This window comes from Dermacentor variabilis, chromosome 11 (genome assembly GCF_050947875.1).
Source record: "Dermacentor variabilis isolate Ectoservices chromosome 11, ASM5094787v1, whole genome shotgun sequence".
Classification (NCBI taxonomy): Eukaryota; Metazoa; Arthropoda; class Arachnida; order Ixodida; family Ixodidae; genus Dermacentor; species Dermacentor variabilis.
In genome coordinates this window covers 20,850,842-20,995,020 of record NC_134578.1, presented here as the reverse complement: position 1 = coordinate 20,995,020, position 144,179 = coordinate 20,850,842, and the positions used below count along the sequence as shown (strand labels likewise).

The window sequence follows — 144,179 nt, the reverse complement described above, 5'->3', positions numbered from 1 at the left end:
GTACTCGGCATACATCAGTATTCGGGAATGCGTAGAAGCCGTTTAGGCAATAAGTAAACGATCAGGGAAAGAATGATTTCGCCCCAAAAATAGAAAAAACAGTAAGCCTATAGCCCATGAAAATATCATTTTTGCGAAGAAAAATAAAGCGCCTCGAAAGCCCCGGTACTCGGCATATATCAGTCCCCGGGAATTCGTAGAAGCCGTTTGAGGCGATATGTAAACGATCAGGCAAAGAATAATTTTGCCCCAAAAGTGCAAAAAACAGTAAGCCTATAGCCCATGAAACTATCATTTTTGCGAGGAAAAATAAAGTGCCTCGAAAGCCCCGGTACTCGGCATATATCCGTCCTTGGGCATGCGTAGAAGCCGTTTAAGGCGATATGTAAACGATCAGGCAAAGAATAATTTTGCCCCCAAAATGGAAAAAAACGGTAAGCCTATAGCCTATGAAATTATCAATTTCGCTAGGAAAAATAAAGTGCCTAGAAAGCCCTGGTACTCGGCGTATATCCGTCCTTGGGCATGCGTAGAAGCCGTTTAAGGCGATATGTAAACGATCAGGGAAATAATAATTTTGCCCCAAAAATGGAAAAAACAGTAAGCCTATAGCCCATGAAAATATCATTTTTGCGAAGAAAAATTAAGCGCCTCGAAAGCCCCGGTACTCGGCATATATCAGTCCCCGGGAATGCGCAGAAGCCGTTTAAGGCGATATGTAAACGATCAGGCAAAGAATAATTTTGCCCCAAAAATGGAAAAAACCGTAAGCCCATAGCCCATGACAATATCAATTTTGCTAGGAAAAATAAAGTGCCTCGAAAGCCCCGGTACTCGGCATATATCAGTCCCCGGGAATGCGTAGAAGCCGTTTAAGGCGATATGTAAACGATCAGGCAAAGAATAATTTTGCCCCAAAAATGGAAAAAACAGTAAGCCTATAGCCCATGAAAATATCATTTTTGCGAAGAAAAATAAAGCGCCTCGAAAGCCCCGGTACTCGGCATATATCAGCCCCCGGGAATGCGTAGAAGCCGTTTAAGGCGATATGTAAACGATAAGGCAAAGAATGATTTTGTCCCTAAAATGGAAAAAACAGTAAGCATATAGCCCATGAAAATATCATTTTTGCGAAGAAAAATAAAGCGCCTCGAAAGCCCCGGTACTCGGCATACATCAGTATTCGGGAATGCGTAGAAGCCGTTTAGGCAATAAGTAAACGATCAGGGAAAGAATGATTTCGCCCCAAAAATTGAAAAAACAGTAAGCCTATAGCCCATGAAAATATCATTTTTGCGAAGAAAAATAAAGCGCCTCGAAAGCCCCGGTACTCGGCATATATCAGTCCCCGGGAATGCGTAGAAGCCGTTTAAGGCGATATGTAAACGATAAGGCAAAGAATGATTTTGTCCCTAAAATGGAAAAAACAGTAAGCATATAGCCCATGAAAATATCATTTTTGCGAAGAAAAATAAAGCGCCTCGAAAGCCCCGGTACTCGGCATATATCAGTCCCCGGGAATGCGCAGAAGCCGTTTAAGGCGATATGTAAACGATCAGGGAAAGAATAATTTCGCCCCAAAAATGGATAAAACAGTAAGCCTATAGCCCATGAAAATATTATTTTTGCGAAGAAAAATAAAGTGCCTCGAAAGCGCCGCTACTCGGCATACATCAGTACCCGGGAATGCGTAGAAGCCATTTAAGGCGATATGTAAACGATCAGGCAAAGAATAATTTTGCCTGAAAAATTGAAAAAACAGTAAGCCTATAGCCCATGAAAATATCAATTTTGCTAGGAAAAATAAAGTGCCTCGAAAGCCCTGGTACTCGGCATATATCAGTCCCCGGGAATGCGTAGAAGCCGTTTAAGGCGATAAGTAAACGATTAAGCAAAAAATAATTTTGCCCCAAAAATGCAAAAAACCGTAAGCCTATAGCCCATGAAAATATCATTTTTGCGAAGAAAAATAAAGCGCCTCGAAAGCCCCGGTACTCGGCATATATGAGTCCCCGGGAATGCGTAGAAGCCTTTTAAGGCGATATGTAAACGATCAGGCAAAGAATAATGTTGCCCCAAAAATGCAAGAAACAGTAAGCCTATAGCCCATGAAAATATCATTTTTGCGAGGAAAAATAAAGAGCCTCGAAAGCCCCGGTACTCGGCATACATCAGTATTCGGGAATGCGTAGAAGCCGTTTAGGCAATAAGTAAACGATCAGGGAAAGAATGATTTCGCCCCAAAAATTGAAGAAACAGTAAGCCTATAGCCCATGAAAATATCATTTTTGCGAAGAAAAATAAAGCGCCTCGAAAGCCCCGGTACTCGGCATATATCAGTCCCCGGGAATTCGTAGAAGCCGTTTGAGGCGATATGTAAACGATCAGGCAAAGAATAATTTTGCCCCAAGAATGCAAAAAACAGTAAGCCTATAGCCCATGAAAATATCATTTTTGCGAGGAAAAATAAAGTGCCTCGAAAGCCCCGGTACTCGGCATATATCCATCCTTGGGCATGCGTAGAAGCCGTTTAAGGCGATATGTAAACGAGCAGGCAAAGAATAATTTTGACCCAAAAATGGAAAAAACAGTAAGCCTATAGCCCATGAAAATATCATTTTTGCGAGGAAAAATAAAGTGCCTCGAAAGCGCCGCTACTCGGCATACATCAGTACCCGGGAATGCGTAGAAGCCGTTTAAGGCGATAAGTAAACGATTAAGCAAACGATAATTTTGCCCCAAAAATGCTAAAAACAGTAAGCCTATAGGCTATGAAAATATCATTTTTGCGAGCAAAAATAAAGTGCCTCGAAAGCCCCGGTACTCGGCATACATCAGTACCAGGGAATGCGTAGAAGCCGTTTAAGGCGATATGTAAACGATCAGGCAAAGAATAATTTTGTCCCAAAAATGGAAAAAACAGTAAGCCTATAGCCCATGAAAATATCATTTTTGCGAGGAAAAATAAAGTGCCTCGAAAGCGCCGCTACTCGGCATACATCAGTACCCGGGAATGCGTAGAAGCCGTTTAACGCGATAAGTAAACAATCAGGCAAAGAATAATTTTGCCCAGAAAATAGAAGAAAACAGTAAGCTTATAGCCCATGAAAATATCATTTTTTCGAAGAAAATAAAGTGCCTCGATAGCCCCGGTACTCGGCATACATCAGTACCCGGGAATGCGTAGAAGCCGTTTAAGGCGATTAGTAAACGATCAGGCAAAGAATAATTTTGCCCCAAAAATGCAAAAAACAGTAAGCCTATAGCCCATGAAAATATCATTTTTGCTAGGAAAAATAAAGTGCCTCGAAAGCCCAGGTACTCGGCATATATCAATCCCCGGGAATGCGTAGAAGCCGCTTAAGGCGATATGTAAACGATCAGGCAAAGAATAATTTTGGCCCAAAAATGGAAAAAACCGTAAGCCTTTTTTGCCCATGAAAATATCAATTTTGCTACGAAAAATAAAGTGCCTCGAAAGCCCTGGTACTCGGCACATATCAGTCCCCGGGAATGCGTAGAAGCCGTTTAAGGCGATATGCAAACGATCAGGCAAAGAATAATTTTGCCCCAAAAATGGAAGAAAACAGTAAGCCTATGCCCATGAAAATAACATTTTTGCGAGGAAAAATAAAGTGCCTCGAAAGCCCTGGTACTCGGCATATATCCGTCCTTGTGCATGCGCAGAAGCCGTTTAAGGCGATATGTAAACGATCAGGCAAACCATAATTTTGCCCAAAAATGGAAAAAAACAGTAAGCCTATAGCCCATGAAAATATAATTTTTGCGAAGAAAAATAAAGCGCCTCGAAAGCGCCGCTACTCGGCATACATCAGTCCCCGGGAATGCGTAGAAGCCGTTTAAGGCGATATGTAAACGATCAGGCAAAGAATAATTATGCCCCAAAAATGCAAAAAAAAAGTAAGACTATGCCCATGAAAATAACATTTTTGCGAGGAAAAATAAAGTGCCTCAAAAGCCCTGGTACTCGGCATACATCCGTCCTTGGGCATGCGTAGAAGCCGTTTAAGGCGATATGTAAACGATCAGGCAAAGAATAATTTTGCCCCAAAAATGGAAGAAAACAGTAAGCCTATGCCCATGAAAATAACATTTTTGCGAGGAAAAATAAAGTGCCTCGAAAGCCCTGGTATTCGGCATATATCCGTCCTTGTGCATGCGCAGAAGCCGTTTAAGGCGATATGTAAACGAGCAGGCAAAGAATAATTTTGCCCCAAGAATGGAAAAAACCGTAAGCCTATAGCCCATGAAAATATCATTTTTGCGAAGAAAAATAAAGTGCCTCGAAAGCGCCGCTACTCGGCATACATCAGTACTCGGGAATGCGTAGAAGCCGTTTAAGGCGATAAGTAAACGATTAAGCAAAGAATAATTTTGCCCCAAAAATGCTAAAAACAGTAAGCCTATAGGCTATGAAGATATCATTTTTGCGAGCAAAAATAAAGTGCCTCGAAAGCCCCGGTACTCGGCATACATCAGTACCAGGGAATGCGTAGAAGCCGTTTAAGGCGATATGTAAACGATCAGGCAAAGAATAATTTTGCTCCAAAAAAGCAAAAAACAGTAAGCCTATAGCCCATGAAAATATCATTTTTGCGAGGAAAAATAAAGTGCCTCGAAAGCCCCGGTACTCGGCATATATCCGTCCTTGGGCATGCGTAGAAGCCGTTTAAGGCGATATGTAAACGAGCAGGCAAAGAATAATTTTGCCCCAAGAATGGAAAAAACCGTAAGCCTATAGCCCATGAAAATATCATTTTTGCGTAGAAAAATAAAGCGCCTCGAAAGCCCCGGTACTCGGCATACATCCATCCTTGGGCATGCGTAGAAGCCGTTTAAGGCGATATGTAAACGAGCAGGCAAAGAATCATTTTGCCCCAAAAATGGAAAAAACAGTAAGCCTATAGCCCATGAAAATATCATTTTTGCGAGGAAAAATAAAGTGCCTCGAAAGCGCCGCTACTCGGCATACATCAGTACTCGGGAATGCGTAGAAGCCGTTTAAGGCGATAAGTAAACGATTAAGCAAAGAATAATTTTGCCCCAAGAATGGAAAAAACCGTAAGCCTATAGCCCATGAAAATATCATTTTTGCGAAGAAAAATAAAGTGCCTCGAAAGCGCCGCTACTCGGCACATATCAGTCCCCGGGAATTCGTAGAAGCCGTTTAAGGCGATATGTAAACGATCAGGCAAAGAATAATTTTGCCCCAAAAATGGAAAAAACAGTAAGCCTATAGCCCATGAAAATATCATTTTTGCGTAGAAAAATAAAGCGCCTCGAAAGCCCCGGTACTCGGCATACATCCATCCTTGGGCATGCGTAGAAGCCGTTTAAGGCGATATGTAAACGATCAGGCAAAGAATAATTTTGCCCCAAAAATGGAAGAAAACAGTAAGCCTATAGTCCATGAAAATATCATTTTTGCGAAGAAAAATAAAGCGCCTCGAAAGCCCCGGTACTCGGCATACATCAGTACCCGGGAATGCGTAGAAGTCGTTTAACGCGATATGTAAACGATCAGGCAAAGAATAATTTTGCCCCAAAAATGGAAGAAAACAGTAAGCCTATAGTCCATGAAAATATCATTTTTGCGAAGAAAAATAAAGCGCCTCGAAAGCCCCGGTACTCGGCACATATCAGTCCCCGGGAATTCGTAGAAGCCGTTTAAGGCGATATGTAAACGATCAGGCAAAGAATAATTTTGCCCCAAAAATGGGAGAAAACAGTAAGCCTATAGTCCATGAAAATATCATTTTTGCGAAGAAAAATAAAGCGCCTCGAAAGCCCCGGTACTCGGCACATATCAGTCCCCGGGAATTCGTAGAAGCCGTTTAAGGCGATATGTAAACGAGCAGGCAAAGAATAATTTTGCCCCAAAAATGGAAAAAACAGTAAGCCTATAGCCCATGAAAATATCATTTTTGCGAAGAAAAATAAAGCGCCGCGAAAGCCCCGGTACTCGGCATATATCAGTCCCCGGGAATTCGTAGAAGCCGTTTAAGGCGATATGTAAACGATCAGGCAAAGAATAATTATGCCCCAAAAATGCAAAAAAAAGTAAGCCTATGCCCATGAAAATAACATTTTTGCGAGGAAAAATAAAGTGCCTCGAAAGCCCTGGTACTCGGCATACATCCGTCCTTGGGCATGCGTAGAAGCCGTTTAAGGCGATATGTAAACGATCAGGCAAAGAATAATTTTGCCCCAAAAATGCAAAAAACAGTAAGCCTATAGCCCATGAAAATATCATTTTTGCGAAGAAAAATAAAGCGCCGCGAAAGCCCCGGTACTCGGCATATATCAGTCCCCGGGAATTCGTAGAAGCCGTTTAAGGCGATATGTAAACGATCAGGCAAAGAATAATTTTGCCCCAAAAATGGAAAAAACAGTAAGCCTATAGCCCATGAAAATATCATTTTTGCGAAGAAAAATAAAGCGCCTCGAAAGCCCCGGTACTCGGCATTCATCAGTACCCGGGAATGCGTAGAAGCCGTTTAACGCGATAAGTAAACAATCAGGCAAAGAATAATTTTGCCCCAAAAATAGAAGAAAACAGTAAGCTTATAGCCCATGAAAATATCATTTTTTCGAAGAAAATAAAGTGCCTCGATAGCCCCGGTACTCGGCATACATCAGTACCCGGGAATGCGTAGAAGCCGTTTAAGGCGATTAGTAAACGATCAGGCAAAGAATAATTTTGCCCCAAAAATGGAAAAAACAGTAAGCCTATAGCCCATGAAAATATCATTTTTGCGAGGAAAAATAAAGTGCCTCGAAAGCGCCGCTACTCGGCATTCATCAGTACCCGGGAATGCGTAGAAGCCGTTTAACGCGATAAGTAAACAATCAGGCAAAGAATAATTTTGCCCCAAAAATAGAAGAAAACAGTAAGCTTATAGCCCATGAAAATATCATTTTTGCCAAGAAAAATAAAGCGCCTCGAAAGCCCCGGTACTCGGCATATATCAGTCCCCGGGAATGCGTAGAAGCCGTTTAAGGCGATATGTAAACGAGCAGGCAAAGAATAATTTTGCCCCAAAAATAGAAGAAAACAGTAAGCTTATAGCCCATGAAAATATCATTTTTTCGAAGAAAATAAAGTGCCTCGATAGCCCCGGTACTCGGCATACATCAGTACCCGGGAATGCGTAGAAGCCGTTAAAGGCGATTAGTAAACGATCAAGCAAAGAATAATTTTGCCCCAAAAATGCAAAAAACAGTAAGCCTATAGCCCATGAAAATATCATTTTTGCGAGGAAAAATAAAGTTCCTCGAAAGCCCCGGTACTCGGCATACATCAGTACCCGGGAATGCGTAGAAGCCGTTTAAGGCGATAAGTAAACGATCAGGCAATGAATAATTTTGCCCCAAAAATGGAAAAAAACCGTCAGCCTATAGCACATGAAAATATCATTTTTGCGAGGAAAAATAAAGTGCCTCGCAAGCCCCGGTACTCGGCACACATCAGTACTCGGGAATGCGTAGAAGCCGTTTAAGGTGATAAGTAAACGATTAAGCAAAGAATAATTTTGCCACAAAAATGGAAAAAACCGTAAGCCTATAGCCCATGAAAATATCATTTTTGCTAGGAAAAATAAAGTGCCTCGAAAGCCCAGGTACTCGGCATATATCAATCCCCGGGAATGCGTAGAAGCCGCTTAAGGCGATATGTAAACGATCAGGCAAAGAATAATTTTGCCCCAAAAATGGAAAAAACCGTAAGCCTTTTTTGCCCATGAAAATATCATTTTTGCTAGGAAAAATAAAGTGCCTCGAAAGCCCCGGTACTCGGCATATATCAGTCCCCGGGAATTCGTAGAAGCCGTTTAAGGCGATATGTAAACGATCAGGCAAAGAATAATTATGCCCCAAAAATGCAAAAAAAAGTAAGCCTATGCCCATGAAAATAACATTTTTGCGAGGAAAAATAAAGTGCCTCGAAAGCCCTGGTACTCGGCATACATCCGTCCTTGGGCATGCGTAGAAGCCGTTTAAGGCGATATGTAAACGATCAGGCAAAGAATAATTTTGCCCCAAAAATGCAAAAAACAGTAAGCCTATAGCCCATGAAAATATCATTTTTGCGAAGAAAAATAAAGCGCCGCGAAAGCCCCGGTACTCGGCATATATCAGTCCCCGGGAATTCGTAGAAGCCGTTTAAGGCGATATGTAAACGATCAGGCAAAGAATAATTTTGCCCCAAAAATGGAAAAAACAGTAAGCCTATAGCCCATGAAAATATCATTTTTGCGAAGAAAAATAAAGCGCCTCGAAAGCCCCGGTACTCGGCATTCATCAGTACCCGGGAATGCGTAGAAGCCGTTTAACGCGATAAGTAAACAATCAGGCAAAGAATAATTTTGCCCCAAAAATAGAAGAAAACAGTAAGCTTATAGCCCATGAAAATATCATTTTTTCGAAGAAAATAAAGTGCCTCGATAGCCCCGGTACTCGGCATACATCAGTACCCGGGAATGCGTAGAAGCCGTTTAAGGCGATTAGTAAACGATCAGGCAAAGAATAATTTTGCCCCAAAAATGGAAAAAACAGTAAGCCTATAGCCCATGAAAATATCATTTTTGCGAGGAAAAATAAAGTGCCTCGAAAGCGCCGCTACTCGGCATTCATCAGTACCCGGGAATGCGTAGAAGCCGTTTAACGCGATAAGTAAACAATCAGGCAAAGAATAATTTTGCCCCAAAAATAGAAGAAAACAGTAAGCTTATAGCCCATGAAAATATCATTTTTGCGAAGAAAAATAAAGCGCCTCGAAAGCCCCGGTACTCGGCATATATCAGTCCCCGGGAATGCGTAGAAGCCGTTTAAGGCGATATGTAAACGAGCAGGCAAAGAATAATTTTGCCCCAAAAATGGAAAAAACAGTAAGCCTATAGCCCATGAAAATATCATTTTTGCGAGGAAAAATAAAGTGCCTCGAAAGCGCCGCTCCTCGGCATTCATCAGTACCCGGGAATGCGTAGAAGCCGTTTAACGCGATAAGTAAACAATCAGGCAAAGAATAATTTTGCCCCAAAAATAGAAGAAAACAGTAAGCTTATAGCCCATGAAAATATCATTTTTTCGAAGAAAATAAAGTGCCTCGATAGCCCAGGTACTCGGCATACATCAGTACCCGGGAATGCGTAGAAGCCGTTAAAGGCGATTAGTAAACGATCAGGCAAAGAATAATTTTGCCCCAAAAATGCAAAAAACAGTAAGCCTATAGCCCATGAAAATATCATTTTTGCGAGGAAAAATAAAGTTCCTCGAAAGCCCCGGTACTCGGCATACATCAGTACCCGGGAATGCGTAGAAGCCGTTTAAGGCGATAAGTAAACGATCAGGCAATGAATAATTTTGCCCCAAAAATGGAAAAAAACCGTCAGCCTATAGCACATGAAAATATCATTTTTGCGAGGAAAAATAAAGTGCCTCGCAAGCCCCGGTACTCGGCACACATCAGTACTCGGGAATGCGTAGAAGCCGTTTAAGGTGATAAGTAAACGATTAAGCAAAGAATAATTTTGCCACAAAAATGGAAAAAACCGTAAGCCTATAGCCCATGAAAATATCATTTTTGCTAGGAAAAATAAAGTGCCTCGAAAGCCCAGGTACTCGGCATATATCAATCCCCGGGAATGCGTAGAAGCCGCTTAAGGCGATATGTAAACGATCAGGCAAAGAATAATTTTGCCCCAAAAATGGAAAAAACCGTAAGCCTTTTTTGCCCATGAAAATATCATTTTTGCTAGGAAAAATAAAGTGCCTCGAAAGCCCCGGTACTCGGCATATATCCGTCCTTGTGCATGCGCAGAAGCCGTTTAACGCGATAAGTAAACGATCAGGCAAAGAATAATTTTGCCCCAAAAATGGGAGAAAACAGTAAGCCTATAGTCCATGAAAATATCATTTTTGCGAAGAAAAATAAAGCGCCTCGAAAGCCCCGGTACTCGGCATACATCAGTACCCGGGAATGCGTAGAAGCCGTTTAAGGCGATATGTAAACGATCAGGCAAAGAATAATTTTGCCCCAAAAATGGAAGAAAACAGTAAGCCTATAGTCCATGAAAATATCATTTTTGCGAAGAAAAATAAAGCGCCTCGAAAGCCCCGGTACTCGGCATACATCAGTACCCGGGAATGCGTAGAAGCCGTTTAAGGCGATATGTAAACGATCAGGCAAAGAATAATTTTGTCCCAAAAAATGGAAAAAACAGTAAGCCTATAGCCCATGAAAATATCATTTTTGCGAGGAAAAATAAAGTGCCTCGAAAGCGCCGCTACTCGGCATACATCAGTACCCGGGAATGCGTAGAAGCCGTTTAACGCGATAAGTAAACAATCAGGCAAAGAATAATTTTGCCCAGAAAATAGAAGAAAACAGTAAGCTTATAGCCCATGAAAATATCATTTTTTCGAAGAAAATAAAGTGCCTCGATAGCCCCGGTACTCGGCATACATCAGTACCCGGGAATGCGTAGAAGCCGTTTAAGGCGATTAGTAAACGATCAGGCAAAGAATAATTTTGCCCCAAAAATGCAAAAAACAGTAAGCCTATAGCCCATGAAAATATCATTTTTGCGAGGAAAAATAAAGTTCCTCGAAAGCCCCGGTACTCGGCATACATCAGTACCCGGGAATGCGTAGAAGCCGTTTAAGGCGATAAGTAAACGATCAGGTAATGAATAATTTTGCCCCAGAAATGGAAAAAAACCGTCAGCGTATAGCACATGAAAATATCATTTTTGCGAGGAAAAATAAAGTGCCTCGCAAGCCCCGGTACTCGGCATACATCAGTACTCGGGAATGCGTAGAAGCCGTTTAAGGTGATAAGTAAACGATTAAGCAAAGAATAATTTTGCCCCAAAAATGGAAAAAACCGTAAGCCTATAGCCCATGAAAATATCATTTTTGCTAGGAAAAATAAAGTGCCTCGAAAGCCCAGGTACTCGGCATATATCAATCCCCGGGAATGCGTAGAAGCCGCTTAAGGCGATATGTAAACGATCAGGCAAAGAATAATTTTGGCCCAAAAATGGAAAAAACCGTAAGCCTTTTTTGCCCATGAAAATATCAATTTTGCTAGGAAAAATAAAGTGCCTCGAAAGCCCTGGTACTCGGCATACATCCGTCCTTGGGCATGCGTAGAAGCCGTTTAAGGCGATATGTAAACGATCAGGCAAAGAATAATTTTGCCCCAAAAATGCAAAAAACAGTAAGCCTATAGCCCATGAAAATATCATTTTTGCGAAGAAAAATAAAGCGCCGCGAAAGCCCCGGTACTCGGCATATATCAGTCCCCGGGAATTCGTAGAAGCCGTTTAAGGCGATATGTAAACGATCAGGCAAAGAATAATTTTGCCCCAAAAATGGAAAAAACAGTAAGCCTATAGCCCATGAAAATATCATTTTTGCGAAGAAAAATAAAGCGCCTCGAAAGCCCCGGTACTCGGCATTCATCAGTACCCGGGAATGCGTAGAAGCCGTTTAACGCGATAAGTAAACAATCAGGCAAAGAATAATTTTGCCCCAAAAATAGAAGAAAACAGTAAGCTTATAGCCCATGAAAATATCATTTTTTCGAAGAAAATAAAGTGCCTCGATAGCCCCGGTACTCGGCATACATCAGTACCCGGGAATGCGTAGAAGCCGTTTAAGGCGATTAGTAAACGATCAGGCAAAGAATAATTTTGCCCCAAAAATGGAAAAAACAGTAAGCCTATAGCCCATGAAAATATCATTTTTGCGAGGAAAAATAAAGCGCCTCGATAGCCCCGGTACTCGGCATACATCAGTACCCGGGAATGCGTAGAAGCCGTTTAACGCGATAAGTAAACAATCAGGCAAAGAATAATTTTGCCCCAAAAATAGAAGAAAACAGTAAGCTTATAGCCCATGAAAATATCATTTTTGCGAAGAAAAATAAAGCGCCTCGAAAGCCCCGGTACTCGGCATATATCAGTCCCCGGGAATGCGTAGAAGCCGTTTAAGGCGATATGTAAACGAGCAGGCAAAGAATAATTTTGCCCCAAAAATGGAAAAAACAGTAAGCCTATAGCCCATGAAAATATCATTTTTGCGAGGAAAAATAAAGTGCCTCGAAAGCGCCGCTACTCGGCATTCATCAGTACCCGGGAATGCGTAGAAGCCGTTTAACGCGATAAGTAAACAATCAGGCAAAGAATAATTTTGCCCCAAAAATAGAAGAAAACAGTAAGCTTATAGCCCATGAAAATATCATTTTTTCGAAGAAAATAAAGTGCCTCGATAGCCCCGGTACTCGGCATACATCAGTACCCGGGAATGCGTAGAAGCCGTTAAAGGCGATTAGTAAACGATCAGGCAAAGAATAATTTTGCCCCAAAAATGCAAAAAACAGTAAGCCTATAGCCCATGAAAATATCATTTTTGCGAGGAAAAATAAAGTTCCTCGAAAGCCCCGGTACTCGGCATACATCAGTACCCGGGAATGCGTAGAAGCCGTTTAAGGCGATAAGTAAACGATCAGGCAATGAATAATTTTGCCCCAAAAATGGAAAAAAACCGTCAGCCTATAGCACATGAAAATATCATTTTTGCGAGGAAAAATAAAGTGCCTCGCAAGCCCCGGTACTCGGCACACATCAGTACTCGGGAATGCGTAGAAGCCGTTTAAGGTGATAAATAAACGATTAAGCAAAGAATAATTTTGCCACAAAAATGGAAAAAACCGTAAGCCTATAGCCCATGAAAATATCATTTTTGCTAGGAAAAATAAAGTGCCTCGAAAGCCCAGGTACTCGGCATATATCAATCCCCGGGAATGCGTAGAAGCCGCTTAAGGCGATATGTAAACGATCAGGCAAAGAATAATTTTGCCCCAAAAATGGAAAAAACCGTAAGCCTTTTTTGCCCATGAAAATATCATTTTTGCTAGGAAAAATAAAGTGCCTCGAAAGCCCCGGTACTCGGCATATATCCGTCCTTGTGCATGCGCAGAAGCCGTTTAACGCGATAAGTAAACGATCAGGCAAAGAATAATTTTGCCCCAAAAATGGGAGAAAACAGTAAGCCTATAGTCCATGAAAATATCATTTTTGCGAAGAAAAATAAAGCGCCTCGAAAGCCCCGGTACTCGGCATACATCAGTACCCGGGAATGCGTAGAAGCCGTTTAAGGCGATATGTAAACGATCAGGCAAAGAATAATTTTGCCCCAAAAATGGAAGAAAACAGTAAGCCTATAGTCCATGAAAATATCATTTTTGCGAAGAAAAATAAAGCGCCTCGAAAGCCCCGGTACTCGGCATACATCAGTACCCGGGAATGCGTAGAAGCCGTTTAAGGCGATATGTAAACGATCAGGCAAAGAATAATTTTGTCCCAAAAAATGGAAAAAACAGTAAGCCTATAGCCCATGAAAATATCATTTTTGCGAGGAAAAATAAAGTGCCTCGAAAGCGCCGCTACTCGGCATACATCAGTACCCGGGAATGCGTAGAAGCCGTTTAACGCGATAAGTAAACAATCAGGCAAAGAATAATTTTGCCCAGAAAATAGAAGAAAACAGTAAGCTTATAGCCCATGAAAATATCATTTTTTCGAAGAAAATAAAGTGCCTCGATAGCCCCGGTACTCGGCATACATCAGTACCCGGGAATGCGTAGAAGCCGTTTAAGGCGATTAGTAAACGATCAGGCAAAGAATAATTTTGCCCCAAAAATGCAAAAAACAGTAAGCCTATAGCCCATGAAAATATCATTTTTGCGAGGAAAAATAAAGTTCCTCGAAAGCCCCGGTACTCGGCATACATCAGTACCCGGGAATGCGTAGAAGCCGTTTAAGGCGATAAGTAAACGATCAGGTAATGAATAATTTTGCCCCAAAAATGGAAAAAAACCGTCAGCGTATAGCACATGAAAATATCATTTTTGCGAGGAAAAATAAAGTGCCTCGCAAGCCCCGGTACTCGGCATACATCAGTACTCGGGAATGCGTAGAAGCCGTTTAAGGTGATAAGTAAACGATTAAGCAAAGAATAATTTTGCCCCAAAAATGGAAAAAACCGTAAGCCTATAGCCCATGAAAATATCATTTTTGCTAGGAAAAATAAAGTGCCTCGAAAGCCCAGGTACTCGGCATATATCAATCCCCGGGAATGCGTAGAAGCCGCTTAAGGCGATATGTAAACGATCAGGCAAAGAATAATTTTGGCCCAAAAATGGAAAAAACCGTAAGCCTTTTTTGCCCATGAAAATATCAATTTTGCTAGGAAAAATAAAGTGCCTCGAAAGCCCTGGTACTCGGCACATATCAGTCCCCGGGAATGCGTAGAAGCCGTTTAAGGCGATATGCAAACGATCAGGCAAAGAATAATTTTGCCCCAAAAATGGAAGAAAACAGTAAGCCTATGCCCATGAAAATAACATTTTTGCGAGGAAAAATAAAGTGCCTCGAAAGCCCTGGTACTCGGCATATATCCGTCCTTGTGCATGCGCAGAAGCCGTTTAAGGCGATATGTAAACGATCAGGCAAACCATAATTTTGCCCAAAAATGGAAAAAAACAGTAAGCCTATAGCCCATGAAAATATCATTTTTGCGAAGAAAAATAAAGCGCCTCGAAAGCGCCGCTACTCGGCATACATCAGTCCCCGGGAATGCGTAGAAGCCGTTTAAGGCGATATGTAAACGATCAGGCAAAGAATAATTATGCCCCAAAAATGCAAAAAAAAGTAAGACTATGCCCATGAAAATAACATTTTTGCGAGGAAAAATAAAGTGCCTCAAAAGCCCTGGTACTCGGCATACATCCGTACTTGGGCATGCGTAGAAGCCGTTTAAGGCGATATGTAAACGATCAGGCAAAGAATAATTTTGCCCCAAAAATGGAAGAAAACAGTAAGCCTATGCCCATGAAAATAACATTTTTGCGAGGAAAAATAAAGTGCCTCGAAAGCCCTGGTATTCGGCATATATCCGTCCTTGTGCATGCGCAGAAGCCGTTTAAGGCGATATGTAAACGAGCAGGCAAAGAATAATTTTGCCCCAAGAATGGAAAAAACCGTAAGCCTATAGCCCATGAAAATATCATTTTTGCGAAGAAAAATAAAGTGCCTCGAAAGCGCCGCTACTCGGCATACATCAGTACTCGGGAACGCGTAGAAGCCGTTTAAGGCGATAAGTAAACGATTAAGCAAAGAATAATTTTCCCCCAAAAATGCTAAAAACAGTAAGCCTATAGGCTATGAAAATATCATTTTTGCGAGCAAAAATAAAGTGCCTCGAAAGCCCCGGTACTCGGCATACATCAGTACCAGGGAATGCGTAGAAGCCGTTTAAGGCGATATGTAAACGATCAGGCAAAGAATAATTTTGCTCCAAAAATGCAAAAAACAGTAAGCCTATAGCCCATGAAAATATCATTTTTGCGAGGAAAAATAAAGTGCCTCGAAAGCCCCGGTACTCGGCATATATCCGTCCTTGGGCATGCGTAGAAGCCGTTTAAGGCGATATGTAAACGAGCAGGCAAAGAATAATTTTGCCCCAAGAATGGAAAAAACCGTAAGCCTATAGCCCATGAAAATATCATTTTTGCGAAGAAAAATAAAGTGCCTCGAAAGCGCCGCTACTCGGCATACATCAGTACTCGGGAATGCGTAGAAGCCGTTTAAGGCGATAAGTAAACGATTAAGCAAAGAATAATTTTGCCCCAAGAATGGAAAAAACCGTAAGCCTATAGCCCATGAAAATATCATTTTTGCGAGGAAAAATAAAGTGCCTCGAAAGCGCCGCTACTCGGCATACATCAGTACTCGGGAATGCGTAGAAGCCGTTTAAGGCGATAAGTAAACGATTAAGCAAAGAATAATTTTGCCCCAAGAATGGAAAAAACCGTAAGCCTATAGCCCATGAAAATATCATTTTTGCGAAGAAAAATAAAGTGCCTCGAAAGCGCCGCTACTCGGCATACATCAGTACTCGGGAATGCGTAGAAGCCGTTTAAGGCGATAAGTAAACGATTAAGCAAAGAATAATTTTGCCCCAAAAATGCTAAAAACAGTAAGCCTATAGGCTATGAAAATATCATTTTTGCGAGCAAAAATAAAGTGCCTCGAAAGCCCCGGTACTCGGCATACATCAGTACCAGGGAATACGTAGAAGCCGTTTAAGGCGATATGTAAACGATCAGGCAAAGAATAATTTTGCTCCAAAAATGCAAAAAACAGTAAGCCTATAGCCCATGAAAATATCATTTTTGCGAGGAAAAATAAAGTGCCTCGAAAGCCCCGGTACTCGGCATATATCCGTCCTTGGGCATGCGTAGAAGCCGTTTAAGGCGATATGTAAACGAGCAGGCAAAGAATAATTTTGCCCCAAGAATGGAAAAAACCGTAAGCCTATAGCCCATGAAAATATCATTTTTGCGAAGAAAAATAAAGCGCCTCGAAAGCCCCGGTACTCGGCATACATCCATCCTTGGGCATGCGTAGAAGCCGTTTAAGGCGATATGTAAACGAGCAGGCAAAGAATAATTTTGCCCCAAAAATGGAAAAAACAGTAAGCCTATAGCCCATGAAAATATCATTTTTGCGAGGAAAAATAAAGTGCCTCGGAAGCGCCGCTACTCGGCATACATCAGTACTCGGGAATGCGTAGAAGCCGTTTAAGGCGATAAGTAAACGATTAAGCAAAGAATAATTTTGCCCCAAAAATGCTAAAAACAGTAAGCCTATAGGCTATGAAAATATCATTTTTGCGAGCAAAAATAAAGTGCCTCGAAAGCCCCGGTACTCGGCATACATCAGTACCAGGGAATGCGTAGAAGCCGTTTAAGGCGATATGTAAACGATCAGGCAAAGAATAATTTTGTCCCAAAAATGGAAAAAACAGTAAGCCTATAGCCATGAAAATATCATTTTTGCGAAGAAAAATAAAGTGCCTCGAAAGCGCCGCTACTCGGCATACATCAGTACCCGGGAATGCGTAGAAGCCGTTTAACGCGATAAGTAAACAATCTGGCAAAGAAAAATTTTGCCCCAAAAATAGAAGAAAGCAGTAAGCTTATAGCCCATGAAAATATCATTTTTTCGAAGAAAATAAAGTGCCTCGATAGCCCCGGTACTCGGCATACATCAGTACCCGGGAATGCGTAGAAGCCGTTTAAGGCGATTAGTAAACGATCAGGCAAAGAATAATTTTGCCCCAAAAATGCAAAAAACAGTAAGCCTATAGCCCATGAAAATATCATTTTTGCGAGGAAAAATAAAGTTCCTCGCAAAGCCCGGTACTCGGCATACATCAGTACTCGGGAATGCGTAGAAGCCGTTTAAGGTGATAAGTAAACGATAAAGCAAAGAATAATTTTGCCCCAAAAATGGAAAAAAATCGTAAGCCTATAGCCCATGAAAATATCATTTTTGCTAGGAAAAATAAAGTGCCTCGAAAGCCCAGGTACTCGGCATATATCAATCCCCGGGAATGCGTAGAAGCCGCTTAAGGCGATATGTAAACGATCAGGCAAAGAATAATTTTGCCCCAAAATTGGAAGAAAACAGTAAGCCTATGCCCATGAAAATAACATTTTTGTGAGGAAAAATAAAGTGCCTCGAAAGCCCTGGTACTCGGCATATATCCGTCCTTGTGCATGCGCAGAAGCCGTTTAAGGCGATATGTAAACGATCAGGCAAACCATAATTTTGCCCAAAAATGGAAAAAAACAGTAAGCCTATAGCCCATGAAAATATCATTTTTGCGAAGAAAAATAAAGCGCCTCGAAAGCCCCGGTACTCGGCACATATCAGTACTCGGGAATGCGTAGAAGCCGTTTAAGGCGATATGTAAACGATCAGGCAAAGAATAATTTTGCCCCAAAAATGGAAAAAAACAGTAAGCCTATAGCCCATGAAAATATCATTTTTGCTAGGAAAAATAAAGTGCCTCGAAAGCCCAGGTACTCGGCAAATATCAGTACTCGGGAATGCGTAGAAGCCGTTTAAGGCGATATGTAAACGATCAGGCAAAGAATAATTTTGCCCCAAAAATGGAAAAAAACAGTAAGCCTATAGCCCATGAAAATATCATTTTTGCTAGGAAAAATAAAGTGCCTCGAAAGCCCAGGTACTCGGCATATATCAATCCCCGGGAATGCGTAGAAGCCGCTTAAGGCGATATGTAAACGATCAGGCAAAGAATAATTTTGCCCCAAAATTGGAAGAAAACAGTAAGCCTATGCCCATGAAAATAACATTTTTGTGAGGAAAAATAAAGTGCCTCGAAAGCCCTGGTACTCGGCATATATCCGTCCTTGTGCATGCGTAGAAGCCGTTTAAGGCGATATGTAAACGATCAGGCAAAGAATAATTTTGCCCCAAAAATGGAAAAAAACAGTAAGCCTATAGCCCATGAAAATATCATTTTTGCTAGGAAAAATAAAGTGCCTCGAAAGCCCAGGTACTCGGCATATATCAATCCCCGGGAATGCGTAGAAGCCGTTTAAGGCGATATGTAAACGATCAGGCAAAGAATAATTTTGCCCCAAAAATGGAAAAAAACAGTAAGCCTATAGCCCATGAAAATATCATTTTTGCTAGGAAAAATAAAGTGCCTCGAAAGCCCAGGTACTCGGCATATATCAATCCCCGGGAATGCGTAGAAGCCGCTTAAGGCGATATGTAAACGATCAGGCAAAGAATAATTTTGCCCCAAAATTGGAAGACAACAGTAAGCCTATGCCCATGAAAATAACATTTTTGTGAGGAAAAATAAAGTGCCTCGAAAGCCCTGGTACTCGGCATATATCCGTCCTTGTGCATGCGCAGAAGCCGTTTAAGGCGATATGTAAACGATCAGGCAAAGAATAATTTTGCCCCAAAAATGGAAAAAAACAGTAAGCCTATAGCCCATGAAAATATCATTTTTGCTAGGAAAAATAAAGCGCCTCGAAAGCCCCGGTACTCGGCATATATCAATCCCCGGGAATGCGTAGAAGCCGCTTAAGGCGATATGTAAACGATCAGGCAAAGAATAATTTTGCCCCAAAATTGGAAGACAACAGTAAGCCTATGCCCATGAAAATAACATTTTTGTGAGGAAAAATAAAGTGCCTCGAAAGCCCTGGTACTCGGCATATATCCGTCCTTGTGCATGCGCAGAAGCCGTTTAAGGCGATATGTAAACGATCAGGCAAAGAATAATTTTGCCCCAAAAATGGAAAAAAACAGTAAGCCTATAGCCCATGAAAATATCATTTTTGCTAGGAAAAATAAAGTGCCTCGAAAGCCCAGGTACTCGGCATATATCAATCCCCGGGAATGCGTAGAAGCCGCTTAAGGCGATATGTAAACGATCAGGCAAAGAATAATTTTGCCCCAAAATTGGAAGACAACAGTAAGCCTATGCCCATGAAAATAACATTTTTGTGAGGAAAAATAAAGTGCCTCGAAAGCCCTGGTACTCGGCATATATCCGTCCTTGTGCATGCGCAGAAGCCGTTTAAGGCGATATGTAAACGATCAGGCAAAGAATAATTTTGCCCCAAAAATGGAAAAAAACAGTAAGCCTATAGCCCATGAAAATATCATTTTTGCTAGGAAAAATAAAGTGCCTCGAAAGCCCAGGTACTCGGCATATATCAATCCCCGGGAATGCGTAGAAGCCGTTTAAGGCGATATGTAAACGATCAGGCAAAGAATAATTATGCCCCAAAAATGCCAAAAAAAGTAAGCCTATGCCCATGAAAATAACATTTTTGCGAGGAAAAATAAAGTGCCTCGAAAGCCCTGGTACTCGGCATACATCCGTCCTTGGGCATGCGTAGAAGCCGTTTAACGCGATAAGTAAACAATCAGGCAAAGATTAATTTTGCCCCAAAAATGGGAGAAAACAGTAAGCCTATAGTCCATGAAAATATCATTTTTGCGAAGAAAAATAAAGTGCCTCGAAAGCCCTGGTACTCGGCATACATCCGTCCTTGGGCATGCGTAGAAGCCGTTTAACGCGATAAGTAAACAATCAGGCAAAGAATAATTTTGCCCCAAAAATGGGAGAAAACAGTAAGCCTATAGTCCATGAAAATATCATTTTTGCGAAGAAAAATAAAGTGCCTCGAAAGCCCTGGTACTCGGCATACATCCGTCCTTGGGCATGCGTAGAAGCCGTTTAACGCGATAAGTAAACAATCAGGCAAAGAATAATTTTGCCCCAAAAATGGGAGAAAACAGTAAGCCTATAGTCCATGAAAATATCATTTTTGCGAAGAAAAATAAAGTGCCTCGAAAGCCCTGGTACTCGGCATACATCCGTCCTTGGGCATGCGTAGAAGCCGTTTAACGCGATAAGTAAACAATCAGGCAAAGAATAATTTTGCCCCAAAAATGGGAGAAAACAGTAAGCCTATAGTCCATGAAAATATCATTTTTGCGAAGAAAAATAAAGCGCCTCGAAAGCCCCGGTACTCGGCACATATCAGTCCCCGGGAATTCGTAGAAGCCGTTTAAGGCGATATGTAAACGATCAGGCAAAGAATAATTTTGCCCCAAAAATGGGAGAAAACAGTAAGCCTATAGTCCATGAAAATATCATTTTTGCGAAGAAAAATAAAGTGCCTCGAAAGCCCTGGTACTCGGCATACATCCGTCCTTGGGCATGCGTAGAAGCCGTTTAACGCGATATGTAAACGATCAGGCAAAGAATAATTTTGCCCCAAAAATGGAAGAAAACAGTAAGCCTATAGTCCATGAAAATATCATTTTTGCGAAGAAAAATAAAGCGCCTCGAAAGCCCCGGTACTCGGCACATATCAGTCCCCGGGAATTCGTAGAAGCCGTTTAAGGCGATATGTAAACGATCAGGCAAAGAATAATTTTGCCCCAAAAATGGGAGAAAACAGTAAGCCTATAGTCCATGAAAATATCATTTTTGCGAAGAAAAATAAAGCGCCTCGAAAGCCCCGGTACTCGGCACATATCAGTCCCCGGGAATTCGTAGAAGCCGTTTAAGGCGATATGTAAACGAGCAGGCAAAGAATAATTTTGCCCCAAAAATGGAAAAAACAGTAAGCCTATAGCCCATGAAAATATCATTTTTGCGAAGAAAAATAAAGCGCCGCGAAAGCCCCGGTACTCGGCATATATCAGTCCCCGGGAATTCGTAGAAGCCGTTTAAGGCGATATGTAAACGATCAGGCAAAGAATAATTATGCCCCAAAAATGCAAAAAAAAGTAAGCCTATGCCCATGAAAATAACATTTTTGCGAGGAAAAATAAAGTGCCTCGAAAGCCCTGGTACTCGGCATACATCCGTCCTTGGGCATGCGTAGAAGCCGTTTAAGGTGATATGTAAACGATCAGGCAAAGAATAATTTTGCCCCAAAAATGCAAAAAACAGTAAGCCTATAGCCCATGAAAATATCATTTTTGCGAAGAAAAATAAAGCGCCGCGAAAGCCCCGGTACTCGGCATATATCAGTCCCCGGGAATTCGTAGAAGCCGTTTAAGGCGATATGTAAACGATCAGGCAAAGAATAATTTTGCCCCAAAAATGGAAAAAACAGTAAGCCTATAGCCCATGAAAATATCATTTTTGCGAAGAAAAATAAAGCGCCTCGAAAGCCCCGGTACTCGGCATTCATCAGTACCCGGGAATGCGTAGAAGCCGTTTAACGCGATAAGTAAACAATCAGGCAAAGAATAATTTTGCCCCAAAAATAGAAGAAAACAGTAAGCTTATAGCCCATGAAAATATCATTTTTTCGAAGAAAATAAAGTGCCTCGATAGCCCCGGTACTCGGCATACATCAGTACCCGGGAATGCGTAGAAGCCGTTTAAGGCGATTAGTAAACGATCAGGCAAAGAATAATTTTGCCCCAAAAATGGAAAAAACAGTAAGCCTATAGCCCATGAAAATATCATTTTTGCGAGGAAAAATAAAGTGCCTCGAAAGCGCCGCTACTCGGCATTCATCAGTACCCGGGAATGCGTAGAAGCCGTTTAACGCGATAAGTAAACAATCAGGCAAAGAATAATTTTGCCCCAAAAATGGGAGAAAACAGTAAGCCTATAGTCCATGAAAATATCATTTTTGCGAAGAAAAATAAAGTGCCTCGAAAGCCCTGGTACTCGGCATACATCCGTCCTTGGGCATGCGTAGAAGCCGTTTAACGCGATAAGTAAACAATCAGGCAAAGAATAATTTTGCCCCAAAAATGGGAGAAAACAGTAAGCCTATAGTCCATGAAAATATCATTTTTGCGAAGAAAAATAAAGCGCCTCGAAAGCCCCGGTACTCGGCACATATCAGTCCCCGGGAATTCGTAGAAGCCGTTTAAGGCGATATGTAAACGATCAGGCAAAGAATAATTTTGCCCCAAAAATGGGAGAAAACAGTAAGCCTATAGTCCATGAAAATATCATTTTTGCGAAGAAAAATAAAGTGCCTCGAAAGCCCTGGTACTCGGCATACATCCGTCCTTGGGCATGCGTAGAAGCCGTTTAACGCGATATGTAAACGATCAGGCAAAGAATAATTTTGCCCCAAAAATGGAAGAAAACAGTAAGCCTATAGTCCATGAAAATATCATTTTTGCGAAGAAAAATAAAGCGCCTCGAAAGCCCCGGTACTCGGCACATATCAGTCCCCGGGAATTCGTAGAAGCCGTTTAAGGCGATATGTAAACGATCAGGCAAAGAATAATTTTGCCCCAAAAATGGGAGAAAACAGTAAGCCTATAGTCCATGAAAATATCATTTTTGCGAAGAAAAATAAAGCGCCTCGAAAGCCCCGGTACTCGGCACATATCAGTCCCCGGGAATTCGTAGAAGCCGTTTAAGGCGATATGTAAACGAGCAGGCAAAGAATAATTTTGCCCCAAAAATGGAAAAAACAGTAAGCCTATAGCCCATGAAAATATCATTTTTGCGAAGAAAAATAAAGCGCCGCGAAAGCCCCGGTACTCGGCATATATCAGTCCCCGGGAATTCGTAGAAGCCGTTTAAGGCGATATGTAAACGATCAGGCAAAGAATAATTATGCCCCAAAAATGCAAAAAAAAGTAAGCCTATGCCCATGAAAATAACATTTTTGCGAGGAAAAATAAAGTGCCTCGAAAGCCCTGGTACTCGGCATACATCCGTCCTTGGGCATGCGTAGAAGCCGTTTAAGGTGATATGTAAACGATCAGGCAAAGAATAATTTTGCCCCAAAAATGCAAAAAACAGTAAGCCTATAGCCCATGAAAATATCATTTTTGCGAAGAAAAATAAAGCGCCGCGAAAGCCCCGGTACTCGGCATATATCAGTCCCCGGGAATTCGTAGAAGCCGTTTAAGGCGATATGTAAACGATCAGGCAAAGAATAATTTTGCCCCAAAAATGGAAAAAACAGTAAGCCTATAGCCCATGAAAATATCATTTTTGCGAAGAAAAATAAAGCGCCTCGAAAGCCCCGGTACTCGGCATTCATCAGTACCCGGGAATGCGTAGAAGCCGTTTAACGCGATAAGTAAACAATCAGGCAAAGAATAATTTTGCCCCAAAAATAGAAGAAAACAGTAAGCTTATAGCCCATGAAAATATCATTTTTTCGAAGAAAATAAAGTGCCTCGATAGCCCCGGTACTCGGCATACATCAGTACCCGGGAATGCGTAGAAGCCGTTTAAGGCGATTAGTAAACGATCAGGCAAAGAATAATTTTGCCCCAAAAATGGAAAAAACAGTAAGCCTATAGCCCATGAAAATATCATTTTTGCGAGGAAAAATAAAGTGCCTCGAAAGCGCCGCTACTCGGCATTCATCAGTACCCGGGAATGCGTAGAAGCCGTTTAACGCGATAAGTAAACAATCAGGCAAAGAATAATTTTGCCCCAAAAATAGAAGAAAACAGTAAGCTTATAGCCCATGAAAATATCATTTTTGCGAAGAAAAATAAAGCGCCTCGAAAGCCCCGGTACTCGGCATATATCAGTCCCCGGGAATGCGTAGAAGCCGTTTAAGGCGATATGTAAACGAGCAGGCAAAGAATAATTTTGCCCCAAAAATGGAAAAAAACAGTAAGCCTATAGCCCATGAAAATATCATTTTTGCGAGGAAAAATAAAGTGCCTCGAAAGCGCCGCTACTCGGCATTCATCAGTACCCGGGAATGCGTAGAAGCCGTTTAACGCGATAAGTAAACAATCAGGCAAAGAATAATTTTGCCCCAAAAATAGAAGAAAACAGTAAGCTTATAGCCCATGAAAATATCATTTTTTCGAAGAAAATAAAGTGCCTCGATAGCCCCGGTACTCGGCATACATCAGTACCCGGGAATGCGTAGAAGCCGTTAAAGGCGATTAGTAAACGATCAGGCAAAGAATAATTTTGCCCCAAAAATGCAAAAAACAGTAAGCCTATAGCCCATGAAAATATCATTTTTGCGAGGAAAAATAAAGTTCCTCGAAAGCCCCGGTACTCGGCATACATCAGTACCCGGGAATGCGTAGAAGCCGTTTAAGGCGATAAGTAAACGATCAGGCAATGAATAATTTTGCCCCAAAAATGGAAAAAAACCGTCAGCCTATAGCACATGAAAATATCATTTTTGCGAGGAAAAATAAAGTGCCTCGCAAGCCCCGGTACTCGGCACACATCAGTACCCGGGAATGCGTAGAAGCCGTTTAAGGTGATAAGTAAACGATTAAGCAAAGAATAATTTTGCCACAAAAATGGAAAAAACCGTAAGCCTATAGCCCATGAAAATATCATTTTTGCTAGGAAAAATAAAGTGCCTCGAAAGCCCAGGTACTCGGCATATATCAATCCCCGGGAATGCGTAGAAGCCGCTTAAGGCGATATGTAAACGATCAGGCAAAGAATAATTTTGCCCCAAAAATGGAAAAACCGTAAGCCTTTTTTGCCCATAAAAATATCATTTTTGCTAGGAAAAATAAAGTGCCTCGAAAGCCCCGGTACTCGGCATATATCCGTCCTTGTGCATGCGCAGAAGCCGTTTAACGCGATAAGTAAACGATCAGGCAAAGAATAATTTTGCCCCAAAAATGGGAGAAAACAGTAAGCCTATAGTCCATGAAAATATCATTTTTGCGAAGAAAAATAAAGCGCCTCGAAAGCCCCGGTACTCGGCACATATCCGTCCTTGTGCATGCGCAGAAGCCGTTTAAGGCGATATGTAAACGATCAGGCAAAGAATAATTTTGCCCCAAAAATGGAAGAAAACAGTAAGCCTATAGTCCATGAAAATATCATTTTTGCGAAGAAAAATAAAGCGCCTCGAAAGCCCCGGTACTCGGCATACATCAGTACCCGGGAATGCGTAGAAGTCGTTTAACGCGATATGTAAACGATCAGGCAAAGAATAATTTTGCCCCAAAAATGGAAGAAAACAGTAAGCCTATAGTCCATGAAAATATCATTTTTGCGAAGAAAAATAAAGCGCCTCGAAAGCCCCGGTACTCGGCACATATCAGTCCCCAGGAATTCGTAGAAGCCGTTTAAGGCGATATGTAAACGATCAGGCAAAGAATAATTTTGCCCCAAAAATGGGAGAAAACAGTAAGCCTATAGTCCATGAAAATATCATTTTTGCGAAGAAAAATAAAGCGCCTCGAAAGCCCCGGTACTCGGCACATATCAGTCCCCGGGAATTCGTAGAAGCCGTTTAAGGCGATATGTAAACGAGCAGGCAAAGAATAATTTTGCCCCAAAAATGGAAAAAACAGTAAGCCTATAGCCCATGAAAATATCATTTTTGCGAAGAAAAATAAAGCGCCGCGAAAGCCCCGGTACTCGGCATATATCAGTCCCCGGGAATTCGTAGAAGCCGTTTAAGGCGATATGTAAACGATCAGGCAAAGAATAATTATGCCCCAAAAATGCAAAAAAAAGTAAGCCTATGCCCATGAAAATAACATTTTTGCGAGGAAAAATAAAGTGCCTCGAAAGCCCTGGTACTCTGCATACATCCGTCCTTGGGCATGCGTAGAAGCCGTTTAAGGCGATATGTAAACGATCAGGCAAAGAATAATTTTGCCCCAAAAATGCAAAAAACAGTAAGCCTATAGCCCATGAAAATATCATTTTTGCGAAGAAAAATAAAGCGCCGCGAAAGCCCCGGTACTCGGCATATATCAGTCCCCGGGAATTCGTAGAAGCCGTTTAAGGCGATATGTAAACGATCAGGCAAAGAATAATTTTGCCCCAAAAATGGAAAAAACAGTAAGCCTATAGCCCATGAAAATATCATTTTTGCGAAGAAAAATAAAGCGCCTCGAAAGCCCCGGTACTCGGCATTCATCAGTACCCGGGAATGCGTAGAAGCCGTTTAACGCGATAAGTAAACAATCAGGCAAAGAATAATTTTGCCCCAAAAATAGAAGAAAACAGTAAGCTTATAGCCCATGAAAATATCATTTTTTCGAAGAAAATAAAGTGCCTCGAAAGCGCCGCTACTCGGCATTCATCAGTACCCGGGAATGCGTAGAAGCCGTTTAACGCGATAAGTAAACAATCAGGCAAAGAATAATTTTGCCCCAAAAATAGAAGAAAACAGTAAGCTTATAGCCCATGAAAATATCATTTTTGCGAAGAAAAATAAAGCGCCTCGAAAGCCCCGGTACTCGGCATATATCAGTCCCCGGGAATGCGTAGAAGCCGTTTAAGGCGATATGTAAACGAGCAGGCAAAGAATAATTTTGCCCCAAAAATGGAAAAAACAGTAAGCCTATAGCCCATGAAAATATCATTTTTGCGAGGAAAAATAAAGTGCCTCGAAAGCGCCGCTACTCGGCATTCATCAGTACCCGGGAATGCGTAGAAGCCGTTTAACGCGATAAGTAAACAATCAGGCAATGAATAATTTTGCCCCAAAAATAGAAGAAAACAGTAAGCTTATAGCCCATGAAAATATCATTTTTTCGAAGAAAATAAAGTGCCTCGATAGCCCCGGTACTCGGCATACATCAGTACCCGGGAATGCGTAGAAGCCGTTAAAGGCGATTAGTAAACGATCAGGCAAAGAATAATTTTGCCCCAAAAATGCAAAAAACAGTAAGCCTATAGCCCATGAAAATATCATTTTTGCGAGGAAAAATAAAGTTCCTCGAAAGCCCCGGTACTCGGCATACATCAGTACCCGGGAATGCGTAGAAGCCGTTTAAGGCGATAAGTAAACGATCAGGCAATGAATAATTTTGCCCCAAAAATGGAAAAAAACCGTCAGCCTATAGCACATGAAAATATCATTTTTGCGAGGAAAAATAAAGTGCCTCGCAAGCCCCGGTACTCGGCACACATCAGTACTCGGGAATGCGTAGAAGCCGTTTAAGGTGATAAGTAAACGATTAAGCAAAGAATAATTTTGCCACAAAAATGGAAAAAACCGTAAGCCTATAGCCCATGAAAATATCATTTTTGCTAGGAAAAATAAAGTGCCTCGAAAGCCCAGGTACTCGGCATATATCAATCCCCGGGAATGCGTAGAAGCCGCTTAAGGCGATATGTAAACGATCAGGCAAAGAATAATTTTGCCCCAAAAATGGAAAAAACCGTAAGCCTTTTTTGCCCATGAAAATATCATTTTTGCTAGGAAAAATAAAGTGCCTCGAAAGCCCCGGTACTCGGCATATATCCGTCCTTGTGCATGCGCAGAAGCCGTTTAACGCGATAAGTAAACGATCAGGCAAAGAATAATTTTGCCCCAAAAATGGGAGAAAACAGTAAGCCTATAGTCCATGAAAATATCATTTTTGCGAAGAAAAATAAAGCGCCTCGAAAGCCCCGGTACTCGGCATACATCAGTACCCGGGAATGCGTAGAAGCCGTTTAAGGCGATATGTAAACGATCAGGCAAAGAATAATTTTGCCCCAAAAATGGAAGAAAACAGTAAGCCTATAGTCCATGAAAATATCATTTTTGCGAAGAAAAATAAAGCGCCTCGAAAGCCCCGGTACTCGGCATACATCAGTACCCGGGAATGCGTAGAAGCCGTTTAACGCGATAAGTAAACAATCAGGCAAAGAATAATTTTGCCCCAAAAATGGAAGAAAACAGTAAGCCTATAGCCCATGAAAATATCATTTTTGCGAAGAAAAATAAAGCGCCGCGAAAGCCCCGGTACTCGGCATATATCAGTCCCCGGGAATTCGTAGAAGCCGTTTAAGGCGATATGTAAACGATCAGGCAAAGAATAATTTTGCCCCAAAAATGGAAGAAAACAGTAAGCCTATAGTCCATGAAAATATCATTTTTGCGAAGAAAAATAAAGCGCCTCGAAAGCCCCGGTACTCGGCATACATCAGTACCCGGGAATGCGTAGAAGCCGTTTAACGCGATAAGTAAACAATCAGGCAAAGAATAATTTTGCCCCAAAAATGGAAGAAAACAGTAAGCCTATAGCCCATGAAAATATCATTTTTGCGAAGAAAAATAAAGCGCCTCGAAAGCCCCGGTACTCGGCACATATCAGTCCCCGGGAATTCGTAGAAGCCGTTTAAGGCGATATGTAAACGATCAGGCAAAGAATAATTTTGCCCCAAAAATGGAAGAAAACAGTAAGCCTATAGTCCATGAAAATATCATTTTTGCGAAGAAAAATAAAGCGCCTCGAAAGCCCCGGTACTCGGCATACATCAGTACCCGGGAATGCGTAGAAGCCGTTTAACGCGATAAGTAAACAATCAGGCAAAGAATAATTTTGCCCCAAAAATAGAAGAAGACAGTAAGCTTATAGCCCATGAAAATATCATTTTTTCGAAGAAAATAAAGTGCCTCGATAGCCCCGGTACTCGGCATACATCAGTACCCGGGAATGCGTAGAAGCCGTTTAAGGCGATTAGTAAACGATCAGGCAAAGAATAATTTTGCCCCAAAAATGCAAAAAACAGTAAGCCTATAGCCCATGAAAATATCATTTTTGCGAGGAAAAATAAAGTTCCTCGAAAGCCCCGGTACTCGGCATACATCAGTACCCGGGAATGCGTAGAAGCCGTTTAAGGCGATAAGTAAACGATCAGGCAATGAATAATTTTGCCCCAAAAATGGAAAAAAACCGTCAGCCTATAGCACATGAAAATATCATTTTTGCGAGGAAAAATAAAGTGCCTCGAAAGCCCAGGTACTCGGCATATATCAATCCCCGGGAATGCGTAGAAGCCGCTTAAGGCGATATGTAAACGATCAGGCAAAGAATAATTTTGCCCCAAAAATGGAAAAAACCGTAAGCCTTTTTTGCCCATGAAAATATCATTTTTGCGAAGAAAAATAAAGCGCCTCGAAAGCCCCGCTACTCGGCACATATCAGTCCCCGGGAATGCGTAGAAGCCGTTTAAGGCGATATGTAAACGATCAGGCAAAGAATAATTTTGCCCCAAAAATGCAAAAAACAGTAAGCCTATAGCCCATGAAAATATCATTTTTGCGAAGAAAAATAAAGCGCCGCGAAAGCCCCGGTACTCGGCATATATCAGTCCCCGGGAATTCGTAGAAGCCGTTTAGGGCGATATGTAAACGAGCAGGCAAAGAATAATTTTGCCCCAAAAATGGAAAAAAACAGAAAGCCTATAGCCCATGAAAATATCATTTTTGCGAGGAAAAATAAAGTGCCTCGAAAGCCCCGGTACTCGGCATATATCCGTCCTTGGGCATGCGTAGAAGTCGTTTAACGCGATAAGTAAACAATCAGGCAAAGAATAATTTTGCCCCAAAAATGGAAAAAAACCGTAAGCCTATAGCCCATGAAAATATCATTTTTGCGAAGAAAAATAATGTGCCTCGAAAGCCCTTGTACTCGGCATATATCAGTCCCCGGGAATGCGTAGAAGTCATGTAACGCGATAAATAAACGATCAGGCAAAGAATAATGTTGCCTCGAAAATGGAAAAAACCCTAAGCCTATAGCCCATGAAAATATCAATTTTGCGAGGAAAAATAAAGTGCCTCGAAAGCGCCGGTACTCGGCATATATCAGTCCCCGCGAATGCCTAGAAGCCGTTTAACGCGATTAGTCAATGATCAGGCATAGAATAACTTTGCCCCAAAAATGAAAAAAAAAACCGTAAGCCTATAGTGCATGAAAATATCATTTTTGCGAAGAAAAATAAAGCGCCTCGAAAGCGCCGCTACTCGGCATACATCAGTACCCGGGAATGCGTAGAAGCCGTTTAAGGCGATAAGTAAACGATTAAGCAAAGAATAATTTTGCCCCAAAAATGCTAAAAACAGTAAGCCTATAGGCTATGAAAATATCATTTTTGCGAGCAAAAATAAAGTGCCTCGAAAGCCCCGGTACTCGGCATACATCAGTACCAGGGAATGCGTAGAAGCCGTTTAAGGCGATATGTAAACGATCAGGCAAAGAATAATTTTGTCCCAAAAATGGAAAAAACAGTAAGCCTATAGCCATGAAAATATCATTTTTGCGAGCAAAAATAAAGTGCCTCGAAAGCGCCGCTACTCGGCATACATCAGTACCCGGGAATGCGTAGAAGCCGTTTAACGCGATAAGTAAACAATCAGGCAAAGAATAATTTTGCCCCAAAAATGGAAGAAAACAGTAAGCTTATAGCCCATGAAAATATCATTTTTTCGAAGAAAATAAAGTGCCTCGATAGCCCCGGTACTCGGCATACATCAGTACCCGGGAATGCGTAGAAGCCGTTTAAGGCGATTAGTAAACGATCAGGCAAAGAATAATTTTGCCTCAGAAATGGAAAAAACCGTAAGCCTATAGCCCATGAAAATATCAATTTTGCGAGGAAAAATAAAGTGCCTCGAAAGCGCCGGTACTCGGCATATATCAGTCCCCGCGAATGCCTAGAAGCCGTTTAACGCGATTAGTCAATGATCAGGCATAGAATAACTTTGCCCCAAAAATGAAAAAAAAAAACCGTAAGCCTATAGCCCATGAAAATGTCCTTTTTGCGAAGAAAAATAAAGCGCCTCGAAAGCCCCGGTGCTCGGCATATTTCAGTCCCCGGGAATGCGTAGAAGCCGTTGAAGGCGATAAGTAAACGATCAGGCAAAGAATAATTTTGCCTCAAAAACGGAAAAAAACCGTAAGCCTATAGCCCATGAAAATATCATTTTTGCGAAGAAAAATAATGTGCCTCGAAAGCCCTTGTACTCGGCATATATCAGTCCCCGGGAATGCGTAGAAGTCATGTAACGCGATAAATAAACGATCAGGCAAAGAATAATGTTGCCTCGAAAATGGAAAAAACCCTAAGCCTATAGCCCATGAAAATATGCATTTTGCGAGGAAGATAAAGCGCCTCGAAAGCCCCGGTACTCGGCATATATCAGTCCCCGGGAATGCGTAGAAGCCGTTTAAGGCGATAAGTAAACGATTAAGCAAAGAATAATTTTGCCCCAAAAATGCAAAAAACCGTAAGCCTATAGCCCATGAAAATATCATTTTTGCGAGGAAAAATAAAGAGCCTCGAAAGCCCCGGTACTCGGCATACATCAGTATTCGGGAATGCGTAGAAGCCGTTTAGGCAATAAGTAAACGATCACGGAAAGAATGATTTCGCCCCAAAAATAGAAAAAACAGTAAGCCTATAGCCCATGAAAATATCATTTTTGCGAAGAAAAATAAAGCGCATCGAAAGCCCCGGTACTCGGCATATATCAGTCCCCGGGAATTCGTAGAAGCCGTTTGAGGCGATATGTAAACGATCAGGCAAAGAATAATTTTGCCCCAAAAGTGCAAAAAACAGTCAGCCTATAGCCCATGAAAATATCATTTTTGCGAGGAAAAATAAAGTGCCTCGAAAGCCCCGGTACTCGGCATATATCCGTCCTTGGGCATGCGTAGAAGCCGTTTAAGGCGATATGTAAACGATCAGGCAAAGAATAATTTTGCCCCCAAAATGGAAAAAAACGGTAAGCCTATAGCCTATGAAATTATCAATTTCGCTAGGAAAAATAAAGTGCCTAGAAAGCCCTGGTACTCGGCGTATATCCGTCCTTGGGCATGCGTAGAAGCCGTTTAAGGCGATATGTAAACGATCAGGGAAATAATAATTTTGCCCCAAAAATGGAAAAAACAGTAAGCCTATAGCCCATGAAAATATCATTTTTGCGAAGAAAAATTAAGCGCCTCGAAAGCCCCGGTACTCGGCATATATCAGTCCCCGGGAATGCGCAGAAGCCGTTTAAGGCGATATGTAAACGATCAGGCAAAGAATAATTTTGCCCCAAAAATGGAAAAAACCGTAAGCCCATAGCCCATGACAATATCAATTTTGCTAGGAAAAATAAAGTGCCTCGAAAGCCCCGGTACTCGGCATATATCAGTCCCCGGGAATGCGTAGAAGCCGTTTAAGGCGATATGTAAACGATCAGGCAAAGAATAATTTTGCCCCAAAAATGGAAAAAACAGTAAGCCTATAGCCCATGAAAATATCATTTTTGCGAAGAAAAATAAAGCGCCTCGAAAGCCCCGGTACTCGGCATATATCAGCCCCCGGGAATGCGTAGAAGCCGTTTAAGGCGATATGTAAACGATAAGGCAAAGAATGATTTTGTCCCTAAAATGGAAAAAACAGTAAGCATATAGCCCATGAAAATATCATTTTTGCGAAGAAAAATAAAGCGCCTCGAAAGCCCCGGTACTCGGCATACATCAGTATTCGGGAATGCGTAGAAGCCGTTTAGGCAATAAGTAAACGATCAGGGAAAGAATGATTTCGCCCCAAAAATTGAAAAAACAGTAAGCCTATAGCCCATGAAAATATCATTTTTGCGAAGAAAAATAAAGCGCCTCGAAAGCCCCGGTACTCGGCATATATCAGTCCCCGGGAATTCGTAGAAGCCGTTTGAGGCGATATGTAAACGATCAGGCAAAGAATAATTTTGCCCCAAAAATGCAAAAAACAGTAAGCCTATAGCCCATGAAAATATCATTTTTGCGAGGAAAAATAAAGTGCCTCGAAAGCCCCGGTACTCGGCATATATCCGTCCTTGGGCATGCGTAGAAGCCGTTTAAGGCGATATGTAAACGAGCAGGCAAAGAATAATTTTGCCCCAAGAATGGAAAAAACTGTAAGCCTATAGCCCATGAAAATATCATTTTTGCGAAGAAAAATAAAGCGCCTCGAAAGCCCCGGTACTCGGCATACATCCATCCTTGGGCATGCGTAGAAGCCGTTTAAGGCGATATGTAAATGATCAGGCAAAGAATAATTTTGCCCCAAAAATGCAAAAAACAGTAAGCCCATAGCCCATGACAATATCAATTTTGCTAGGAAAAATAAAGTGCCTCGAAAGCCCCGGTACTCGGCATATATCAGTCCCCGTGAATGCGTAGAAGCCGTTTAAGGCGATATGTAAACGATCAGGCAAAGAATAATTTTGCCCCAAAAATGGAAAAAACAGTAAGCCTATAGCCCATGAAAATATCATTTTTGCGAAGAAAAATAAAGCGCCTCGAAAGCCCCGGTACTCGGCATATATCAGCCCCCGGGAATGCGTAGAAGCCGTTTAAGGCGATATGTAAACGATAAGGCAAAGAATGATTTTGTCCCTAAAATGGAAAAAACAGTAAGCATATAGCCCATGAAAATATCTTTTTTGCGAAGAAAAATAAAGCGCCTCGAAAGCCCCGGTACTCGGCATATATCAGTCCCCGGGAATGCGCAGAAGCCGTTTAAGGCGATATGTAAACGATAAGGCAAAGAATGATTTTGTCCCTAAAATGGAAAAAACAGTAAGCATATAGCCCATGAAAATATCATTTTTGCGAAGAAAAATAAAGCGCCTCGAAAGCCCCGGTACTCGGCATACATCAGTATTCGGGAATGCGTAGAAGCCGTTTAGGCAATAAGTAAACGATCAGGGAAAGAATGATTTCGCCCCAAAAATTGAAAAAACAGTAAGCCTATAGCCCATGAAAATATCATTTTTGCGAAGAAAAATAAAGCGCCTCGAAAGCCCCGGTACTCGGCATATATCAGTCCCCGGGAATTCGTAGAAGCCGTTTGAGGCGATATGTAAACGATCAGGCAAAGAATAATTTTGCCCCAAAAATGCAAAAAACAGTAAGCCTATAGCCCATGAAAATATCATTTTTGCGAGGAAAAATAAAGTGCCTCGAAAGCCCCGGTACTCGGCATATATCCGTCCTTGGGCATGCGTAGAAGCCGTTTAAGGCGATATGTAAACGAGCAGGCAAAGAATAATTTTGCCCCAAGAATGGAAAAAACTGTAAGCCTATAGCCCATGAAAATATCATTTTTGCGAAGAAAAATAAAGCGCCTCGAAAGCCCCGGTACTCGGCATACATCCATCCTTGGGCATGCGTAGAAGCCGTTTAAGGCGATATGTAAATGATCAGGCAAAGAATAATTTTGCCCCAAAAATGCAAAAAACAGTAAGCCCATAGCCCATGACAATATCAATTTTGCTAGGAAAAATAAAGTGCCTCGAAAGCCCCGGTACTCGGCATATATCAGTCCCCGTGAATGCGTAGAAGCCGTTTAAGGCGATATGTAAACGATCAGGCAAAGAATAATTTTGCCCCAAAAATGGAAAAAACAGTAAGCCTATAGCCCATGAAAATATCATTTTTGCGAAGAAAAATAAAGCGCCTCGAAAGCCCCGGTACTCGGCATATATCAGTCCCCGGGAATTCGTAGAAGCCGTTTGAGGCGATATGTAAACGATCAGGCAAAGAATAATTTTGCCCCAAAAATGGAAAAAACAGTAAGCCTATAGCCCATGAAAATATCATTTTTGCGAAGAAAAATAAAGCGCCTCGAAAGCCCCGGTACTCGGCATATATCAGCCCCCGGGAATGCGTAGAAGCCGTTTAAGGCGATATGTAAACGATAAGGCAAAGAATGATTTTGTCCCTAAAATGGAAAAAACAGTAAGCATATAGCCCATGAAAATATCATTTTTGCGAAGAAAAATAAAGCGCCTCGAAAGCCCCGGTACTCGGCATACATCAGTATTCGGGAATGCGTAGAAGCCGTTTAGGCAATAAGTAAACGATCAGGGAAAGAATGATTTCGCCCCAAAAATTGAAAAAACAGTAAGCCTATAGCCCATGAAAATATCATTTTTGCGAAGAAAAATAAAGCGCCTCGAAAGCCCCGGTACTCGGCATATATCAGTCCCCGGGAATTCGTAGAAGCCGTTTGAGGCGATATGTAAACGATCAGGCAAAGAATAATTTTGCCCCAAAAATGCAAAAAACAGTAAGCCTATAGCCCATGAAAATATCATTTTTGCGAGGAAAAATAAAGTGCCTCGAAAGCCCCGGTACTCGGCATATATCCGTCCTTGGGCATGCGTAGAAGCCGTTTAAGGCGATATGTAAACGAGCAGGCAAAGAATAATTTTGCCCCAAGAATGGAAAAAACTGTAAGCCTATAGCCCATGAAAATATCATTTTTGCGAAGAAAAATAAAGCGCCTCGAAAGCCCCGGTACTCGGCATACATCCATCCTTGGGCATGCGTAGAAGCCGTTTAAGGCGATATGTAAATGATCAGGCAAAGAATAATTTTGCCCCAAAAATGCAAAAAACAGTAAGCCCATAGCCCATGACAATATCAATTTTGCTAGGAAAAATAAAGTGCCTCGAAAGCCCCGGTACTCGGCATATATCAGTCCCCGTGAATGCGTAGAAGCCGTTTAAGGCGATATGTAAACGATCAGGCAAAGAATAATTTTGCCCCAAAAATGGAAAAAACAGTAAGCCTATAGCCCATGAAAATATCATTTTTGCGAAGAAAAATAAAGCGCCTCGAAAGCCCCGGTACTCGGCATATATCAGTCCCCGGGAATTCGTAGAAGCCGTTTGAGGCGATATGTAAACGATCAGGCAAAGAATAATTTTGCCCCAAAAATGCAAAAAACAGTAAGCCTATAGCCCATGAAAATATCATTTTTGCGAGGAAAAATAAAGTGCCTCGAAAGCCCCGGTACTCGGCATATATCCGTCCTTGGGCATGCGTAGAAGCCGTTTAAGGCGATATGTAAACGAGCAGGCAAAGAATAATTTTGCCCCAAGAATGGAAAAAACTGTAAGCCTATAGCCCATGAAAATATCATTTTTGCGAAGAAAAATAAAGCGCCTCGAAAGCCCCGGTACTCGGCATACATCCATCCTTGGGCATGCGTAGAAGCCGTTTAAGGCGATATGTAAATGATCAGGCAAAGAATAATTTTGCCCCAAAAATGCAAAAAACAGTAAGCCCATAGCCCATGACAATATCAATTTTGCTAGGAAAAATAAAGTGCCTCGAAAGCCCCGGTACTCGGCATATATCAGTCCCCGGGAATGCGTAGAAGCCGTTTAAGGCGATATGTAAACGATCAGGCAAAGAATAATTTTGCCTGAAAAATTGAAAAAACAGTAAGCCTATAGCCCATGAAAATATCAATTTTGCTAGGAAAAATAAAGTGCCTCGAAAGCCCTGGTACTCGGCATATATCAGTCCCCGGGAATGCGTAGAAGCCGTTTAAGGCGATAAGTAAACGATTAAGCAAAAAATAATTTTGCCCCAAAAATGCAAAAAACCGTAAGCCTATAGCCCATGAAAATATCATTTTTGCGAAGAAAAATAAAGCGCCTCGAAAGCCCCGGTACTCGGCATATATCAGTCCCCGGGAATGCGTAGAAGCCTTTTAAGGCGATATGTAAACGATCAGGCAAAGAATAATGTTGCCCCAAAAATGCAAGAAACAGTAAGCCTATAGCCCATGAAAATATCATTTTTGCGAGGAAAAATAAAGAGCCTCGAAAGCCCCGGTACTCGGCATACATCAGTATTCGGGAATGCGTAGAAGCCGTTTAGGCAATAAGTAAACGATCAGGGAAAGAATGATTTCGCCCCAAAAATTGAAGAAACAGTTAGCCTATAGCCCATGAAAATATCATTTTTGCGAAGAAAAATAAAGCGCCTCGAAAGCCCCGGTACTCGGCATATATCAGTCCCCGGGAATTCGTAGAAGCCGTTTGAGGCGATATGTAAACGATCAGGCAAAGAATAATTTTGCCCCAAGAATGCAAAAAACAGTAAGCCTATAGCCCATGAAACTATCATTTTTGCGAGGAAAAATAAAGTGCCTCGAAAGCGCCGGTACTCGGCATATATCAGTCCCCGGGAATGCGTAGAAGCCTTTTAAGGTGATATGTAAACGATCAGGCAAAGAATAATGTTGCCCCAAAAATGCAAGAAACAGTAAGCCTATAGCCCATGAAAATATCATTTTTGCGAGGAAAAATAAAGAGCCTCGAAAGCCCCGGTACTCGGCATACATCAGTATTCGGGAATGCGTAGAAGCCGTTTAGGCAATAAGTAAACGATCAGGGAAAGAATGATTTCGCCCCAAAAATTGAAGAAACAGTAAGCCTATAGCCCATGAAAATATCATTTTTGCGAAGAAAAATAAAGCGCCTCGAAAGCCCCGGTACTCGGCATATATCAGTCCCCGGGAATTCGTAGAAGCCGTTTAAGGCGATAAGTAAACGATTAAGCAAAGAATAATTTTGCCCCAAGAATGGAAAAAACCGTAAGCCTATAGCCCATGAAAATGTCATTTTTGCGAAGAAAAATAAAGCGCCTCGAAAGCGCCGCTACTCGGCATATATCAGTCCCCGGGAATGCGTAGAAGCCGTTTAAGGCGATAAGTAAACGATTAAGCAAAGAATAATTTTGCCCCAAAAATGCTAAAAACAGTAAGCCTATAGGCTATGAAAATATCATTTTTGCGAGCAAAAATAAAGTGCCTCGAAAGCCCCGGTACTCGGCATACATCAGTACCAGGGAATACGTAGAAGCCGTTTAAGGCGATATGTAAACGATCAGGCAAAGAATAATTTTGCTCCAAAAATGCAAAAAACAGTAAGCCTATAGCCCATGAAAATATCATTTTTGCGAGGAAAAATAAAGTGCCTCGAAAGCCCCGGTACTCGGCATATATCCGTCCTTGGGCATGCGTAGAAGCCGTTTAAGGCGATATGTAAACGAGCAGGCAAAGAATAATTTTGCCCCAAGAATGGAAAAAACCGTAAGCCTATAGCCCATGAAAATATCATTTTTGCGAAGAAAAATAAAGCGCCTCGAAAGCCCCGGTACTCGGCATACATCCATCCTTGGGCATGCGTAGAAGCCGTTTAAGGCGATATGTAAACGAGCAGGCAAAGAATAATTTTGCCCCAAAAATGGAAAAAACAGTAAGCCTATAGCCCATGAAAATATCATTTTTGCGAGGAAAAATAAAGTGCCTCGGAAGCGCCGCTACTCGGCATACATCAGTACTCGGGAATGCGTAGAAGCCGTTTAAGGCGATAAATAAACGATTAAGCAAAGAATAATTTTGCCCCAAAAATGCTAAAAACAGTAAGCCTATAGGCTATGAAAATATCATTTTTGCGAGCAAAAATAAAGTGCCTCGAAAGCCCCGGTACTCGGCATACATCAGTACCAGGGAATGCGTAGAAGCCGTTTAAGGCGATATGTAAACGATCAGGCAAAGAATAATTTTGTCCCAAAAATGGAAAAAACAGTAAGCCTATAGCCATGAAAATATCATTTTTGCGAAGAAAAATAAAGTGCCTCGAAAGCGCCGCTACTCGGCATACATCAGTACCCGGGAATGCGTAGAAGCCGTTTAACGCGATAAGTAAACAATCAGGCAAAGAAAAATTTTGCCCCAAAAATAGAGGAAAGCAGTAAGCTTATAGCCCATGAAAATATCATTTTTTCGAAGAAAATAAAGTGCCTCGATAGCCCCGGTACTCGGCCTACATCAGTACCCGGGAATGCGTAGAAGCCGTTTAAGGCGATTAGTAAACGATCAGGCAAAGAATAATTTTGCCCCAAAAATGCAAAAAACAGTAAGCCTATAGCCCATGAAAATATCATTTTTGCGAGGAAAAATAAAGTTCCTCGCAAGCCCCGGTACTCGGCATACATCAGTACTCGGGAATGCGTAGAAGCCGTTTAAGGTGATAAGTAAACGATAAAGCAAAGAATAATTTTGCCCCAAAAATGGAAAAAAACCGTAAGCCTATGCCCATGAAAATAACATTTTTGTGAGGAAAAATAAAGTGCCTCGAAAGCCCTGGTACTCGGCATATATCCGTCCTTGTGCATGCGCAGAAGCCGTTTAAGGCGATATGTAAACGATCAGGCAAACCATAATTTTGCCCAAAAATGGAAAAAAACAGTAAGCCTATAGCCCATGAAAATATCATTTTTGCGAAGAAAAATAAAGCGCCTCGAAAGCCCCGGTACTCGGCATACATCCGTCCTTGGGCATGCGTAGAAGCCGTTTAAGGCGATATGTAAACGATCAGGCAAAGAATAATTATGCCCCAAAAATGCAAAAAAAAGTAAGCCTATGCCTATGAAAATAACTTTTTTGCGAGGAAAAATAAAGTGCCTCGAAAGCCCTGGTACTCGGCATACATCCGTCCTTGGGCATGCGTAGAAGCCGTTTAACGCGATAAGTAAACAATCAGGCAAAGAATAATTTTGCCCCAAAAATGGGAGAAAACAGTAAGCCTATAGTCCATCAAAATATCATTTTTGCGAAGAAAAATAAAGTGCCTCGAAAGCCCTGGTACTCGGCATACATCCGTCCTTGGGCATGCGTAGAAGCCGTTTAACGCGATAAGTAAACAATCAGGCAAAGAATAATTTTGCCCCAAAAATGGGAGAAAACAGTAAGCCTATAGTCCATGAAAATATCATTTTTGCGAAGAAAAATAAAGTGCCTCGAAAGCCCTGGTACTCGGCATACATCCGTCCTTGGGCATGCGTAGAAGCCGTTTAACGCGATAAGTAAACAATCAGGCAAAGAATAATTTTGCCCCAAAAATGGGAGAAAACAGTAAGCCTATCGTCCATGAAAATATCATTTTTGCGAAGAAAAATAAAGCGCCTCGAAAGCCCCGGTACTCGGCATACATCCGTCCTTGGGCATGCGTAGAAGCCGTTTAACGCGATATGTAAACGATCAGGCAAAGAATAATTTTGCCCCAAAAATGGGAGAAAACAGTAAGCCTATAGTCCATGAAAATATCATTTTTGCGAAGAAAAATAAAGTGCCTCGAAAGCCCTGGTACTCGGCATACATCCGTCTTTGGGCATGCGTAGAAGCCGTTTAACGCGATATGTAAACGATCAGGCAAAGAATAATTTTGCCCCAAAAATGGGAGAAAACAGTAAGCCTATAGCCCATGAAAATATCATTTTTGCGAAGAAAAATAAAGCGCCGCGAAAGCCCCGGTACTCGGCATATATCAGTCCCCGGGAATTCGTAGAAGCCGTTTAAGGCGATATGTAAACGATCAGGCAAAGAATAATTATGCCCCAAAAATGCAAAAAAAGTAAGCCTATGCCCATGAAAATAACATTTTTGCGAGGAAAAATAAAGTGCCTCGAAAGCCCTGGTACTCGGCATACATCCGTCCTTGGGCATGCGTAGAAGCCGTTTAAGGCGATATGTAAACGATCAGGCAAAGAATAATTTTGCCCCAAAAATGCAAAAAACAGTAAGCCTATAGCCCATGAAAATATCATTTTTGCGAAGAAAAATAAAGCGCCGCGAAAGCCCCGGTACTCGGCATATATCAGTCCCCGGGAATTCGTAGAAGCCGTTTAAGGCGATATGTAAACGATCAGGCAAAGAATAATTTTGCCCCAAAAATGGAAAAAACAGTAAGCCTATAGCCCATGAAAATATCATTTTTGCGAAGAAAAATAAAGCGCCTCGAAAGCCCCGGTACTCGGCATATATCAGTCCCCGGGAATTCGTAGAAGCCGTTTAAGGCGATATGTAAACGAGCAGGCAAAGAATAATTTTGCCCCAAAAATGGAAAAAACAGTAAGCCTATAGCCCATGAAAATATCATTTTTGCGAGGAAAAATAAAGCGCCGCGAAAGCCCCGGTACTCGGCATATATCAGTCCCCGGGAATTCGTAGAAGCCGTTTAGGGCGATATGTAAACGAGCAGGCAAAGAATAATTTTGCCCCAAAAATGGAAAAAACAGTAAGCCTATAGCCCATGAAAATATCATTTTTGCGAAGAAAAATAAAGCGCCGCGAAAGCCCCGGTACTCGGCATATATCAGTCCCCGGGAATTCGTAGAAGCTGTTTAAGGCGATCTGTAAACGAGCAGGCAAAGAATAATTTTGCCCCAAAAATGGAAAAAACAGTAAGCCTATAGCCCATGAAAATATCATTTTTGCGAGGAAAAATAAAGTGCCTCGAAAGCGCCGCTACTCGGCATACATCAGTACCCGGGAATGCGTAGAAGCCGTTTAACGCGATAAGTAAACAATCAGGCAAAGAATAATTTTGCCCCAAAAATGGAAGAAAACAGTAAGCCTATAGCCCATGAAAATATCATTTTTGCGAAGAAAAATAAAGCGCCTCGAAAGCCCCGGTACTCGGCACATATCAGTCCCCGGGAATGCGTAGAAGCCGTTTAAGGCGATATGTAAACGATCAGGCAAAGAATAATTTTGCCCCAAAAATGGAAGAAAACAGTAAGCCTATAGTCCATGAAAATATCATTTTTGCGAAGAAAAATAAAGCGCCTCGAAAGCCCCGGTACTCGGCATACATCAGTACCCGGGAATGCGTAGAAGCCGTTTAACGCGATAAGTAAACAATCAGGCAAAGAATAATTTTGCCCCAAAAATGGAAGAAAACAGTAAGCCTATAGCCCATGAAAATATCATTTTTGCGAAGAAAAATAAAGCGCCGCGAAAGCCCCGGTACTCGGCATATATCAGTCCCCGGGAATTCGTAGAAGCCGTTTAAGGCGATATGTAAACGATCAGGCAAAGAATAATTTTGCCCCAAAAATGGAAGAAAACAGTAAGCCTATAGTCCATGAAAATATCATTTTTGCGAAGAAAAATAAAGCGCCTCGAAAGCCCCGGTACTCGGCATACATCAGTACCCGGGAATGCGTAGAAGCCGTTTAACGCGATAAGTAAACAATCAGGCAAAGAATAATTTTGCCCCAAAAATAGAAGAAGACAGTAAGCTTATAGCCCATGAAAATATCATTTTTTCGAAGAAAATAAAGTGCCTCGATAGCCCCGGTACTCGGCATACATCAGTACCCGGGAATGCGTAGAAGCCGTTTAAGGCGATTAGTAAACGATCAGGCAAAGAATAATTTTGCCCCAAAAATGCAAAAAACAGTAAGCCTATAGCCCATGAAAATATCATTTTTGCGAGGAAAAATAAAGTTCCTCGAAAGCCCCGGTACTCGGCATACATCAGTACCCGGGAATGCGTAGAAGCCGTTTAAGGCGATAAGTAAACGATCAGGCAATGAATAATTTTGCCCCAAAAATGGAAAAAAACCGTCAGCCTATAGCACATGAAAATATCATTTTTGCGAGGAAAAATAAAGTGCCTCGAAAGCCCAGGTACTCGGCATATATCAATCCCCGGGAATGCGTAGAAGCCGCTTAAGGCGATATGTAAACGATCAGGCAAAGAATAATTTTGCCCCAAAAATGGAAAAAACCGTAAGCCTTTTTTGCCCATGAAAATATCATTTTTGCGAAGAAAAATAAAGCGCCTCGAAAGCCCCGCTACTCGGCACATATCAGTCCCCGGGAATGCGTAGAAGCCGTTTAAGGCGATATGTAAACGATCAGGCAAAGAATAATTTTGGCCCAAAAATGCAAAAAACAGTAAGCCTATAGCCCATGAAAATATCATTTTTGCGAAGAAAAATAAAGCGCCGCGAAAGCCCCGGTACTCGGCATATATCAGTCCCCGGGAATTCGTAGAAGCCGTTTAGGGCGATATGTAAACGAGCAGGCAAAGAATAATTTTGCCCCAAAAATGGAAAAAACAGAAAGCCTATAGCCCATGAAAATATCATTTTTGCGAGGAAAAATAAAGTGCCTCGAAAGCCCCGGTACTCGGCATATATCCGTCCTTGGGCATGCGTAGAAGTCGTTTAACGCGATAAGTAAACAATCAGGCAAAGAATAATTTTGCCCCAAAAATGGAAGAAAACAGTAAGCCTATAGGCTATGAAAATATCATTTTTGCGAGCAAAAATAAAGTGCCTCGAAAGCCCCGGTACTCGGCATACATCAGTACCAGGGAATGCGTAGAAGCCGTTTAAGGCGATATGTAAACGATCAGGCAAAGAATAATTTTGTCCCAAAAATGGAAAAAACAGTAAGCCTATAGCCATGAAAATATCATTTTTGCGAGCAAAAATAAAGTGCCTCGAAAGCGCCGCTACTCGGCATACATCAGTACCCGGGAATGCGTAGAAGCCGTTTAAGGCGATTAGTAAACGATCAGGCAAAGAATAATTTTGCCTCAGAAATGGAAAGAACCGTAAGCCTATAGCCCATGAAAATATCAATTTTGCGAGGAAAAATAAAGTGCCTCGAAAGCGCCGGTACTCGGCATATATCAGTCCCCGCGAATGCCTAGAAGCCGTTTAACGCGATTAGTCAATGATCAGGCATAGAATAACTTTGCCCCAAAAATGAAAAAAAAACCGTAAGCCTATAGCCCATTAAAATGTCCTTTTTGCGAAGAAAAATAAAGCGCCTCGAAAGCCCCGGTGCTCGGCATATTTCAGTCCCCGGGAATGCGTAGAAGACGTTGAAGGCGATAAGTAAACGATCAGGCAAAGAATAATTTTGCCTCAAAAATGGAAAAAAACCGTAAGCCTATAGCCCATGAAAATATCATTTTTGCGAAGAAAAATAATGTGCCTCGAAAGCCCTTGTACTCGGCATATATCAGTCCCCGGGAATGCGTAGAAGCCATGTAACGCGATAAGTAAACGATCAGGCAAAGAATAATGTTGCCTCGAAAATGGAAAAAACCCTAAGCCTATAGCCCATGAAAATATGCATTTTGCGAGGAAGATAAAGCGCCTCGAAAGCGCCGGTACTCGACATAGTATATCAGTGCCCGGGAATGCGTAGAAGCCATTTAACGCGATAAGTAAACGATCAGACAAAGAATAATTTTGCCTCGAAAATGGAAAAAACCCTAAGCCTATAAACCCTAAGCCCAAATAAATATCAATTTTGCGAGTAAAAATAAAGTGCCTCGAAAGCGCCGGTACTCGGCATATATCAGTCCCCGGGAATGCGTAGAAGCCATTTAACGCGATTAGTCAACGATCAGGCATAGAATAATTTTGCCCCAAAAATGGAAAAAACCGTAAGCCTATATGCCCATGAAAATGGCCTTTTTGCGTGGAAAAATAAAGTGCCTCGAAAGTGCCTGTACTCGGCATATATCAATCCCTGGGCATGCGCGGAAACCGTTTACCACGATAAGTAAACCATCAGGCAAAGAATAATTTTCCCCCCAAAATGGAAAACAGAAACAGTGAGCCTATAGCCCATGAAAATATCATTTTTGCGAGGAAAAATAAGGTGCCTCGAAAGCGCCGGTACTCGGCATATATGCGTCCTTGGGCATGCGTGGAAGCCGTTTAGCGCGATAAGTAAACGATCAAGCAAAGAATAATTTTCCCCCAGAAATGGAAAAAACAGTAAGCCCATGAAAATATAGCTTTCGAGTGGCAAAATAAATTCACTCGGAAGTGCCAATTATTCGCAGAGCGGCCTCCCCCCGCACGCACTGACTACTATTTAGGTGGTAAATAAGCGAATAGGCAGAGAATAATTTTCTCGAAAAAATTGAAAAAGCAGTAAGCCTATACCCCATGAAAATATCATTACAGAGAGGCAAAATAAATTTACCCGGAAGTGCCAATCATTCGCAGAGAGGACTCCCTTCGCCCGCGCTGACTGCTATTTAGGCGGTAAATAAGCGAAGAGGCACAAAATAAATTTCTCGAAAAAATTGAAATAACAGTAAGCCCATGAAAATATGGTTTCAGAGAGGGGAAATAAATTTCCTCGGAAGTGGCAATTATTCGCAGACTGGACTCCCCCGCACACGCTAACTTCTACTTAGACGGTAAATAAGCGAATAGGCAGAGAATAAATTTCTCGAAAAAAATTGAAAGAACAGTAAATTATGGGGTTTTACGTGCCAAAACCACTTTCTGATTATGAGACACACCGTAGTGGAGGACTCCCGAAATTTCGACCACCTGAGGTTCATTAACGTGCTCCTAAATCTAAGTACATTGGTGCTATCGCATTTTGCCCTCATCCAAATGTGGCCGCGGTGCCCAGGATTCGATCCCGCGACCTCGTGCTCAGTAGCCCAACACCATAGCCACTGAACAACGACGGCGGATTGAAAAAGACAGTAAGCCCCTACAGCCCATGAAAATATCGTTACAGAAAGGCAAAATAAATTTACCCGGATGTGCCAATTATTCGCAGAGCGGCCTGCCCCTGCACCCGCTGACTACTATTTAAGCGGTAAACAAGCGAATAGGCAGAGAATAAATTTCTCGAAAAAAGTGAAAAAACATTAGGCCTATAGCCCATGAAAATATCGTATCAGCGAGGCAAAATAAATTTCCTCGGAAGTGCCAATTATTCCCAGAGAGGACTCCCTTCGCACGTGCTGACTCCTATTTAGGCGATAAATAAGCGAACAGGTAGAGAATAAATTTGTCGAAAAAAAGGAAAAAACAGCAAACTTATAGCTCACGAAAATATTGTTTCAGAGATGCCAAATAAATTTACTCGGAAGTGCCAATTATTCGCAGAAAGGACTCCCTCCGCCCGCGCTGACTACTATTTAGGCGGTAAATAAGCCAATAGGCATGAAATAAATCGCTCGAAAAAATTGAAAAAAGCACTAAGCCTATTGCCCATGAAAATATAGGTTCAGAGAGGCCAAATAAATTTACTCGGAAGTGCCAATTATTCGCAGAGAGGACTCCCCACGCACGCGCATACTATTATTTATTCCGCACGCGCTGACTACTATTTAGGCGGTAAATAAGCCAATAGGCAGGGAATAAATTTCTCGAAAAAATTGAAAAGACAATAAGCCTATAGCCCATGAAAATATTGTCACGTGGTGGGGACGTTGAAGAACACAGTAGCAATACTGTGAAAGACAAAACTTTTATTGGGCGAACCTGTGCCTACAAATACAGGCTAGACTTATAACACAACGATAGCGCCGAACACGGTCGGCGATCGTCGAAAATCTGATCAGCGGGTCAAGCGCGTCGGCTTTTATAGAGAAGTCGTCGAATGTTCCAGAGTAACCGCTGGGACCCGCGTGTCTTCCACAAAGTTCTACACTATACGCGTCGCGCATACATGCAATCAGATTACACAAGTTGCGGGGAAAGACAGAGGATGGAACCATCGATAACATTCCACAAATTTCTTTTACATGCAGCGCGTTCTGCGCTGTGCGATAACATTTGTTAGGTGGTGAGAAGTGGTGGCCCGATAAAGATAATGAAGTACACGTGTCAATATCGTTTCAGAGAGGCAAAATAAATTTACTCGGAAGTGCCAATTATTCGCAGAGAGGACTCCCCCCGCACGCGCTGACTACTATTTAGGTGGTAAATAAGCGAATAGGCAGGGAATAAATTTCTCGAAAAGATTGAAAAAAACATAAGCCTATAGCCTATGAAAATATCTCCCCCCGGACTCCCCCCGCACGCGCTGACTACTATTTAGGGGCTCGAGGGGGCTCTCACGTTACAGTCCGAGGGGGCTCAGTCGTGTCCCAGTCGAGGGGGCTCTCACGTTACGTGTGAGAGCCCCCTCGACTGACTTTAACTTTGGCATGCACTGAAGCGGATAAGAAAACGAACAACCGCTACTTAATCGACCATCGCCACAAGCGTTGTGCGGCACCCTCGACTCCTCGCGTTACTGCGCTATATATACCTGCCCGAAAATCTGTAGAACTTCACAAGAGGCCGGTGACGGCCCTTCGTGTTTTCGAGGCCGTTGTGGCCCGGAAAGGCAGGCTTGTGCAAACAAATTCGCGGGAGACCCAATCTTGCACCCCGTAGTTCCGTACACCACACACCAACGCGACGTGCGCACACACTAGCCAATCTTTCTTTTTTGTTTCTGTTGCTCACGCGAGCGGCGCTCCTCTTGTAGCACTCGTACACTGCCTGACACAGGTATGGGAGCCTATATACTAATAATGTATACGCCTTCTGAGTGCTATATTGGCTCACTTTGCTGTAAGAGAGCCACGAAGGCTAAACTGTTTATTCTATTATTAATTTACTTAATTCATTGCATACACACAATACACAATACTGTTCGGACGCATAGCTTTGGCAGCTAGTTTGACTCCAATAACAAAATAGGCATAAGAACAGTGTACTTATTGTACGAGACAACATAAGTACATGTTATGAAAGCATTTTTTGCATGGAAAAAATTCAATAAACAGAAGACTGTCATGACATCAGGGGATACAAACAAAAAGACCCTGTGAGCATTCAGGAAAGTTATTTAATTATTGCACAAATTTTGGTTGGTCTTTACACTGAGTGGGAGTGCGTTCAATATTAGAACACCGTTGAACTGCAGGAGTCCCTGTCCATGTAAATTGTGACATGGTGAATTAATACAGTTGTTACTAGCTGCCCTCGTGTTTCGTGCAGGAAAATTAAATATCGTGATAAGTAGCGGATTATTATGACGTATTATTGTATTAACTACCTGAGGAACTTTTACTTTAAACGCGTCAAGTGTGGCGTCACGGATTTCAAAGTACTTGCTCGTATTTGGACTGTTGTGGCACCGTATCGGCTCTCAAAAATCTCGAAAATATAGCTAGGCCTGAGGAGACACCATCAAAATCCTCATGGTTTGTTGCTTTTACTTGTATGATAATATGAGGTTTTTGGACCTAGTTAGGAACCCTTCTTTGGCAACTTTATATATATATATATATATATATATATATATATATATATATATATATATATATATATATATATATATATATATATATATATATATATATATATATATATATATATTACTCATACTGTCCTTTAATTGGTCATTGCCTCTCCTCGGACCTCTATAATCTTGTATAATCTGTTACCATGAGTTACAAACTTGCCCACAGCCAACACTTCGCTTATCGAAAACTCGTGTTATGAGCCCAGTTTGGCGCATCCATACTGTTAGCGGACCTACACGTACCACTCATAGACGTACCACGCCCATATACATCATCGCTCTTCTGCTGTAAACGCTACAATTTGTTGGGCTCTCCTTATGCTGTTGTGCTGTTTCGGATTCTTTCCGTAAAGGATGGCCAGTGGCTTGTAGCAGATTTCACGAATCACGCTGTCGCAAGTCGTGGCGAGTTTCGCTTGTTGCAAGGGCTTTGTCCCCTGGAACCCGCCACGCGTGATGAAGTCGTTCACCCCCTTCAGGAACGTAATATCTCGTGAGGAACAGCCGATTCTAATTCCCCTGTGCAAAAATGCATCTCAGCTTGAAGGCCATGCCTGACTTAACCTAAATGATGCCTGGCGGGAAGGTGCCGATCACCTTCATTGCGTTTCCTTCGGAGCCTTCCCGACAGGCGTCACTTAGATCAAGTCGGTGACGGTGACGGCAGAAATGTGCTGGAGTGTCCGTATAATTGCTATCGCAATGAAAAGAGAAACCTCGCCCTATGCGGCCGGCAAACGGCCCTATAAGCCAAATGTTCTTCTCTAGACACGCAGCACTATTTTCTTTTTGTATTATAAATGCGCAAATATTGCAATGGAACCTGAGAGGACTCTTCAAAATCTGCAAGATGTTAAAGAACTTCGTAAATTCTGTCCAAACATGCAGTGTGTTCAGAAAACACATCTATAATGAAGGCATACAAATTCTTAAGTTAAAATGCCACTTTACACATACCCCAACGACGCTCTCGCCTCGTCGGTTGGCGTTGTCGATAGAGGTATTGCCTGTGAGGAATTAGTAAATTACTATGCGGTTTTTATTGGCGCAAGGGCCAGGTATGACCAAAGAGCGCCATGACATGCGGCGGTGGTTTCTCAAATTATGAATTGACTAGACAGTGAGTTGCAAATGGTAGATGTACAGTGCCTGTATAACGGCCTAAAACAATGCGCTGCAATTTGCGTAACATATATGTGTATCAAAATAATGACAATGACTACTAATTTGGATTATGATCTTAAAGGTTCTGTCAAGAAGTGATGGCATAATAAATCATGTGCAGTAGCACTGGTGCCTCAACAGGTCCTTGAAGTCAAGGGCAGAGGGGCACGCGCTGTAAAAACATTTTGCACTGAAGCTGTAGTCTGCAAGGCAAGGCCACACTAAAGACAAGCTGGCCAGAGGACTTGCAAGGTGTTCACATCTGCTGAAAACTTTGTTTTAATATCCAAAAGCGGCTCATGATTCAAAAAGAATGTTGCGCGCAGAGGGATGGTGCTCACGATATGCGCGATAAAAGTACTTTTTATGTTGTGCTTCAATTTCAGGACACTGCAAAAGGAATATGGAGAACTTGGATTGTCGAATATGGATTGTCTCTACATCTATCACATGCCGTGGGATCACTGCCAGTAAGACGGTAAGAGTGTGTTCCATAGGTATGGCCTATCGTTAATCTGGAAACAAGCACTTCTTTATGTCTTGTTGCTTTCTTTGTTATCCATTTTCCTATTAATACCAAATGTACTACCTATGCACTACCTTTTTATGGAAAGGTTCTTCACAGGTTTGATCTGTACGCTCTGTATACCTGTTAATTCTTCAATTTGATTTTACAACTGCTGTTCTTTCAAATCTTTGAAGTATTTTCAATCATGCATACTTAAACTATTTTTCGTACTTGTATATATTTTACGGAAATTGTCTTTCACCATTTTTTACTTATGTGTAAAATATCCATCAAAACGGACGTGCGTGCGTGTGCGTGTGCGTGCATGTGCGTGTGTGTGTGTGTGTGTGTGTGTGTGTGTGTGTGTGTGTGTGTGTGTGTGTGTGTGTGTGTGTGTGTGTGTGTGTGTGTGTGTGTGTGTGTGTGTGTGTGTGTGTGTGTGTGTGTGTTGTGTGTGTGTGTGTGTGTGTGTGTGTGTGTGTGTGTGTGTGTGTGTGTGTGTGCGTGCGTGTGTGTGTGTGTGTGTGTGTGTGTGTGTGTGTGTGTGTGTGTGTGTGTGTGTGTGCGCGCGCGCGCGTGTGTGTGTGTGTGAGCTGCTGTTGTCTATGTAAACAAGGGGGGGTGGGAGCTTGTCAAGCTGCTGTTCAGCAGCTTTTTCTTCCATCTCCCCATGTTTCGAACAAACATGAAATAAATCGTATTCGTATTCGTATTCTTGGTTTCATAATATGTAGTTATTTGACAGTTCATCATTCCACTTCCCTTGCCAATTTTACCGCAACTCATGGCGCGGAAAAGGCTTTACGTCTGTGGGAGAGATAGCTATGTTTGTGTCTGTATATTCAAAAATTACTGACGTGGCACTTTCATCCGCAGCTACGTTGCCTTTCATGCCTTTGCCTGGATACCCAGCATAATATCTTGACTTACTTGCCCATGTAAGCTGAGCATAACAAGCCGCACCGTTCAATAAAAACCGTATTCTTCGTTTTCTTAGATATATTAGAGCGCTAACAACGCTCAATGGGTCTATGAACACAATTGCTTTCGTTAGATTCATTAGCTTTATGTGCTTAACTGCCGAGAGGATTGCGTATGCTTCGTCTGTGAACATACTTGTATGCGGTTTTGGTGCACCGGTCACTGAAAAATACGGTCATTAGGACATTCTCTTGAAGTAGTATGCTTGTTTCTTCAGTCAAAACTTCTAAACGTCAAAGGAGTCCAGACAGACGGAGGGTTCCGATAAAGCCTGGCAGCCGATATGTCGCTAATAGTGGTATGACATGGGCGTTCTATATCGGTCTTTACCTTCAGGGATTAAGACCGACGTAAATACGCTCTTTGAAGATGAGGGGATCATTCCTCCGACTCAAGATACAGGCTTTCTGCAGGGATAGTCCTGAAGGTGTCTGTAGCAAGTTGGGTACCGTGATGGTGAATGGGATCTAACATCTTTCAATCACTAGGTCTTGCAGAGTTACAAACTATGGCTCCGTAGTATAAGGCTTTTGCATAAGCAAAAAGGCATCTCCTGTCGCTTCGTCATGGTGTGCGTGAGCGAAGCTTCAACAAGTTTATTGTCTAGAGGCATTTCGCTTTAACACACTTCGGATGGGAAATAAATGTCAGTTTACTGCCTAAGACACTATCTAAGAATTTAAGTTCGGAGCTCACAGATAGTCGTTCTTCATTGAGCTTTATCGCAGGGTGCGGCAGTACACCTCTTTTGTTTAAGAAGAGCACGCATGTGTGTGTTTTTTTTTGCGAGTTTAGTCTCAACCAATTCTCGTCCGCCCCCTTAAACATTTTCTTGAGGCAAATTTGCACCTGGTCGCTCGCAGATAGCAAGATTACAAGATTTATATCCGATCTACACATCATTCACATACACAGAATACAACATTGTGCGTGGTATAACATTATGGAGGGAGTTCATTTTTACAACAGAGTGCAGCTCAGCACACCTTCTCATAGTACACCAGTCTCTTGGATAAATGAACGAGATAAGGCGTTACCGATACGAACAGGAAATGCGCGGTTTCAGAGGAACTTTGAATCACGTTGAGCAAGTTGCCTCGGACGCCCATTCCAACCAGATAACGAAAGAATTCAAAAGGCCAAGTTGTGTCGTATGCTTTCTCCGTGTCTGAAAACACTGACATGAAAAGCTGTTTATGCACAAAGGCATCACGGATATTTACCTCGATGCGGACAAGGTGGTCTGTGTTGGATCTACGTTCCCTGAAATCGCACTGTAAGGGATCTAGTGATGTGTTACTTTCAAGAAAATGGATCAGGTGTCGGTTAGTCATTTTCTCAAAGAGTATGCGTAGGCAACTTGTTAGGGCTGTAAGCTTATAACTGCCAGCTGAAGACGGGTCCTTGCCTTCTTTGGGAATATAAATTATTATTGCATCCTTACGGGCAGCCGTGACATACCCACCACAATATATGAAGTTAAAAAGTGGCAGACGTATTTTGTGGTTTTCAGCGTGTAAGCGCTTGACCTTGTCGTAAGCTGTTCTATCTCTTCCTGGCGCTGGCTTATTGCAACAACTCAGTGAAGCCTGAAACTCCGCCATGGTTAATTGACTGTTCTATATTTCATTTATTGTTATTTCACTATGCAGTGACAATTGCTCTGCTTAGCGCTGGTACTATACGAATGCATCTGTGTAATTGGCTGAACTGGAAATGTACTCGAAGTGGGCACGCAGAAAATCAGCCTGATATTCAAGAGTGCTTCTCTGAGTGTTTATTAATGGTAGAGGATGGGTTTGCCACCCGTTTATTTCGTTAGCTCGGTCCCAGGCTTTCCTTTCGTCGTTGTAAGAGTTTATGCCTGATGTGTATTTTTACCAGCCTTCCCTTTTGTCACGGTGGTGCGTTATTCTACCCTCACTCTTTCTTTTCTAATAGTTTATGAGATTTACCGCCGTTGAAGAGTCAAGAAGGTGGCCCCAAGCCTTATTTTTCTTTCTTCGTGCATCGCTACAGTCCTCGTTCCAGCAGAGAACAAGTCGCTTTGAATGCTTTCCTTGTATTTCTGGGATGCATATCGACGCTACATTCGCAATAGATGCTGTGAAATATGCCACTGCGTCGTTGATGTTTAGTGTACAGCTGTCATCCCATGAGCTTTCTGTATTGCTTCCAATTGGCAGAGTCAAATTTGCACTGAGGCATATGGGGAGAGTTTTCATAACTTTTGGTTAATGTTGAAGCGATCGGAAAGTGGTCAGTCCCGTAAGTGTTTTTGATGACGTTCCACTCCAAGTATGGCATAAGTGTACTTGATGCAATGCTTAAATTTACAGATGAGTACGTCTTGTGTGCGGTGCTGTAGGGTGCGGGCTCCTTTTTATTTAGCAAGCACGCACCTGTGGCGAAAATAATGTTTTCGATTATTCGCCCTCTAGCGTCACAGCGAGAGTCATCCCACAGGTTGCTTTGGGCATTCAGATATTCAACAACAATATATGATTGGAGAAGTTCAGCAATTACGCTTAGAAAATCTGATCTAGAATGTTGAAAATTCAGAAGGACGTATAGGGAACTTACAGTGACCAAATTCTTACAGAGCACCTCTCGGACTGCGACGGCTAAGCCGCACATGGTTAAACTCGGGAGGGTCCAACCCTCGTGTGCTTCCTGATCGGCCACTACTTCGCTTCCATCTCTACGACCCTCTACCTTTCTCACTTCTACCCTCTCTCTCTTTGAACCCCATCCCCTCCACCCTGCTGACGCTGAGCCGTGCTCCCGCATGGGTTGCGGAAATTAGCGCTAGCCTTTTCTCCTTCTCCACAGAACCACTTCTCTCTCAACACACCAAACGTCTGCCGCACCAGACGCCCCTGCGTTGGCCTGTCAGCAATCACAACTCCGAATATCCCTTGAGGGAGTTGCTGTCGAGCAGGGATGTTTGGCGAGCTAGTTAATCCTATGTACATGCCCCCTTGCTATCAACTTTCCAAAACACTATGTTAGAGCCTAAGCGATGAACTTCCCTAGCCATACAAAACTGTAGTAGATCTAAATGCACATAACATCCTGTGGGGAGACCGTCGATGCGATGCGAGAGGTCGCATAATCGAAAACATTCCCTTTTGCTCAGGTGCATGTATAGTGAATAAGAAAGAGTCAACGCACAAAAGCATTGCGCTTAACACTTACCCTGCATAAACTTAAGCATAATGTCAAGTACATTAATCCCGTACCTGGAGTGGTCCGCTCTCAAGAGCCCCTTACGGAGCGACCACTTCCAAATTATGTTAAACTAAAACAAAACAAGATGGATACACGCCACATTTTCCTTCTTGGTACGTCCAATCCGCCAATTGGGAACTGTTCCGAGAGCTGACACATTTAGGCTGGAATGACATTGCTGCTTTTATATTGAGGACGCTTTGGCAGCTTTAAGATATCTTATTATTAACGCTGCTACAAAATAATTTGAACAAATTAACGGACTGGCTGAGAAGCGCGCATCCCATCGTGGGAAGAAGAAATGCCAGAAGCGCGAAAAAATCAAAACAAAGCTTGGGGACTGCTTCGCGACTCTCCTACCACCCCAAACCTTGTGAATTTCCAACAGGTTAAATCACGAGGATTAACATGTCGGCGCTCAAAGAGAAACAGTTGGGAGCGGTACATTTCTGGTACAAGAGGCTCAAGAATACACGCAAAATGGCCACGCGACTGGCTGCTTGAGGCAGTTTGCGTGTATTCGCGTGCCTCTTTGACGTTCGGAAAAACACTTTTATGGAGCACGTACTGAGCTACAGAAGGCTGTATCGGGGGTTTCTCATGTTGTTCTTCAATTTCCTCTTTCTCAATTTCTATCTTTATATAATATTTGAGAACTTGTTAAAATAATTAAAGCTACGCATATAATTGAGCGGAATGCAAAAAATAATCTGATTATCTCCAAGGGACGGCAAACGCTGCCTTGATAGGTGGGACACACTATATATATATATATATATATATATATATATATATATATATGCACACATGTTCTAAGCTCTCCTATATCTTCTCTACCTTTACCACTTCCCCACTTAACAGACATACATTTTTTCCACTTTGACACTCCTAATAATCAATACGGTTTATTTATGGGAATGATGGCCATAGGAGGTATATATTATTGTTGCACTAACAATATATAGGCACCCTTTTGATGAAAAGCTAAGCATTCCTTGTGGACCCTCTCGAAGATTGCTGACCGTGGCTGCTGCCGAGTACTGCTGCTGTCGCCTTTCAGAGTTGTTCAAATTTGAACTCGTAGCTATTTCACGAATCAGTTTGTATGCTATACGTGCTTTTCCTCTTGCATTTATGTAGGTGACCTGCTCTATTTTCTAGGGAATTGCGCAGTGAAACAAGAAATGATCCATAAGTATCCTCCCTACAACAAACATGCAGGTTATAAGGAATGATTTCTTTTTTAAAACTTAACTTTCCCTGCCTCATTTCTTCGTATTTGACGCGTCTTCACTGTCAGCTACTTCTCCAGTAAGATGTTACGCTCCTGGAGATATTGTAATAGCATGCTAGCTGCATTTATCTGTCAGTTGAAAAGTGGGCCTGTCCCGGAGAGAGAGTGACCCCGTGACCTCCGGTTGGGGACACCTGGGGCTCTTCGTGTCTTGCCGTCGTTCCGGGCAGGCACGTGAACGCCATGGTGAAAAACGCGGTGCAGTTGACGAATAGTTTTAGGCCATTTAGTTAATGATTTCACATTTTCAAATGTGTACATCCCGAGAGCTATACTTGTAAGTTTCATGTTTAAGAGTGACACACTTGGATAAGAGATATTCGAAGTCGACTGAATGCCGCGGTCCTCTTATTGTGCAAATTCTGGCAAAATTGTTAGGCAATATTTTGGTTGCTTCATGTGGAAAGGAATGTATACGTTTGCACATTTGTTCTGTTTTTTTAGCACTGCAACTTCAACGCCTCCTCAGCATTCTTTTCCTTCCTCCCCAGTGAACAAGAGCACAGCACGTGAACATGCTTCTCACACTCAAGCGACAGTTGTGTAGTGGGAGATCAAGTCTATCATGTGACTGTGGAGAATATCCGTTGCGTTAAAGCCCATGAGGAAATCTAAATGGCCAAAGTCTGGGTCCGGAACCATATACTTCAGCACCAGCACATGCTTGAGTCGCTCGCTCAGGTCATCCATGTCCTGGGGAACGGCGAATTTGTCACCCTGTCCCTGGTAGATTGCCACAGGGACTCGGATTTGTTCCACGGGATAAGCTGGCGGCTTCACCTGAAACAGGCATCGAATTTTCAAGTCTTCGTTTTCACATTTGAGCAGCAACAGCTTTCTTGTGCTTTATGAAAAGGGAACTTGATGTAACAGCGCGATTTTTAATTGAAGCGAGAAGATATACTGTAGAAGCAACGTAGTAGCAGACGCTGGGGTATGATTGCTTTAATAGCCCGACGAAGACGACGACAGTAGAGAAGACGTTGACTTCTCGAGCTGTCTTCGCCTTTATTGCGCCTGCGAGGCACTCATGCATGCCTTCATACAAACTCTCCCCACCCTCAGTTCTTCTAGGCAGCGGCAGAAGTAATAGTGCAACGCACCGCGGTGGCTTTGCGGCTATGGCGTTCCGCTGCTCAACGCGAGGTCGTGGGATCGAATCCCAGGCCCGGCGGACGCATTTTGACAGCAGCAAAATGCTCAAACGCCGGCGTCTCGTGCATAATAAGTACGTTTAAGGTATTCAATTTCCGGAGTCCCCCTCAACGGCGTCCCTCATGATCATATCGCGGTTGGGGCACATAAAACCTCATAATTTAATTTTTTAGTAGTAGTGATAGTTGATGGTAGCAGCAGTAGCCGTAGTAGTGGTAATAAGACGAGAAGGGGGAGGATGTTAACTTCAGTGTATACAGTTGGCAGCCGCCACATTCATGTTTATTTGTAAACTTTTTTCCGTAAAGTTTGGAGACCGATTGATTTTCTTCTCTGGTAATAATTCCCCAAAGCAAATGTTGGTGCGTGTGTGTTGCGCCATCTTTTCGGGCTAACCTGTGCTATTTATGTTACTTGCTGTGGCAGCCGCTAGATGGCACTACATGTAGAAAAATACGTTTTCGCTAGTCGTCTGCGCATTTTACTGTGAGTGAATGTGGAGAAATGGGCGTCCACCTCGAATAGCGTGTAAGCATAAAATTCTGCGTAAAGCTCGGCAAGACAGCCGCACAGACGTATGAGCTCCTTCGTGATGCTTACGGCAACGAGACATTGTCGCGTGCGCGAGTTTTCGAGTGGCACAAGAGGTTTTTTCCTGGGAGAACGTCGGTGGAAGACGACACAAGGCAGGGGCGCCCTGCAACCTCACGGAATGAAAACAACGTGGCTCGGATTAGGGAGATCGTACAGCAAGGCCGCTCCATTACAGTCCGCATGCTATCGGGTGCTCTCGACAATAGTAAGACAACATGCTACCAAATTTTGTGTGAGAACTTGGGGAAACTAAAGCTGACTGCTAGACTTGTGCCGCACTCCCTCACACAAGACCAGAAGTGAGCGCTGTTTTGCTCACTTCTGGTGAGCAAAACAGCGCAGTGAGCGCTGTTTTGCTCTCCGAGGCAGAGAAGGATGCTGCATTTGTCGACAGCATCATTGCTGAAGAAGAAACTTGGTGTTTTTAATACGATCCTCAAACAATGAGGCAGAGCGCCAAATGGCGGTCCACAAGCTCTCCAGCGTCGAGAGGTGCGACGACAGAAGACCAAAACAAAGACTATGTTGATAGTTTTTTTTTTCGATGCTAGAGGTGTCACACACCACGATTCGGCGTTATAACGTGGAAAGTCTGGGATCCAGTTAATTATAGTGGCTATTGTTTAGTAGGTTCTTGTTAATATAATGCATAACCAAGAAAATTGCGGTTGCTGAAACTCTATATGGCATCAGTAGAGATCACTGAAGAATTTTCTCATTTGCATTTTAGTCGGTAGAGAGTAAATTAAATAAAACATTCTGACATACTGCACACTATCATTGAGTATACATTTCTTATCCCATACCCCTGTATGCCCTTAGGCAATAACCCTCGCATTAAAAAAGAAGTACGGATGGGCTGGTGTTCAGTCAGTCCTATTTGTCTGTAGCGCAGAATTCTGCAGCAAGAAAGCACCAGCTTTCAGACAGCCTTCCCGTTCCTGAAACTTACGCATTCACTTAAAAATTATAATCGCGTGAAGTATGTTGTACTGCGCAATACAGCTTAAAATAACTTTTTTCTTCTGTATAGCGAGCACATACCTGTCCATACTTGACCAAGTTCTTTAAGATTCCGTAGTCAAACCTGACAAAGTTCTTTGCCCTGTAGACCTAAAAATATCAAAGAAAGAGTGAGAAAATGAGGAGGGTCGTTAAATTGTAAGAGAATAAGATAGCAAAGCAGTCCGCGCAAATATGCCTGCATGACGATTCCAAGCGTCATGGCGACGTCAATGCTTAGACGAGGTCTTGGAAAGACATTTCTTTTCATGCGCAGCAGAAATTCTTAGCGGAGGCGGACATCTGAATACCGTCAGACGCACATGCAAGTGATTTAACGAGCCTTCATACGCATGTCTACGCCGTTTGAGCGTTTGTACAAAGGCTTCATTTACGAGCCACATTGGGAATGAAGCACGGGGGAACGTGGGTGGAAGACGACACAAGGCAGGGGTGCCCTGCAACCTCACGGAATGAAAACAACGTGGCTCGGATTAGGGAGATCGTACAGCAAGACCGCTCCATTACAGTCCGCATGCTATTGGGTGCTCTCGACAATAGTAAGACAACATGCCTAAACATGTAGACAACATGTAGACCTAAAAATATCAAAGAAAGAGTGAGAAAATGAGGAGGGTCGTTAAATTGTAAGAGAATAAGATAGCAAAGCAGTCCGCGCAAATATGCCTGCATGACAATTTCAAGCGTCATGGCGACGTCAATGCTTAGACGAGGTCTTGGAAAGACATTTTTTTTCATGCGCAGCAGAAATCCTTAGCGGAGGCGGACATCTGAATACCGTCAGACGCACATGCAAGTGATTCAGCGAGCCTTCATACGCATGTCTACGCCATTTGAGCGTTTGTGCAAAGGCTTCATTTACGAGCCACATTGGGAATGAAGCACAGGGGAACGTCACTCGTTAAAATTGAAGTCAGAAAATAGACGGCCCAACACGAGATCATGCCGCGGCAAGTTTTATGCTACTTACCTTCGGCTTGTCGTTATTGACCACACTAGAACCCTCTGACACGCAACTCTGTATTCGGCTGGTTCAAACGGAGCACTAGAAACGTGCTCGGCTGGTTCCATCCGTGTAATCAGATCCGATCCGGAACATCCTGAGCCACTCTAATTCGCCCGTCGGAGCAGCTACGAGACCTCGCCGAGCTCCACTCACGCGATGCCCTCTACTTTTGTTTGCAGAGCGGCGATAGCGGATGTCAACATTTTTTCTTTTTTTTTGGCGTCTGTGCCGCGGTTGGGGAAGACTTTCTTTCTCGTACTTGTCCGAGTGTCGTGCGCATGCGTGAGTTGCAAGAGGCGCATCAGAGGACTTTAGCATCTCAGGTTATGCCTTCCTCGAGGTACACGGTACCACGGAGGAAGACACAATATGTCCTGTTTGCCTATGGTGACATAACATGCCTAAATGTGTACTTTTCTTTGTCTTTTCTTCGTAACCACAAATAGGCGTCAGCTCAGAGAGCCTTCACATAGCGGCTTTCTGTTTGATGTCGCCATGGGGACGCCGCTTGCAAGTTTGTCTACTCGAGGATACCTGTAAACGGACCACACATAGACAAGCTAATGCGTCCCTTCTGTGGTCAAGCAATGAAATATCATGATTACTGGTATCTAAGCCAGCCTAAAATCTAAGCTGATAGCCCGTAAACGGATGGCCTCAAGTGGTCGAGAAGCCAGCAGACGTCAGCAATTTCTCCTGCTTCGAAGTTTCTATTGCGGCAAGTTCGAACATGTTTATACAAAGAGGACATGAGCCCACTTTGACGGCACTAGGGAGCATTAGGGCACCCTGAAGGTCTTTCTCAAAGCGGGGGGGTTAAATTTTGGCTGGAAACCACGATTGTATTATAGATGCTCTGCACATAGCAGAATATATATATATATATATATATATATGGACTATCAGGATGCGTTAATGATCCTTGGTGCAGTCAACGAGGACAAATTTTTGAAACACCAGCGCACAGCTTCGTTGTTCACTGTACCTGTACATAGTGCAAAACAGTTTGGGTCGAAATGCCTGCAGGGAAGCTTGCGATGTAGAGAGGCACCCTGGTCTGCGTAGATGAAAGCAATAAGCACTTCATGAGACGTCAAATACATGAGTTGAAACCTGCTGGTTTCAACTTTTTTCCATTCTATTTTAAGCTTTTTACAGTTATAAAAAATGTCGTACTGCGATATCGTTAGAGCACCGTGGAGTAGCGAGAACGTAAATAAATCATACTGGAAATGCTCAGGAATCAGCTCAGTTAGCAGCTGAAAATTGATAAAATTCTAAATTTTACATAAGTAGGATCGCTGTAAACGACATTCAAAAATTAAAAATTCGCAAAGCTACAAAGTGTTTCCCACAACTTTTATCTGCGAGAAACAATAAATCTCGAAGGTCCTTTGTTTTTTTGTTCTTTTTTTTTTGCTTTCATCAATTCTACAGACAAACCTGTATGTTACAAGTCACTGAGAGCAAAAAAAATTCCTGCCAAGCCTGATATGTGATAGCATTACAAACGAAATTCGTTGTCCTTCGTTCGATATTTCGACAGAAAACTGACAGTAGGCCGATTGCGAAGGTAGCGTAATCAAAGCCGCGGATAGGTTGATCCTGATACTGGTGCGAGTCATATGTGCTCGCGACGGTTGAAACCAGAAAGACAAATCAATAATTACAAATGTTGTGTTTGATTCCGCACTTTGCGAGTAGAACTGTAGTGTCGCTGTGTTCGTGTGGTACATGGTGGGCTACCGACCATGGCCAGTTATAAGATTAGCACTGCTTATTGCATAGCACTGCGTATGCATGTGGTAAGCACATGCATACGTGATGTTTCATAAGCACGTATACTGAAGCATTTGATGCAGTCGTGAGGTGTATAGGATGGCGGCATCACTAGGTGAAAAGGTGATATTGGTCAGAGACGACCATGGTAGAGGGTGACATTTCAAATTCCCATCTATATGTGATTATCTAATTAGACGCCATAATGCTATCGTATTAAAATCGCTCAAGTGTAGCATAACTAGTTGCAAGTTTTCTTCGCCCCCACTGTTGGAAGCCTAATATTTCCCCCAAAGAAAATGCGCAGTTAGCAGCTCAAGCAAGTGTTCGCGCTTAAACTATCCGAAGAGACGTTACTTACGCTGTTGTGTTGTTTGGCATTTTTTCCAAAAATGATCGCGTATGGTAGGTAGCAGAGTTCACGCAGTGGACTGTTGCATGTTGTCGCAACTATCTTCTGCTTTAGTGGATTTGAGACGAGGAGTCCGCCGTGGGTGAAGATGTCGTTTATCATCTGTAATAGCAGACAGCGAAGAGGTAATGAAGTGCTTATTCAGAACGACTCTAAGGAAAAAAAGCAATAAATTAGTTAAGACAGATTGAGAAGTATTTTCCATACTTTATTCGCATAGCTCAAGCAAGAAAATTTGGTGGGAAGTGAGGGCGTTTTAAAAAGCGGCCTTTCCCGTGATTTGCTGAGCTGCTGGCTGCTGCTGGGTCGGTCACTATATCGGCAGATGTGCTTATATAATATATATATATATATATTTACATGCAAACATTATACTAATCCACAAAAAAGAAGACGTTAAAGAATTGAAAAATTATAGGCCCATTAGCTTACTTTAAGTATTATATAAAATAATCACCAAAATAATATCTAATAGAATAAGGGCAACACTGGATTTTAGTCAACCAAGGGAACAGGCTGGCTACAGGAAGGGATACCCTACAACGGATTGCATCCATGTCATTGATCATGTAATCGAGAAATCCGCAGAGTACAATTAACCTCTCTATATGGCTTTCATAGATTACGAAAAGATGTTTGATTCAGTAGAGATACCAGCAGTCATAGAGGGATTACGTAATCAAGGAGTACAGACCGCTTGCGCAAACACCTTCGAAAATATATACAGAGACTCCACAGCCACCTTAATTCTACACACGAAAAGCAGGAAGATACGTATAAAGAAAAGGGTTAGACATGGAGACACAATTTCTCCATTGCTATTCACTGCTTGCTTGGAAGAAGTATTCAAACTATTAAACTGGGAAGGCTTAGGAGTAAAGATTGATGGCGAATATCTCAGCAACCTTCGGTTGGCCGATGACATTGTTCTATTCAGCAACAATGCAAACGAGTTACATCAAATGATTGAGGATATTAACAAAGAGAGTGTAAGAGTAGAGTTGAAGATTAATATGCAGAAGACAAAGATAATGATAAATAGCCGGGCAAAGGAACAAGAGTTCAGGATCGCCAGTCGGCCTCTAGAGTCTGTGAAGGAGTACGCTTACCTAGGTCAACTAATCACAGGGAACCCTGATCATGAGAAGGAATTTCACAGAAGAATAAAACTGGGTTAGATCGCATACGGCAGACATTGCCAGCTCCTGACAGGAAGCTTACCATTATCATTCAAAAAGAAGGTGTAGAATCAGTACATTTCACCGGTGCTGACATATGGGGCAGAGACTTGAATTTCGACAAAGAAGCTTGAGACCAAGTTAAGGAACGCTCAAAGAGCGATGGAACGAAGAATCCTAGACATAATCTTAAGGGACATAAAGAAAGCGGTTTGAATCAGAGAGCAAACAGGTATAGCCGATACTCTGATTCACATCAAGAGAAAATATGGAGTGGGGCAGGTTATGCAATGCGCAGGTTAGATAATCGTTGGACCACTAGGGTTACAGAATGGGTACCAAGAGGCCCTAGGGAAACGAAGTAGAGGATGGCAGAAGACTACGTGGCGCGATGAAATTATTAAATTCGCGGGCGCTAGTTGAAATCGGTTGCTGCAAGGCAGGGGTAATTGTAGATTGCAGGGAGAGGCCTTCGTCCTGCAGTTGACATAAAAGATGATGATGATGTGTTGCTCCACGAAATCTGAACGAGTAATCCAATTAAATTCCGGGGTTTTGCGGGCCAAAACCCCGATTTCATTTTGTGGTATGCCGTAGCGGCGGACTCCAGAATAATTTTGACCATCAGAGAATATTTAATGTGCCCCCAATGCACTGGACCTCGGGTGTTTTTGAATTTCGCCCCCTTCGAAATGCGGCCGCTGCGGCCTGGATTTGATCCCGCCCCCTCGTGCTTACTATGGTGCAACGCCATAGACGCTAAGCCACCGTGGCTGGTAACGAATAATGTAGGCTAACAGATATCTCTAAAGCACACCAACCTGTTTTTTTATTGAAATGAACGTGACGGTACTCCGTTTCTCATAGCGGAAACAACAATATAAAAGATATGTAGGAAAATGGAAAGAAATCACTTCATACGGTCAGAAATCCACAGCACAGTCCTATACGCCAATGAACATAATATAAAAGTTAAATGCAAGTTGCACCACAATGAGTTCGTAAAGAAAGTCACAAACACACACAAACGCCCGTGATGTAGACTTCGATGAGCTTATAAACAGATGAAGAATTACACAGTGTTAAAATAATTCACGCATGGAATACAAAAAAGTATAACACGTTACATACAAGCAAGAATAATTACATTATTAGTGCTCCATTAGTACCAACCTGTTAATGGAGCGCCGCGTAAAATTGAGCTGACGCTTTCATTTACATGGTTTCTCCTTGACTTCGGCACTTCGGCTTGTGTCACTAGGACGCAAGCAAAGAATCCTTAACTGTAGTTAGATGTAGGTCATATTTTTTCTGTGCATTCACCCACCTCTCATTACCATTATTCACTCGGCAGACATTGCACATCGCCTCCGTGTTTGGGACATCACTGCATACACATCTCACACTATGCACTAACCTAATTCGCTATTTGCATTTCAACATGGTTTGTGGGCGGTGCAGTACATAACCGTAAAAATGACGTTGGAATAACTGTGTGGCCTTTATGAGGAATAAACATAAACATTGCGCAAGAGTTCAGGTGGCACAGAACGAAAAAAAAAAGCAGTCGTACGCATCGCCGTTAGTTTTGCAGGATTCCATTCATTGCTTGACTGGAGCTTCGCTTGACATAGATGCCAACATGTATGTTGAAACATTTATTGATGTTGTTCTGGAGAACACATGTTATTGCCAGCTTAGGGATAAATTGCTGCACAAACTTAGCTGAGGTCAGACGTTTGTTTCTAGATGTCTAACACGGTTTCACAAGAATGCGCTTCAGGAAAATTTTTTAAAGTCCAACTGCTTGACGTAACTATTGTGCTAAGAGCAAAATAAAAATAATTTGCCTACACCGTCAGAAATGTATAGCATACTTGCCAAGGTGTCAACATTAAAATTCCTAAAACCCTAAACGGCGTGCTGATTGAGAGGGATGAGACGGGTCGGATGAATAAGTACTTCATTTTTTTTTCGTCCTGAATGCACGCCTTTTCTGAGACACGCGCGTACTTTACGAACGAGGATTTTCGCTCAGACGACACATAAACTCTTGGCCCAGCAAATACGCACAAGCGAAACATTGTTGTTAACATCATAGAAACAATAATGTTTCCAATTTCGACCGCTTCGGGAACGTCTCTGTATAGGCTTGCTAAAGGCTGGTACCCCGCTTTTGTCCTTTCACTGCCAGAATGGAAGATTGGGCAACCGGTTAATGGACCTTTCTCTCCTACGGTATTTTTTCGTAAAAACTCGACGCAACATTCGCAAAATCCTAAGTTAAACCCAAATTCACAGAGATTACGAAAAAATCGGGAGAGCTGGAAAGCATACACGTACAGGTGGGCGACATCCGCATTACTAAATGCGACAAAGTGGGAAGTTTGACCCGCTGAGGAACTACTGCAGCAACTGCAAAACTACACAGCAACGGAGCCACCGAAATGGCCCCGCTGCCTTAGCGTTCTGCTTTTCGGCACGGGATCGTGTAATCGACTCCCTGCTACAGCCCCTGCTTGATTTAGCAGGGGCTTTGGGTAAGGGTTTTTCCGTTGACTGCTTGTTTCTAGATTTCAAGAAGGAGTTCGATGTTGTCCCTCCCTCTTTACTTATATGTAAATTTGAAATGGTATAATGTAATCACTACGGTTACTCATTGGATAAAAGAATACCTTGATTAAAGAAAACAGGAGGTTGTGTACTCTGGCGTGCCCCAAGGATCAGTCATAGGACCGCTTTTGTTCCTTATCTATATAAATGATATTTGCCCCGGTATTTCATCGCAAATCAGGCTATTTGCCGATGATTGTGTTTTGTACAGGACTATTCATGCTACCCATGACTGCAATGTTTTGCAAAATGACCTGTACAATGTAAATGAGTGGTGCAACAAGGGGCACATGCTCATTTTTTTTTTATTTACATTACCCCTAAGGGCCCTCACATGAGGGTATTACATAGGGGGGGGTGGCTGGAAACTTGAAAAAAAAAACGTTCATATGCGTTTTTCGAGCAAACGAACAACTCATGGCTTCTGTTACTCTAAGTTCAACCACGATATTATCGGTTGAGGAGCACAAGCATCTCGGCATTTTTTTCACACCTGTTCTTTCTTGGAGCCGTCACATTGATCATAGCACAACTAAAGCATGCCTCGTTCTAGGTTTCCTGCACATAAATGCAAAAAAGTTGCCACTGGAGACAAAGGTGTCATCGTACAAATCAAATGTCCGATCTGTTATAGATTATGCTTGTGCTGTGTGGGATCCGTGGTCGGCACGGGACATGAACAGTTTAGAAAGAATTCAAAGCATAGCCGTTCGTTTTGTTTATTCAAATTACACCAGGAATTACAGTGTTTCAAAAGCAAAAGAAAGCCTCGGTTGGGAACCACTACAGCAACGCAGGAAATATCACAGAATTTAACAACATATTCCACTCTCGAACAGGTATAGATCGCGGTAAATAATTTTCCAAGCCTGATTACGTTTCTCAAGGGCTGGACCATGAAAATAAAATTAAAGATATAGCCTGCTAAACTGAAGCGTTCAAAATGTCATTTTTCCCCAGAACCATAAAGCCAATGAAACAAGCTACCATCGGATGTGGCAACGATTCTCTCAACGATGTATTTTCAAACTCTATGCACCCACTGAAGTAAGATAGTATTTTTGTGTGTATGTGCGAGTATAAAAGCGTTCCGGGCACATGTTTTGTTTTGCCTGCTTTATTTATTGGTTCTTTGTTTCCTTCTCCTTCTTCCCCCCCCCCCCGCTTTAATGGCTATGGGCGCTATGGGTATTGTGATAAATAAATAAATAAATAAATAAATAAACGCAAAGAGCAACACAAGACGCGTATCGTACTCTGGGTGCAATGTAAAGTATCCTGAAGAGGGTCAGAATTAACCAGCGCTATTCTAATACGGAGTCTTTCATAACAAGCGTTGTGCAGCTTAGGATCGTTGAACAGCAAATATTTTATGAGTGGGCTGTATACCCAAAACCTCAACTAGAATCAAAACACTAAACAAAAGAAACCAAATACGTAGGAAAGTGGGATTACCGCCAATGGTTCTGCCAGTGGAAATAGTAGCCTCAATGGAGTAGTGAAGTGCGTTAGGTTTGCAACGGGAGCGTAAGCGACAAAAATGTTTACCTGAAAAAAAGAACAAAAACGACTGTCCACTTAACCTGGCAGACTAGGCTGGCGAACTAAATCAACAAGCGCTTCTACACAGATAGGCCTGCTAAAGTCGAGGTGCACCAGGTACTTTTGAGCGGCGTGGGAGATAAGGTAAACAGAAGTGCACTTTGTAAGCACATCGTCTGTGGCCTCTACAAAAAAAAAGAAGCGTTTTTTTTTTTGCGAGAAGCTCCAGGGCGTTATAGGGGATAAGATTTGGCGACTAAATAGAAAGCGTGGCAATTTTAACGAAGAAATCAGTTGACAGTACAGTTACCTCCACGTCTGTATTGTTCCTTTATGTGTCCATGTTGTACAATTTCTGCTGTTACCATCCTTACTACGCTGCCGAAAAATTACATCACCAGTGACGTAAAATACACTTGGTTACTGCAATATTGACTGTGTTTGTATGGTTGTTCGAGCTCTGCGCAAGCAGGTAGCTGCATCGCGCAGAAATACATTAACTCAAAGTGGAGGGAAAGAACTAGGAAGCTTACCAGAAAGTATGCGACCCGCATAAACATGGCAACAAAGAACGTCAAATGCGGTCAGAAAGGCTGAGACGATCTCATGGGTGGCGGCAATACAAAAGAAACGTGCTATGAGTAATCACACAAGAAGAAAAAGCAAAATCAGGAAAGACACAATTTAAGATAACTTCAGTGCAAGCTTCATGCTTTGCGAAGCGAGATCAGGAGGCCTTAGAACGCGCAGTTATAAAGCGAGGTACACCAGGGAAGAATAAGCATGTGCTTGCTGCGATAAAGCTAGTGAAAGGATAGAACATGTTTTATTAGAATCTAAAGTTAACTATGCAGCGGTCAATTTAGGCTACCCTGGACTAATTGAAGCCCTTGGATTCTGCGATAGCAGGGGGAAAATAAACATGTCTGCATTAGAAATTAGTGAGAGGTGATTGGAGAATTGGTGACAGGACAGCAGGGAGGCCACAAACAACGGAGGCGTACAAAAACAAAGTTCTCAATAGTGGTCCTGAAAGTTTGATGCTGGGAATTTTTTGGGTGTTTGTCTTTCAGTTTAAATATAGGTAGGACATTAGGCAAAATAAGAACAAGAGTTTGGTGGCCCAACCCACCACACCGTTTCATAAGGGGAGCTCATAGCATTCACCCATCCATCCAACATAGCGGCAGGCGACGTGGACATCGAAGCACCGTAGGCCGCTCACGTTTGCGTCTCCGTTCACACAGTAAAACGCCCAGTCCGCTTGCGTTTAACCGAACACCGGACACGCCAAAGCTCCCCAATGCTCGGGAACGCCGAAATGTAGTTTGCGCTGCTCGTGACTTTCTAATCAACTTGCCTTCCTGTTGTACTCAGGCAGCATTGAGAGGAACACCAACACATCGGTAGCCCCCTGAGAAATCGCCAGCAGGCCCAGCTTAGAGAATCCCGTCAAGTCCAAGATGTAGTCGACTACAGCGGGAAGGTCGTACCTGCCAATCTCGTCGAAACTGCATTAAGAGTGCATCGCGCGATGTTATTCAGAATCTCGCGTAAGTATGCGCGACAGGTGTAAGTATATAGTCCTTCACATTAAATTGCTGGCTCTCCAGCGTGAAAAACGTTTCATAGATGCCGCAATAGGTGACGTATTTTAATAAATGAAATCAACATCAGAGTAGCTTTTCTCGCTTAAATTCTCGGTACTACTAAAACATTATGTAGCATAACAGGAGACAGAGAAGGCTTCTGTATTTGATGAATATACCGGAACCTTTCATTACCTAACGATAACAATATAAAATTCAAAAAGCCTAGATAAAACGCAATCAGCGTCTCTAGAGAATATGTCGATGTGCATGTGGAACAGCAATCTAGTCGATATTGACCACGCAACGAAAATATCTAAAGGGAAAGGAAGTACGCTGAAAAGAAGTAAACAACACATAACATATACTATATTGTCACGTTGGTGCAGTGACAGTGAAGAAACGCACAGTGCCAAAATAAGACACGAACTTGACTTTGTATTGGTTGAAGTTGTGTCCCCCTCGCGCCAGCATCATGATTTCCTTCGGCGCAGGAGTAGCCGTAGACAGGGAAGCCATCGTAGAGAACGACCATGAAATAGGCGACGCAATTGAGGGTACTCTTTCAGTTTCACGGATTCCAAGCGCAGGCAATACTGGCGAACTTCACCCGGAGGCTCAATCAGGACACGCGTAGTGACTGCACAGCCGCCATTATGCGCCATTTTGGCTCGCTGACTGCAACTTCTTTTTAATTGAAATTGAAGCCAAGAAACGGAAGCATTGCAAAAAAGCATACTTGCGTTTGCATGAAGATGGAACTCTACGTAAATATGTGCACTTAAATGAAGAATACTCTTCTTTTATCTATGTAAGTATGTTGCGATGTAAGGACTTTAAAAAGTGAATGGTAGCGAGCACAAACCTGCGCAATGCATTGGCAATTTTACGCAAAGAATTATTTACGCAGGAAATATTTGGCGAAGCGGATGTGCTAAAAAGCTGTAAAATGAGGATATATATACTTAGTCTAGGCATTCGCAAGTAAGCATTTTTTGAAGCAACCAGACCCTTTTTTTGAAAAACCACACTCGCCTCCAATTCCAGAACGCAGTGTCATTCGTGGTCAGGGTCACGTGATAGTTGGACTGTGGCACGCCCCTAGTGTTTACTAACCAGACGTCGTAGCCAGAGTCTGCAAGAAGGAAACCTGGAAGGAGGACAAATCAGTTGTACGAAGAACAACTTATATACGGCGACGATCCAGTAACATTGCTATGAATAACGGCCGTAAAACTTAGATATTTCTTATAAATGCGGGGGTCAGATGATCACGATAGCTCATTTCCGTGATGCCTCAGTGGAGATGAGTAACCTTCATTTTTGGCTTCTCTCGGAAGATATTTTCTATGTGGAGGTACCGTGGGCAGGTACAGTTGGTTCTCTGGGAGAAGCTTATATTCTTGAGCTGTAGTTAAGTGTAGTTTATGTAGATATCCTCCTCGAGGTTGAGATTCAGTGAGTTGAGCTATATAGAAATGTGGGTCCCATGAGCTTTTAAAAAAATCGCCTTTTGTTCCCCAGTGTTAGCACTAATACGTTCCTGGTGCGTCGTGAAAAAAAATACATCGCACCCCACGCTTTTCATTTTGAACATTTTAGCTAACGATTGTGTCCAACAGCGTCACCTAGTCTTTGTTGCATAATCTATTGAAAAAGCGCGAAAAGATACACCGACCAAGATAACTTAAAATTTAGTCACGTTACGGCTCCCCGTAAATAAACGTTTATATAAATAATACAAGTAAACGTTTATAATTCATATAAGACATTTAGCAAGCTGCCCGTAAGGTCTCCACCACCTTCAGCTCCGTTACACCAAATCTTACGCAGTTGTTTGGCGGCCGTGTATCTAAATAAGTGAACGCTTGTCAGTGCTTTAATGATAAGGCACAGAGACACCAACTCGCCGCTGTACTGGTGCAATCCGACAACCGAACGGCTAGATAGATGACAACACTTAAACGCGCACTCCACTGTTTGTCAGCTCACGAAGCTTTAAAGACACTGCTGCGTATTCCGTCATCGTTTGGCCTATGTGAACATGCGAGGTGCATGGCATTTTTTTTTATGTGTGCGCAAGCGTCTTCCGGAATGCGGCGTCCGATATCTGCGCTTCTAGTTTTCGAGATATTCCCGCGAGCTTTCCTTTTTTTTTATTTTTGCATTTTCACCGTGATCCTTAAGTTCGTTTCGTAGGCGTTATGTTATATCTTTCAGTTATCAAACATTACATTTCCACTTCAATACATTTTATAACGCATCTTTCTTTATTTCTCGTGAGGGTGTTGGTATACCCGACCCTTATTGCGGACGAAATTTATTCACAGCTAATACTTACAAAGGAGAAGAAGAAATATGAGAGGGGAAGAGGACAGGACGTCAAGCTTTCGGATCACTCCCCAGCTCGAAGGGATGCCATGTTGCAGTTGCTTAAAGCCGTAGCCTAATTTGCCGGAAGCACACAAAATGTTTTTTGGTGCGTGTAAAGGAAAACACAAATACTTCGCATGCTTCAACTCACTCCAACTCTTTTTTTTTTCTCTGGAAGATAGATGCGCTTTAACAGAAGAGATCGGAACCAAGAACTATTTTATTACATTTCGTGCTCAAACAACTACCCCCACTACGTCAAGGCCGTGTCGTCAAGGCCGTGCTTGCATTTCTGTGCGCTTAGCGTCCCGGCAGTGAAGCTAAGCTGTTGCGGAACCGGTCACATGGCGCTTATGCTAGGACATCCCACAATACTGGGGCGAAAATTTCCAGGTGATCATTCTCTTTTTACGTGGTTTCTGGTATAGCCCTCATGCACAGCTGATGGCGGTCCTGAGAGTGGTGCTGTGATGGCGTCGGCTAAAGACCTCACTTTTGTCGTCTGCTATGTATGTTCCGCCTAGAATGGCTGAATTTTAATTCCTTTGCTTTCACCCTCCTGGGCGTGCTCGTCTAGCATGGCGCAGTCCTATTAAAGCCTACATCATATATTTTCGAATGCTAATTTTGTAAATGTAAATGTAAATGTAAATGTCAGTATTACGATGCCCGCGACCTGCCTATTTTATATGCCTTCCCTCAAACAACAGCTGTTGCAGTCTGCGACACGGTCTCGTAACTCACCTGCAAAATGTCTAGGCAAGTGGGAAAACTAGGTTGAAACCAGCTCGAAACCGAAGCAATATGTTACGAATCATATACAAAATGAAGTGTTCCCTAAGACGCAGCGTAATCAAATGTAAATTTTGCATTTCGCTCAAAACTACTTACATAACTAAAGCTATTGTTGACGAGAAAATCTCAAAAAGTTCTAAGTCAAATCGCTGCTGCAGTACAGTTGTTGTGCCACGCTTTATTATGTTTCCTAATAGCAAAATACCCGTTCTACTATCCTAACGCAAAGAAACCTCACGGTTTTTTTTTTCAATGTGAAAATGTAATTCCCAAGAAACGCCCGTGTGCCGTGCTTCGGGTGCACGTTAAAGGGCTCCAGGGGATCAAAGGTGATCTATATTGTTCCATAATTGCGCTGACGTTTATTTCGTGCAGAATTGTAAACTTTTAGCACACCATTAGAGTGTGAAATGCTTACTGGTACTTAGCCGTTGCTGTACATTGTACTATACATTTGAAGAATCGAATGACTGTGGACATTGCCACCATGAATTTTCACAGCAGCCAATGCTATTGTAACGCGCATAATTGTGCATATGTGTGTGATCTGTCAAATCTGTCGCTCGTGGTGGCTGAAACTTTTGTCAGGCTTTATGCCTTTAGTATCTTTATAACCATGATTTAATCATGACTTTATAATCATGATTTTGATAATGACATGCTTTCACGGCATATAGGCCAAGAACTTTATAATTTGCTTCTGCACGCATCCTTCCTTGTACACGATGAGCAAAACGAGAACAAGCAGAAATCCACTTGTGGAAACGTTGGCTCCTGCTTTCACCTTGGTCTCGTTTTGCTCATCGCCTTGAATTTCCATCTCCCGCCATACCCGTGTTTTTCCTGGACTTCCTTGTACACGTCCCTTTAAAGCTTCACTTACTCATTTGGTCAAGTGCCCTAAACAGCTCAAATTATTATATTGTTCTAGTTTCAAATTGAATGAGACGCGCCAGAAAGACGAGCTATCGACGACGAACTATCAGGCCGAGATTGTCGTTTCTTTTATTTTCACAAAAGCACTCATTCAGATAGTTTGTGGTCAAACTGACATCGTGTTTGAACAAATATCACTCGTGAGCTCTGTAGTGCCCAAAGCAGGGGTGAAGAAAGAACTATATCTTTTTTTAAGAGTTAGTTCACTGGCTTGCGTTTCTTGTTTGGAACGCTGAGTGTACTGACGTGCAGCGGGCTGAGCTGAGTCTGTTGTGACTTGTTTTCATAGATGAGGGCGTAGTGCATGTGATCAAGTTTCATTTTCCTGTAGAATTCATAACGGCAGCAGATGACTACGTAACTTTCTCTGCTAGCCTACTATTCTTGTACGCGCGAGCGTGCGGTTTCAGATATTTCAAAACTGCAAAAACGACTATAAAAGCGCTTGGAAGTACGTACTAAAACATGGACGGCGGTGCTTCGCTGTGAGTTTGGTCAATCTACTGGTATTTAAATAATATGATTGCAGTTATTCCAGAATAGACCAGCGTCTAACTTCATTATTTACAGTAAAAGCCGAGAACCTTGCTATTGTAAGTAAAGGAAGCATGGAACGATAGGAAAAAAATTGGACCTGGAGCTCAGCCAGATAACCGACCCAACTGTGTTTTCACATTTTCTTCGTGCGTTCTGAGCGCGCAGGTCTTGCGTGATGCTCAACCGTTTAACCCCGCTGAATGCCACACTATGCCGCTAATGGAACACTGTGCTGCCGCTAAGGCACTGCATTAAAACGCGCTACGCATACCATTGAACTTTTTCTGTGTTTCAGAATATTTTAGTGTGACCTTACAGCCTCAAGCAAGTTCTGTAATGTGCTTAAAGCTCAGGATGACCACAAAATTTGAATCTCTATTGTCCACGTAGCGTGCGGTATGGTTATGCTGCACACGCGAGGCAAAGGAAAACACTGATTTACTGCTGCGCAGAGATGACAGCGCAATACGTAGTGTTCAAGCTAACTTTCATAAAAAGGACAGACAAGTCATTGTGAGCGCACACCATCAAGAGGTAACTTTTTCAAAAGATATTCAACCCCTCACGCACGCGTGCACAATGGTGGCTAATGGACGACTTGATGAGAAATGCACAATAAAAGTGGCTCCGGCAGCCCGCCAGACTGCTACTGTGGTTCACCTCGCGGTGAAGAGTGCGACAGAATGTCCCGCAAACTGTAGCGAACGTTGAAGACGCAGCAAGATTTGGAAACTCGACTGGTGGAAGTCCACATATACTGCTACGAGCAGCATTCACGTGACGACCACGCGCATGGAAGCGGGGCCCCCAGGTGACGTCACACGGTAGAAGAGGGCGCCACTCAAATTTCTCGCAGCGAGTACGAAATCGCAGATCGCAACCGAAGAAGAGTCGCCTACTGCCAATCCCTAATGTGTAATCTATCACGCTGAATGTATAAAAGTACTGTTTGGTTCCTCTTGGTGTGCATGTGAGTTCCACTATGTTTCATTAGGATGTAGCCTACTGGATTAAAAAAATACGAAAATGTACCTGCGCTTTGCGAAGGCACGTTTGTCACCCAGGAGCCAGCGTCTGCGAGTAGTCCATGCACAAGCAGCATCGGCGTCCGCATTATCGCGGCGCCACCTGTTGACCTTGGAAGAATCCTGTCCACTTCCAGTATGTAGCCGTCTTCGGTGGTAACCTTGTGCACTTCGACGTCGTTGCCAAAGTATCTCATCACTCCAGCCTGTTTAAAGCGACAAATTATTTTAATTGGCTGCATTCTACGCGTTCACCATTTCTTTTTTTTTAATGAACTCCCCTCTGAGGGAGTTGGTGTGGCTTTTAAGCAGCACAACGGAGAAGTGACACAAATAAGTACGAAGCAAGCAATGAGAACGACGTTGGGCTCTCAACATGGATCGTGGTTTACTGACGGCAAAACAATCCATGCGCACAACCAAGTCACGTGGATTCTTGAGAGTGCCGTGCGCAGTGGCACTTTATCGCGTCACCCCTGCTTGAGGGCAGCGAGCGTAGGACTCTCATTCCCTCCTAGTTCCTAACGTGACCAAGCAGGTGCTAGCAGGCGGAACAGGAGGGGGGGGAGGGGGTAACGTGGTCCACGAAAAGGCTAGAGGCGGTAACGTGGCCATGAAAGAGGCTAGATTCTAAAAGCCGGCACACCTGATTCGGAACTCGCAGTGACTTGCCAAAGAAGACAATAGAGAGTATTAAGGTATCCGGTATACGAGTAAACGTAAGCAGCCCGGGCGTTTTAGCGCATGAGCGGAAGCCCAAACGTACACGGCCTGCATGCTGCAGCCATCTGGTGTGCAGAAGTCAACCAGACATGCAAATAGCAAATGTTGCAGTAACCGAGTGCATGTATTTTACTTCGCTGCTTGTGTAAATTTCCGGCAGTGGCGTAATGTTGTTGCTTCCGAAAATGTACAGCATCAGCAAAGTTATACACAGCATGTATATATACCAGACCACATGACTTGCAGTTTGGATTCCGCACACTGATAGACTGTAAAAAGAAATATCGTGCTTCCTTTCTTGCTGGGCGCTCCTTGCAAGTCATGCCATCATTCCATGGAAGAAAGCCTTCAAACGCAAGTGGCACGCTTGGAGGCGGCCGGTTATCCGAGGCATATGATAGGCTATGTTGCCGAAGTTCTCTATCGCAGAAGGAAGGCTGAATAACGCATGAGCGATGAACAGAGAGCGGAAGAGAAGAGAAAGAAAAAGAGACCAGGAGTAAGCAGTGACTTCCCATCTGCATAACATCTCTCACAATCACAGGGCAACATTTTTCGGTATAGGGCAACGTTCCGGCATTATAGAGTTGTTCTCGGCGCCAAGCAACTTTGTTAGTTTGTGTAAGTTCAGTTGCCTCACAAGTAAGCGGAATCTAGACTACAGTATCAAGCTCCGGGTTACCTACGTCCCCTGTGAAAGGGACGTTATTTCCAAAATTCCACTACCATGTGGAAGAGAGAAGTGGTTCTTGTAGGGAAAGGAGGAAAGGCTGGCACTATCTTCTGCTACCCTTGCGGGAAACACTACATAGGGCAGACGCGCAGATGCTTGAACATGCGTCTGCAAGAACACAACAATAAAATCTGCAACATTGCTTCAATCATCCAACTGGCTGCCGATTGTAAAAAAGAAATTGACTCGTCATCCCGGCCCTACAAAACTGGATGTCCAGCGAAGCTGTTCAAAACCACTACTACAACTGCTGAGGTTGGTATGCAATGCTTTATACTAATGATAGTAATGGTAATTTAGGCCAATGGTAGTAATGAAAGTAATATTAATTTCGGCAGCGCGCCACCTCTGGTCGTCTTGCCGTCTCTTTATCCCTTTAGAGCTCCTCGTATTTCCGCTGCCCCTCTGGAGTCCTAACTGTGCGTTGCCTACCCACAGCGGTGCTGTAATAACAATGAAATCAGTTCCTAGGCAGATTCTTTTATTACGAAAGGCTAGTGATGTCGCTCCCCACGTCGCCAGCTGCCGTCGCCGCGGCAGTTCGCGTAACAATAATCTTTACCGAGAAACGTACGCGGGAAGCGTTGCGTGCTTCACATTGTTAGCATCTTATCATGAATCATGTGGTTCAGATTCTTGTTTCGTGCCTGTTCCTTGTTGAAACGAATGCTATTCTGCACCCACCGTGTTTGCTTAGTGCCTCTGGTGTTGCGCTGCTATGCGCGAGATCGCGGGATGTAATCCAAGCCACGGTGGTCGCATTTCGATGGGGGCGAAATTTAAAAACAACCGCGTACCGATATTTCGGTGCACGTTGAAGAACCACAGGTGGTAAAAATTAATTTCGGAGTCCCTCACTACAACGTGCCTCATAAGATCGGGGTTTCGGGAAGTGAAAACCATATTGTATAATTTTAAAGCTGTTCTGTATGTTGTATGAGTGATTCCAAAGAATGTATGCACTTTCCGCTTCACTTTGCTGAGTGCTTCAAGCCTGCTTCACCTCCGCCACGGGTCGTCTGAGTATTGCACTACTTCAGGGATTGTCCCACATTTTTGCCAACGCACATGGGCACGAAAAATGTCGACCAAAGGGAGGCAAGCAGCCTTGGTCTAAAATGTGACGCGAAGTCATCTTGCCAACCTCCTTTTGATCAGAGCCTTTTGTGTATCGCCATGGTAACAGCCTGCCTCGGGAAATTGTAAAAGCTACTGATATAGCACGGGCAGGAGACATATGCGTCAGTGTACCTTCTGTGGCGTTACAAAGAAAGAGCTTCCCTTCTTGGCGTTGACAATACGTGGCAGTTTACCTTCTACCCGATGAACTCAATGTGATGTCATTCGTGCTTTGCAACGTGCCTGCCACTTTTGAACGCATGATCGACAATATTCTCCGTGGCCCCAAGTCCCAGTCGTGCCTCTGCTACCAGGATGATATCGTGATTTTTTCACAGCACTTTGTGACGCATCAAACGCCTTAAAACCGTCCTTACTTGCCTTACAAAACCGTCCTTACTTGCCTTTGACCTACAGTTAAATTTAAAGAAGTGTTACTTCGGCGCTCGAAAGCTGCTTATTCTGGATCATGTAGTCTCCCGAGATGGCGTCCTTCCAGACGCCACGAAAGTGCATGCTGTTATCGAGTTTCAAAACCAGCGACAATGAAAGACCTTCAAAGCATGCTCCGCCTTTGCTCAAATTTTCGATGTTTCATCTGTAACTTTACCTCCATCATAGCGCCGTGGACTAACCTTCGCCCCAGCAGCAGCGACATTTCAGCGTAGTCACTAGCATACGATGATACATTCACTAAACTCCGACGCCTTCTTTCGACCCACTAGCCCGAACTGAAAATCTCATGCACTCTAGCGGTGTCGGCCTCGGCACTGTGCTTGCCCAGCGTAAGGGTGGATTTGGCAAATATACGTTGTTGCATACGCCAGCTGTGCGCTTACCAAAGCCGAAGCCAACTATTCCGTAACGCAAAAGAAATGCCTGACCATCATATGAGCCATAGGGATGTCCCGCCTTTACCTTTACGGACTACCGTTCGACGTGGTTACAGACCACCATGCCTTATGTCGGCTCTTCTATTTGAAAGATCCAGGTTTGGCTCGCTCGCAGAACACTATCGCTGCAGGAACAATATCGTATCATTCACCGCTCTAGACGCAAGCATTTTGATGTAGACAGGGCCCTGTCCCGTTAGCCTATTCTATCTGCTGTTGTGCCCCCATCTGTATCTCTCTATGACGCGTCCTCACTCGCCGTCACCGACATGCCCCTGCAGCAATGAAAAGACCCCTGGATTGCTTCCCTTGTGGACGTATTTCGTGAACAGACGTCGCCTGTTGTCCTTCGATAAATACGGCGTCAAGCGCACCGTTTCGTTCTTCGGAACCGTTCGTTAAGCCTTTGCAACGCAAATGGCTCTTGGTAATTCATCGCCATCTACTCTAAAACATATGCGCCTCCTTCAACGCGGACCCCCCGTGCGCACATGCTGCAGTGTTGAACACTTACATTCGCCACTACTGACGCGGAATGCACCATTTCATCATCATCATCATCAGCCTGGTTACGCCCACTGCAAGGCAAAAGCCTCTCCCAGAATTCTCCAACTACCCCGGTCATGTACTAACTGTGGCCATGTCGTCCCTGCAAACTTCTTAATCTCATCCGCCCACCTATCTTTCCCCCGACGCTTCCCTTCCCTTGGAATCCAGTCCGTTACCTTAATGGCCATCGGTTATCTTCTCTCCTCATTACATGTCCTGCCTACGCCCATTTCTTTTTCTTGATTTCAACTAAGATGTCATTACCTCGGGTTTGTTCCCTCACCCAATCTGTTCTTTTCTTATCCCTTAACGTTACACCCATCATTCTTCTTTCCATAGCTTGTTACGTCGACCTCAATTTCAGCAGAACCCTTTTCATAAGCCTCCCGGTTTCTGCCCAGTAGGTGAGTACTGGTAAGACACAGCTATTATATACTTTTCTCTTGAGGGATAATGACAACCTGCTGTTCATGATCTGAGAATGCCTGCCAAACGCACCCCAGCCCATTCTTATTCTGATTATTTCAGTCTCATGATCCGGATCCGCGGTCACTACCTGCCCTAAGTAGATGTATTCCCTTACCACTTCCAGTGCCTCGCTACCTATCGCAAACTGCTGTTCTCTTCCGAGACATTTAAACATTAGTTTAGTTTTCCGCAGATTAATTTTTAGACCCACTCTTCCGCTTTGCTTCTCCAGGTCAGTGAGCATGCATTGCAATTGGTCCCCTGAGTTACTAAGCAAGGCAATATCATCAGCGAATCGCAAGTTATTAAGGTATGCTCCGTTTACTCTCATCCCCAATTCTTCCCAATCCAGGTCTCTAAACACCTCCTGTAAACACGCTGTGAATAGCATTGGAGAGATCGTATCTTCCTGCCTGACGCCTTTCTTTATTGGGATTTTATTGCTTTCTTTATGGAGGACTACGGTGGCTGTGGAGCCACTACAGATATCTTTCAGTATTTTACATGCTGCTCGTCTGCACCCTGATTCCGTAATGCATCCATGACTGCTAAGGTTTCGACAGAATCAAACGCTTTCTCGTAATCAATGAAAGCTATATATAAGGGTTGGTTATAATCCGCACATTTCTCTATCACCTGATTGATAGTGTGAATATGGTCTATTGTTGAGTAGCCTTTACAGAATCCTTTACGGCATTGTGCAGCGGTGGCGTAGAGGTAGATCATCCGCCTCGCGTGCAAGATGACCGTGGTTCGAATCCCAGTGCCGCGCAATTTTCCACCGGACTTTAATAAAAATCCGCGTGTTGGTAAAATTTCATAAACAAGCCTGGAGTGGGGCCTGATCCCAGTGACCAGAATCGGTAACGCACTCCCTCACCAGAGCAGGATTGGCCACCCTGGTGCAGTACTTAGCCACAACTTCTTATACGAATGCAACATTGCACCACTTATTCCACTGCTACGTCCGTTCCTGCCTCGCTTGCCAGCGCTGCAAGAATCCTCCTTGCCATCTCCCTGCTCCGTGACAACCGTTGCTTTGCCCCGCCCACGTCTTCAACCATATCGGCAATGACTTGTGTGGAAACCTTCCCATCACTCCTGCTGCCAACTGCTGGATAATTGTTGCCATCGATCACCTCACGCGCTACGCTGAGACTTCGCCATTGCCAACTGCATCGGCTAGTGAATTTGCCGCCTTTGTTTTTCACCGCGGCACGGCGCACCACGTGAACTGCTTATTGGCCGAAGACTTGCATTTCCGTAAGACGTCATGGAAGCAATCCTAAAGGAATGCAACTTCGTTCACAGTGCCACTATTGCCTACCGCACTCAATCTAATGGTGGGACAGAACGATTTAACCTAACATTGGGTGATAGGCTGTCAATCCCATCACACAATGTAGGACGTGTTCTTCCCTTAGTCACATAAAGTTTCGCACATAATACTGCTACGCAGACCACAACTGGCCTCTGTCTTTACTTCCTCTTTCACGGAAACGAACCCTCCTGCACGCTAAACGCCATGCTTGCTTACCACCCTGATATAAGTGAGTCGACGACAGCTTCCCAAGCTGCTGAATACGCTGAAGAGTGTCGCCAGATTGCCCGCTCTCTAACCACTGCTAAGCAGCGGCGCCAAGAACGCAATCGAGACATCTCGAAGCTTTCAGTGTCGTGGCTCGTGATTCCTTCGGCTAGCCCCTGTCAGTCGACGAAATTCCTTTCGAAGTAGCAATTCCCGTACCATGTGTTCCAGCAAGCGTCGCCCGTGAAATATGTCGTCGAACCGCTTAAGCTCTCTTCTCATCAACGACGTCGAGAGCGTGAGATAGTGCATATAGACTGCCTAAAGCCTGCAGTCGTATCCTGCCTATAAGTCTTCAGGACGCCACTTTTCCAGAGGGGAAGTGAATGTAATGAAGAAGATCAGCAGTGCAAGCCTAGCGCCGGTTCCTCCATTGCCGGTTAACTTGCTGCATTTTAACTAGTAGTCAAAAAGAGTACAGATACCAAAGGTCCCATTGTAACTGAAATATTGATAGAAAGTTTCAACCCTCTGGAAGCAGGTCTATAATGGCGGGGGAGGAGCAATAAAGGAGGTCAAATCAGATAAAGCGAGCTCGGACTTCAAAATAGGACAACTTCCCAAGCAGATGATTGTGCGACACAACGTGGAACGTGGAACACAGGAAAACCGCATCGCTATGCACACGTTGGTTGATACCCATTGTAATATCATAACTAAAATAGGCAAATTATATCGCACAGGATAGGCGATTACCATACCACGCTCGACGAAATTGCTGAACAAAGCGTACTTTGAATTAAATGGTTTATGCACTCCATTCTCACCCCCAACTCGCAGAGGACGACAATGTCTTTCTTCCACATTAACTGCTTTACTGCACTCGTGCTTAGTGACGCTACATGTGATGCGTGTTCCTGCATGATACGCAGACTCTACCAAAGCTAGGGTGCGATGGCGTGTTCCAATGGCCGACTCCTACAGCCACTTCGGAGCCCCGACTCAGACTGCGCTTGTGGCTTTCTCAGTCACGATTGATAATCGACACTGGGGCGGATGCGTTCGATGTTATACGACACGTACTTTTGCGTTCTCACCAATGCCCTGGTAATAGAGCCACTGCGAGGCTAAGCAGCACTCTGCATTGCCGGCTGCTCTCTCGCTGACATTTGATGTCAGCGAGACGCTGACACACGAGAACCATTCGGAAACTTCACCTTTATCAGCTTCGGCATAAAACGCCTGCTCGAACTTGCCACATTTAGAAATGTCATACTTGAATTCTTACTAAAGAAAAATAAAACACAAGCGTCGACATACCGGGTCCAGAATGGCCTCTTCGGCAACATCGCTTCCCGACGACCTCGATACCGTCAGCGGGGCAAGCAGCAAAAACAACCTTACCCAATGCGGTGCGGGCGCTAGCATGGCCATTGCGAAGGGTGTAAAACAAAAATTCACTTCTTTCGTCGAAGGTGAGCATGCGTGCTTCTAAACTGGTGGACTGGGAACAGAGAATCGTGGCTGTACTCGCAAGTTTTTTACAGGTGCACGGGATCAAGCTCCTCCCTTCTTTAATTACGTTCTAGAACGAAAGCAGCTGCAATCGCGCAATGTTACATCTCACATAGCGGCAGACGGACAGCAGAAAACAGCTCTAAAAATAAACTCTCGCTGTAAAACGGGTCTCCAAATTGCGGGCACAATTCTCGCCGGTCAGTGCTGCAATAATGTGGCTAACAACAGTTAGGTGTAGTAATGTCTGACGGAAGATCAGCAGTTGGGTGATACAGGCGGGAATGCGGCATTGACCTATGTGCTCTGAGCCGCGTGACGGTGACATCAAATCTGCGATACATCGCACTCGAGAATGCATATATATATATATATATATATATATATATATATATATTGCACTTGCCTTTTATGGCGAAGCGTTATCGGGAGCGATCCCTAAGTCACTTCGTACGTTGAACCAGGTTAGACCGTTTAATTTAGACCGAGTAATTACGGCCAGTGAGTACAATGACCTTCTATTTAATTAAACAATACGACAGGACGGGAAACCAATACATACCGGGTGATCTTTAATGTACAAATTTTTTTCATAAAAAGGATACGAGTGTAGCGAACGAGGTAGTTTTGCAGAGGCGTTTCTAGGAGAGGTGTACATACTTTTTCGAGAGTATTGAAACTTCGAAAAGACCAGTTACAAAAACTTGTTAAATAAGTGTTTTTATTCTAACCTTGGATGCAGTATGTATATGGAAAATTTGGAGGCAGTCATGCTTCAATACATTGCTATTAGCTTTTTGAATATTTAATTTTGAAAAGTGCACCTAATTCAAGATATTCGTAATTGAATTTCGACGCTCGATCCAGAAAGCCAATCGCACTGGGAGGCTCGAAGCGCAAGAACGACAGCCCTTTAATTACGTCAGACGGAAACGTTCCGTGATGAAGTGCGTGATGATGGTTGAATTATGGCACGCAGCGGCAAATAGTGATACGGCACAGTCCCGGCGGACGCCTGCCAGGCAAAACGTGCCGTATGGGTATATCCGCCATGCATATCTGGCCGAGGCGGCGTTGCGTTCCAAACTCCGTCCCTCTTTTTGTCATGGGTCGTTTCCGTATAATCTGGTAGCGAGGCTGTCTGTTCTGTGCTGCCGACATGTTGGCTTTCGATATTGCCACGTAGTAATGACTGTGAGTAATACGGTGGCAAATCTGGGAAAGACGAAACTAACTGGGCAACTGCGCCAGGATCTACCGCACGGTCGTGGCCCAGTGGTAAAAGTGCCCGCCTCGACTGCGGGAGGTGGCGGGCTCTAATCTCGCTGCCACCGATCACCCAATAAAGATTAAAGTACACGTGTCAATACTGCCTAGATTGAGCGTTGAGATTCGTTGTGAATGTCTCAAACCAGGTGCGATTCTTCAAGATAAAAAAGATATGGGTGAAGAAAATGCGACTGTGTCACTCTGATCTGGGGCCGTGCAGATGTTGCGAGAGATGGAGTCGGGAGACGCAGGCGAGCGCAGCAAACAGATTTTACTAAGAGCAAACCCAATATAAAACACACTCAAAACTCAACTCCAAGTAACATTCCTAAGACATAAAACGCCAAAAAAGAGACATCGGCACCTTTGTCGCCTACGTAACGGTGACTAAATATGTCCTGATTGCCGGTCGTATCTGTTCCTAGCGCATTCCATGCGAAAGTCCGGTAACCCTGGCCTATGACCGCGCGCTAACAGAAGGAACGCTCTTACAAAGTTCAGTCGCGGCACGTATCCCCAAGTCCGATGTGCGTCAGTTCTTGGTCACCATCAGTGCTCCCGCCGAATCCGCAAGTTTTGCTTCCTTGGCATCGGCCGGTCAGCTCCTCCGTCCCGGATGCCGGTGTCCCGAACTATGTCGGTGACGTGGCACTACGGCCTGCCTGGTTAGACCTAACACCGTGCTCAGCCGCTACCTCTCCGAGTGCCGGTGGGACGCCCCGGGGACTACCGTCCGCGCTGGTCTGCCGAAGAAGGGGGATCCAATTCCTGGAGTGCCCGGCACTGCCGTGGGAGGCTGCAGCAGGTCCAGGGCGCCTCACTCGAACGTCACCAAGGTCGACGGCCACATCCTGGGTAGCCAGCGTCACGGGCCAGTCCGAACCTCCATGGCTCCCGTCGCCAGTGCGTAGCTAGCGCTCCAACCTTCTTGGCCCAGAGCCACGTCGATAATCCCAGATTGGCGCCGCTTCTCCTCCGATCACACCTCGGGTCACGCTCCTCGAGGACTCGTGCCGTTCGGACCGGTCGGCGCACATCATCCTCTTTTCTTTTTGTGCCCCCTGCCTCTTACATATGACAGACTGCCTCTAAATTTGCCATGTAAGCAACTGCCCCCAATGTTATAATCAAATTAACAAATTTTTTAAATGAGCATTCTCAAACTTCCGCTCTTTAGGCTGAAGAATGGCCGCCTCGCGGAGGAACTCCCCCCCCCCCAAGAACTCCACGCTCGCAAGGCTCAGCCTTTTTATAAAAACTCTGTATATTCTAAAGAATAAGCTCTGTATAATGCCTGCTCGTACGTATTTCTAAATTATATCCATTTCCTAATGCAATAGCCATGAAATTCAACTCCGTTGATTTGTTATATTTGACCTACCCCATTCTTGGGCAATAACAGGGACACTCCACCCGGGCTTATGTAGCACGGCATTTGACCAACTATATAATGTCAGTCAGTTAGCGCATGCCTGTTCAGCATATTCATACATTAAGCCACTATAAGGGGTGTCCAAATTGATGCCTCGCTGGTGGTGCCCCCTGAATGAATAAAAATGTGGATCTTAAAGGGGCTCTGCAACGTCGTTTTCGGGTCAGCATATTTATTCTAGACCTTGTCTTAGTGTGTTGCAGAACGCGGAGCAAAAGTAATTAAAAAAAATTGGACCCCGCAAACTCGTTATCAGACGGTGAAAATTCAAAATACAGGCCTAATGAGAACCCTAGACTCAAACTTTTAAGGTGCACTTTTGGCGTTTCATGGCGTTTTACGAAACGCCATGGAACGTTCTAATGAAGCGTTCTATGGAACGCCATAGAACGCTCTAGTGGGACGTTCTATGGAACGCCATGGAACCTTCTAATGAAACGGTCTATGGAACGCCATGGAACGTTCTGATCAAACGTCCTATGGAACGCCATATGACGTTCTAATGAAACGTTCTATGAAACGCCATGGAACGTTCTGATGAAATGTTCTATGAAACGCCATAGGACGTTCTAATGAAACGTTCTATGGAACGCCGTGGGACGTTCTAACGAAAGGTGCTGTGGAACGACATGACGTTCTAATGAAACGTTCTATGGGACGCCATGGAACGTTCTAATGAAACATTCTGTGGGACGCCATGGAACGTTCTAGGGCAGTCCAATGACCCATGTAGGCGCTATAGACCGCCTCCGCTATTGTGCGGCGTGTGATCTGACCTCAGAGGCCAAGGCTTCACGTTTATGGGTACAACAGCTCCCGTGAGGACGCCGTTTGCGCGCCAAAGTTCTCGGCATTAGAGTTACTGTGACGACAAAATCTTAGCTTTTGCCACATATAAACAAAGCAACTTTCATAAAGGAAGTGTAGGTAAGCGAAAGTATTTACCTTTAATAATGACATTTTAACCTACATAATGCCAATATGAGATTCAAAATTATGTTAAGTTTAAATTCAACCTCAATCGGAGTAACATTTACAGCAGCCAGTAATATGTAACTGCGGCAGTATCAGGCTTAAGGCGCTTGAAAAGATGGGGAAGAAAAGATAGGACACAGCACGCGTGTGCACTTTAAACAAAATGTTTACTTGAAACCAGTCGATCGAGGCAGAAATACACACAAACGGACTACGCACATATATGCCACAAGAGATGCCATACGCAGATATAAGCGCACCTTTAAAGAACGGTACCAGGTCTAGAAGCACAGTCAAGCGCTCGTGGATGTGTAGTTTGAGACGAGGTTTATCATGTGTCGGTGGAGAATGTCAGTGGCATTGTAGCCCAAGATGAAGTCGAGGTGGCCGAATTTCGGATCCGGCACCACCTGCTTCAGCACGAGGACGTCTTGTAGCCGCTCCGCTAGGTCGTCCACGTCTTGGGGATCGGCGAAAATGTCACCCAGGCCCTGATAGATTGCGAAAGGCGCTCGAATCTTCTCCAAAGGATATGGTGGTGGGTCGGCCTACGAGAAGTAAGTTTAGGCATTTTGTCATTAGCGTTCTGATCTGAAAGGCGCTTTGACGCAAACCATAAATCGATCCCGAATGAGTTTTTCGCAGCCTCTGTCTGCAATTTCGGAGGCCCTGCTCCATGCATTACCTCCGAGAACGCTGTCAAACCTCGGCAACTACACTATTAAAAAAAGATAGTCATATTCACAAACTAAATACTAACACGTTACTTGACCCCAAAAGCACTACCTTTTTAGTAAGTGCAAGTATTAAAATAATGGTTAGTACTTTTACTACCTGCTAAAGCTAGCAAAAAGCCCTAACTTAGTACTAACCAAATACGACATCGGTAGTGCAGTTACTAACTCAATTAAAATATAATTACAAATAATGCAATGGTTTCTATTCGATTGATAAGTGCGATAAGTGCGTACGAAATCGGCGGTATTGTAAAAGCATAAGGAAATAAAATAATAAATTTATAGATATTTAATAAAAAGAATCGCATACTTTCGTTGTATATTCCGGCATCAATTGAAGGTATATATACGTAATATTCACCAGGGGCCTTGTAAGGCGCACTGACTCTGTGTAAGAATGTGCTACGTATCTCCAACAAGCGACAATAAGCAAAAACACACACACCGAACGACGAAGGTGCTACGCGGCACTTTCTGATAGAGCAACCTCAAGAGTATCTATACCCTTGTTTGAGGGATCACATGTTGCACAGATGAGCACCTATGTATTTGCTTAAATAATAAAACCTTTGCATAACAAGTTCTAAAGCCTACTGTCTGCATATATTTTTGCTACGACGTCGCACGTAGCTGTTAGTCCAACATAATGAACAACGCCACTGTTTATCACAGTTTTGCATACGATTGCCACAATCACAGCACTTACTTACTTATCACTTATCACTTACTAATCACTTACTAGCTTTATTAGCCGCTGGTTAGTACAGAAAGAGTTAGAAAGTAGCAAAATACATAGTAATCTGCTCAACGCATGCATTTACTAGCTGCTCCATTACGTTATCTTTAAGAGTGTTTCTGTGACGCGCAACTTCATGTTTCTGCATATTGCATTACAGCACATATCATCGACACTGCTAACGCAAGCAAAACACCTTCTTTTCACCCTAAAAACGTTAAGGAATATTCTTGCAAGACTAGCATTTTTAAAGATTCGTTCTTCCCAAGAACAGCCGGCAATGGAATGCCTTATCTACTGATACCGTACAACGCACAAATGTTTTGCTGTTCTCTCACGCACTTTGATGAAATTTTCCCTCCGTGTTGTTACTTGCTTTTTGTTTTGTTTTTTGAGTGGAGTTTAGATCATGGCATCAAATTGCATTGTCTTCATTCTCTTGTAATGTTTGTTTTTCCTTTTTCATCTGTTCTATATTTTCTTACAAAACTTGGTAGTATGCGCTGGTTTGTCCTCATTGTGATTTGATTACACAATATGTTTGTTACTATCCCATGTATGAAACGCTGTAATGGCACGTTTGCTTTCTACGCCTACCCCTGCCTAAAGCCTGGCACTCAGGTAGGCAGTATTCTTCTAAATAAATAAATAAATAAATAAAAGTGGTGCCACACTCCTGCTGGAACGAGCTTGGTGACTTGTGCGACTGGCCCGCTTCAAATGGTATATTCATATAATATATATTCATACCATATTCTTACCGTGGGCCCCCAGAGCCAGTCAACCCTACGACCTCAGTTTAATCTCCAACCCGCACAAGGTTTCTGATTTATAGCACAGGATTGCATTTATGAACGTTCACCCTGGCAACATTGCCGCGCAATACAGCGTAGCATACGTCGATAACGTGCTTCTCGGAGGCCACGCACACGTCGTAACAGCCCAGTACAGCGCAAAGTTACAGCACAGGCTCCTATAGAGTAACTCTAGCGCAGCAGTGCTGGTGGCGCCGTCTTGCGACGCTGCCGTCAACTCAAGCACGCGGAACATGGCCTCTGAGATTGCGGAGGACATGTGCGAAAGTACAAAGGCAATGAGCACGTTCTATTCATCTGCTGGTCCGAAGGCGTCGACAAGCAACAATTATTGCCCCTATAGTGAACATATTTCTTCTCGGTTTTTGCCCCTACCAAAACCAGCTCAGTGCACACTCGGTTCAGAGTCGCTCGTGCCCCCCTGCACATTGCCATTAAAGTGGCTGCCAATCTCCCGCTTAGATAGTGTAGTAGTACTTATTAGCACTACAACTACAATTATTTAAGTACTATTCGCATTAGCCCGCATGATACTGCAGTGCTTGGGGAATAACTGCGCAGTATATTCGTTGACTTGAGCATGTACCTGTCCATATTTGACCATGTTCTCCTCCTTTCCGTAATCGAATCTAACAAGGTTCTTGGCCCGGTAAACCTGAAACAAACAAAGAAACAAAATAAATAAATAAAGCTGCCAGTAAGGAAAGACCTGACTTTCCAGCGAGCTCTTTTCAAGGGACTAGACAGTTTTCTCGCACTTAAGTAAGGCTGCTGGTTGGGTCGAAGTGCTTCACGTATAACTCTCCCTGCAAACTTCGCCGCATTAGAAAAAAAGAAACTCTGCAGAAATCGAAAACTTATCGCTAAGCGGTAACCTTAATTATCTTGCTCACTCGTTGAGAACCTTACCGGCAGCCGTCTTTCCCAGCTGATTTTACGCAAGCCTAATCAAATGTCCAATATGTCGGAAATTATTTTATCCGAAGCCAGTTATACTGCGTGCAATGAAGGAATGGAATGACCTCGCATCCAGAAATGCCCGTGATCGGGCCGTCCCTACGTGGGACTAGCCGGGTGGCGCGGGGTCTCCCCTGCGTCTTCTCTGGACCTAATAAAGTTATTTCACTCACTCACTCACCTCCCATCAGAGATCACCATCGGAATAAGGATAAGCGCTGATACTCACGCAACACTTCGAGTTTTCTTTTAATGTGGCTGCTGTAAACTATTTACCGCATGACGTGCAGTGTGGTAAAGTGATAGTTGCAGAGAGTTTTATAAATAGCGTGGCGGAGCATCTTCGCGTATCCAAAAAAAAACATAAACTCGTTTTACCCTTATGAAACCTCGTTCCTGCGCACAAATAAACATGGACGAGCCGAGATGGACAAGAGCGCCGGTTGTCCTTCTCGGTTGCTCTTGTTGTCCTTCTCTGCTCTTCCGTATTTATTAGTGGGCAGGAACAATGTTTCGTAATGTTTTTTCCAAACAACTAACCCAGCTGTGCAGGCTTAGCGATATTATTTCACCCCTATTACGTTCATTTGTAAGCCAAGTGGTTAACGCTCCCTAACTTTGTATCCACTCTCTTTAAAACACGCAAATATTTAATTTCTTTTGCTTTTATAATAGCGATTTGATGTTATGTTGAAATTGAAAATAAATTCTAGGGTTTTTACGTGCCAAAATCACGATACGATTATGAGGCACGCCGTAAAGGGGCGACTCCTCTTTGATTTCTACCAGCAGGGTTTCTTTAGTGTGCACCTGAAGCATGGCACACTGGCGTTTTTGCATTTCGCCCTCATCTAAATGAGGCCTACGCTGCCAGGATTCGATCCCGGGCCATTGGGCCTAGCAACACAATGACACAGACACTAAACCACCACGGCGGGTAAAAAGATTGTTTTTTTTTTGCCGCTCCTTTGCTATTTCGTTAAAATTCAACTTTTTCTGTTAGGTTGTGCCTGTTTGATTCACCTGCGGTGGTGCTTTGCATGCAACTTTCTGGTGAATATAGTAGAAAGCCTTCCTCTTATGCAACGCTTTCACATTCAGGATCTTCACAGGTGCTCTTAATTTCATAACATTTGATTTAGACCTTTCTTGGTTGAATGAATAAATGATTGAATCAAATAATGTATATAACATGCACTTTCTATCTTCGCACAATGTTCAAAGGCAGGAAATGGGGACCGAATCAACTGAGGTAAGATTTCCATGATTATTTTGTGCTTATTTCAGTGGAACTATTTCTTTTTCTAAATGGCTATGCCTTTTGTGGACTGCGATAACACGAAGAGAGGCCGGCGTCAAAGCGAACCAAGTTTCAGCACGGAACCCGAGGCGACAAAATTTTTATTGGAAATTGGCAAGGGGCCCTAATTTTAGCTGAATAAAGGTGTAGCTAAGCTGACGTCACGACCCGAAGCGGTAGCTAAGTCACTATGGCGTTCTGCTACTGAGCACGGGGTCGTGGGTTTGATCCCGAGCTGTGTGTGACGTCACGAGAGTACCGACCACGTGACAGCGAAAGCCACACTCTATATAGGAATAAGATTATAATAAGAGTTTAGCTGACACATATGCGTTATTAGATGTGAGCGATAGGTTCTATCCGAAACACGCGAACGATGATGTGTTTCAGGCTGCGCAATCGCTTCCGGTGTATGCAACCTGCGGAGGCATAGCGTCTGAGATCTGTTTCTGTAACATTGAAGACGCGGTGGCTCGGGGATGAATTTGGACACCGCCTGTAGCTGTTGACTTACCTGGGCGTAGTGAAGCACGTTTTGACTGGAGGAGCCCACTGGTAAGTTTGCCACGTAGACAGGCACCCTCGTCTGTGTGGGTGAAAGTATACGACATCCGTTCGCTAAAAGTAGACACGTCTCAGAGAACGCTTCCTACGGTTTCAAGATGCCTCTACGGAAGTCTCTTGTGTCACATTATACCTGAGTTGCTGTGGAGAAATTGAGGTAAAAGTACATCGGTACTCCGTATTTTTCATGTTATGCTGCAAAAAAGCTAAACGAATACATGATAATGACACAATGATAAATTATATAAAGTTATACAGATAAAGAAAGCGACTCAGCCGCGGAGATTTCACTGATATCCATATAATATAGTCGTCTGATTCGGCTAGCAAACTCTCGCCCAGTAAAAAACTGAGGGCCATTGTGACGTTGCTGATACTGCCCTCTTGCCCCTTTTCTAATATTTTTGAACTGGAGATTTCGAGATGCCGGGAGTCTTGTGCAAAAAGCACATGGGTTCACACCGATGCCGGAAAAAACATTTAATTCTACCTATATTCCGAGATATCAGAGTTTGAGTTAACGAGGATCTACTGTATACCCTTTGTAGTCCCTAAATCTTGACTCAAGATTCCTTCACGCAATAATGAACGGTGTGTCTAAGCACACGCCTCCGTACCAGTTCCGCCAACAGTAGAAAGCCCAAGCGCATCACTTCATATACATATGAACAGTGTTACTTTTGTCATAAAGGTCCTTTTGTGTGCCCACTAAAAGTTTTTTCAAATATATGTTTGCCTTTGACTATATAGATGACCTGGTGGCCACAATCACAGCAACTTCTTGCATTGTAAAGGGGCGCTTGTGGAAACCTCGTAGTTTTTTGCTAACATTCTTCCTTTCCGCGATGCATTTTGAACATTCAAGAAGAAGCTAGCAACTTTCTCAATTTGATGACCGAAGGAGCACTCAGGCACTTTATTTGGCAAGTTACTACTACAGACTGGTACTCGCTTTCAAGATAGCGTATCAGCGTTGCGAGCAACAGTACCGGTCTACAAACGATGATCACCATAATATCCACTTTCGACACAACCGTCACTGCTGGTTATTTGTGATACAGACGGCATGCACAAGGAAGCTGGCATGGCGCACCTCTCGGGGGTGTACAAATGGTGTTTTGGCATTTGTATACAAGACAAGGTGGAAGAGTACAGGTCTATACAGATGGACCCTTCGCTGAGGAATATTCAGTTTTTAGCGTGTTTTATCTCTGAACTTGGTGGGAAGCGATTGCGATCATTTTCAAATCGAACGTCTACAACTGCGTCAAAGCTACTTGTTATTTTTGAAGCCGTGAAGTTACTCTGCGAGAGGGCAGAAGCAACGTATTGGGTCATTTGTACTGACAGAACGTCGGCGCTTCAAATCATCGTGAACGCAGGAGCAGCTTTCAAAAACAGTGAAACAGTTCACTGCATTGCTCAAAGCACGGAAGAAGTATTAGTGCATCGGCTCTGCTAGCAGATAGCCGCGTCAACATTGGCCAGTGCCCCCAGGCAGTGACGATCAAGCTTTTGCTAACGTACTCTTCGTCTCGCAGCTGTTTCACGATGGCTGAGATTGGCACTGCTGCTCAGTGAACTGCCACAAGATATAAAAAAGAGTACCCGGCGCCCGCTGCCACCTATCGAATTGTACAAATTTCCGGGTAAATTGTATGAAACGAACGCGGGAAGGCATGCATAACCACCGTGCGCAGAATCCAGCAAGTCGGGATGTCAATTAAAACTGGTCATTTTAATGCAATAGCATTAAGCGCCCCGTATCTCAGAAAAATCAGTGTCGGCGTCCCCGTGAGCGAAAATTTCCGAATATATTTATGTGTGCGTATATGCCATGCCCCGATATGTGACAGGCGCTATATGCGGGTTATATTTCCGCACCATTCTATCGCTTAAGTTGATCATACGTTGCCTTGCATTCTTGACAAAGTTGCTCCTTGGAATTTTCAGAATGACAGCCCACAAACAAATGTCATCAAAACACTGACAGCGCATGCTTTTTGTGTTAAATCATCTAGGACTGAAATATTGAAATTGCGAGACAATAGAAGACCCCTGAAAATAATGTAATTTTTTTGGCGCGGCTGAGCACAACCTTCGGGATCGCCCCATGCAAGAGGCCCCGTTTCTTCCAGAAAGCTCACATTCGTGCATAGCCTTCGCAGCCAGCGTTTGCCGGCAAACATTACGGCTACATAAGCTGCAGGTGCCGGGAAGCGTGAGAAGCAGTCGGGGATCATTTAATGCGGTCGCGCTACACTCTTAAGTATAAACCCTATGCAAGCGATGTTGCGCGCGACAGCGACAAGCGAAGCGATAGAGATGGCTGTTGTGTTCACTCGTCGCCTACAAGTCGTACCCCATGCGCGCGATGACTTTGAGCCACGTCGCCCCGGTGTTGCCGGTAGGAGGGCAGCAAAGCAATATAGGCGCCGAAACTAGCGTTACGCGTGCTTTATTATTTAGGCAGTGACTACAGTGACGGGGCCCGGTAGATTAACATCTGCACTACAGTGACGGGACCCGGTACTTTAACATCTGCACTACAGTGACGGGGCCCGGTACTTTAACATCCGCACTACAGTGACGGGGCCCGTCACTTTAACAGCAACACTGAAGCGACGGGGCCGTCACTATGATTACACCATCCGTGGATTACACTAACCACTGTACTATGATGTTGGTATCGGGGGCGAGGACACTTACCGAGTCGCCCTCTGTCGGAAGCGCCTTACATGCGTACGCGTATAGTCTGAGGGATAACTCGGTGCGCTCCGCATAGGTTTGGCTATCGGCGCTAAATAAAGATACTACGCGGCAGCCCTCCTGATCATTTTTGCAAGTACTCTCGAAATGACACAAGTATTTTACCTTTAAAATAATAATGTTAAAAAATTATGGGGTTTTACGTGGCAAAAGAAATAATAATAATGTTGGACAAACAGAAAGCACACAATGGTTTACAGATGCTATCTCTTTACCTACTACGTACGGTAAGCTGGGACACTGTGCGCGGTCGCCGCGATCGATTCCCCCGAACCGTTTTGCGTGAAACGTAGGCAATCGCCGAGAGAAAACTATGTGAAATATGTTCTTATAGTGGGCTGGCTGTCTGTTTAACCAAATGTAGCATAACAGAATGAACCTTCAATGCAGCGATCGCACGGGTTCGCGGTGACCGACTTCGCGTCTGCATGCATGTCCACGCACAATGTTTCGCTTTCGCTTCGAGCGCGTTTTCGCATCGTGCCGTGAGCTTTATGCCGCAGCATACGAGCATTACGGCGACTTGTGATGTGCCGTCGCGATGATTCAGTCTTTTTCTTTTCTTCTAAAGTCTTGGAAGCTTCAATATCATCATTTCTCAAATTTCATCGAACTGCATGTTTATCGGTCGTCTAAGCGAGCAATTACCCGCTGCTTCTCTTTCTTAATCCAGTACAATATTCATTGTCTAGTGCTACACAAGCATGAACATATGCCATGCTTTTCTTAATGTTTTTTACCGTTCTCCTTCCATTACAGTTAACTTTCTTTCTCTTTATTTATTATAATCATCATAGGTATTACAGTGCATACGCAAAAGATTGTTGGAACCAATAGCCGCTAGCTAGTGGATGGGTCCGGATGCGAAATGTAATAGACATGCGGTACAAGCATAGGAGGATCAATACAGAGGATGAAAGCAAAACATTAGCACATTAACAGAAAAAAAAGATTTTTTTTATTACAGCATACATAAAAATTATCACCAGTTACATAAATTATCAAACCGCAAAGAACAGAACGCCAAGCATGAATACAGGCACCAAATCAGTGGTTTGTAGCTAATAAATACGATTTCAGTGCTCTGCCGAAATTTTGTGTTTCTTTTATTTTGGTGGGTAAGTTGTTCAATGCCTTAACTCAAACAAATTCAAGTAGTCTTTTTCCGCATACATTATGTACAGGAGGCAGGTTGACATTTCCAGCGGCAGTACTTCTGGTAGAACGTGAAAAAAAATATGGACGCACGGAAAGGATGATTGCGTTTCACAATATTGTTTACATAATAGATAGCTATTTTACGTCCACGCATAAAATCGAATGGCAATAGGTTTAGTTGATTGAACAGTGGTCTGCTGTGTGTAACGGTGCTTGAGTGCGCCATTATTCTTAATGCCCACTTTTGTATGCAACCAGATGGAGCATAAGAGAATGAAGCTTCAATGCAGCGATCGCACGGGTTCGCGGTGACCGACTGCGCGTCTGCATGCATGCCCGCGTTCCGCTTTCGCTGCGAGCGCGTTTTCGCACCGTGCCCTGAACTTTATGCCGCAGCATTCAAGCATTTGACAGCACACAAGCAACTATTGTTGCGTGGATGTTATCATACAGTATCTGCCATCAATCTGTTCATAGACCAAAGCTTCATGACAGTCGGGCAGTGCGCGCGGGCGAGCGTCTCAGTGCGCACTTTTGCTACTCATCGAACATCGCAGCCCGACGCCGTATCACAAATCTTCCTCGGGGAAGTGCTTGCTGCACAACCGAGTTGTAGCCAATGGCTGCTTGCCGGTTCTAAGTTTCGCGATCCAAGCTTCACGCAGCTTTTTGTCCTGCGGGTGTGTCTGAAGGCTGACACCGGGCTCCGTTGTGTACGTCCAGCACTGCGGCACCGAGCAGTAGCCTACCATGTTGGGCGCCTTGAAAGGCAGCCACTACCTATTATAGTATTTTCAAGTGTTGTCAAGCACACACCTGAAGTGGGAAAACCTCCCCACTAAATCAGAACCGCAGCCGCAAGTGGAGACCTTAAACTTTCGTTTTCAGCTCGCTTCGGCGCTTCCGAAGCAGTCGACGCGGCCACTGTGTCCACGTAATGCTTCATACCACGTCACGCGCCGACGGCGGCGCCAGCTCTCCCAGGGGTGGAGCTCGCCCCCAATATATAGTGAGGGGCCTTTTCCGAGCACGTGCTTCGCCAGTCACAACGGACACCTCATCCCTACACGTGTTTCGCCAGTCAGAAGAGCAATCTGTGACTGCACATGTGTCGTTAGTCAGTCGTTTTAGAGCGCAGCTCTTTGGCGTCCGTTCCTGGGTTTCGCGTCGTCGTCAGCGTTGTCGTCGGCCTCGTAACCAGCTCCGCCCCCCTTTCATCCCCCCAGCGCTAGCAGCGACCGACTGATACCGCTGGATGCCGCTGACGCCGCTAGAGAGTCAAGATAACGTGACTGCATAGAACACCGTCGCCGCCATGCAGAAAGAGGAGGAAAGGGTCCCCCCCCCCTGTTCTTGTGTGGCGGATAGGGTGCTCTTCAGTTGCCGACGCGCCGGTTATTTCACGTAGGTCCCGGCACGTCGACGAATACGTGACCACCTTCCCACGGCTAGACCTGGTTCTTAGCGCTGCGGAAGCAAGGGTATCATATTGTTTGTGTCGGCATCGGCGGCGTTGTCCCTGAAACCAACTCCGCAGCTGGGGTTGACTCACTATCGGCGTCAGCGGCATCAGTCAGTCGCTGCTATCTCTTCCCTCCTCCCTTTATCGTGTTGTCCGCTTGCTGCGCGCGCTTCTGCCCCCATCGTTTGCCGCTGGGTGTACACGCCGCCCCCCTCCCCCCTCTTCCTGCGAGTCTCCGGTTGTCAAAGCGCCGGCTCGAACTTAATTCCTTTCTTCGCTCCTCCTCCAATGCAACCCCTGTGCGGTGGCAATCAGAGAGCCAGATCGGTGGCGGCGGATCTGTATATGTGCACCGCCCGAGCCGAAATTGCCGCTGCCGTTCGCCCTGTGCGGTGGCAATCAGAGAGCCAGATCGGTGGCGGCTTGACATAAAGACAAACAGCAATTTCCTAACACTTATGCGGGAGAACATCCCGTTCCTCTCGCTCGTAACGCGTCCCACGGCTGTGACAACCTCGCGAGGCACTTGTATAGATCTCGTCTTTGAGAATCAAGCATTGGTGTACCAAGTCGAACATATATCAGTCTATTTCTCCGACCACAAAGCTTCCTTCATGACTGTCAAGAACTGTTAGTGGAGTCTTTGTTAAAGGAATACGTGTGAAAAATAAAAAAAAATTCTGTGATAGCGCATACATGTGTTGCTCGATTTCTTTGCCTCAATCTATCGAAAAGGTGAAACAGCTTATTTGCTGCGCTCAAATTTCGCATTAGGAAGTAACGTAATCGTCGGTAATTTTTTTCTTTCGTTCTTTCTTTGTTCCTCCACCTTTCCACACACTTTGTGGCAGTTGCCACGGCCGTATTACGGGGCCATAATAATCATCATAATAATAATCAATGCATTCCGTTACTGCACGGAAGTTGCTGACATCGTGAAATTCACATGGAATAAAATCTCGCGGTCCGTGAAGTGCTCGGCATCCCCATAGGCTCCAGCACGGAGAAGCTCATGCAACTGGGGGTCCACAACACCTTCGATGAGGTTGTCGAGTCACAGAAGTCAGTCCAGGTTATCAGGCTCGCTTCCTCGCCTGCGGGGAGGCGGATCCTGGAGGCGCTGGACTTTAACCCACTGCCGTCAGGGAAAGGCGCTGCGCGCTCGACGCGGGGTCCCGGGAGGGCGGCACGGTCTCGCCGTTCCCACGCAACATGCACCCGCAACACAATGTAGGCCGCGCGTTTCGGATCCGTCGCCGGCGATCCATGATCGGTCGCGTTCGTCGACGTCGCCCAATACGGTTAGTCCGACCGATTCGCGGCGGCCGGGTGGATCACAGCGTCCGTGCGGGGCTCGTCCCCGGCACTGGCGGAACAGATTGCGGTGGCCCTCGCCCTCCGGGACGAAAGCAGACTGCAGGTCTACACGGATTCCCGGGCGGCGGTCAGGGCCTTCGCCGCGGGTTCGGTCTCGAGGGAGGCACGTAGAACCCCACGTCATCACTTGGTTCCCGGCCCACATGGGCAGCCTCGGGTCTACCCTGTCGTTGCCAACGCCAACGAGCTGGCACACGCCCGCGCGCCCAAACTCACCCACCGCGCCGGGGAAACGCCGCTCGCAGGCGCGGACGCAGGGCTCCACAATGAGTCGCTCCTCACGTTGAACGAGATTACAAAGCACTATCGACAGGAGGGTCCATCCCCCGCACCACGTCAGGACTCGTTCAAGCCCGACTGTCCGGAGTGCGGAGATCCATTCTGCACTTTAGAACACATGCTCTTGCGGTGCCCCTCGTTACGGGACCACGATCACCTCACCACGGAAGAAGAGTGGGAGGAGGCGGTCAGGCACGGCCTGCCCGTCCTAGAATTACTGTATATGCTACCGTAGGTAGCATACTACCTGCGGTAGCACATACAGTAATTCTAGCCCGTCCCAACGTGGGAGCGGCTCGCGGCGGCCCCCTCCTTCATAAGGGGGTTTCGGAGTCGCGCTCCTCAGGACCTTAATAAAGTTCAGTGCCTGCCGTGAAGTGCTCGAAGTTGTTTGCACAAAATGTTTGAAAGAAGTGCGGCCACTGACGTCGCTACAGCGTCACTGTGGTTAAGGGGCCGGGCCCCGTCACTGTAGTGTAGACGTTAAGGTGCCGGGCTCCGTCACTGTAGTGCGGATGTTAAAGTACCGGGCCCCGTCACTGTAGTGCAGATATGAAAGTACCGGGCCCCGTCACTGTAGTGCAGATGTTAAAGTACCGGGCCCCGTCACTGTAGTCACTGCCTATTATTTAAGTTGATGTACGTTACATTAAAAATCAGCATAAAATATTTATGAGGGTCTTGCAGCAGGTTCTTATCCTTGCACGTATAAAAATTCAATTGTTTGCTCCTTCCCTGCGACAATCGGTAGTAGTTGAGTAACGTACATCCAGTTCCGGCTTCGCGCTATTGGCTAGTCGTTCATAGCACTTCCAGGTGACGAGCGACGAATTCTAGACTTGCAGAACCGAGCGATCGAGCGACAAACCAAGCGATCTGTTCAAGCGACGGCCCGATCCGTCGCTCGAAGCCGTGGCTCGTCGCTGTCGGGCACAAAATCGCTCTCATGGGGTTTAGCCTTTAAGGGCGAAGCTTAAGCGTCCTCCAAATTTTCCTGACTTCTTGTAAATATTCGCGGTAGCGCTGTTACTTCGCCTTGTCGCTCAATCATGAGAGTTTGCTCGTGACGACGAGAATTTCTCTGCAGCTCTACTTCGACGTGCACGGTTTGAGTGACGCAATGACACTGACATTTTGACTCAGCGAGTTGTGTTGCGAGAGGAGGGCAGGGCCCCTTTGAATCACTTTGGCTTTCAGCCGTTCTTTCACACAGGTACAACAAGCGCACTTTCGATCGCGATCAAGCCCGACCTGAATAAACTTTTTCGATCGTGATCGAAAAATTTCGCAGTGAAGCAGCGACCAAGGATCGTTGCTGCTTCACGGTCGAATAATCCGGATTGAGTTGATTGAGCTGCGCTCAGCACGACGGTGTAAGCGACAGCCTACGATCGCAATTGATCGGATCCCGGTCACGCAAAATTGAGGTCGAAAGTGCCTGTGTACAAAAACCCGATCTGCACCAGACTTACTGGTGACCCAAAGTGCTTTTTGTCACGGGGGTACAAAATCGTTGTAGATTTAGGGACCACAGATAGGTCACAGTCGTGTCACCTAACGCGATTCCTTTCGTATAATTGTGAGGTGGCTTTCCACGCGAGTCTCTTCCCGTTTATTCTTTTCAGTTTTTGACAAAGCTTTTGCTTCTTTCATTTCCTTTTACTTTTGACATGCAGTGATATCGCATCACATCACGCCACTCATCGCACCTGCACAAAGCTTCCGGCGGTCAGTGATGGCGCCCAGCTGAGGTTACAAGCCTGCAGGGTCCCGTTTAATAATGGGCCAAGGTTACACGCCAGAGCCCCCCTCGACTGACTTCAAGTTTGCCATGCACTGAAGCGGATCAACATTTCACAAGCGAAGGAAAACAACCGCGATTTACTCGACCATTCCCACAAGAGTTGTGCTGCACTTTTGCCTCCTTTCTTTTCTGCGCTATGTATACCGGCCCGGAAATCTTTAGAACTTCACAAGCGGCCGGTGCCGACCCTGCGTGTTTTCGAGGGCGTTGTGGCACGGAACGGCAGGCTTGGGCGAACAAATGCGCAGGAGACCCAATCTTGCTCTCCGTAGTTCCGTACACCGCACACCAACGCGACGAGCGCACACACTAGCCAATTTTTTTTGTTCATTTGCTCACTCGAGCGGCGCTGCTCATGTAGCGTCCGTAGCACCGCCTGACCCAGAGTCCGGAGCCTATACTAATAAAGTATACTGCTTCTAAATTCTATATTGGCTAATTTTGCTGTAAGAGAGCCATAAAAGCTAAACTTTTTTCATTATTTATTTGCTTAATTAATTGCATACCCACAATACACAATACTGTTTCGACCCATAGCCTTGGCGGCTAGTTTGAGGTCCAATAACAACATAGACTAAAGAAGAACAGCGTACTTATTGTACGAGACAACTTAAACATATGTTATGAAAGCATTTTACATGGAAATATTGAGTAAACAAAAGACAGTCCTGACAACAGGGTATACAAACAGAAAGACCCCGTGAACATTCATGAAAGAAGTTCTTTAAGCATTGGACAAAGTTTTGGCTGGTCTTTACACTGAGTGGGAGTGCGTTCCATATTAGAGCACCATTGAACTGCACAAGTCCCTGTCCATATAAATTGTGACATGGTGGTAAGTTAATACAATTGTTACTAGCTGCCCTCGTCTTTCGTGCCAAAAAATTAAATATTCTTATAGGTAGTGGATTATATCACGTATCATTGCATTAACTACCTGAGCAACATTTACTTTATACGCCTCAAGTGTGGCGTCACGGATTTCAAAGTACTGGCTCGCATTTGGACTGTTGTGGCACCGTAAAGGCTCTCAAAAATCTTAAATATTGGGCTTGACTCCTTAAGAGCACAATGTAGTCCGATGTAGTTCACCACCTTTGCCATCAAAATATAGCTAGGCCTGAGGAGACACCATCAAATTCCTCATGGTTTGTTGCTTTTAATCGTATGATTATATGAGATTCTTGGACCTAGTTAAGGACCCTTCTTTGGCAACTATATATATATATATATATATATATATATATATCATACTGTCGTTTAATTTATCATTGGCTTTCCTTGGGCATGTATAATCTTGTATAATCTGTTACCATGAGTAAGAACTTGCCCAAATCCAACACTTAGCTTATCGAAGACTTCTGTTATGGGCTCGTTTTGTCCAGCATCCATACTGTAAGCGGATCTATGCGAACCCCTCACAGACGTACCACGCCCATATACATCATCGCTCTTCTGCTGTAAGCGCTACAATTTGTTGGGCTGTCCTTACGCTGTTGTGCTGTTTGGGATTCTTTCCGTAAAGGATGGCCAGTGGCTCGTAGCATATTTCACGAATCACACTGTCGCAAGTCGTGGCGAGTGTCGCTTGTTGCACGGGGTTCGTCACCATGAACCCACCACGGGTGATGAAGTCGTTGACCCCCTGCAGGGGGGTAATGTCTCGTGAAGAACAGCCGATTCTAACTCCCCTGTGCAAAAATGCATCTCAGCTTGAAGGCCATGCTTATTGACTTAATCTAAATGACGTCTGGCGTCAAGGTGCCCATGGCCTTTATTGCGTTTCCTTCGGCGCCTTCACGACAGGTGTCACTTAGATCACGTCAAGCGTGCGGCTTCAAGATTCGTTTCTGAATACGCAGGTAAGACAGGCGCGCGAAGCACGAAGAACACAAAAGTGAAGGGTTTGTTAATTTTCTCTCAAAGCCGGCCAATAAGCTTTCTCGTTTTTTTTTCTCCTTTCACTTTTATCCCCCTTACCACTTTCCCCAGCACAATGTAGCTAGCCGATACTTACACTAGCTAACCTTTCTGTCGTTCATATCCTTTTGCCTCTCTCTCTCTCTCTCTCTGTCTCGTGCTACTCACTGTACAGATTCGTTTGCATGAACCCGACCATAACGAATCTAATCATATGACAAGCAACACAGCCACATCCGATTGATTATCCAATGCGCACTTTGCATGTGGGTGACAGAAACTCGCCTCGAAGCTCTGACAGACTACAATTTGCACGAGCTCGACGGCCGTTTTTCGGGCCGACAAGCCGACTCTAGCCAAGTTTGTCGGCTTCACGTAAGGCAACTTTTGAGATGGAGTCTTGAGAGGAAGCTTTAGCTTGGAGTATCTTATCTGTATACATGAGAAAGGAGAAATCGTTTTCTCGGCAACCACTCGCCGAATTTGATGAAGTTCGTGATAAATTAAAAACAAATTTAAAACCTAGTGACCGACGGAAGGGAATTTTATTATCGAACGCTCACAGTCTTTTAAAATAATATTATAACAGATTCCAAAATTTACAAGGACAATTAAGGCTATCAAGCTTGCATATCTGTAGCTCAGCCATGAAAAACTACATCACAATTCTGAAAACGGCATTTAATAATATATCTAAAGTGAGGGAAAATTATATATTTACACTCCTGTGAAATATATTACTAGTATGTGAATGTAATTTTCGCAAAACTTTGTAAACATTGCAGCGATCCATGAGAGGCTGAAATAATAATAACAACAAAGAAAGAACAAGTTTGTCCCTATTAAATGCTCTATCGAATGCAGTTGACATAAAAGCCATATATGTTTTTGGTCCAAGGTTACACATTTGTGAACTTAGCGCTTCTTTCCTTTTTTTCGAACTTACCAATTTCAGGCAGCTTTTATAAAGACTTTACTACAGTTATTCCATGCAATTTATCGTATTCCCTCATATGCAAGGAATTTCATCAATAATCACCCCAGTGGTGTTCTCAGAAATGCAGTTCTGTGTTTTATACATTTTTGAATATGGGGCATCGGAGTTGGAGCTAGAATTCACATCAGAGAGAAAGAGTGCCTATGAATATTCGCATCAGAGAGAAAGAGTGCCTATGTAAAATAGATGCAGATTCATCAGGCAGTGTCAACGATTGGCTATCCTGTCAGGGTACTTTTGTACAGAAAATCCGCAATAATTCTCGTTGTCATGATGATTAAACCTGAGCCTAAAAACCTGCTAGCAACCCATTTATCTTGACACGACCTTCTCGCAGAACTTGGTCGAGCTGTTCTAGCGCATAATGAAGATAATTTTAGTTTGTCCGTGAGCGCATTACCATTCACCAAATATAGGGTTACTGGAGACGTGAACTGCCGCCTCATTGTTGTTGAGGATGATAATGATTGATTGGCATCCCATTTAAAACAGGGCGGTGACAAATAATCACCTAGCCTGCTTGGGTTAATCAGGTATGCTCTGCATGCTTTTCATCATAGAATTTCCGTATGCATCTCCTTATTCTTAATTTTCTTCCTCAAATCTTCTCTATCTACCTTGTACCGCTACATATGCTTGTAACGGATTCGGTCGTATCAAACCCGATGCTACCTGTCTCGGTGCTAGCGCCACCTGTTTGGCATCGAGGCACGGTACAGCAACAGCGCTGGTAGCGACATCTTGTAGCTTTTCTTGCACCCACAATTTATGCGCCCTGTTATTGTACTAAATGGGTGTTCTTGTCGAAGAAAAATGGAAGCAGAAATAGGCTGCATGGTAAAGATTACGTCAGTGCCAAAACTTTTCACCTGACGCGAAGTAGAATAAACTTGGCTATTTCAAAAATCGCGCTCTTTTCTTCCTGTTTAAACCCAACGCCACCAGATGGCGATACCAACCCGTACGCGTTAAAACCCCTGAAACTTCGTAAAGTAGTGCCACTCTCCTCCTCCGCCTTCACTCCTCCTCGTATCTCCTCTCTTTCACGCTCCCTCCTCGACCATGGCGCCGCCTACGATGCTCGAGCGCAGCAGACGACCATTCGCAGAGTGAATGCACGCATAGCAAGGCAGTGCTCTTTAGGCGTTCACGTTGGCTTTCCAGCTCCGCGTAACTTCGTGAACAGCATAGAATTTCTAGTCGGATGCTTGTACAAATTCGGTAACGGCAGCTTTTTTTTTCATTTCTTTGATAACTATTTCTTTAAAAAGTATCTGAAGGAGTGTTAACGCTGCGCGTTGACGACTGCGAATGTATCGCGTGCCCTACAATTAGGTACGCAACATTTGTGAAGGGCGTGTCGCAAGATCTTGTTGCGAATGGTTGTAAATAACACGTTTACCATCGAATGACAACCTCTTCGCTTCCAGCAAGCCCTCAGCCTAAAGAATCCGCGCCGCCCTTACCATGTGAATTCGCGGCGCGTATGAGCTATGACGTACAAAGGCTGATGGAGATCACTGCTCTGGAGGTTCGAAAGTGTATTACAAGCTACAGTGCCGCCAACGTGCGTGCTTGCCAATCTAAGCGCGCGCAAAGCCTCAGATGTGGGCGCTGGTGCTATAATGTTTCTCGTGTCTCAACGCCGACAGAAATACCGCGGCCGATCATCGAGTCGGGACTGTGCGTACACAAGAAAATAAAATGAGTTTTAGCATTCGTGCGCGAAGCGGGAGCGCGATAACAATGCTTGACTCAATCTCAAACAAAACCACTGTGGCCTTCAGTAATTTTTTCAGGTTAATGACTTATCACGAATAACACTTCATCGTGCGTTGGTTCGTCCGTTTACTAAGTGACGTACTTGTAGCGAACCGAGTTGCACTGAGGTGCATGCATTCAGGACGGTTGCACTCCCTTCGAAGTAGCATTTGCTAGACATGACTTTATTAGTGAAGTCATGATCGCGCAAAAAATCCCCCCGCCATGACGCGGCCGAAATTGCGGCAAGTGAAATGATGTTTTATCCATAGGTTAAAATGATATAAAACGGTATTCGAGTTGCAAGTTAACAGTTTATTTTCACATAGATGCATTACAGATTTGCGTTTGCAGTCACAAGTCCGTGTGCACCATTTATTGTCTCATTGCGTAAATAAACGCACCAGCCTAAGAGTCCTACAGCAAGCGCGTCTCAATTAGGCATAATGACTGTAGAAACTAATAGTGGCATAGACGAGCAAGCGAACGACTATATGAGCGCGCGAACTAAACGAGCGAGCAAACGAGTAAACGAGCGTGCGAACGAACGAGCAAACGACTAAGCACGAACGACAACTAAACCAGCCAGGGAACGGGCGGGCGACCGCACGTTTTCTTTGCGAGTGCTCCACCGCCGCATCTTAAGCTTCGCACACTTTAAAGCTCACGCGAATTAGCACATACGCCTCAATTACCTATGATGCGGTCGCTCGACGACGAACGCACCGCGTAACACGGTTTCGGGAGAGCACGCACGCTTTTCATCGGTGCCTCTGTATCGCAAATCCACCGGGCGACCGCCAACGAGGAACACGAACAAATGTGGCAAACAAAGCTAGTCTATCTAAAGAAGGCTAGTAAGTAACCACAAAAGGCAGAGAGTTGCTCTCCTGAGGCGCTTTCATGATCGAGACTGAAATTTTATCAAAAGGACTGCGCTCAATCTTCAAAATTTCGTAATCACGTTATCGCACGCAACCTCGCGTGCCCGCGAACTTAAGCCGGTTGGCGTTCAAAACGATTAAGCGCACCAAATATGACTAACACGACCACGTAGTGCGCATATAAGCAAAGCAGACGTTGCGTAAAAATCATGTTAAAGCGTGCGTACAAATGACAACATGCACAGTGAACTGTGCAATATCTACTACATCATTGCCCGCAGCACAATACGCAAGCCTGGCACATACAATACTCTGAGAGAGCCACAACTTACATCACATAGTCGCGCGGAGGAAATTGGTCGGAAGTTCTCCCTCCCGATTCGGTGAAGCCATGTCTTTCTTCTTAACGCATTGCGCTTACCGGATGGTATCGCAAACATATTCTTGCCTTTGCTAAAACTATATTGGCATCCAAAAGCGCAGCAGGTCATAGTAACAGAAAATGACGTGAAGCGACGTCGCATGCACTTGCCACAAAACATCCTTCAAGACGTTCACAAGATCAAAACAACACAGAATAGGAACGGAAGGAATGCCGCCAACAAGCACCGCTTCTCGAGCAAAGATGGCACTGAAGCGCGACTGTAAAGAAACGAAGCCGGCGCAAGGGGCCACGTGATGCCATTAGGCCAATAGCGACGCGGCGTCGGTTTCGGCCAGAGCGCTGGAGGAGGAGGCGGCGTTATTCAAAGCGTGGCACTACTTTACGAAGTTTAAGGGGCTTTAGTACGCGTACGTTAGGCATTGCGCATATAGCCACATGCATAGGGAAAAGCTAAAGAAACCCGATTATAAATAAAGCACTGCACTCAGTGCTGCCAAGAGGGTGTCAATAGTACGGCTATCGATTAGATGCGTGGAAATATAGAACTTCAAGGTGAAGGTTCGTACCTTGACTTCTTCAGCGAACGGAATGAGCAGCCTCATCGGCGAGGTGAAGTACGTGATGTTTCCCACGGGAGCATAGCCGACGAAGATGTTCACCTGAGAAACAATTGGCTCATAAGTTCCCGCAATACATGTCGCCTGCAGTTGAAAGGAAGTTGAAATTGTGCCGCCATAGCCGTGAGTGGGCAGTGGCAAGCACTCCCAGGGCTAGAGCCTGTGCACACATACAAACACCCAAGAAAGTTATGGGAGCATGGCCACAGCGCCAGCTTAATTTATAGCTTAATGGTAGAGCGCCGCACGCATAATGCGGATGGTGTATGTATGACTCCTGCGGCAGTTTGTATGAATGCGACAGCGTTAACCGTCCCATGTCGCAAAAAATCTGGTGTCCTCGGAATTGTCCGTGAGGGAAATTTTGCTTAATTATATTCATGTGCGCGTATATGCCATGCATCACTATATTACATGCGGTACACGCGGGTTATATTTCCAAGCCATTCTATAACTAAGGTTGCTCATTCCCTGTGTTACATTCCTAACAAAGTTATTCCTCGGCATTTTGAGAATGACAGCCCACAAACAAATGTCATGAAACAAAACACCGACAGCGCATGTCTTTTTGTTAAATCTTCTCAGACTGAAATATTAAAAGTGCAAAAGAATAACAGAAACCTGAAAGTTATGCAACTCTGTGGCGCAGCTGAGCACTACCTCCAGGATCGGCCCACAAAAGAGGCCTCGTTTCTACTAGAAAGCTCGCCTTCATGCGTAGCGTTCGTCGCCAGCGTTTCGCGGTTAACATTACGGCTACGTAAGCTCCAGTCCCCGGGAGGCGTGAGAAATAGTCAGCGATCTTTGAATGCTATTAGCGTTGCACTCCTAAAGACGAAGCTTAAGCGCGCTCCAAGTTCTTTTTAGTCCAACTTAAATTTCATTTTTATTGCTCTTTCACATTTTATTGCTTGTTATTGTATTTTATTGTTTTTATTGTTTCTCAACATTTCACTCAACCTAACAAATAACCACCTTTATGCTTTCCCTGGCGTTACTCCCTATTTGCTTATATTTGGCACGGAATTGTACAGGTTATGACAGTATATACGCCCAAAAGTAGCTTTGCTAGCAACGATGCCGCACCATACTCTGCCGTCCTTTTTATATCTACTCATGCATGCTGTATGCATTCCGCTTTATAGGAATATGCTATGAACGGTTGAATAGTGAAGTATTTATTTCAAGCACGAATGCTGTGCATCAGCATAGTGTCGCCGTGGAAGTGTTAGCGCATTAACTCAGCTCATGTATTCTGCGAAGATTGCATTAGGAACTTGGTTTTGAATTAATCTTTCCCCCGACTATAATTTGTAATGTCACAGCAAGAAATATTTTAGTGAAAGCTGATGACATTTGGGCGCTTTAAGCAGAATTACTTCATGTTAAAGCACTGATGACACATTTGCCCTTTCCCCACACATGCACTCACACCATCGGCTCTTTCGATAAACAAACCAAGCGATGAAAGGCCAATTACAGTTTCATCGACTCAGTATGTGCCGCGGCTCACGCACGCATCAAAACAATTTTGATATGCACGGCTGCATGCATAGGTCTTGTGCTACCCGCCGTGGTTGCTATTGGCTTTGCTGTAGCGCTGCTTAAGACGAAGACGCGGCATCACATCCTGGCCAAGGCGGCTACATTTCGATGGGAGCCAAATTCAAAAACACCCGTGTACTTAGAGATATGTGCACGTTAAAGAACCTCATGTGGTCGAAACTAACCCGGAGTCCCCCACTACTACGTGCCTCATAATCAGATCGGGGTTTTGGCTCGTAAAACCCCATACATTTTTTTTTAGGGTCTTGTGCGATGCAGCTTCTCCTATGCATTGCGCACTGGGCACATGTTGCATACAAATCATTTTCTTTGCAGTGTTCAAGGACAGAACAGATAGATTCAAGCATTGCATGCTGCGTGATGTTTCCTTCAGATCGCAGTGTAGCATTGGTGGAGGTGTGAGGGGGTAGTCGAGCTGCGTGCGCGAAGTTTCTCTTTGTCATGCATGTCTTCAAGCACGTCGTTTGCTTGAGGGTTTCCAAGAGCGCATAAGTTGCAGATTCCGGAAATGAAAAGGAAATGCTACTTTACTTGCTTGTATTGGTGTATCTTGTTTGCTCTTTCTTCTGTTGGTTTACTTAACTGTTTCGTTTTCTATCAAGTGAAGCGACAATGTAAGCTTCGTAACGAAACTAAAGAGAACCGAACGGAGGGTAGCAATAGGATCAACGGCACGGCAACTCGACGCTCATATTTAGGCTTCCGGCCAATGATGGTTTTTGTCGCGAACGGCAAAATTTACCTGCCGCAGACTGGATGAGTCCAGGACGAGCTCTTGCGTCAGACGCACAGCAGTCAGTGGTCGTTAACAGTGAGCACAACCGCGCAGGTTCTCCGTGCAAAACTAGCGGAGCCGGAATTCTCGTTTGTGCTAACCGTTTGCCAGTGGACGCCGATTTTCACAAGGTGTACAATTCACGCATTCCTTTAATCTAGCGGACATCATTTTTCTACGAGTTCCCGCTTACGCCATGCACATTAGTGGTCGCCGATTAGCTCGTCGGCGGTGCAACGAGTGGCGCGCCAGCTGAACGGCCGCCTGTGATTTGAACACCTCTTGTGCGTGGATTACGTTCGGACGTGCTATGGCTCCGTTGGCATATGCGCCGCCGCGGCATGTTTGCCGATAGCATGGCCATGCCTGTCACCGAGTTTATACGCTTAAGCGCTGGAAGGAGCGGAGCTTATGAGGCCTTGCGGAGTATAATGGTTGTATTTACTCGGGTGAACTTGAGCAAGGTTTTCGGATCACGTGGTTTTAAACTTCCTATGGATGGTTTTTATTCACATGATCTCGAACTCCGTACGTCGTGAAGTCGGCTTAGGAAATCCTTTCACTCCGTTTCGCAGAGCTGGTAGCAAAAAGACATAATATAGCGCATTTTACTCTAGCTTGCTACAGTAATTATTTGGTGCAAGGGAGGTTTCAAATCGCAACAAGACGTGACAACCCCCATCTCGGCTCATTTTTGCAAGCAATGATGGGCGCTCAAAGAATCGGTGCAACATGGCACAATTTGTATGCGTAGTCATGGCTGCTACGAGGAAAGTAGCGCCAAAGTGGGCCGGTCCCAAAGATATTGAAATTAATCATGGCGCCTGAAAAGTGCGAGCTGTCACGAGGAAAGAAGACGATAACGTGACATGCACACTCCGAGTGTTTCAAAGAGCTACCTGGCTTTGGAACCCGATAAGCATGGGTGTTGTGCATGTTGGTCACACCTAGATTGCCATTGTGCAAAAAAGCTCCTGTATGGTGCAACCGTTGCTTCTGCTCTAGACTAGCTATATTCAATGAAAACTTGAAATAAAGAAACAGCGATCTCGACTTAATGGTTGCAGCACCGAGCTGTTGTGCCCGACGGCAGAGGTGATTGGTTCCACCATCAGTGACAAATTCGTTTCTGTTTATCAAAACGAGGCGAGACAGGATTCTGCTACCGCGAAGCACCAAGAATGAGGCAAATAATTACTCACATTGAAAAGTAACGCAGAAGTTGAAACTCCATTGCTCCCGATGAAAAATTAATACATATCACAATTCTGCAAACTAAGAATTAGAGTGCCCAGAACCAAAAAATATGGAAGATGAGCGTATGACCTGAATCATTATAATGCATTTAGCAATTTTACGTTAGGCCAAAGTCGCTTCCACACGCGGGTTTAACTATTGGTACATAACCATATGCTGCGGAAAGAGACTCTAATATAGAATTTCCTTCCATCTCCGTTATTGCAATTTTTCTTATATTCTTGTGCAGAACGCCCCCCCCCCCCCCCCGAAGGCGCTTTACAACAAACACAATATACGCAAACTTTTCGGCAGGGACAGGTGACGGGCCGTTTCAAAGTGAAACACTAAATTTCCTGTCCTGGCTATTTCTTTTTATCGAGGAAGAACGCTTGCCCTTTTTCACGGACCTTGTCGTTGTACTCTGGTCGCATTGACAATAGCACGAGCGACGATGTCGTCCCCTGCGACGTGGTTAGGAGGCCCACCTTGGAGAATCCTGTCACGTTCAGGATGAGGTCGATGGTGGCAGGTATGTCAAACGTGCCGATCTGCTCAAAACTGCGTTGCAAATACGCCGCGTCATTGTACACTTTGCTCAATTGGCACAGGTTTATTTCATAGAGTAATTGACTTACTGATTGCTTGAATATTTGAGCTGGAAAGTGCTCTTATGTTCCGCTACCAGATGTTTCAGATAGCGTTCGATCTCGCCAACGTAACCATTCTTGCCGGTGACATCCTTTTGGAAAGCGGTCCCCGTTTCACTCTGCTCAATACTTGCTAGAGTGTCTCTATGGGCACATTCTCGCCCGCTTCATGTACGAAGCAGAGTGCGAGGAGGACATTGAAGCACCCTAAACGCAGCATCGGCATCCATCGATGGTAGCAACGCCGGCCCTCCGTTTCACAGAAGCGCACGTCCTGCCAAACTTTGCCGTAATTATGACGTTCAGAACAGGCATTGCCCCTAATTTTTTAAGGCGACGCGACAGGCCGCGCAAGTGTGAAGTGCTTGCAACTGACAAACCCTTGGCAACATTTGTTTCAGGCAATGATCCCGCAGCTCTCGTCTTTATTCTTTTTGGCATTATTTTACCCGGAAATGACACGTTGTCCTCCGGATGGCGTAACTCTATCCGCAGCCCTGAGGGCCTGCGTACACACGTACCCATCTGGTGCCGGAATTATCGGTTCACAGCAGCGAGTATTCTGCCTAACTTGTTCCTTGCCGAAGGTAGGACATAAAAAACAAACTTTGGCCATACGTTCTTAAGGCGATGCGAAAGGCCTTGCAGGTATAAACCCTTGAAATTGGCCAGATTTTCGCAACAATTGTTTCAGACAATGAACCCGTAGCCTTAATCTGACTTTTTCATGATTCTTGCACATAGAAATGCCACGTTGCCCTTAAGATACCATGATTATATGAGCGGCCCTGCTTGCCTGGTGAAGCTTTCGCCTACTTGGGACGTGCATGACGTTTTCAAAGTGTTATTAAAACAAAAGACGGCAATATTATTCTTTAAAATCATTCAAGAAGCCAATAATGGGCTTCATAGACCTAGTAAACGCAGCCACCAAGTGTGACAACTTCCATATTGTAAACTCAGTTCCGAAAATTGCATGCATCTGTCATTGGAAGCCCCAATCGCAGAGTTCCCCCTTAAAGTTTCTTTTTCCTTTGAATACCTCGAAAATGCCCATTGCAGCGTCAACGAATCAGTGCGTTGTTAAATAAAGCAGTTTTGAGCGTATCAAACCGTTTTCACCGCAACATCTGCGAAGTAGATTCAAGCTCTCCGTCTGCCGCACTCAAATAAATGTCGGCATTTTTCACACTGCAGAGCTCCGCCCACGACGACCAAACCTGGGCGACTCAGAACGGTCGTGAGGCGGCGGCGAGGTAAGCATTCGACGTCCCTTCATGGGAGGCTTGGGCCCGACCATAATAAAGTGCTGGTTCTACAATAAACGTTTATCCCCCACCCCTTGACGCTAGCCCTCCACGATTAGTCAAAAACCTTTTGGTTCATCCGCACTTCGCCTGTCTGTCATGCAAGAGCACGCAAAGTGTCAAAACTCCACATCTGAAGTGTACATTGATTATGCGTTATGAGACCGAACGAAAACAAATAATGTTTCTACGCCTTTTTTTGTCAAGAGTCCTGTGCCGTTAGTCCAGTCCGTCAAAAATTTTTGGACTGCGTCGATTTCACTTCTCTATAACGCAACGTCACAAAACCGCGAAAGCTCACTGTGTCAAAGTGAAGTGTGCCCACTAAACACGCATTATAATGCCGAATAAAAATAAAAGGTATCTTTCTTTGGAATAGCCGGTGACTGCCAAGTCCCAAGGTAATAAAGGATGACTGCCCACCGATTGCTCCTGCACTAATTACTAGGAGCTGGCGAGTAGAATGAATCCATGATAGAGTGTGTAAGCGCGACTGAACCAGGACGTAGAAAGAAACAGATACACAGAGACAGCGCTGTCTCTTTGTATCTGTTTCTTTCTACGTCCTCTTTCAGTCGCGCTTACACAGTCTATCCTGGATTCAGACCAACTAGCCCGCCAAAAGATCTCAACCAGGTAGATTGAAGTTCTCTGCGTATAACAAAAACTTTTTGGTGGCAGTGTATGATGTTGTCGGGCCCTTTCAAAACGTATGCGACATCGCTGTGCCATCACTTCCTTGCTGAGGATGCATTCTAGCGGTATTTTGAACCTTCCGTTGCAAGCCGCCGCGATTTTCTACCAGCAACCGCAAGCTAAGTAAGAAGTGAACCAATCCCGGAAGCTGGTGCCGACCTCCTCATCGGGTCGTCTACTTTCACTGCGATAGCTCGGAGCCACCGAACCCCACTGAATATATGCGCACTCGTAGACTGTCGTCAGCCAATTAGGTAAGAAAATACTGTCAAGGTAGGCAATGGCTTTTTAAGCAAACAAAACTGAGCTCCTATCAATGAGAACGTTTGATTGAATCGTTCAAACAACGCCGCATGTCGCTGCCCGATGCTTGCGTTGGCGCTTACGTAAATGACGTCACAAGATTACAATAAACTCAGAGTGGAATAGTTTTCGTTAAACGGCCCTTGTATTCTAACACATCAACCCTGTACTCAGTCATGGCTGAAGTAAAAAATATACACAAATGTTTAGTAAAAGGGCAAAAGAATTAACTACCGTGTAAAAACTATGAAATGTTTTGTGGCCATTATAGTGATGACATACACTGTAAAACAAAACAAAAAAGGCGCCATATAACAAACTCGCCTCCATTTCCAGAACTTCGGGTCATTCGTGGTAAGATTAACGTGGTGGTTGGACTGCGGCACACCTCTCGAGTTTAAAAGCCATACGTCAAATCCGTCATCAGCCAAGAGAAAGCCTGAAAAATGATGAGAAGTGCAGCCAGCAGGTTTTCTTTAAAACAGAGACTTCTTTGCCTGCAACATTATACATTAAAATTTGTTTGCTTGTGCACTGAGTACACGCGTGACATTTTCAACGTATGACTTTCCTTTTACCTTATTTGTGTATCCCAGACCTGTAAACTTCCGAAAAAACTGTCGCAAGTTCTAAAGCACCCCCTAATAATTTACTAAAATAACTTTTATTAAACTTGGTAGAGGAAACTACTGCGCTACAGCATTCAATATATCATGGCAATAATTGCTGGTTTATCATTTTCCCGCGACTGCGAGTCGCTTCCTGGAGATAGAAAACTGCGACTTCTTTTACTGCTCTTGGTGGTTTAGCTGTGCTGCGTGCTAGTAGGACGAGGGTTCTTTAAAGCAGTACAGTAGTGTACGTTAATGAATGCCAAATTTTGTTATGCACTTTTGAACGCATAAATAATCATCGACGTTTCCAATCATGCAGGTCACTAGATCTGCGTTAGGCCGTGAGAGCACTCACCATTGGTATCTATTTTATACATCATGAAGCGTTCGTCTTACTTGTGATATTCTCAAAGCAGTTCGACGGTAAGCATTACAGGGTAAACTAGGCTAAGCTTGCCACACAGGAAAATGTTATACCCAGTGTTATGTTAGAACAAGAGCTCATAAACTTATTCCATGCGAAGGGAATGATGCTTAGACAAATCCTTGTACAGCTGTCTCATCGCACGCAGGGTGACAGTCGGGGCCGGCAGGTCATGGGGACAGGTGCGTCAGATTTTGCACAACTACACTTTGTATTTCGCATAATGAACCTCGCTTGGAGCACATACGGTGCGACTTGCATGACAAGTCATAACCAACAGTTTACCGTTACGCTTAAAATGGAAAGTGTACAACCATTCCATTCTACCGGTACTAACATAAGGAATTGGTGCTTGGAGGTCAGCCAAGAATGTTGAGAAGAACCTAACCAAGCACTCAACGAGGGATGGAATGAAAAATTATTGAAGTAACGCTAAGACATGGTAAGACTGCAAGTGGAACAAGTATAGCCGATATTCTGGTTGAAGTCGACAAGGATAAATGGGGGTTTTTCGGTTGGCCATTTAATGTGCATGACAGATAACCTATGCTTTATTAGCATTACTGAATGGGGCATGGAGAGGGGAAGCGCAGTCGAGAACGGTAAACAACTGGGTCATGGGATGAAACAGAAAATGAGCAGGCATAGCACGATGACAGCTGGCGCAAAACAACGGTAATTATATATCGATGGGAGAGAGCTACCCCCTGCAGGTATGTAAAACAGGATGATAATAATCATGACTATGATGATGATGATGATGCTATTCTACATCAAAATCCATGTGGGATTAAACGTATACAAGCGTGGTCGCCATTACCGTTGAATGAAATGCACACCTGGACTTTGCGAAGGTAGGTTTGCCACCCAGGATACGGCGTTTGCCAGGAGACCATGCACGAGCAGCATTGGCGTCCGCTGTTCCGTTCTGTTATCCTTCCAGTTGGGTAGTATCCTGTCCACTTCTAGGATGTAGCCGTCCGCCGTGGTGACCTTGTGGACTTCGACGTCGTAGCCGAAGTAACGCATCAGTTCCGCCTGTGAGATTTTTGATTTACTTCAAACAGTTATTCTGCATCATTACACTCTTGAAGGTTACCTTTTACCCACCATGGTTGCTCAGTGGCTATGGTGTTGGGCTGCTAAGCACTAGGTCGCGGGATCGAGTCCCGGCCATGGCAGCCGCATTTCGATGGGGCGAAACGCGAGAGCACCCGTGTACTTATATTTAGGTGCACGTTAAAGATCCCCAGGTGGTCGAAATTTCCGTAGTTCTCCACTATACGGCGCGCCTCATAATCAAAAAGGGGTTTTGGCACCTAAAACCCCATAATTTAATTTAAGGTTACCTTTTACGTGTAAGCTGAGCTGACAAATGATTTGTCTCAGCTCGTATGTACGACTGTAGGACGGCTGCTGTAAGAGAGGATTTGCTTTGTGACACCTTATTACCCAACTGCTTCGTTTATCACCAATGTTTTTAGCCAGAATACTCAGACACACTGAAGCCACCACCACGGTCCAGTGGCGACGGCATTTTCGTGCTCCCCACGAAATAGCTGGTGTCGATTGTCAAAATATACGGGATGCAAAAAACGATCGTGTGTTACTAGATTAAACTCTAGCTGGTCGAAATAATATCCCCCCCCCTTCCACTAGAGCAGCTCTCATAGCACGTGAGGTGGCTTTGGAGCTGTAAATCACGTAATTTGATCTCGCTTTGACCTAATTATACTTTCAATTAGTGCGATTAAAATGTAGCATTATAACATGGGACAAAAGAGACACGGAGTCAGAAGCGGTCGTTCCAAAGTGTCTCTCCCGCTTTCACGTTCAGAGCAACGTTTCGAACGCCCTTGCACACCAATTGGCTCGGCAATCAAAACAACTATACAGCTGCATCCAGCATCATGTGGCCTCTTTGGGACACTAGCTGGCTGAACCGCGCACGTGCATTGAATACAACCCTCATATCTGCGCGCATTCACGTCACAGACAACTGCAGCTGTCACGTTGCAGCTGCAACTGCAAAAAACTACAAAAGCTACGCGGTCAATTGGCAGCAATCGCTTTCACAGCGAACTTTTACTGGGACTAGAACCGTTCAAGAAAACGTAACCGTGAGCACCGGAAGTGCGAAACTTGATGCTGTCGGCCGATATTAAAACAACTGAACGTTGCAGCTTGCTGAAATTTGAACAGGGTATGAGGAGTTAAAATGGCGACAGAGGCGTGAGCAAACTTGCAAGTCGAACTAACAGCGTCGTTGGAAAGCAGACTGCGATACAGCAGTACGGTGCTAGTCTCCTCTTTTTTTGTTCTATTTATTTACTTGCGGCGTTTTTTTTTCTGCAGCGAAGCAGTGCATTGTTTTCATGCGCAAATATAACAATGTGCTTTGGAGCGTACAAAATTCTGGCACATAAGGAAAATGAAAGGCAGTGATAATATATGCTAAATAACTGACGCGGATGTGGTATAAAGCAACAGCGGATTGTTGACTATGAAAGATCCGCAATTTGAGCAGGATTTTATGCAGTCATGAGGCTTGCCCTGTAGAAGCGTTACTGTAAGATCAGATCGTGTGCGCACAAGATTACGAAAATCTACTCGCCGCAAAAGAATGTACACATTTCTTACTTTTCTACGCTTGGTGGTGGATTTCAACAGCCAGATGCCGAAATACAAAAATTCCTTTTTTAACAGTTTTGTTACTGCTGCGTTGTTTACTTACCGCTGATGGCCACCAAACACATTACGTGCGCATCGTTTCCTATTTCTTTCTGGATATTACTTTTGTTTGTTTTCCTTTGCGATGCGTTGACTGCAGAATGCAGTATTATTCGGAAGGACAGGCTTTGTTCGCATCTTGATTATGCTAGCACACAAGAGTGCGTTGTTCGGCTGGAATTCTTTGCCCGGCTTGAGTAACGACAAATATGCGTAATAATTCGGGTGCGGACAAGCAAGCGACCTCCAAATCTCTCAAAGTGGAGAGTGGAAGATAAAAAGAGAGAGATTCATTCCGAGGGAAAGCTTTGTTTGGCCTGAATTGCTGTATTTTAGCCTGCTACTCAGCGTTGAGGTAGATGGAAAATGGGGACAAAATCAGAGGTAGAAATTGAAAAAAACGATGATAATGATGAGTAGCGAGGATAAAAAAAAGTAAATAAACTCACGTTCGTAAGAACGAGCTTGGCCGCACTATCAAAAACTCTTTGTTTTGTTTGTGGAGAGGTAAGGCTGTATTGTTCTACGCTGTTTGCGCCCGTTTTATTGCTGTGGCAGCTGCCTAGATTTCTACACAGAAGTTAGGTACTGTATGCTATATGCGTACGTTAGGTGTGTACAGTACGCTAAATGTATATACTACACGTACAAGAGGATGAGAGTTAGGCATAACAATGTATGAGAGGACATTTGCGAAACACTAGCTGTTATGTAACAAGAAGTAGCCGGCACCGGGTTCGTGCGCCATCGTGTTCTTTTATCGTGCCAGTAAAATAAGTTTACTGTCGGCAGACGTCTCCATTTCGTTCATAAGATTCTTTTTTGGAACCGGTCAATTAAACACGACCTTTTCTGAAAACCATATCGTATTTCTCATCCCACACTATCCCACACTGATTACCAGTGTAAAGTCGCCCCATTCATTTCTGAATACAAACCTGTTTTATGGTGAATTTTACCCAAGAACAGCTCAGAATGGAACCACCTTGCCGGTGCCATCGCTTTATTGAAGATTGTTGTTGTTGTTGTGCTCATATACAACATGGTTCATACCCACACGGAGGGGGGGGGGGGGAGGGTATCCGCTGATACTCGAGTGGATAAGGCCTACTGACTACGGAAGTTAAAGTTCACTTGGAAATTTGCAACAAATGGGTGGATTTGATGTGATATATGCAACGCAATGAATGACTTAGTCTGAGTTGAAATGTACTAAAACCAATAATGATAGAGGAGCAGCTCCAAGATTCCGACAGAAAAGACCAAATGAACATAGAAGTCAAATTTCAATTGCAAATTTGCGAGAACTGGCAGATTTATCGTGATAGAAGCAACACAATGAATGACTTAGTTTAAATTAAGATGTACTAAAACTAGTGATGATAAAAGAAGCAGGTTTAACAGGGCAATGCACAGGCTTTGTGTCGCCTCTTACTAATCCTTGGTACTATGTCTTTGTGAGCTGTCCCCACCCCTCCCCCCAAGAATTCAAGAACATAAACCATACTTGTTCAATTTTTCGATACTACTGACCGTCAATAAAGGCTGCCGTTAACGACCACTTCTTATAATAACATGTGCTAGCCGGTAAATATGTTTTGTGTTATATCCAATTAGGCTTGCTGTTGCGGTTTTGTCATTCAAGACTTTTGTTATTGGCGAACCATCAGAATCATATCTGCGCTCTAAATGTTCATTCTTGAATTTTACATCACAGGATATAACATAATATCTAATACATTATATATAATATATATATAATACAATATAACGACGTTGTTGCTTATATAGTATTGTACTTTATGTGAAAACGATGTACGCAACCTTTTGTAATGTCCTAAGGGTCCTGAGCGTACTGCAATAAATAAACGCATAAATAAGCACTATGTGTTCGGCCAGCCATGATCACCAAGATTCGGCACAGCGCAGCGAGGATCTCAGAGGCAGTGATGCACTCATACGCCCCAAGAGCTCAGAGCTCTCGTACTCATTCCCATGCACACCGCGTGGCAATGCGTAGGTGAGTACAAATAGTGGGAGGTAGGATAACCGCCGTGGTACTTTATTGCGCATAATGCTGTAGATATGTTTCTTGCTGCCACCTGCAAGAAGTTATCCTTTAGCACACTTCCCTTGCCGTTTTGCCTTTTATTTCGACATTTCAATTAACCTTGGCTTCCTCCAACTCCAACGAAAATGCCAACGCTTCCGAAGGCACTGCGTGGTTTGGCGTCCCAACCTTCCTTCATTCATGAATAATGGGATTATTGCGGCCGTGGACTCCAGGTGCTTGAGGGAATAAAGGCAGGCAGATGCCTCACCCGTACCCTCGAGAATAGTTGGTTGTTGGGCTGGTTGGTCGTCCATATTTGAAGTAGTAGCTTAGCGCAAATGAAACACGTATGTTCAAATACGTGCCCTCGATACAAGCCGCTACCGCATGCAACGTTGACCCCTGTACACGCAGAAGAAATTACTTTCGTTGCGAAGGAAAAACGACTACTATGGCAGGGCGGAAGGGGGAGGAATGCTTTAGAAGAGGTTCCTTCACTCATTGTAGGGCCTTTTAGTTAGCGGCGCAGAAAGTATATCAGCGACGTCATTATCTTTGTTTACCGGAACTCACTCGAGGAGTTCATGCGGGGCAAAGCTGGTCCGCACCAAATAGCACGGCTAGACTGGAGGACATAAGCCCGTGTGCGCAGTTCAACTGGAATATCCCGGATGGTGGATAGAGCAGCGCGCCGCGCGTGGTGCACTTGATGTGAACGCTACCAGATGGCGCTAGCGGCAAAGAATTTGAGGAACGATTCAGAAAATTGGCGGGAAAGCGGCGGGCTAGGAAATTTCTCAGTCGCTCGTACATGAGGAATGTTGACACACAAAAATTGAGGAAGCGAACAAGAAAATTGTCGAGCAGATATTTGCACAGCAGCGGGTGGAGTAAACCAACGAACATCGGTTAAGAAAAAGGTTGAAGAAACACAGAGAGGTCTGTGAAAAATAGGGATGCAGACGAAATCAGCACTGGGTATATACAGAACTTCCAAGCAGGAAATTTCCAAAGGAAGTATCTACAATAATTCTAGGGGAAGTTCCTTGTTGTTTGAATCCAAGACGGGAGTATTGCGCGCTAAGACCTACGTAGCCAGTCAAGTATCAAGGGATAGACGCGTTAAGCGGTTGCGTGTGGACAGGGTGAGAAAACGGCTGAACACCTGATACTTTTCTGTAAAGGGCTTCGCCATAAAAGTCAAAGCAACGGGGCTCATTTTTGCAACGCATTGGGCTTTATAGAGACAGTGCAGTAGACTTTAAGCGGGTAGGAATAACCAAAGGGAGGTTATCTGGTCGTTGTTTAAAATCAAGGAAAGGGTGAAATCTCACCCTCCACAAAGTACAAGATATATTGGTAGTCACGGCTAGGTGGCGTGCGCCGCTGCACGATTTAAAGGGTTCAGCCTTATCCATCCATCGAGCACTGGCAAGAGACCGAAAGTGACCAGGCGGCCTAAGGAAGCACCGCAGTTTTCCTTTACTATTACTTCAGGTACACGTAGTACTCGGATTGCGCATGTTATTACTAGCTTGTGAGCAAATTAGTAAAAGGTAATGCGACTTCAGCAGGGATAAGCTTTCGTCAGATTCCCTCAGCTGAGCAGACGGCGCGAGGCACGAATTGCGTGAACTAGCTTCGCGTTTACTTGAGTAACCCAGTCGCCTTAGGACAACTCGCGTTCTATGTCGACGTCCGCGCCATTTTCACTTGCGGTTTGTTACGAATGAACGCTGCAAAGATTACGAATGCACTCTCTGGCGACCTCGCATCTCGCGCCAGTTCTCTTATCACAGGCACGCGCCTCTGCTGCACCAGCAAACAGCGTCGCCGTTAATGCAGTGAGAACATCGGAACTGCTGCAATGTTATGTTTCATCTGCTCAAATGACCTTTCGTGAGGAAAAGATTTATTGATTGTACCTATGAATGCTAACTCTCGGAACATGGCTTTTATGATTGATGTGTATTTGTGCGACCTAATACGCACAAAACGCGTATATCTTCCCAACGCGTTTCACTGAATACGCTTGTCGTAATGCTCATCCAAGAGACGCCGGTTTCTAGGCGGTGCGAGAGGACTCAGGTTGTAAAACTGAGCTGTCTCCTATTATGAGGTCTCGTAAATACACTTATTGTGTACTTCAGTACACAATTCTTCGAGGTCACATGAAGTTCCTTCGAGGGCAGCAGTTATTAAAGGCAATGTATACATCTGTCCCTTTTCGACTAGTCAGTACAAGCATGGTACCTAACAATGCCGAAATTCATATACTAACCGTAAATATATGCGTCTAGGTTTTAATATTTCATATTGAACGTTCAGTATTCGACACATTACTATTCTTAAATGATTCATACTTCAAAAAATTGATATTCGCCCGCCTCTAATATTAGTATGTGAAGCGGAGCTTGCAACTAGGTTGGCTCATGCCTTCGCGACGATTTCATTATGCCTGATGTAGCTAATATTAATAATACCAACAGAGTGCTCTTTCCCGCTGAGTTATTGAGCAGCGCTGTTCAAGCGTTGCAGTAGTACATCTTTGCACCTTGAATCTAAAACGTGAATTTAACGCAACACATTCTTTTTCCGGTAAACTCTAGAATCTATACGTGCCACTTATGGACCGTTTAGCAGCTTACGCACATTTCTTTTTTTCATGCGCCATGTGGTTCAATGAATTTCAGCTCCAGAGGTGTAGAGCTCCACTAAAAGCCTTAGATGGCCACAAGAGCATCTCCGTGGCAATTGGCATAGCTGTTTAATCAGCACCAAAAATACCTCGCCATGGCTAAAAACCTGACCATATGGCTTGCAAATCACCATTTACAAAACCAAAAAAGCCCGTCACGTGTGTATAAGCAGTTGTTTGAAGGGACTGACGGCTGGTCAGAACGTGTTGTGATACGTTAATGGAAATGAAAGGACTATGATTTATAGTTAAGGAATCCAGCTCACTGCTCGCGATTTAAGTAGCTAGGAGTCATAATTTAAAATCGGCAAAGAAAGTCTCAAAGACCAGTAAGTGGCATGACCTGGCGGCCAAATATTGCTAATTCTGATGTGTTCTATGTGATTATTGTAGGTAAGTCGTCTGTTATTAAGCACAGCATAATTATTGCCTACAATTGCAGTTGATATATTATTAGACACTCGCGCATTATTCTATGTTTCGCAAGTAAAAAACACACGCGTTGCTACGGCAACGCGCTGAACTCCGTACCACGTATTAAGGCGTCGTTTCGTTTTCGATCTGGTTGGTTTCGTTTTGACACAATAAATACCAGAGCAGTTGGGTTGGAATCCCCTTAAACACGTAGCCATTATCGCAGAAATACTTTGACAATTCGCAGAACACGAACCGCAGGAACATCGACTTGATAAACAAGATCACACTTTGTCAGAGCTACGGCCACACTTGTCGTCTGCCACCCACTAATGCATGCGTATAATACCTATCGCGCTTATCTATCACCCGTTTCAGAATGCATCCAGTGAACTACTACATCGTCGCTGCAGATAGAAAAAAATTGTGATAAAAAATGTTCCACGGCGTTTTCCGCGTTAGCACTTCATGATTCATGAAGCTTCATGATCTCTGACCAGTACGCTTACCATTTCACTGAAAAAAAAAATGGCTACCATGAAAATTTGTTGTCAGTTCCTTCAACATAGACAGGGCTTATACCACACACACCTTTGAAAAGTAATTATAGTTGGTGACAACCTAAGAATTATGACAAATAAGCTCCAGCCAGAAAAACGAAATGCAGCTGCCTTCTGCCTCTGAAAGAGAGTCTATAGTGGGATACAGCTCAAGCCGGCAGTGAAGCCCCGCCCACGCCCTCATAACCGCCAGCCACTGTTCCTCCGCGAGGCTGCAAATTGTTCGCACTTCCAACTTTCTCTGTTACCTGAATACGGTGGTAACCAGAAGAATAAAATTATACGCGCGTAATTTCCTACGCTTTCACTCGTCTATTATAGCGGAACAGTGAAAGCCTAATTCTTTACTGAACTCAAATACTGTTTAATGTCAAGTTTCACTTCATTTGGCGGTGAAGTTTCATGAGTAAAACGGGGTTAGCAGTGAAATTAACCGTACCGCGGATCTTTGCAGAGCGAAATGCTCAGATTCAATACACTTTGCCCAGGTCTGTTGTGCCCCTCATCGTTTCCGCCGATGAAAAGACGCTTCAGGAACAGCAGACACTTCGGAGGTATCAAGTACGAAGCCATTTTGAAATGGTCGCATGACGACAATTTTGTTTGCCTCTGTGATTGGCTGGCGTAGTAATTGCGCGGTCCGTGTGCCTTGGTTGCCAACTGCTGTTTTTTTTTAAGTTGTATCCTACTATAGCCCTTTAGTTGAAGTCCGTTCACAGCCTAATGACATTGCTCTGCTATTAATGCTAGCCCTATCGGAAAGTAACTGCTCATTGTTTTAAGGTAAATCGATTACATAAGGGTCAACTAAAAATTTTTCTATGACGCTCAGGTTTCGTCCTAAAACCAGCGCGCGCGAGACAGAAACAAGCTTTAGTGATATGCTGGAGATGTTAGCCTAGCAGTTCGCCGGACATGCTAAAAGCAGTCGTAAAAAGACAGGTCAATACAGAGAAAAGGTACGTTTCTAACATGCAAAACTGCATATCTCTAAAACAGAGTGCATTTCGTTTTTGAGTCGGACAACGAACATGTAACCTCTATGTTGTTGTCACCAGCATTATGTAGTTGACGTTCATTGAAAACTGGATGTCTTAGCAGGGAACGTCCCTGGATACGAAACACTCCACTAAAGAAATAGAGCCTCCACCATTAACATACCGGAGGTAGCTTTGCCTGTTGAGCTACTTCGGTGGCCGTGGAGCCGATAGTCATCGACGGATTCAGCAGTGACAGCGACCCCAGCAAGAACGCGGCGATGAGAAATCCGGTCATGGCTTCGGAAAGAAGCAGGCAGACTCTTCGAATATCAACTTAGCTCAGGCGAAGGACTTCATGTGAGGGACTTCCCGTTCGGTTCTATACGTCGATGTATAACGCATCTCGGAAGTGCACCTTCCCTTATAAACTCGTATGTGTTGTCAACGTCCCCACACGCAAAACGTCAACAAAAGGAGAGAACTATCGCACGTCGACCACTGATGCTGGCGCCTGGAAAGCGTTATGGAACGGACGCACGTCCGCGCAAGTGCGGCAAAAAGCAAAAACAAGAACGGGGAAAAAGAAAGCGTGTCTGTGTCCCGCACGTTGACGCACGGAAACATGGCCCATATGGGATCAGTTCTGTGCGCCCGACAACAGCCCGCTACAGTTAGGTGCAGCATTAGTTGTGCTTGACGGCACCTCGTCGATTGTGCGGCGCTGCGGCTATTTAACGGCAGAACGGGCGTGGAACATACTCCGGACGTAATATACGCGCTACGGTCCGAGTTACAACGCGCGTCCTCTTTGCCACGCGCTTTGGCGTTGTAACTGATGGCGAGCGCGATAGTACATGTATTTTCCCGAGGCCTCCCCGACGTCGGCGCGTCCGTTTTACCGTACACCTAATTTGACAAATCTCATCACATTTTTTTTATGGTTAGAAAGCAATGAAACACCTTCTTTCTGGGCAGTTAGCTTTTCTTTTTGCTTTTCTTTACCCTTCGTTATTGTCTTTTGCTTTTTTCTTCTCTGTATGGTGCAATGTGAACTTCCGTACTTGATATATATTATCAGTTCGCTTGGACGCGTTTGCTGCTGTACACTTTATTGTATGTGCACCACTAAATCACTTGACGCTTCCTAACTGTTAGCTGCATATCGAAGAAGTCATGGCGCGCGTCAATATACTGCAGCCAACTGCCTGTGTGCGTGCGACTCGTTGCGCTATACCGTCTCACCACTTTAAACCCTGCTGCATCCCGGAGATGCAGCAGATCACGTGACCTCCAACGATGGGCGTACGGGAAGGTAGTGCACGCGCGAAGTCTACCCATGACGGTGGTTTTCCTTTTGTTTTGTCTTTTTTAAAAGAAAAAGCCTGCTTGAAGACACCAGCGTTCAGGGCTCACATCGGCAGCAAACCCCGTGTCTTTCAAACGCGGAACGCTGGTCGCGTTTGCCGCTCTGCCATGCGCTGACAAAGCGCATGGCAGAGCGGGCTCGATCCAAGAGGCTTACAAAAAAAAAGCATCCTTAACTCGATCGCCTGACGTCAGACACTCGATGCGAGGACAGACGTCGCGCACAAAGCGATCAACCCGTCTTCTTGGCTCGCCCTCGCCTGCGCGTCCTTCAGCCTTGGCAACCGCAAGCAGGTGACGTGAGCACCAACACACGCTGGGCTCGGCCAGGCATGCACCTCGCACTCGAGACGGCACGGCGACGGCGACGGCTGAGGTGAAGAAAACTTGCCTCGCAGTAATATACACTCCGCAGGTACATGGACGATCCATCCCAACGAGTTCAACGAGAGGGATACAGACGACGGAGAAGAGATTACCAGTACTGCGTGCTATAGCGAACAAGAACTGCGGGAGGAAATGCGCAAGCGGCCACGCCCACTCAATTAAGAGCAAACTCAGGCTAACAAATACTGGGACAATATAGAGAAAGTATATTTTGTAGCGGGAGCTCAATGAGTACAGCAAAAATTGAGGCATGAAAGAATGAAATGTGCATAAACAAAATAATGTCACCAAAAGCGTGCCAGGAACCTTGTGGTGCTGGTGGCAATTAAGTTATTGGTGCTGTACGTATTTTCTTTTCATTTCAGAAACATTGCAAACTACCTCTCTAATTCAAAAAATACAAGTTGCGATCCTAAATAAAATCTCGCCTCATGCACCTATATGAATGCATGACTGAATTACCTTTTTATTATCTTCACATAGAACATTAAGTGGAGAAGCACTGAACAACCAGCTGTGGTAGCGTATTGGCCATGGCGTTGCGGTACTAAGGAAGGCACGGGATCGAATCCCGGCCCCGGCGGCAGCATTTCGACGGGGATGAAATGCAAGAACTCCTTGTACCATGCATTGGCTGCCCTTTAAAAAACCCCAGGAGGTCAAAATCAATATAGAATCCTCCACTACGGTGTGCCTCGTAATCAAATCGTGGTTGTGGCACGTAAAACACCGAAGTTTATTTATTTTTACAACTGACAACAGCTGAGCAGGTTAGTTCAATAATGGTTGAGAAACTTTATATGCCTTAAGAAATAGACTTCGAGGAGCCATAAGGAGTGGAATAAATATTTCATTTCACTCGATTTCAATGCTTCTTTACGCTCTATAGAGAAAAAGAAAGCGTGGCATCATTGACTTATGGCGATGATTTGTGTGAATCGCTCCACCCTTCTCAATAAAGAATAGCAGGAAAAATGTAAAGCAGTAAAAGCTCAGTGCATACGTAAAAGAGATGAAAAAAGATCTGAGTTGAACTAGTCGAATCTTAATTAAGGGGAAAATCTTTATGCATGCAAGTATAGATTAAACAAACGTGAATTTGTTTTTGTGCTTTTGCTGTCGAGTGCAAAGTGTCGTGTGCGTGCGTGTGTGTGCGCGCGCGCGTGTGTGCGCGTGTGTGTGCGTGCGTGTTTTCGCTTTCTAATGCAGGGTGCATCAGCAGCTCTATGCTTGATATTGCCCGCAATCGTCGACATCCGGAGCAGCGAACACCACAACGGGGACATTATTTATCACAGTGCTCACACCTGTGTGCATTTGACATTAAGCTTCCTGCTTCGTTATCTCGCTGCCGCGCTACCGCAGGGTGACGCATGTGGAATGAGGTGCCGCTCTTGGATGTATAGATGCAAATGTATATCCTCTTAAGCCAGCACCCATCCGCTCTTAGATTGCTCCTACACTGCTCGTCTATTCAGTACTTTCACCTTTATGATGACGAATAATGACGGTGGGTAAAAGCTGTGGCATCTATAGTCAGGTTGTTTTCGTGAACTAGTAAACTGAATTCTATGATTTGAAAAAAAGGTAGAACTTTGTTCATACCGTACGGGGTCATCACGAGCTAGGGAATACCCCCAATTGTGAAAACCCACCGATTTCAGTGATTCTTCCTCGGTTCTCAGCTAATTTACTGCTGCAACAGCAAGCTCTCGCAGTTGAGGGTGTCATATTCTGAAGAACTTAGCCTTTGCTCATGCAGACAGCTTCGTCTTCGTCCGCTACAATACTGCACTTGTCGTGACCTCGGAAGTGCTCCCAAGAGAAAAAGTTGTACATGCGTACCGCGGATTCTCCGACAATGCCGTTCTTTTTTCTTTGACTACGAATTTAACTTGAAATTGAGGAACGCCAGATAAAACTTGGCACAGCGAACTTGCCAGAGTACTCATCAATTTCAGTTTGTGCGCGAGAATAATGTTATTTTTGGTTAGCGTGTGGTCTACTGTAGAATGCGTGTCAGCCGATGGGCTCAAGCGACACAAGCGACGTGAAAACGCCGTGGTTAGTGCATGTAGCTCCCAACTGCACATTGCCTTAGGGTAAAAATTCTAATAGTAGTGGTGTTTGTGGAAAATGTCTTCATGTCGAATTATTTTTTACAATGTATGCGTGTGTATGAGAGGTAGGCATCATGGGTTTTGCCCGCTACTCCTTCTCTTTTAGGCAAAAAGTGCATAGCAAAACCATAGAGTGGCTCAAGCAAACAAACGAACAAGAAAGTACATAACAAAGCTAAGCTAGCTCAAATCATTGGGATAGAAGATCAAAGTAAGCGTGAACAAATACCAAGCACCCTAAGGCGGACTTCACATAAAGTTCAAATAAAGATATTGTGGATCAAAACAGTCGCAACTTGCACAGCAACTAATACCATCTAGGATCACAGAGCAGTCATCATTTCACTTGTAATTCAAGGAAGCACAGTGTACAATGCGATATACGCAAGGTTACCCCACCGATCAACATCAAGGGACATTTCTCAAAGATCCTCAAACTGCACCGCATAACCGCTGAATATATTCCATGGAGAGAACACGTTATGTCGTGGAGAGAATCCTGTCAAGCTGCGGCATATACAACTTAGGAAGGTCCGCTTGATGCCTGAACGACCGTCTCAGAGAACACAACGGTAGTGTGCGCATGTCGAAGAACGGTCTTCGCATGTCGAAGGACGGCCACGCACTGCAGCACGTGCGGTAAGTCAGCCACATTTTCAGGAACCTGACCTGATCGCGAAGAATAAAGAAAAGCTAGCAAGAGAAATAATTGCGGCCGAGAAGATGGGCAGGCTGGGCACACGGATGTGTCAGCATACCATCTGTAGGTTTATCTGGAAAAGGACTTGCGTTCCATCGTGCATGTATATAGGTATGTACCGCTTCAAATAAGCATTTGTCTAAAGTTAGTTCCTGTGTTGTCTTGCCACCTCTGCCTCTGTCTCAAGTATGCGCTATGGAACTATTCCTGCAAGGGCACCTCTAGCAGCCGCCACTTAAACTAAGTTTTACGGGCAATGACATATTTTCTGTTTACCTAAGTGAAGGTTACATGTCGATGCAACGTGCATGCCGTTAGTAACCAAGATTTGAGAGATGCGCCGCCAGCATTTAGTATTCGACAGCTTAGCGAGTACTTTGAGCCATCTGGTAAAGACATGTGTCGGCGTCAAACGCGTCTCGGCAGGACTTTCCTCGGGACAAACTCGAACATCCTTCGGAGGGGCTCATCTTAAATGAGACTCTGCTCATCTTAAATGAGACTCTATCATAAGCAGGCACGTTCTTCGCCTCAAGAGCGGGCAGTGCAAACAGCTCATAACGATGAAAAAACAACGTGCAAAAGTTCTCCACACGTAATGCCGGTGTACTGCAAGGCAAGTGTCGTTTTATCTCAAGATACGTGTCGTATGGCACGAAGGAGGGGGGAGGGGGAGCAGAAGGTGTGTGGACGCAGCACTTCGTTTCTGCAAGGCGCGTAAAGCTTCATTTGCCTACCAAAAAAATAAAGAATGATGTTCGCGAGTTAAGCATGATGCGGCAAATTAAGTGGGTCGCTTTGGTCTCGCACGACGCGTTCCGATGGGCAGAGTGGCGACATTCCTCTTTTTGTTTGGCCCCACGAAACCGCGCAGCTATTTCGGCCTGGTGTCGGTAACGCGTTCTACCACCAATGGTAAAAGTCCAGCGATATACGTGCCAGTCGATTAAAACTTCGGCGAGACTTCCGAATCAGCCATAGGACGGCAAGTGCTTTCGAAGGGGCTCAGCGCTGGTGTCATGCTGTTACCAGAATGGAGGCTTGCCTCACTCAGCAAGAATCACATGATGATTCATTGGTAACATGAGGTATTTTTTTTCTAATTGACGTGCCTGTCCCGCCAATACAATGCGTTGAACATTCCCAGCCGATTTGTGCAAGTGACGGCACAGCGAGTGTCTGGCCTAAGACTCGTCGCAAGAGCTGAGCCTATCGCACGAGGGTTTGTTGTTGGAGTCGTTTTCGTCGACAAAACTGCTTGCAGTCTACTCTAGGAACTGCTGAAGTGTTTCCTTTAAACGATATATATTCACGCTCCTGACACGAGCAAAATTATTATTCAGTCCCTCAAGCTCCGAAAATTGCCGCGGATCATGCAAGAGATGGCGCACTCGATTCGCACACCTCCCCTGCGGGAATGACGGTGCAGCTTCGAATGCAGCTGGGGCGAGGATACGCGCATGCGCATAGCCGGATTGGAAAAAAGCCTCTCCCCCCCCCAAAAAAAAAGAAAACAAAAAAATCGTTGCCGACTTTGCAGCAGACTCGTCATAGCATGCGGTGCCGGAGAGGGGCGTTGAAAAATAGGATAAAAAGGTCTGGCTTCTCGAAACCCAGCTGCACAGGAAGCACCGTGCATGAATTCATTCCGGTGCACACAACACGAAGGGTATCTTTTGGAAGAAAAGAAAAGAAGAGAGCGAACAAAGACCGCACGGGCTATCATTCGTTAATAAAAATTTTATAAACTGAGCCCTCCCATCTTGAGGCCACATTTCAGGAGCTCCAAACTTAAAAATTGCGCGGCGACATCATCAATTCCTCTCTCAACATACGTAAGCCAATTGGCATCGGGCAGTAATTCGGCATGATTAATGAACACTTCTATACAATGTATGCTAATGCGAAGCCATGCGCATGCTTTCAGCGGGTAAAGCATATAATGCGAATGTTCTAAAAGCAATTTGTGGCTAAAACGACTGCCATGTGCAGAGGAAAACTTGCAGGACATCGCCATCGATGACCGCGAATGGAGAGTTCTTCTTTTGGATGCAATACCACTCCTGGTACACGCTGACACCCCTATTTCCACATCCTATCCTCTCCTAAGAAGAAGAAAACGAAGAAATGTAAATGCTATGTAAACTGGCATGTCCGGCCATCCTCTAACATTTTTTCCTACTCTGACCATAACGAAGTAGCAATGCCTGCTAGTAATCCTCTAAGGCTGAAAGCGTAAAACGGGACACTTTTTTGTATAGTTTCAAGTCAAAGATCCATTTAGCAGACATTTTACTGTGACGGATTAGGGCCAATGAATCAGATGGGAATAAATTGTACTCAATAGTAATTTCACATAGCGTCAATGCTGCTTTCCTCTGGGAGATTTCAAGTTAATTTACTGACACGCCTTTTCACAAACACCCGCCGTACCAATTTGGGACATAATGCCTTTCTTGGTAAGGTCAGTTCCTTAAAGTAGGTTAGGCATGCAGAAGATTTTAATTATTGACGGAAAGAGAAGCAAGTATAGCCGTGTGTCATGGCGTAGATCTTTTCACCGTACTAGGTTCTTTACGTGGTCAACACAGACCAATTTAGGGAATACGAAGCGTAAGCTCTTTGTCGCACACGCACAAACAATGCTTTATATTAATTCGACGACATATAACTGTTGACAAAGGTTAATATGGATCACTTAAAGTATGGAGTCTCTAAATAGTCTCCAGACTACAGAATCAAATTATTAATGTTCACCTATCACTATATTGCTTGGTGTGGGACGTCGGATGACGTCACGACTGTAATGGTGCCGACAAGTGGGCTACTGCTGAGGTAAAAACGTCTGGCGGCTGGAGTCGGGAGGCGAGACGACGTGTCACGACGGGGTAGGAACGTAAGCCATGAGGGAAGGTCGCGAGCACAGAAGCTGTGGTTGGTGCTCCACTGGATGGCTCGTAGACAAACACCAGCTTCAGACGTTCAATCGTAGGCTCAAGAGCACCAGACTTAGGCAGGGGCCCGTACCCATGAGTGAACAGGCTGCTTCTTCCACCATGGGGCTTCTTCGCCCCATTCCTCTATCACCAAGGCAAGAGGGGCTCCAGCGTTCCACGCTCGCGCCGCGAGGCATCCCGAAGGTCCTTTCTTTCACCTTTTTCTGGTCCCATTGCACGATCATGCTCGCGGTGAGTGAGTGAGTGAGTGAGTGAGTGAGTGAGTGAGTGAGTGAGTGAGTGAGTGAGTGAGTGAGTGAGTGAGTGAGTGAGTGAGTGAGTGAGTGAGTGAGTAAACTTTTATTGGGTCCAGCAAAACGCGATAAAACGCGCACCCAGCTAATCCCACGACGGTACTGACAGATCTAGCCTGCCGGCCCGATCGCGGGCGCGCTGGACGGCCAGGATTTAGTTCTCAAAGACGGGACTTCAGGACGCCGTGTCTCCACAACCTTTTTTCGAGAAGATTTAAAGTACAACTGCTTAAACTGATTTCGAAAAAAAATGCAACAGTTCGTTGCCGTGTTTGATGTGTGAATGTTATATCAGTCTTTGTGATAAGTGTGCTGATGTAAGATGTATGCAGAGGTGCATTTATGTTCTCTTGTGTAGACAGAGCCCAAAGTTTTATTTACGCTTGACATTTGCGTAATATGTAACAAACTTCTGCAAAGGTTAACCCCGCATTTGTGTAGCAGCGTGTACATCGGTTAGAGAACGGAACTGTCGTCGTGGTGTTTTCATCTTTATTATCATTCTATTTATTATCACATTTCGCATTCATCGTTCCATTAATCCCAATACCACAGAGAAAAAAGAAGCAGAACTATTTTTGACGTCGATATGCCCACACTAACCCATTTATTGAGTAATATTGAGAACTGAGTAATTTTTTCAAACAACATCAGAGTTGTCGTTGTCCTAACAAATGTGATGAATGGTGCGCCTATACAATGCCACCGACTGGTTTGGATGACATAGTGGCATACATCCACTAGTTGAGCTGTTTTACTGTTAGTAATATTATGCCTTTTCTTTTGTCTCTAACATCCGATAGGAAATATTCGGTTGCTTCACGACCTACTGTCGTCGTGGTTTGCTTTCAGTGCTGACGCAGAGTTCTTTGGGAAATCGCACTGGTTGATCGCCCATTCATCTGCTATCCTAGAAGTGTCGTAGCTGGGAGCCTGTCCAATATCGGCTGGAGCAGGATGCAACACAACGTGACAACATTTCTTCAAGCTCTACGAACCTCGGCACCCGTTCAACGTTGTAGTTGTCTCAGATTATTCATTCAACATCCTGAGGGCGGAAAATGTAGTTTCAGTGTTTTAGTTTCAAGCTATCTTCTGCTAAAAGTGCGAACTGTATTCTTATGGACGAGATGAGTTAGATATAGTGTGTTTTTGATAACTATTTAGTCAAGCTATAGACTTGGTACGTTAATCAATGTGTGATATGTTACGGGAGATGAAACAATGAGCCAGATAAAGTAAAGAGAAACACACATACGTGCGAACGAAACTAATTAGCACGTGAACTCCAGCAAACCAAAAGCCTCGAACCGTGTCCAATGCTGCCCTGCAGAATAGTGACGTGGTCTGTGACGCACGCTTGAAGGGGCCTATCAGGGCAGCCTTTAAGCATCAAAGACGTCTCCAATTGCAAATTACGTAATTATACTCATCGTCAATATTTCAAGTGAAACACATAGGCACGGCGAACAATCGAATTTTATATATACAGCGATTTCACTGCTCCAAATGCAACACGTGACGTAGGCACACGATGGCGCCTATCTAGACCCTTCCTTCCTCACAGTGTGAAAGACACTGTTGGCAAGGTGATACATGCGGGGCCCATACGGCCGCTCATCTTAACGTAGGCGCTGAGTGGTGCTCGGTGAGGGTAGCCGAAAACAGATCCCATTTCCTTTCATCTGGATCGCTATTTTTGTCACCCCATAGAGTACGCTTTAGGATCACTTCGGCTGACTCATTGTGTGCAGCTCCGGCAGCGCGGTCAGCTTTAACGTTGCCGACTAAGGGACAGTGGGCGGGTAACATGATAGAAGGAAATAACAAGGAGACAGCATTTCGCAACACAGTTGAAGGTAAACGTATCGGCCCAACACATGACCGTCACACCACAGCGCGCGGTAGGCTTCAGTCTTCCCGCTCTGCAGGCATCGCTACGACAGGGCAGTTGAACAAGGGTGCATAGATGCAAAATATGACAGCAGGCTGGTGCGAACTTGCAGAATCACAACCCAATCTCCAGCGAAGCTGATTCGTTCAAGCAGTTGTAAGAACTTCAATTCGCTGATACTCTCCGCCCGCGACTGCAAATGACGCAATTAACCCACATTTTTATTCGAAAGATGAACCAACCAGCCCCATTGAACGCACTGCTAACCATTCACATTGAAGTTGACCTGTACATCACCCATTACCTGCGTGTTACGATAACCAAACATAAACAGGGTGTCGTGTTTAGTTCACTGAGGACACTGGGCGAGCATCGCATAACGCATCAGAATGGAAAACAAGAAAGAAGGTTTTCATAATTAGTTAAAACGTTACTAATTAGAAAATAAACGTTAAAATGGCCTGACACATTGACATTAAGGTACATCCAATTTCAAATAAATACAAACTTTCTATAACACTGGGTATCCTCGGCACATTAGGCAAGGTAGCTCACAACGGCAGCGGGACATTGAGCATTCGGCAAGTGTCTGCGCTGAAACCCAATGATGTGTTTTCAACTGGTCATGTAGTTGTTCCTTGCGGGTATCCGTGTACCGCAAACCTTTAGCTTGGGCGAGTTAGGTCATACTCGGATAAAAAACGAAGCGCGACTGAGACAAAGAAAGGAAGAAACACAAAAGCTACATCACAAGTGTTTGTGGCGTAGCTTTGTGTTTTGTAATCTTCTCCTTGCCTCTGTCGCGTACAGGTTAGTTTCCCTTAGGTGGTAGCATGCTCAGTACGAGAGGACCCCGCGCCTCCATCTATGTAAGCGATCATTAGAGCCTCGTCTTCGTAACGTGCAAAAAACAACGCGTAGTTTTCGACAGACTTCAAAGTCATGATGTCTATTCATTAAAAAGAAAGGTGCCTTTGCAAGTACATTTTCTCCACACCTAAAAATACATTTAATGTTAGTGACTGCGCAGGCATTAACGTTCACGCACACCGTTTAAACAAATGGATTAGATAACCTGACCGATCGACACAGTACAAAGCCCTGAAGCAGCAGAGAAAAATGACATGTTACATCTAAACAAATAATTCAAAGCAGTAATATAGAAACAAACGCAGTACGCCAATTTTTTCTTATTGTGGAAATCCGGTGACACACGTATATGCACCCAAAGAAAGAAAAGCGCATATGTTAGCGTCATATAACATTTTCTAAGCGATATATTCACCTCTTCATACTCTTCATAACCAAGGGTTGCCCAAGTGCCAACTAAATTCTCTAGATCTTTTACGGTGATTTGCGCATTCTCTATGCGCATATTATTTTCCCGCTTTCTGCAAGGTTCTCTTTTTATGCGGTGATATGTTAAAGTGGGCCTTGTTGGTACTGAAGATAGCGTGTCTGTGTGATTGCTGAGTAGAACTTGTTGCTGGGCGAGTTCGTTGGGATCTGAAGAATACATTGTTGCGCCAAAAAAGGAAAAAAAGGAAAATAAAGACTTGAGAAGGAAGAGTACGAAAAGACAGATTGAGCGCTGAACTTCAACTGATTTTATTCTTACAGCGGGGCAGGGAGAATGAACAAATGCGCATGCGTACATCAGTGTTGCCTAGAGCGAATCCAGTGACGTTTTTAACAGTTGCAACTCATTTTCAAACAGAAAAACAGACGTGTCACTAATACAACTCGTGCCTCTCTTTTTAATGTGATATGCCTCCAAAAGTTCTCTTGCTAACGTATCACCACTCCTGCCAAGTATCTTTATCTCACGCAGCAGTGGCTGGCATCTGCCTTCCATGCAAACCATGCAATGCGCAGCTAAATGCGCATTACCGTTATTGATTACAGACAATTCATGCTCCCGGGCCCGGTCATTAACACATCTCCCCGTTTGTCCAACGTAGGTTATCCCACATTTTAGCGGTATTTCGTAAATAACGCCCGTCGCACATTTGACGTACTGTCTAGTGTGCTTTTTCTGGCATCCTGACTTTTTGTCAACGCGGCTTATGCGCGGACACAGTCCAGCCAACTTGCGTGGTGCCGAGAAAACAACTGGCACACCAAACCTAGTAGCGACTTTCTTCAAGTTGTGGGAAAGCTTGTGGACGTATGGCACCACTGCGGGTTTGCCTCGTTTTTCGTCGGGCCTAGGCGCATGCCTTTTTCCCTTCACCTTCTGGAGCAATGTTTTAGACACCGCCCCAACGACCGAGCTCGGGTAGCCGGCTGTGTGTAGCCTCGCCAATTGCTTATCAAAGCTAGTCTGCATCGTGTGGGGGCACGACTTCATGAGAGCAGATTCAAGGCAAAGAGTGGCTATTCCTCTTTTAACTAACTTTGAGTGTGCCGAATCATACGGTAGCAATTCCTTCTGAGCACGTGGGCTATACTGCCAACATACGTGGTCTTTGTCAAAAAATAAAGACAGATCTAAAAACTGAAGAGTGCCATGGGAAGGGATTTCATGCGTAAATAGCATGCCCTTCCCATGTAGTCTAAAAACATCTAAGACCTGGCTAATGCACTGGTCAACGGTAAAATCATGGTTACTTTTTAAAAGAATTAAAAAATCATCGGCATATTTAAAAGCCTTAAGGTAGAACATATCGTCAAAGGAACTGTCAAAGATACTTGGCAGGAGTGGTGATACGTTAGCAAGAGAACTTTTGGAGGCATATCACATTAAAAAGAGAGGCACGAGTTGTATTAGTGACACGTCTGTTTTTCTGTTTGAAAATGAGTTGCAACTGTTAAAAACGTCACTGGATTCGCTCTAGGCAACACTGATGTACGCATGCGCATTTGTTCATTTTCCCTGCCCCGCTGTAAGAATAAAATCAGTTGAAGTTCAGCGCTCAATCTGTCTTTTCGTACTCTTCCTTTTCAAGTCTTTATTTTCCTTTTTTGGCGCAACAATGTATTCTTTTGATTGCTGACGTTTGAGTGCATACCGTTGTTTTGCTATTTCATCGGTCTCGTTGCTGCATATTCTTGAACGATATGCAACGTGTCCATTCCAGGTATTGTAATACTTCCATCTCTCTCTGCCTGAACAGGACACATCCTTCAGCTTCCACATTTAACCTTACGGTGCCAAAAAGGGTCTTCGTGCTCGCAAAGAATGCAAGCGAACAGGTCGTTCACATTCCGTTCGGGGACAGTTCGCCCATCGCCTCCGCCTTCTCCTCACACTTGCACTCCCGTCCCTCCTGCACCTGCAAGAAAGAAATAAGAACCAAAGTCGTTAAGCTTATTTAGGTGTGACAGAGGGTCGCTTCTTTGTCGCCGGTTGGCTTTGCTTCTCTTCTGGTAAGGGGCACCTTGCACGGTTAAGCAGCAACGTATTTCTTTTTTTAAGACGTACACGTTGCTGGAGATGTATGTTCGGCACGCTAGCCCAGGTGCGAAGGTGATACATGAATTGTCTCGTTCGTACAAACACGTTCACAGCATACCGAAGTAAAAATTTGGAGGACGCTTAAGCTTCGCCTTTAAGAGTGGAACGCGATAGCATTCAAAGACCCCTTACTGCTTTTCATGCTTCCCGGTAACTGCCGCTTATGTAGCCGTTTATCGAAAACGCTTGCTCCGAAAGCTATGCACGAAGGCGAGCTTTATGGTAGAAGCGTGGCCTCTTGCGTGGGTCGATCTCCTGTTATTGTTACGCGCCTTCAACATTTCAGTCTGAGAAGAGCTAACATAAAGGAGATGCGCTGTCGGTGTTTTTTTTTTTCCATTACATTTGCTTGTGGGCTGCCATTCTCAAAATTCCGAAGAATAGCATTGTAAAGAATGAAAGACAAGGTATGAGCAAATTTGGTGGTAGAGAAGCGGTTGGATATGCGTAGTTCAGAATTTGGCTCAATATTCATTTTGCCGAAGCGATGTCCAACGATATGGTCCAACGCCGGACGCCGACGCGCTCCTTAAAGCTATCGCGTTAAAAGAACGAACAACGCTGCTCTAAGGTCAAAGCCTTTTTGTTTATGTTTCCTTGCTTTCTATTTAAAAATTTTTAAAAATCGTTTGTTTAAGGACACACCAAGGAGAAATAGTAAGACAAGCTATATTTTTTGGCTCATCGAAAGCATATTACATGCCTCGCACGGAGAGCTGGCAAGCCAGACACGGCGGGAAAAAAGGAGAGAAAAAAAAGAAAAGGTATGCGATGACGCAAATGTTGGAACTCCTGGACTAGCCGGCGACCTCACTGTATTAACTCTGACAATCTGTGGGCACGTATCAAAAATGTCTTGTTTACAAAAAAAACTCAGCTGAGGGAGTTTTGAATACTTTCCCAGAGCAGTAGTAATTGGTTGTCATACTTAGGGGACAGGACAGCAAAAACAAACAAGTTGACCTGCATTAGTAACGTGCAAGTCTACAATACAAAATATGTCGCCCTTGAAGGTAGGCTTTGTAAGCCAGAAAAGACGCATGAACGAGAGGCGGGTGGTGACACCGCCTAGTCGGGTCACCATTGATTGGACTAAAGAAGCTAAAGATCGCTACTGACACTGCATTGCGTTTTGAAAGAGCCAGAGTCTAAACGGAAGAAGTTCGAACAAAGTTCTCGGCCCCCTTCCCCCCTCGCGGCTACATGGCGGTGGATGTGGAACATCCTTTCAACCGCAGGCGTCAAGTCTAATGCGTGAACATAGAACCAGGCCAGTACACCTTGCTTTGAGAGCGTGTAGAACTGCTCCAAGCGGTCATAACTCTTCCGAAGCCCTCGCTACGACGTCCTTTACAACCCCCTGCACAGCTTCGCGACGGGTGTCTCCATAATTTAACTTTATTCGAGGCTGTTGAGGTCAGGGCCCCCCTCGAGGAGAACTTAGGGACTCGATTTCTTGTAAGTTGCAAACGCGCGATGAAAGCACAGAAATCACGGAAAACATCATCATTATCAGCCTGGTTACGCCCACTGCAGGGCAAAGGCCTCTCCCATACTTATAATGGAGGTCAACTGGTCGCTTCAATCGAAACGTGAAAATAAAACAGCAGGGAAATCAGAGTGTGCGAAAAGACAAATTGCCAAAGGCGGGAGCCGAACCTAGACCTTCCGTATCCAAAGGTAAACGTATGGCAGAAAATTAAATTAAATTATGGGGTTTTGCGTGCCAAAACCACTTTGTGATTATGAGGCACGCCGTAGTGGAGGACTCCGGGAATTTCGACCATCTGGGGTTCTTTAACGTGCACCTAAATCTAAGTACACGGGTGTTTTCGCATTTCGCCCCCATCGAAATGCGGCCGCCGTGGCCGGGATTCGATCCCGCGACCTCGTGCTCAGCAGCCTAACACCATAGCCACTGAACAACCACGGCGGGTAACGTACGGCAGAGGGCGGCCTCGTCGCGGTTTCTCTGCCGTAGCTGAGGCAACGCCGTTTTCAACCAGTAGTAAGTCACGAATCAGCAAGGCGTGCGAATCGGGCAATCGTCGTGTTTGCCTCACCATATGCGCACATCACACAGGAATGAGTGATACTAAAATGATAAATGACTTCTTTTTTGGCATTGCTAACGGGCCACACCACTATTCATTCTCACATCTTGGGCATCGCGCACAAACGTTCAGCCGCGACACAGGAATAAAAATACTCGGGGGGGGGGGGGGGGGAGCTCTTGCTCCTGTATCGGTGCTAAACGCTTGCGCTTCACACACAAGATGTTCCAACATGAACTGGCCTAATTAGTTGCGCTGCTAAGTTCTATTACGTTTCTGTCGTCAAGCGGCCCCCCACCACAGTGATTACCAATCCTAACTTCACTTGGTTTAGCGCCAGGACCTGAGAACAAGTTATTTACACGGCATGCGGTTTGGTATTTGGATTTCCAAAGTGAACTGTGTGAACAACGTACTCACGTACAGTTTCATATCCTGCATGCCCACTATCTTGAGCACATTTTTGTTCTCTTTATTTACTTATTTATTTATTTATTTATTTGCAGCAATCGCTATGTATAAACGTCCGACGCTGGCAGTAGGCCGCATTTCGTGCCCGTGGGGAGACCTCTTGTTCAGCGTTTCCGCTTCACACACAAGATGTTTCAACACGAACTAGCTTAATTAGTTGCGCTGCTAAGTTCTTTTACGTTCCTGCTGTTTGGCAGCGCCGCCACAGTGATTACCAAGCCTAACTCGACTGCGAAATGCGACTGGAAAAACGTGGTAAAAGGAACGCGAACTTGTAAAAATAAATCCGGAGGCCATCTCTAATCCGCGCCTCACAATCAGATGCCATTGTTTTGGCACGTATAAGACATGAATTAATTAAAACGCCGATATAAGGGAGTACGCATATAGTCACCCGCAAAAAAAAACTAAAACAAAAGTCAGCCCGCGAGTTGGACATATCCATACTGCTTGCCACTAAATGTCGCAAAGTTGTGCACTAATCTGCCAAGCCACCATTGCGCTAGTCAGTGCATCTGTTCAAGAATACCGGCAAACTTGCTCACTATTTGATGCCCACAATGGTGGAATTTGGCGATGGCAATTTATGTGCAGAAACATGGCACTTGTTTAGGGTCCAGTGCAGCTCCTGTATTAAAAACCTGGCAAAAATTGATCAAGCACTATAACTGAGTTACGACCACAACCAAGTTGTTAAGGATTGCCGTTAAGTGGTTGATCTCTTGATTTTATTAAGGTTATCTTCCAACAAAACTATAGTTTCGGTGACCACTGGTGCGTTAGATTATTGCCTGAGGTCGCGTTTCATTTCACTTTATTTAATATCAACTCCCAGAAAGGAGTTGTATTAGGTTTCTGCACCTTGAACTGACATTTATTACAAGGGTACATATTTGTTCGATGTATTCATCGCGACCGAAGAAGTGCCCTCTTACCTTGCAGTCCGTGCCACTCGAAGCTGAACAAGTGGGGCAGCGACAGGCTGTGCTTCAAATCTGCGTTGCAAAAAACGTTGCGTTTATACCAATGCCTTCTAGTTTCCAAAAGCAGGCAGAAAATCTGCAGTTGGGTTTCTAGGACACTTGATAAAAACTGCATAGAAATGTTCTTGAAAAACCAGAGGGCTCAACGGATAAAAAAAAAAGCGCCGTCACAGTGCAAAACAGGAATCGTCAAGTAATAATATACGTAAGGCACATAGGATGTAGCATAAAAGTAGAAAAAAGTGGCGAGCAGGTTCAATGCCCGTGCAATCTTCTTGGCTCCTCGGAACCCGCCTAGCTTGTGCGGGTATCAGCCAGCAAAAGTAAAGAACAAGCAAGTATGGTATCACCCACGCTGTAAACTATGCTTCTTGTTTGACGCAGGCGATAAATTGTATCTCGTTGTCATGCGGGAAGGGGCACATCGGCCAAACGCACCTATGTATCGATGATCACTCGAAAGAAAACAAAGCATTCTTTTCAGAAACCGACAGTTCGCGCTTGAAAGGCGTATCAGGCAGTGCGGGTGCCCTCGTATATGTGAATGTTCTGGAATTTTGGGCCGCGGAAGGATAATCAGAGAGCGACATTTTCGGAGCTTTTTATATTATTAGGCAGTGACACGGAATTACGTTTCTCGAATGGTATGTTTATTAGGTGATTTGTTTATAGATTAGTTTTTTTAATTGGTTTCGTGATATTTATAACGCATGCGCCTAAGGACTGCCAGAGGTTAGACGCTTCTTATGACTCATAATACAAGGCTGTTAATCCCTGCCTCGTCCCATAGTCATCTAATCTTGCGTATTTCGTCTCTGCCGCTAGTTTTGGACGTTCAATAATGCACCAACGGACCTAGCTTTCTACTTTGTTGCTCAACGACATCCGTGATATGCGATCACATTTTCTTCGTTGGTACGTGTGGAACAAAATCTGGCAAGCAAAAAATTTGCTTGCCAGATGCGTCCTTTGCTTTGTATCTACAGACAGAAGCACTTTTTTTTTCAATTTCGCGAAGCTTCGCGTCCACCCGGCACCCCGCCCCCTTCTTCGTTCTTTTTTTTTAATTCCTAGTACTTGCCTGAAGAAACTCTCCGAAAAGGCGCTTTCTACAATGGCACCCCCTGGCAGCAAACTAGTCGCCATAAGCAAACACAGGCGCGAGCGATGGGGTCGGTGAGCCTATTCTGAACGGCTGGATTCGACACGCTCACTCCGCCGACGCGGCGCCCGCCCGACTCTAATGTCTCTGTGACGTAGCACGCGGGGCTGCAGTGCTCGGCCTTGTGCATTGGCTACTGTCCGCAAGTCTAGCTTCTGCACCCCCTCCCATCGGCGCACACACCTCAGCGTATTGGTGCCTTTAAATGCCGTTGCCTGCTTTGCTGTACTCGCGTGTTTGTGCGTGTCGAACGTTTGCACTTGCTGACAAGACGGGACACGTGCTCTTTGCAGCGGTCGGAAATTCGGGCGCCTGTTAGCCACGGTGAGCTTGGTGGCGTCCGAGGACTTCCAGGAAGCCGGAGTTGGTTGGTCGGGAAAAGGTCGAGGGGGACTGACCTTTCGACGGCGCGTCCCTCTCTTTCCTTCTCAACCTCTACGGGGACCTACTCGGACCGGTTTGTGGTTGCGTGAGGCTCTGGCATAGTTACGAACAGTCGTCGAAAGTTCGTCGCTTCAAATCAAGGAATAGGAAGCTTACATTCATTTCAACGCGCAAGAAATGTGGCTGGCATTTCGCTTTCTCCATAGTCTTTTGAGAGTTCTACAGGCCGCTCAACGCTATGCGACCCTTTCAACCAGTTCTTCATGGCCAAGGGAGGAGCAATGCCCTCTCGCTCCCCACCTCCCCTATTTTTGAGCCCGTCTATGGCTGAGGATTAAACAGGATAGCGAGGTGCGGTTGTGGCGAGGTAAGCAACATTGTTTAACCCTTCTCTCACTTGTGCTTTCTTCGACCAGTGAGGGGGAAGGAGGGACTGGGACTGTGAGCCTACTTAAGGACTGCGCTGTGTCCCGGGCGGCTCATAAGCGCCGGAAAAAAAACTGCCTTGCCTCTCGGAGTGAATCTAAGGTGAGTTGAATCTTGTTTGGTCGTAGCATGAGAATAGTCAGTTTTGAGACCGAATGGCATATGAGCCGAATATCAAGTACTTTTTAAGATAGTTTTCGAATATTAAGCAAGCACCCGCCCCCCCTTCCAATTTTCACTAATATATCAAAGTGATCTTCACGTCCTGATATGTTCGCAATGTTAGCAAGTTCCTCTCATTAGAATGCAATTTATGAAGGGTCCTTTCGTTCATATTCTAAAAATGGAGGGGGTGAAAATATTGCAACGATCACCACGTTGCAATCGTCTTGGAGGAGAATGCCAGGTGTTAAGAGAAAACTTCAGCTCAGGTCCAACTCTAACGCGGCCTATTCAAATACATGTGAAAAGCAAAAGTGCTTTCCTGAGATAACCCCTGGACAGATTTTAGTGAAGTTTGTTGCACTTGAGAGAGAACGGTAAATTCCAGCGACAGTTTGAAGCGGAATTTCTATGTAGGGTCTTAATTTTGTTAAAGGAATTTTCAAAAATTCGGTAGTTAGAAAAGTATAGAAGCTCGAAGCTTGCAAAATAATAGCTCCGCATCAAGAACAGATATAGCGATTGTGTCAACCGTATCCATTAGATCATTCAAAGCAGATAAATTCAATATGTCCATCTAATCTATATCTTTGTTACGTTGTGTACAAGGGTTCTGCAAAAGATGTATTTGCATATTACTAAATTATTGAGATTCATGTGTAACATTAATTTTGTGAGCTTTATATGTACTATTCTATGCGAGCTCCCATTTAAGTACATGATGAACCAGAAAGCTTTTTTTCTCGGCAACCACTGCACCGACTTTGACAAGGTTTCTTTTATTTAGAAATGTTAACACTAGTTACGAATTTGTAAGCTTCATGCTTCTGTGCTTGACATTTACTCAGTTTTCGGCAAATGTTGTCCTAAATCAGAAATCTGCTTTTTAAACAAGTTTCTCTCTGAGACGCACCAACTTCAATTCAGATCGCCCTGGCGTTTTACATGTATTCCAATGGGGTAAACGCAGTTGGCCCCGCTCTAGAAATTTCAAACTTGTTTGTTGACCATTACGGGGTCTGTCTCGCTGCAGCCTTACTGCTTCAGGGGCTTGCCTATGTTGAACTATTTCAGCAGCCGGAAATGGTCGACGCGATTGTGTCTCAAGTTGTATCGTTCATCAACATCGTCGGTCTATGTTGTGTTCACTGCAAGACGAAGGCCGCTCCCAACAGTCCTGTCTTGCGCCAGCTGACCCCCATTTTAAGACTGCAAACTTCCTATTCCCAGCGCATGCAGCAGGCATTGCGTCCACGATTGTGACTTCCTTTTTAAGGTACTCAAGGAATGAAGGATACTAGATCATGGCTTTTATGATACCAATGATCAATCTGTAGTATCTTGGGCGCGCACACTGTTAACCAATATCAAGCTAAACTGGTGAAGCTGACTGTCAGTACAGGCTGCTGACATAATTATTGGTGCGCAAACTCTTCTGCCGACAGTAGCCTTAGTATGAAAGCGCCCTAATAATTTTGCTGCTATTATCGTTAACCAGAATCTCAACGATGGCAACCACATCAGGACATAGTCTGCGTCCCTCTCATTTCATTCGGCCAAGAAATGTTGCCCAACTTTAACAATACGCTGCAAACTCCACTGCAAGAATTTAGATGTGTCGGACTTATATTTACTGGTGCGTCTAGGAGTAATGCACGTGGAATTTATTCACACTCATCTAACTCCAGAGCCTTTGATCTTTGTTCTTATTTTACTACATTTTACTCGTTATGGTTACCATCTGTACAGTAGTAGTTATCGCTGGCGATTAAATTTTTCCGGCATTTTCATTTCACACAAAAAGAAAAAGAAATGCAGAAGCCGTAATATGCCTTTTATAATAGTGGACATTTTGTGCACGAAAACCTCTCCCCACCTTGTATGTGGGTTAAAATTTCCCTGCTGACGATTGCAGCTAATGGTCTTTTTCTCTTACGTTCCAGTCCCACCTGCAGCCATGACCAACACTGTTTCCCGTGAGTACCTCATCGTTTCCTTCCTTTTCTCGCTTTCAGGTGTGTCTAATCTGATTAAGCGTTCCTCCTTCCTATAACATCATTACCCTTCCGCAGGCCGTGCTTGCGGCAGTCCGATTAACGCGCTGGAAAAGTGCCCACTCGTTGGAATGCTTAGATTAGACAGTTTCGAGGCATTTCACGTGCATTTCCGCGCTGAATTGCGTTGAATATCGTTTTGATACAGTTGATTACGTCATTGATACATATGTGGCAAAATTTCTTGACGGACGTTTCAATCAAAAGGGTATCCTAGTTCAAGTATACATTCTACTCATTTTCGCCGCGTTTTATGTACTTATAGGGTCGAATTCACTGTGCCATTAGCCGGACATCCTCCTTGCCTAGGGTTTTCACTTAAGAACAATGTTAGCGTAAAGGCGTTTTGTGAATAAGGGCCCCGATTCGCTTACAGAGTTTAAAGGAGCTCAACTAGTTAATAATGCTTTATGCATGTCAACTTTTACAGTGCTGTGCTCAGGCACGAATAACTTGTTCAACATTCCACGCAGATGTGAGAATTTTGTTTTGTTTTGCGAATTTTGGGCTTCATGGTGGTCTTGGCACTATGCTCAAGCCCGCCTTGAACCCAAGTGCACTGGTACAACAGCAAGGACTATAACAATCGCGGTGCTGGCGCGACTGGTTCACACGGGCTCTGAACATGATTAAATCGGTATTTCGGCGTTCAGGTACGGCACGTGTCGCACGAAACAGATAGCATACACGATGAACAAAAGCTGGATGCACAAATCACTAATCTCTTCAATGATTAATCATATGTTCACTTCAACGTTAGATTTCAAATCTAGTGCACTTTCCGTATCAGTTGCTGCCTTGCTAGTGTGGTTGTAAGGTTGAAACAGCCCAGTCAGACCAAGTCATCACCAATGACCACCAGACAGTGCATCCTAGGAAAGAGCGAAAATAAATGAAACCACTCCGAGTATGCAAACACTATTAAAACAATACTTTTCTCTGCCCTGTTTGCAGTTATCGTCCTGATGGCGATCATCTGTGTCCTGTCCGCTGTTCCAC

The 144,179-nt window shown here is 44.3% G+C and overlaps 3 protein-coding genes across 3 annotated transcripts in view; 1 reads left to right on the top strand and 2 right to left on the bottom strand.

Annotated features, from left to right (window-relative positions):
- Positions 1 to 55,550: 55,550 nt before the first annotated feature.
- Positions 55,551 to 73,776, bottom strand: LOC142564482 (gastric triacylglycerol lipase-like). Its single transcript, XM_075675499.1, has 5 exons — positions 73,587 to 73,776; positions 69,030 to 69,063; positions 67,685 to 67,835; positions 57,816 to 57,884; positions 55,551 to 55,802 (listed from the first exon to the last, which is right to left on the bottom strand). Exons 1-5 carry the CDS (start codon positions 73,774 to 73,776, stop codon positions 55,551 to 55,553), a joined length of 696 nt encoding a protein of 231 aa, XP_075531614.1.
- An 11,157-nt stretch (positions 73,777 to 84,933) lies between these two features.
- LOC142564480 (lipase member K-like) lies at positions 84,934 to 122,827 on the bottom strand. Its single transcript, XM_075675498.1, has 9 exons — positions 122,493 to 122,827; positions 113,716 to 113,914; positions 112,159 to 112,277; positions 109,293 to 109,550; positions 105,255 to 105,347; positions 100,234 to 100,386; positions 89,843 to 89,914; positions 87,658 to 87,726; positions 84,934 to 85,331 (listed from the first exon to the last, which is right to left on the bottom strand). Exons 1-9 carry the CDS (start codon positions 122,604 to 122,606, stop codon positions 85,077 to 85,079), a joined length of 1,332 nt encoding a protein of 443 aa, XP_075531613.1. The 5' UTR covers positions 122,607 to 122,827; the 3' UTR covers positions 84,934 to 85,076.
- Positions 122,828 to 140,106: 17,279 nt separating this feature from the next.
- Positions 140,107 to 144,179, top strand: part of LOC142564479 (uncharacterized) — a 7,650-nt gene continuing 3,577 nt past the window's right edge. The window contains exons 1-4 of the mRNA XM_075675497.1: positions 140,107 to 140,168; positions 140,955 to 141,066; positions 143,042 to 143,102; positions 144,135 to 144,179. The exon at positions 144,135 to 144,179 is cut by the window's right edge and continues 2 nt beyond it. Coding sequence (XP_075531612.1) covers positions 140,107 to 140,168; positions 140,955 to 141,066; positions 143,042 to 143,102; positions 144,135 to 144,179 — 280 coding nt within the window. The remainder of the gene's footprint in view (positions 140,169 to 140,954; positions 141,067 to 143,041; positions 143,103 to 144,134) is intronic.

What these genes read in the sequence shown, in the direction of transcription:
- LOC142564482 (XM_075675499.1), bottom strand. Translation starts at nt 73,776, where the DNA reads ATGAGATACTTTGGCAACGACGTCGAAGTGCACAAGGTTACCACCGAA. An exon ending in CGTGCCTTCGCAAAGCGCAG is followed by an intron (nt 69,064 to 73,586) that starts GTACATTTTCGT and finishes TCCTCCTTCCAG; the next exon opens with GTTTCCTTCTTGCAGACTCT. An exon ending in ACTTGGTCAAGTATGGACAG is followed by an intron (nt 55,803 to 57,815) that starts GTATGTGCTCGC and finishes TGCCTGTTTCAG; the next exon opens with GTGAAGCCGCCAGCTTATCC.
- LOC142564480 (XM_075675498.1), bottom strand. Translation starts at nt 122,606, where the DNA reads ATGACCGGATTTCTCATCGCCGCGTTCTTGCTGGGGTCGCTGTCACTG. An exon ending in CCTACCTTCGCAAAGTCCAG is followed by an intron (nt 112,278 to 113,715) that starts GTGTGCATTTCA and finishes ATCATTTTTCAG; the next exon opens with GCTTTCTCTTGGCTGATGAC. An exon ending in ATCCCAAACAGCACAACAGC is followed by an intron (nt 89,915 to 100,233) that starts GTAAGGACAGCC and finishes TCACCCACACAG; the next exon opens with ACGAGGGTGCCTGTCTACGT.